Genomic DNA, 144179 nt, shown 5'->3' with positions numbered 1-144179 from the left:
CACCAATCCGATTTGACGGCACTAATTCGGCACAGAGCTGCCATGAGATCATTCCAAGAGTCAAAACCACTTTATTTAGGGCCTGTTTGGTTTTCTGGCTCAAGTGTAATTACGTGTTTTAAATGAGTAATCATTATTTACCAAGGTAATTACCTTTATCTACTTTCATCTTTCCCAATGCTAAGTTGGCCGGTTACTTTTTAAGCACTCAAATCGAGGAATTTGTAAAATAAATATGAGGCCCACCATAATGTGTGTGCCTTATCCACACCGCCCATTCATTATGCCAAATGAATTTAAGGCATGAGTTTAAAAATTAGGCAAATCCAAAGGTCAAGTGGACCACACCACACGAAATTATGAGAATTAAATGCCTACCATTAAAAAATTGTTGAGGCCCTTAGAAATTTTAGATCAGGCTTATATTTATATTTTTCACTTATCCATGTCCATGTGACCCTATGAACGGGTTAGATGGTGAATAAACCTCAACGCGGGCCTAGTAAAAGAATCAACTTTCAACGGTGGACAAATTAAGTCCATAGTTTCCTTTCATGTGGGCCAATTGAACATTAGATCTTCCTAATTTTTTCGGATAAAACCTCAAAATATTCTAATAAAACAGATGGATGACACGGATATATTATATACATTATGGTGGGGCCCACGAATTTAAGTCAACATTTTTGGACCGGTTTCCTAGGTGAAATTACTCACTCGTTTCCAAACAGGTGAAAGAATGTAATAATTACTTTTTTACAGTGATTTACAGCAATTTACCTGTATTATGGAAAACCAAACAGGCCCTTAGAGGTACAAAATCGAGGGGCTATTGGCATCTCTACTGCTAAGAGCTTTTTTTTTGCTTATTATTAAAGCTCTATTTGTATCATTGTTCTTTTAATAATAAGCATGCAAGCCCTTCAAAAATAAGTAATGAAAAATGTTCCTTGTTAATGCAAAAATTTGGTTTACTCTTTATAGACCTTTGATTATCTACACATGAAGTAGACAATGGAGACCTTGGTTAGAGCAGCGGACCCTCCGATGTTAAAGTCAGGCTATGAATATAGGTCTAGTAGTATTGAGGGGTTTTGGGTGAGAGATTCCGTGTACCTTTACTTATCTGCGGATGTATTTATAACCTTTCGAGGGTGGTGGCTTATATGGCAAGGCCTCTTGGATGGTGAATGTGTATTACGGAAGATATCTTCATCCAAGATCATTATAGATATCAGAGGTCGACCTCTAAAATTAATAACTGGGGCCGACTTCTGAGGACAAGGTCTTTGGTGCCCTCTGAGGCTAATGTTATTTTTCGGCTCTCAAGCAATCCATAGTCTTCGAGTATGTACATCTGATCAGTATGTTTTTACCCATAATAGTAGCCCCCCTACTTCCGAGCGTTCTTCAAGAGCTCGGGAAATAAGTTAGTGTGAACTGACACTGGGTGATGTCTTGGAGGGTATACCTTACTGGGATAGACATTTATGCTATCAAACCGTATTCAGGTGGCGCAGGTTATATAAATGACGTACAAGTTAACTTTAATGTGGAGCACGAAGAACTGGATAATCTCGCGACTTTTTATTTTTAAATTCTTATTTTTTTTAGTTATTTTATTTGAGTTTGAGTCATTGGTTTGTATAAAACCTATGGGCAGCCAATTGTATATGTGGAAATATATTTTATACATTCTCTTTAAGTGTGGTTTTGTAGCTTTTGTTGCAATCTCTCACTTATATATATAACTATGAAATGTGAGCTATCTTTGTAAGTTAACCCTCATGATTTTGGAAAACGACTACTAAACTTGGGATATGAAATCCGGGGCGTCACAGGTAGCATGGACAAATCACATACATCATAGCAAGCCCAGTAGAACCCTACTTCATTCATGACAGGAGCACGGGGCGTAATCGGCATCCTAACATAATGCACTTCAGGATTATGAGCAGATTGTTCTTCCTGCCATGTCACTCTTTGTGCCGTTGCTAACTAAACACGCGTGGAGATGGACGCACGTCATAAGTAGCTACTGTGGCCCAAAGATGTTTCAACGGTGGGCATCCATTAACCACTATTTCCACGCCCACTTGAATTTTAGATATAACCTAAAGTGATATCTTAAAATGAGCTGGCTAAACTGATAGACGTAATAGATATAACAAAGACATCTTGATGGGCCTCATAGATCGATCATGTAGCGGAGCAAAGGGCCCCAAAAATAATTGTATTTTTAAATTTAAAATGAAGAGGCCTGAATGAATATATATTGCACGACTAGAACAGCTCAACCACCTGAGCCGGTGTGATGGGCCAGCTGGGAACATTACACCGACCGGACAGCTGTTATTATTTCACCTGTGTGACTTTTTGCACCATGGCCCATTCGAAAATGGCACCCATCTGATGATCCTAGCCGTCAATTTAAGGAACTTCGTCCATTGTTGTACTTTTCCTTAACAACCCATTTTTGTTCGACAAAGTCCTCCAATCAGTGGTTGTGATCGTCCGAACAGTATGATTTTTGGGATACGAGCGATCCATGAGAGGTTTCTACAGATGGAAGGTCTGGATTCGTGTGAGGCACCTGAATATTAAAATATCATAGGAAAATTTTATATCATATGAAATATTAAAATAAGCCTAACCGTTGGATGGAGACAACTGACGTGATCTGGAGTTGTTTCAATTCACATGATTGAATGATTTAGTGGTCCACTATGTAATTTAGACATTCTTCTTCTTTTCTGCTTTTCCTATTTGAAGTTTAAACCTGTGCAAATGTTTTATCCGTGTATGGCCGTCCATCTCCATGTCCGCGGCCACTGTACATGCAGCATATACACCTACCTCAATCCAGGCTGTTCAAAATGGTGGGCCCATTTTAATGGGTCGTAACAAAAAAAGGTTACAGCGAAGGAAGTTCTTCTATTTCAGATCGATGGTAAAAGAAAGTTTCAGAACGAAATTCGATGGCCTGGATTCAACGAAAAGGAATACCTATCGTTAAAATCTTAAGTTTGAGGATTGTAATCAATCTTATTTTGGAAATAAGCCCCACCAATGGTGGGGACCCCGTTTTGAATGCTTTGGATTTTGTTACATGGATCGCATGTGTTTTGTTTAGTAGGGTTGCAGCGTGCGTATAACTTATATGTTTTTTTTTTTAAAAATGATAATAAGGTCTTACTCTAAACTTAAAATTTGGCCTTAAGCTTTCATAACTGTTGCTTTTGTTGGCCGTGTACACGAACCGAGCTAGCTCCGTTAGCTCGCTCCATTCGACTCGGTTCGAAGCTGAGTTTGAGCCGAGTTGAACTGATTTTTTGAGCTCGAAAATGAGTTGGAGTTGAGTTCGAGCTGCCCCAGCTCGACTCGACTCGAATCAATCCTAGCTCGAATCGAACTCGGATCGAACCAGTTTGGTGACTTAGTTACTTTGATATTGATGTTGCTCACCAAGTGTTTGATGAAATGACTTAAAGAAGTGTGGCTGGCGGCAAGGAAGGTATGTATATGAAACCAACACTCTTTTTTTCTTGATTTTTATGTTGCTTAAAAGGTGTTTGATAAAATACTTGTAAAATCATTACTGCTAATTTAAATACAGTGAGATTTTGAAGGTGCAGTCCAGGTGTTTGTGAAAATACCTCAATAACGAACTTGGCTCGATCTTAGCTCGAACTCAGCCTGAGTTGCTGACCAAACTGAGCCAAGTTGGCCAGTTAGGCTCGAGGACCGAGCCAAGCCGAGTTCGAGCTGAGGTCAGCTAGTGGTTGAGCTGAGTCGAGCTGAGGCCAACTCGACTCGGTTCGACTCGATGTACACCCATAACCCTAAGCCAGTCTTCTTTTTTTTTTTTCCAGAACAAAAAAAATACCCTTCAGCTAATGCACGGGCATGCTTCTAGTGGAAGTAAAGAAAAGTTTTTCTTTTTTCTTTTTTTCCAAAAAGATAGTAGGTCTCATTAAATTAAGATGTGGCCTACTATATGTGAGATTTGATTCAATACATTTTGATACCTTTGAAGGTGTTGATTTCATTTTGATTGGAGTCATTTGTGACCCTTAAGTAGAGATGATATTGGCATTTCTTTCTAAGTTATTATTTGGTATGGTCTACCCTTGATATCTTAATTTTCCCCTCATTCTTGGAGTCATGCCCTCAAATTAATTTCCGAGCTAATGGTCGGAGTGGAAATCAAATGGAGATGTGTGGTGGACTCTACAAAACTAGTATGAAAATCTATATGTAGGGCCAAGACCGAATCGTGGCCCATTTGTATTTTTCTTTGGAATTAATTTTAGAGAGAGGGGACCACCACCCCATAAGGTCATTACGACCATTGTTCCACCTCCGTGGGATCCACTCTGGCAAGCTTCCGGTATCATTCCCTCTATTTCGATGGCTTTTTTTTTTTAATGGCTTTTTCATTTTTTTTTTTTTTAAAGTAGACCTCTCTCCAATGAGAACTGTCACTTCTGTGGGGCTAACACTAGTCACTATCCTTCTCCAGACACTATCAACATAAAGGTAGATGTAACATACATTTGGTGTCTTTTAATCTACTAAAACAAATATCTCGTAACCATATCATTGTCTATTCTAATGGTGATCCTATTGGAAATGCACAGTAGAGATGCATATTTGGACTAAGCTAAATGGGAATCCTATTGGAAATGCATAACGAAGATCTTTGGACTAAGCTCAATGAAGACGGTCAAAAATGACAACGAAGATTCTTGGACTAAGCTCAATGAGGACTCTGCAAAAAATGCACAATAGAGATTCATAGACTAAGCTTAATGGGGATCATATGGAAATTGCACTACGGAGATCTTTAGACCAAGCTTAATGGTGATCCTATAAAAAAATGCATAATGGAGACATAGATTAAGCTTAATGGAGATCCTATAAAAAAAAAAAAAAAATGCACATCGAAGATCCTTAGACTAAGCTCAATGAGGATCTTGTCAAAAATGCACAACAGAGATCTGTAGACTAAACTCAATGGGGATACTGTTGAAAATGCATAACAGAGATCCATGGTACTAAACACAATAAGGATCTTGTTAGAAATGCACAATGGAGATCCTTAAACTAAACTCAATGGTGATTTTATAAAAAATGCACAATGAAAATCCATGGGCTAAGCTCAATGGAGATCTTGTTGAAAATGCACAATAGAGATCTTCGGACAGAGCTCAATGAGATCCTATTAAAATGCACAATGGAGATTCATGTACTAGCTTAATGGGGATCCTATAAAAAATGCACAACCGATGTCCTTAGACTAAGCTCAATTGAAATTCCGTTGAAAATGTACAAGAGAGATCTTGAGAAATGACAATAGAGATCTATTTGAAATTATTATTTTGTTATTGTAAGTCTAACAGCCTAAGCTTTTTTCTTTAAAGTACGATAATATTTGAACATCATGGCTTTTCGATCCATGTGCTGCCATTATGATGGGTAACTAGTATATGAATGTAACACCCTGAATTTTTACCAACTTGGAGTTAGACGTACTTAGACAATGGGTCAATCCTAACACCTTATTAACTTTCTAGAAACTCAATCCCAAAGCGTAAAGTCCCTTTTTAACCATTTTCCTTCGAAAGTTTTCTAAGCACATTCATAATACACACCAATCCTAGGGTATAAATGATGAAGAACAATATCGAAACTAAAACTTACCATAAATAGTAACTAAATGGATAAAATGGATTTTTGACCCTTAATATTTTGGAATCTAACAAAATAAATAGTTTAGTTGGATAGATTAGCATCTCCTACCCCAAAATCATATATTGCACGTCAAATAAACTTATTCCGGTTTGCAAATGGGACCCGAAAACGCCGCACACAGACACGGGGACCAAACGACACAATTCGGGAGGACCCGAGGGTGAGTCTCGCATGTATCCGGCACCCTTGGGGGGGAGGACATCACCCTTGGGGCGAGCCCTTACCCCAAGTCCAATGACCTGGGAGGGGCTCGCCGGTTTGGCGAGGCCTGGCAAGGCCGCAGCGGGCTGGCGGCCCTTTTTCGGTAGAAAAATTATGTGATTTTCGTTTAACTTTGAAAAGTCATATCTCCCTCGTTATAACTACAATTTAGGTGATTCAAAATCCATATTGAATCTTGATTAGTCTAGTTTCATATAAAAATATGTGAAAATATAATAAAATACTTAATATAGTTAAATATAGGTCGTTGTGACAACTATTCGAAAATCATTAGTTTGGACAGCTGCTGCTTCTCGAATTTTTAGAATTTTTCTACAATACGAAATCTAATGAAATTTGATAGGGATGAAGTTGACTTGATAATGAACTATTAAAAAAATAATTAAAATAATATACCAACTAAAAATGTCAGAAAAGGGCATAGAACTGCCCTAGGACCTTATTCTATCGTAATTAGGGCACGATTTAGTTAAGTGCTAAATGGAACAATCAATAGAAGTAGCTCAAACTATTTTAAATATGAACTACAAGACTCAAAATGTGTAGAATCATTAATACTATATTATCTTGAAACTTAAGATTCATCTCAAAACTTAGTTGCTCTCGGGAGCACCTTGAAACTCCGTATCGGACCTGGACCGCACGTCGAAAGTTCGTTAAACGCAAAACTATACGGATATGACCGCATTACTAGACTTGACAATCCTCTCAAAAATCAAGTCCTAATAGTATCTAGAAATGTACAACTTAAGCCCGGAGCAAAGAGTGTAAGAAATGTGAAAATATTTAGAAATAAAATCTGAATTTAAGTAATTTGAGTCGTGTTGCTTGCGGGCCAAAATATAAGGATTCAAACCGTCAGAATCTGACCCAAATACACACTCGGATCAGGAGAAATGTCCCACACATATCGATGTACATGTGGCCCTGATCGAGTGACCGTGACCGCTGAACTGAAACTGGTCCGCCACGGCTGATCTGTAAATCCGATCGGGACGAAAACTCAGCCTGACCTAGATCCATGGTCAGGGAGCTTAAGTCCGACCGCACATGGAAAAGGGGCCACCAGAAGTGCTCCGTTAGACCGGAACGACCCATATTTGGATATAACCTAAGTATACCTTGGCCCTCGGGCCATTTACATCAAACCTAGGCCTATATAAGGACCTTAAACCCTCTCTTATTCACTCCATACGAATTTGAGAAAAACCCTAGGAGAGAGAAGAGAGTAAAGAGAGAGAAAGTGAGAGAGAACTTGGGGAAGATTCCTGGTATTTTGCCCTGCCTCATCCCGTGCTTATTCATCGCTATCGGATCGCTATTCCGGCGAATTCCATTCCACTATTGGGTAAGAAAACCTAACCCTAATCCATTTTAGGATTTCTGATAGTGTAAGTTATCAAATAGCTAACCTAATTTATCCTATAGGTTGCCAATCTACCGTAGACAAAGACTTAGCCTTAAAACTGAGTTCGTTACAAGTCTACCGGCGAAAGGTGCAGACTATAAACATATAGGTTATGGTTTTCAAGGCTTTCAATGTCGGTGAATGGTTTATTATTGATGTGGGTGCAATTTCACATGCAAAATACGATGTTTGTATTGCGTTTCTGATATATATGAACTATATTGAGATTTGTGTATTCCATGTATAGGTAGAAATTATTATATACGTATGAAATATTAATATGTGTTTGACATGATTAATTGTCGTGTGTTTGTGTTAGTTGTATGTATAACAACTCATTGGCGAAAGGATTTGTCATAATATGTGCTATCACCAACATATGTCATGTATGTTGGAATATGTAGTCTAAGTGTTTGTAGAAATGTCTGAATGAACAAGTGTGTAATATATTGTACTTTTTATGGGCGTTGAGAAGAGATTCTTAACTACCTTAACGATGTGTATGATTTTCCTCCATTGAACTTACATTCTTTTTCTTTTTACTTAGACATTGCTTATGTGTGAATTCATGTTTAAGTTGAAATCCATCAATGCTCGCATGCTTGTATGATTGGAATTGTTGATCCATTACTATTCTTCTTTGCTTGCATGATTATTTGTTATCATTGAATGTGTTTGAGACTATGAAATAGTCTAGGCAATCGGTAACAGGTTTTGATTGGTGGCTGAGGTTGTCTCGCCACATAAGACGTGATCGATGAATCCGAGCCATATTTGGGATGTCGTCAGTGGTTAGGCCACATGGAGTGCTTACACACTTCATGTCGATTAACTCAACGTGCGCTCGTACTAATCGAGCTCGTCAAGTAACCCGATTGACCCGATGTATGTTCACCATGTATGGACGCTACTACTTGAATCTAAGGTACTAAATTTACCAGTGAAACCCCGTTAACCTTGGTACCTCAATTCGCTAAGACTCATGAGTCGGGCATGGTAGTATGGGACACCGTGGTCGAGCTGTCAGCCTACACTGGGGTGACGAGCCTCCCCGTAGTGACCAGTGAGCAACCCAGACTCGTGAGCCGAATACGGTGGTATGAGACACTGTATTCGAGCTGTCGGCCTACACTGATAAGGTGACGAGCCCTTTGTAGTGACCTCGAGCGTACACTAAGTCTGCGTAGAGGTGACGAGCCCTTATATAGCAACAAGAGTACACTAGACCTGTACTGATAAGGTGACGAGCCCTTTGCAGCGACCTAGAACCGTATCATCGTATAAGATTTACTAGGATTGACGACCCTAGAATGGATCATTGTTTGAGAATTGATACAAGGGAGGTACCTTACCTTCTCAATCCTGCTGTATGAAAAGGACTAATAAGAACTTGGTAATCATGCTCATGCACCGCATTACGCGTGCGTTTGGCGTAGCAGGTCAAGCACTATGGCAGTGTTGCATGCGCGATCGTAAGATGAAGTCGCTGAGGGAGCGTAGGCGAGGGCATGCATCATTATTCATATCATTCTTGCATTAATCACAGTACTTAAGGATGTTTGCTTGTATTGCGTTATCATTACTGCTTAACTGAATTGATAACATGTTAACCTTTGCTTTATTGTTCCACTGAGTTGATCACTCACTCCCACGTTCTGGGACGGTGTTCTGAACACCCACCAGACTCTGTCTTAGTTGCAGATGATGATGCGACTCAGGAGGCGGAGCCTAATTTCTATGATGATCAGGACAAGTTCTCTTATATGCAGTTCTCTGAGGGTTTCGCTTAGGCCATCCGGATCGACGGGGACACAGGGTTTATTTTTGTAGTTGAACTATTTTGAACTATTTTATGTATATGATGACTCAATGATGTATTCATACTCTGCAGACCGATCGTGATCTTTTGGTTCATTTACGGTTATATACATTTCCAGTCTTCCACTTGCGTTATATGAATTGATCTGGAGTATGAATTACTGTTTTGGTATAATCCCACTCATGATTAATGCACTAACACTGACAACATTTAATTATCATTATTTATGTTTCATAAGTGATGCGTTGGAACTCGGGAGTTGGACTTAAGCTCGACCTCTGATTTTCAGGGCGTTATAATGAACAAGAGATATGGTCGTATAAGAGTGGCGAATCTAAGTTTGTCATTGTGAGCATTGAAATTAAGTATCATGAGCTCGTATCTAAATGCACAAGATTATAAAGACAACGCCCGGTAAATACGAGGTTAGAATGAATGTTATTTACACTTTGCAGTGCACCATATTACTTCGATTATAAATTATCATAGACGACGACGATGTCATGACATAAATGATTTTCTTTGGTCAAAACATCAATGTTTATATACTTGTATATATAGAGAAAGTCAAATATATAAGTGTAGTCGAAGAACCCATGTATGTAAATCCGAATGAGCTATCAACAAATATGAATACAAATGTTTATAGAGAAGATTGCACGGACATCCTTTTATCGGTTCGTGCAGACATCCCTACCCAATCAACCAATCTACCTATTTAAGATATGAGGCTTGACAGCTTTTACACGTCAACTTTTTTATTATTAGATAGCAAAGATTGCACGAGTATCCCTTTATTGGTTCATTTAGACATTCCTAACCCATTGAGCAATGTACTTATTCAAAAAAACATTTGTTTTATGTCTAGAGAGTGTATTGAGCTTCATTGGATCTTACAGGTGTACATTGAGTCAAACCGAGTCAAGCTGGCCTCAACTCGACTCGGCTTGGCCACTAGCTGACCTTAGCTCGTTCTCGAGTTGGGTCGGTCCTCGAGCTTGATTGGTCAGGTCGACTCAGTTCGATCAACAGCTCGAGTCACTTCGAGCCGAGTTCGTCATTGCATCATTTTCACAAACGCCTATACTCTACCTTCAAAATCTCACTGTATTTAGACGGCAGCAATGGTTTTATAGGTATTTTATCAGACACATTTCAAGCAATATAAAAATCAAGAAAAAAAGGTGTTGGTTCTTCCTTGCCATCAGCCACACTTCTTTGAGTCATTTCATCAAACACTTGGTGAGCAACATCAATATCAAAGTAACTGAGTCTCTGAACTGGTTCGATCCAAGTTCGATTCGAGTTGGGTTTGATCCGAGTCGAGTCGAGTTGAGGCCAGCTCGAGCTCGGCTCGAACTCAATTTTGAGCTAAAGAAATCAGCTCGACTCGGCTCGAACTAAGCTTCGAACCGAGTTGAATCGAGCTTTTTTGAGTCGAGTCGAGCAAGCTAATCGAGCTAGCTCGGTTCGTGTACATGCCTACCAAAGCTTTGTAGGAGAGTATCATTGTCCCCAGAAAGTGTGGTGGTATTTCTCACAACTTCCATCCGTCATGAAAGCTTTCACTCATGTGGTCCCGTCTAGTATAAAAAACAAAAGAAAAATAAAAGAAAAATGAAAAATGGCCTTCATGCGATAGAGTCCCACCATAAGAACCCATCAAATAGCTTATGTGAACCCTATTGGCTTGTTAGGAAGTAAATCTAACCCATCTAAACCAATCGGGTTTTAATTTCATGCCATCAATTCAAGTTTAACAATAAAAAAAATTACAGATGGACTACACCTTATAAACTAGTTTAAAATTAAAGAACAACTTTAATGAGATTGTCGGTCAAAGAGAGCTTCAACAAAACTTGAAAAAAATCTTTATATGATTTACAACTAATCAATTAAAATGAACAAATCAAATTTGATAAGTAGTTGACACAACCATATTTTGGAGCTCACGTTCCTATTTTGAAAACAAGAACGAAAAACCCAAAAAACAACGAAACAAAAAACAAAGCAAAACAAAACAAATCTTTTAGGTATAAAGTGACAACCGTTTATTTTCGTTGGGACATTTCAATCGTCACTTAAACACAGCAGTTTCGGTGTCAGATGTTATTAAAAAAATACATGACAGTACTTTCATGGTTGTCACACGTCCCCCCAAAATAACATAAGTAGCAAGCACGACCAGGGTGTTAAAGTACTTGTCGGCATGCCTGCATATGGACGCGTACTGCATCCTGCCTTGCCTGGACACCGTGATGAACGTACTTTATCCACGCTGTCCATCCATTTTGCCACGTCATGTTAGTACTTTTTTTAAGGCAGATCCAAGGATCAAGTGGACCACACGGTGGGGATTGAACGCCCACCATTAAAAGCCTCTTATTCTAAAATGATATGTCAAAATGGATGAACGGCCTGGATAAAACGCATACGTCACAGTGGGCCTAGGCAGGCCATGATGCAATTCGTATGCCGCCGGGCTCCCTCCGATGGTCGTGGCACGGGTGCGCTGAAATCCGAGCCATTTTTCAGGTGGGGCCCAGCGTGAGCTTGCCCTGATCTTAGAATAAAGCTGATCTGTCATATAGGTTGGCCATTTGTCATATATAAACGGTTAGTCTTCTTTCTGACCGTTCATTTGTCTCATACACGTGGCCCAATTTATGAGACTATTCCTCAGCGCGATGGAATGTTTACAGCGGGCCTTCTGAATGAATGGTGCAGATCCTACACGAGGACCGTGCCGAAATGTCTAGTTGATGTGGCAATATTGTCCACCCCTCGGCTCGTGCCATACCAACCAGAGGGCTGCTCGCTCCAGTGTTACCTGGAGCACCCTAATTTTAGGTGGTGCTGGATAGATTTGGGGCCCACCTGTTGAACTCTTACCATCCAACCGTCTATCAGATTCGTCACCCCAAAATAATCAAATCTTATCTAAGCTGAAGCCCATCTCATGGGCCTAAAAGACATGACAAACCCAAGTATCTGCCCAGCACAAAAGCCGGATGAAGGGTTTGAATGGCTTTGATTATATATTGCACAATCCAGTGGGCCCCACACACTAATCATCTGCCTGCATTCCCTCTCACAATATGTTCACTGTGCTGTGTGGCCCATCTGAGTTTTGGATCGGGCTGAATTTTCGGCACGGAAGATTTTCCGAGGTGACTCATCCATATAGATGGGTTTAATTACGCAAGCCCCTTCCAAGAATTAGTTACGCAATGGCTCACAATCACCTAAAAAAACCCAGTGATTCCATGGCTATGATCTTCCAAACTGGGAGACCTGTTAGAAAAAGTTGCATCCACGGTCGTTCCCCATCTATTTAGTGGCTTAGATCAACCACCTAACCATGGGCTCCACCCGTACAAATCGAATACCCCAGTAGAACCAACGGCCCACATTAACAGACAGGTTTTCAAGTGGGTCCCATGGTTTGGTAAACATAACATCGGTCTGTTATGTCCCACCGCGAATGTAGTATGCCTCGAAAATCTCCTCGATATAGGATGATTTTTAACATTTCCATTTCAATCCTACTGATAGACGGCTCTCAGGATCTTACATCAACGGTACATGTATTATAATAAAAAAGTTCTAATTTTAGTTGATAGGATCTTGCAACCTGGAAGACCGTTGGCAAATCCTTCTTCCGCAGTGAAAACCAACGGTGCAGATCACCGAATTCTCTCATACCGTGAAATTCGGACCCCGATTATCTGGACAAAGCAATCTAGGAGCTGGTTTTATTTTTTGTTTTTGCCTTTTTTTTTCTTTTTTTTTTGGTTGAATATGGTCTGGGACCCAAAATCTTCCAGATTGGATTCAATTTGGATTTTCGAAGGTTGATGTATTTCTTTGGGCAAACCCGATTGGCCCATATCTCAATGGTCCACCTAACTCATGTACATCAGACGACCGGTTAGGATAACTGAGGTGTGGTCCCCACTTGTAAGAACACCCGAGTATGCTACTAGAATCAGAGCGGTTGACATATACTTTTGAGTATATTTCACTTTATCAGGGAAATTTTTCGTACAATGACCATTCAAAATGAGCGTGATGAATTTCAACGGTCTGGATAAATGGACATTGGACACACTTAGAATACCAAGCTTTTCATTACCAATTTAATAGATTTATTCATGTAAATGAAAAGAATAATGTATTTACAACGAAGATAAAATCTCCGTAATAAATTGTAAAAGAAAGAAAAAAAATGTATAAATCAATAAAAGAAGCAATCCACTATCTATCAATCATTCATCCCAGCAAAGATCGACGGCTGAGAAAGCTCCATTCCAACGGCGAAGATTTACAACAAGAGCAGGGCAGCGAAGACGCCGGAGATAGCAGATCCGGAGATAGCGACTCTGTTCAAGGCAGGGAGAGCGGCGCTGTTGTCAGCTGGTGACTGTGCCGGAGAGCCGGGTAACGGCGGGGTGGAGATAGACGGAGTAGGAGAGCCGGTGGGAGAAGATGAAGAAGGGGAGAGAGATGACGGAGGTGGAGCCGGAGGGGAAACGGTGGTCGATGGAGACGGGGAAGACGTTGGGGGTTTGGAGATCGGAGAAGGAGAGGATGCGGGAGGCGTGACGGAGGCAGGTGGTGGAGACGCCGGAGCGAGGGACGGTCGGGGAGGAGAGACGGTCGGGGCTGCTGATGGCGAGGATCCCGGCGCCTGTGCGAGTGCGGATCCTGCCAGTAATCCCAGCATCATCATAATCGCAACGAAGCTGCTGTAGGAGAAAGCCATCTTCTTCTTCCTCTACACTCAGAGAGAGAGAGAGAGATTCTAATCGCAAGCAGAGAGAGAGAGAGAGAGAGAGAGAGAGAGAGAGAGATTCTACTCGCAAGCAAGGAGAGAGAGAGAGAGAGAGAGAGAGATAAGAGGGAGGGATGAGTGATGAGAGAAGATGGGAAGCAGGGTATATATAGAGAAATGCAAGGTCGGTTAGAAAGAAAAGAGTATTATTTTATTTTTATAATAAAAAGGGAAATTATTTGGCAACCAGGACGAACTAGCCGTTTGAGAGGGACAGATCCTCTACTCTACAACAGCTGTTTCACGCAATCCGTCACCCTTTAGAGGACGCGGATTGCTTCCCAACCTGCCAGGACGGACTCGGTCCTTGCAGGAGCTCTGGGGCCCACACTGTAATATATGTGGTTTACGCCCTTCATCCATTTTAACAAATCATTTTTAAGGATGATTTTGAAAAGTAGGCAGATCCAACGCTCAAGTATGCCCACCACAGGAAACAATAGGATTGGTTACTTACCGTTGAAAACTTTTTTAAAGGGCCGCAAAAGCTTCTGTTTTTTATGGATCTGATATTTGTGATTTCCTTTCAACTGGGTTTATGTGATCTTATGAACAGGTTAAAACAATCATAACAATGGGCCTATGAAGGTTTTTGTGGTGGCATATTTACCACCGCTGCTTCTTTTGGTGTGGCCCACATTGGATCTAAGGGGATCATGCATTAAAATAATCTTTTAAAATGGACAGATGGCGGAATAAAATACATATATCACCGGGACCGAGTCAGTCCTGATAGGGTAGTGAGGTAATCCGCGTACTTACAGGGAGCGTATTGGCGATGTACCACAGACCAGCTATATAGCGGGTGTAGATACGTATCGTGCGAAGACGAGTGCCGACGCTCCTCAAGCTCCGAGTTGTACGAACGGTTCAAAGGAGATAAAAGTTACATGGGCCCAACAATGATGTATTTATTATATCCATACCGTTCATCCATTTTTGGAAATCATTTTAGATCATTAGACAAAAAACAAATCATATCCAAAGCTTAAATGGACCACACCAAAAATAGCAGCGAGGATAATGATTTTCACCGTTAAAAAATTCGTAGGGCCCACCGTTACATTTATTTTCCATCCAATCTGTTAATAAGGTAAAAAATACATGAGGGAAAAGAATTACGTATTGACTTCGATTTTTCTTCGAGGGTCCGTGGGGCCCACGGTGTTGTGTACGCAAGTCTAGTCTTGTCATATTTGGACTTCGATTTTAGGCTCCAAGACCAAAAATCACGTTACACCCACACCTAATTAGATGAACCACACAACATGTAACAATGGTAACTTTGGTTTAATGAAAGATACACACCATGTGCTCGCTTTACACATCTACCTATGGTTGGGATCTGGCCTCACTAATTGTTGCATCTGGGATGGCTCATCTGAGTCTGGGGTTAATCTGATAGACGGATTGGATTTTGCATATACAACGTAACATAGTGGCCCCACGGAACGGATTTCTCAGTCTGACAATTACAACTGTTTCTAAACACCTATGGGGCGTTTGGCCAGTCCCATGAAATTCGCATTGGGAGAGGATGGGATTGGTTGGGATCATGTGGAATGGAATTGCATTTGATCCCGTGCATGAACTCCGTGGATTTTGAAATCCACTACACATGTGGGCCCCACATTGATGCATACATTTATCCATGCCGTCCATCTACATACACCGTTTACACATGGCATTATGGTCATATATGTGTTCAAGTGAACAACATCCATTATGAATTTGGTCCATTGATTACAATTCCATAGTCCACCAAACATGATTTTGCTTAATCCCGTGTTTTCAGTAACAAAATTTTTATCCCAAATATGAGATTGGATGGCTACAATACCATGGTATTTCCAGACATACAATCATTATGCAATAATAATGTTTATCCCATCTAATACAATTCCATACCATTCAATTCCAGTGACCAAACACGCCCCTAAATATTTAAGGCCCATCCTGTTGTACATGTGAAATCCTCTGTCCATCAGCTGAACTTCGTGATTTTCAGTCGATTGGACCATTGATTATGTAGACCCACAACTCAGGTGGGCCATTTTTTGTAACGCTTGTATTTTTTAAAAAAATAAATTTTAAATTTGAGCGGGAAAGAGATCTACCAATCTCATCATCATTTCTCTTATCTCTCGCTATACAAAATTTTCTTGTAGTTTCCTAACGAACCTTCTTTCTTAAAAAAAGAACATAAGAGAACGATAGTTATATCAAAACTAAAAGAACCAAAGAAAAACTTTTAGAAAAAAAAAAAACACAAAAGGGAAAGTGGAAAGAATAATTTTTGAAATTTGTTTATTCAGGTTAGTATTTTGTTTTTTATTTTATTTTATTTTATTTATGCAATAGTTAATTTAGCATGATTTACACATTGGATAGATTGAATCAATCAAACATCCATTGTTTAGGTTTAATTCATTTATGTAAAAAGGTATGCGCATAACTTTAAGGCTAAAGTATAGAACGTGAGATTTTAAGGCGTGCGCATGGCTTTAAGGCTAATGTGTAGAATATGAGATTTTTTTTCTTCATGATAGACAGCGATCAGTATGATCTGTACTGTTCATGAGTGTTATAAGACTTAATTATATAATATTTTTAAGAATCAGATCAATTCGACACCTTAATGGATCGTACTGATCATATATCTACCAATTTTCTTCTTTAATCTAACGAAATTGAATAAAAAATAGAAGAGTAATTTTCTATGCAAGATACAATTTGGCACAGAGAATTATATGACATTATTTGAAATATGTGTCATCACCATTCATTAGTTATTTAAGATTAAAATAAATTAAAATCTTAAATTCTAGACCGATCAGACTATTAGATGGGTAACATCGATCTGAATAAATGATAGATAATAAATCATACATTTTATTCATTATGTGTAATTATAAGATTAAAGAAAATTCTTATTTATGTGATTTTATGAAATTCTAATTAAATTCAAACCGTTGGTTCACGGAATCATCTCCACCACATCAAGGTGAGTGATCCCGATGTATTTTCCATCCATCAAGTTAAAATAGATAGATTGTTTGATGTGTTGTATTATTACCCTGATTTAATTGTCATGTACTCTTAGTTGATTTAGATGACTGTGTGATTTCTGTATTAATATAATAATAATGATATAATTTGATTAATGTGTTAGACTATGTTGATTCAAATGTAATAATCGAAATAATCTATGCAATACATGATTTATGATTACATGGTGCATCCATCAATTGCATGCACAACACGTGCTGGATTCCTAGGGGACCTCCTTGGATGGTATTCCTGCTAGAATCGTTACCAAAAGCCCACTATACTAGTGAAAGCCTACTCAAGGAGTAGATGCGGGCATTGCCTATACCTACCAAATGGTAAAAGCCTGTCAAGGGTCAAATGTGGGTTGACGGGTTTTCAATTTAATCAAGTTGACGGATTCCCACTTAATGCATTGATGCATTGCATTTGTATTTTTTTAAAATTTATATTGTTTATAATTATTGACATTCTATTATAATTTGATGTAAAGAACCATGTCAGGAATTCTCCCTAGGGCTGGCCTGTCACGCCCCGAAATTCAAGTACAGAATGTGCACCCTCAGGGCCCGAGTTTCAGTTCGTAACTCGTATACAAAGTGTACTAACTTAATTCCTCAATCAGTTTAATCAGATGTGATAATTACATTCAGTCTAAGTTCCACCCCAACTCCAATCACACGTACATAACACTTAGCACCAATCAACTAGACATATATAAATCTTGATGATTCTTAAAATAATATAAATATTAAAAATCATTCATTTATTATATTATCATACTACAATTATGTTTATTCCATACTAACATTATTTTAATTAGATAAATTTAAATAATTTCTTAAAATCTCAAAATCAATACCAATATGCATTATATGTTAATCAAACTATTCTAGTAAATAAATCACATAATCAGAAATGGTCTAATGGCATCACTTCATCTTCAGATAAGTATGACCACATTTCACATAGGTCGTGTTCAGGTGCGGTAAATCCTTCATGTTCTTGCTCCGCATCATCCGCTAATGGCTCTTCTGTAAGGTTTTTCTATTAATAAAAAAGTAAATTAGACAGACTTAATGAAATAACCTAGCATGGTTCATAATCATAGCAATTAAAATAACATAAAAATGTATATACAATGATATGGATACAAATGGTGTATGGATGCATCAGATGGGATGATCGTCCATCTGCTTGGGTTGGAGATCGTCAACCCGCATCCATCCATTGGGTAGGCTTCCACCTTTCGGTAGGCTTGGGCATAGCCCACATCTGTTAACATTCTACCAGGATCGACATTTCTTTCAGGGAGGGCCCCTAGGATTGACCATGCATTATGCAAATGTAATGAATAGTGGATGATATGTGTTATGGAAAGATCCGTGCCCTCTCAACTCCGAAGTCCGATGCCATTCAGAGCCGACTGGAGATGCACGAATAAGTCTAAAATTATGAGAACAACCGAAGGGAAAGACTTCTGGCTCGACTGTAGTTACATTCTTACTCCGAGGCTTTGGGCAAACGAGTTAGGGCTAGGGCTGCTGACTCAGAGTAGTTTGATGCTGAGGCAGTCGGTCTGAAGCTCAGATTGAAATCTATTTGTGGGACCTCAAGTCGCTCCACTACTGTAACAGCCCACGCCCACACTGTATAATATTGTCCGCACTGGGCACAGCTCGCACGGTTTTGTTCTCGGGGTTGCCCACAAAAGGCCTCATACAGTATAGAGTGACAACTCCACATATAACCACCACAACTTCAGACAACACTTCTGATGTGGGATAAAGTTTCACCTTCACTATGTGCACAGTAGCCTGCTAGCCATCTTGGGGCCTACCCACATGTGCGCCCGCCCGTGTGTGCCCGCCCACATATGACCACAGTGACAGGGCGGCACAATATCCCCCACCGAGGGCAGAGCCATCCTCAGCTCTGATACCATTTGTAACAGCCCATGCCCACACTGTATGATATTGTCCGCTCTGGGCACAGCCCGCATGGTTTTGCTCTCGGGGTTGCCCCCAAAAGGCCTCATACAGTATAAAGTGACAACTCCACATATAACCACCACAACTTCAGACGACACTTCCGATGTGGGATAAAGTTTCACCTTCACTATGTGCACAGTAGGTTGCCAGCCACACAGTAGCCTGCCAGCCATCTTGGGGCCCGCCTATATGTGCGCCCGCCCACGTGTGCCTGCCCATATATGACCACAGTAATAGGGCGTCACAACTACCACACATTTAGTGACGGTTATTCAACCACCCACGTTCGCATAACCACACGACGGTTGGGCAGCCGAGTCTCCTGCGGAAGGTGGTGAGTGCCCCAAAACGCGTTGAGTTATACGAACACGCCCTTTCCAGGTGAGAGGGTATAAATAGTATCTCACAAGGAGAAAACAGGTACGCAATATCTCACACTCTCCCTCTACAAATAAAAATAACTTAGACCCAGATTCCCTTGACCTGGCTTAGGCATCGGAGGGTCCCCTGTCTATACCAGGGTCTCCTTTACTCATTATGATTGTGCAGGTTCAAGATGCTGAAGTGACTCGGAGTTCAGTAATCCGAGCGGAGAGTCATCCAGATTTTGTCAGCAACAATATGTAAATGCATATTTTTCATATTTTGTATACTTGTCTTGATCAGAATATTCATATATGAATTTAGCATACAATTATCACAACAAAATACTCAAATCAGTATATCAATTAATCAAACAATCACAAACGATTTATTTTAATTTTAATGAATCATGTGACAAGTTGGGTTACTCACTTGAGTCTGATAGTATAGAATCCACAACATAAATGGGTTGGTTTAAATTCAAAGATCCTATCAGTTATATTAATAACATTATTATTCATCTAGTTACTTTACATGGTGGGACCCACCTTGATATACATCCTAAGTGGCCAAACCCTAAATGATCAAATAATTAAAATGATATGTTTATTAAATTTAATTATCAAGATTTAGATTTTCTTTTTAAGATCCTGAAATTGATTGTCAAATAATTAATCGGGGTGGCCCACCGGATGATTGGATCATCCAGATTCTTGAGGTCTTGTCATATCTTGCATCTACACATTTGATGAATTGTGTGGATCTAACCACATATACACCAATGGCCCATCTCGACTTTCTACGCTAAGTGATATCAATCAGTTGCGCAGAAATCTAAACTTTCCTTATTAAACATTTATATATTTGCTACTATAGCCCATCTGATGGTCAGATCGATCTGAAATTTAAGGCACTTTTATCTTTTGGTACTTAGGATCAAATGACCCGTTCAGATCTATTTTAACACAATTAGATTCCATCCATTCAATTTATTCCTAAAATATTACTAACCAGATCTGAAATCATAAAAACATTACTTTATTAAAACTTTTTCTACACACCTATACAATGATCGTGTGGATGATCCACACAATCCATTGTATAGATCGGGAAGAAATTAACAACATAGTAAAAAATTAAAAAGATCTAAAGGTTGACACTTACCTGATCAAGCCTAGGGCTATACACGAACCAGGCTAGCCCGGTTAACTCGCTCGGCTCGACCCTACTCGGAACTGAGTTTGGGTCGGGACAAGCCATTTTTTTCAGCCTGAAACTGAGTTCGGGCCGAAATCGGATAGGTCCCAGTTCACCCCGACTCGGTCCATAACCCGACTCGACCTGGCTCGACTCGATCGAGTGGTGTGTGTGTGTGTGTGTGTGTGTGTGTGTGTGTGTGTGTATTCAAAGCATCCACCTCACAGACGTGTAACTTGAACGACCTAGATTCATCCAAATACAAAAAGGAATTATAATGCCCTGACTAGTTAGATTTTTTGTGGAGTTTATAGTTTAACTATCTAAACCGTTGATCGAGGGCCTTGTAATGGGATGCGGATTACCTGCCAAAGCCCTTCCCATGAACTTGCTGAAAGGTTCGAAATTGGCCCGAACTCGCCCGATTGCTGATCGGGCCGAGTTCGGGCTGAACATGTTGGCCCGGTGACCGGGCTAGGTTTGGCTGGTGACCGGGTCGAGCCGGGTTGAGCCTAGTTTGACTCGGATCAACTCGTGTACACCCCTAATCAAGCCTTAGAATTTCCTCCGTATCCCTTTTTAAAGAAACTTCTCTTGATAAGATAGGATGAGCACATCCTCCCTTCTCTTGAATTAGATTTTTTTTTATGACATTTGTTAAAAAAATTATTATTACTACTTTAAGAATCGATCCCTAAACCTCTCTCTCAATTAAGAATGTCTCTACCAACTCAACTATTAACTTTTTTTTATTTTTTATTTTAAAATAAAATTTTAAAATATTTATTTTAATTTTCTTTAACGCACCAAAATTTAGGGTTGTTACATGGCCAGGTTATCCTTTATTGATGTAAAACCTTATAGATATGAATGAGGGTGAGCCGATGGCTCAAAAACATGAATACGTTGCCGCCGAACCAGAAGAGGATTTAAGAGACACGTGGCCCAACTTAGCAGAGGAAGAAGTTGTTGCCCTAAAGTAGTCATGATTTTTTGTTTTTTTACTTTAATTATATTTGATTTTCTTAGATTGTTAATTAATTATTTTAAGTTGTTAGACATATTTAGTTCATTTCTCAAGACCCCGAATGGGAGGGTCCTTAACTATGTTTATGATTGATTATTGGAATAAATGGTCGTTTCTTATTTATGAGATGAGATTGAGTATGAATGGAATGTAGATCTATGACATAACTACTGGGTATATGAAAATTTTTTTGTAAGTTAAGTACACTTAGTATACAAGTTACGACATGGATCTCGGATCTAAAGTATATGCCAGGAACCTGAAATCTGGGTCGTGACATTTTCAATGCAATTTACTGTTGTGGTCCCCCGATCCGATTTGACAACTGTAATTCGGCGCAGCTCTGCCGTAAGATCATTCCAAGAGTCAACACCACTTTATTTACAAAACAAAAGAGCCATTGGTGTGTCTACTGCCAAGAACTTATTTACTTATTATTAAAGCTCTATTTGTACAATTGTTCTTTTAATAACAAGTATGTAAGCCATTTAAAAATAAGTAATGAAAATGTTACTTGTTAATGCAAAAATTTGGTATACTCTTTTTAGACCTTCGAGTACTTACATAGAAAGAACACAATACAGACCTTGGCTAGAGCAGGGGACCCTTCGATGCCAAAGCCATGCCAGGAAACTGGGTCTAATAGTATTGAGGAGTTTTGGGTGAGAGATTCTGCATACCTTTACTTATCTGCAAATGTATTTATAACATTTTGAGGGCGGTGACGTATATGGCAAGGCCTCTTGGATGGTGATTGCGTATTACGGAAGATATCTTCATCCGAGGCCGATGTAGATATCAGAGGACGACCTTCAAAGTTGGTAACCGAGGCCGACTTCGGAAGTTGAGTTTATTTTTCGGCTCTCAAGCAATCCATAGTCTTCGGGTCTATGCATCTGATCAGTCCATTTTCACCTATAATAGTAGCCCCTCTACTTCCAAGCGTTCTTCAGGAGATTGGGATAGCGTGGACTGACACCGTGTGATGTCTTGCACTGAAGAGGTCGGACGGAGTAGAGCTAGTGGGCCGAGCAATTGTATGATCGATTATTTACTTATTCAGTGGTAGATTGTGCATGGTAGAATTAATAGGAGAGACTTTTCTTCTTTTTAATTGAGGAAAGTCCCAGTCACTCACATAGTAGTAGGCTGAGCACTCGGTAGAAAGACTTTCTTTCCTTATACTAAGAGAAGTCCTCGTAATTGATCGTAATGTCAGATAGTAGGGAATTGAAAGAAATTCTCGTCTCCTGACCCGGAGAGGTTCTTTCATAGTAGAATTTAAAGTGGAGGACTTTCTTTCCTTGCACTAAGGGAAGCTCTCGTAATCAGTCAAGTAGTCCAAGTAGCATTGCCAATTAGTGGTCCAACATCTTCTTTAAAGGTTGGACGACTTATTGAGGATTGTTTTTCCCTTGCACTAAGGGAAGTCATCATTAGTTCATGTAACTCGGATTATACAATTTTGAAAGAAATTCTTTTATTGTAGAAATCACCGAACAGTAAAAAGCACAGCGATAATGTCGCGAGCACCTTTTTCCCTTTTAGAAAGGGAGGTCACCCTTATCAAGTAGGTCAGTCGGTCGATGCGCTCCTGGTAAGAGGACTTATTGAATCCTCAGAAATAGTAGATCTTTTAAGTGGTCAGCATTCCATAGGCGAGGTAAGAGCCCCCATGTCTTCTAGTCAATACGTCCCTCAGTATTTGATGTCGAGGTTAGAGTTGGCCGAGGAGCCTTTTTACCGAGCTTGGTTAATTGGTTCAGCTCAGATTCTTTTAGTACCTACTCTAGCTCGGTGTTGAAGAGAGTGTATCGGTGGAAGCGACTTTCTGGATGTCAGTTGGTATGCTGGTAGGGCTGGACAACCTACTTGATTGATGATTCGGGAAGAGCTGGGATGGCTGTAGTAATGACAGCTAGAACTTTCTTCTTTCTTTTCGCTATTGTAATTTTCTGGTAAAGCAGAAACAACTTTAATGTCGTTCCCACATACGGGTAAAGCTGGGATGCCCAAACATAATGTATGTGTTTTATCCACACTGTTCATCTATTTTAACAGGTCATTTTAAGGCAAGATTTTTAAAAGTAGGAAGATCCAACACTCAAGTGTGCCACATCACAGAAAATAGTGGGATTGGTCATTTACCGTTTAAAACTTTTTTACGAGCCGTAGAAGTTTCTGTTTCTTATCAATCTAATATTTGTGTTTTCCTTTCATTATGGTCTATGAATAGGTTGGATGGAGAATAAACATAACAGTTGGATTAAGAAGGTTTTTATGGTGGCATCGCTATCTTCACTGCTGTTTTTGGTGTGGTCCACTTGAGCTTTGTATATGTTTATTTTTGAAACATGCCTTAATATAATTTTTAAAACAAATAAACCGTTTAGATAAAATACATACATCACGATGACCTCCACGAAACCCCTACCAAGACCGTGTCAGTCATCTGAATGTAGTAGGCAATCCATATCCACTTACACCAGGTCAGTCTTATAAGATTCTGACTTGGTTTCTAAGCCTGAAGACCAAAAATTACTTTACATCCACAACTTACACCGTTACTTTGATAAGCAGAAACAATGGCAATATTACATTAGTTTAATGAAAGACATGCACCATGTTGGCCCTACACATGTACTTATAGTTGGGATCTTGCCTCACCAATTGTCGTTTTTGAGATGGCGCATCTAAGTGTGGGGTTAATCTGATAGATGGATTGGATTTTGCATACGGAACATGGTGGCCCTACTGAACTGATTGGTCAGTCTGACAATTACAACCGTTTCTAAAGCACCCAAGTATTTAAGGCCCCTCCTGTTGTACATGTGAAATCCTCTGTCCATCATCTAAACTCCATGATTCTCAGCCGATTGGACCATTGATTATGTAGAACCACAACTCAGGTGGGCCCTTTTCAATGCAATTTACTGTGGTGCTCCACCAAACTGAAATTGGAGATTTGACTGCTCTGGATTCAGGCACAGCTCTTTCGTAAGAACGTTACAGGAGTAGCCGCTAGTTTATTTAGAGGTACAAAACTGCGGTACTGGTAAAACCGCGTCTCTACTAACAAGAGCTTATTTGATTATTATTAAAGCTCAATGTTTACATTTGTTCTTTTAAAAACAAATATGCAAGCCCTTCAAAAATAGGTAATGAAAATATTACTTTTTTTTATTTTTTGAAAGCTTATTTTATGTAAACAATTTGATTTAATTTTAGAATAAATTTATCTTTAAACCTTTTTATATAATTCCTGTCTTGCTTTCTATACAGAGCACATAATGAATGACTCATGTTGATGGTGGGGGCTCCATGTGACGAATGGTCCACATCTAGGTGCTCCACATAATGCATGATCACATCAAAAGGTGGGCCCCATATTGTGGATGATATACATCAAGTGGGCTCCACCTAATGGCTAGGGGTGTACATCAAGTCGAATCGAGTTGAGCTGGCCTTAGCTTGACTCGGCTCGGCCACTGGTTGACCTCAGCTCGAACTCGGCTAGGCTTAGTCCTCGAGCCTGGCTGGCCAACTCGGCTCGGTTCGATCGGCTGCTCGAACTGAGTTCGAGCCAAGATCGAGCCGAGTTCACCATTGAAGCATTTCCACAAACACCTGGATTGCACCTTCGGAATCCCTCTATATGTGAAACAGTAGCAATTGTTTTACAGGTATTTTATCAAACACCTTCTAAGCAACATAAAAACCAAGAAAAAAAAAGGTATTTGTTTCATGTACATACTTTCCTTGCCACTAGCCACACTTCGTTGAGTCATTTTATCAAACACGTGGTGAGCAACATCAATAGCAAAGTAACCGTGTCACCGAACTTGTTCGATCCAAGTTCGATTTGAGCTGGATTCGATCTGAGTTGAGTCGAGCTGGGCCTACTCGAACTCATTTTCGAGCTCGAAAAATCAGCTTGACTCAGCTCGAACACAGCTTCAAACCAAGACAAATTGAGCTTTTTCGACTTGAGCTTACCGAGCTAGCTAGGTTCGTGTACACCCCTACTAATGGACAATACACATTAAAGGTGGGACCCACATGATGGAGTCGACATCCAATGTGGGCCCACATGATGAACGACCCATATTGAAAGTCGGGCCCCACATGATGGATGATCCACGATAAAGGACCATACGACGGGACCCACATGATAAATGATGAACATCAAAGGTGGGTTCCATATGATGGACTATCCACATTAAGTGGGCTCCACATGATGAATGATCAATAACAAAAATGGGACCCACATGATGGATGTGACATCAAAAGTTAGACCCACATGATGAACAGCCCATATTGAAGGTGCTCCCCACATGATGAATGGTCCAGATCAAGGTGGGCCTACATAAATATGGTTCACATCAAAGATAGGCCCCACATGATGGATGGCCCACATAAAAGTGTGGCCCAGCATGATGGACCATCCACATTAAGTGGGCCCCACTTGTCGACATCAACAGCGGGACTTATACGATGAATGATGGACATCAAAGGTGGCTCATGTGATGAACAATTGATATCAAATGTGGGCTCACATGATGAAGGTGAGGCCCCACATAATGATTGATCCACATCAAGGTGGCCCACATAATGGATGCAACGAGCCTCACATGATGAATGACCCACATCAATGTGGCCTCTCATGATGGACAGTCTGCATCAAGTGAGCCGCGCCCAATGAACGGTCCACATCCAAGGTCTCATATTATAGACAACCTATATCTAAAGTGACCCAACTTGATGACTAAACCACATTGAAGGTGCAGCCCACACGATGGATGTTGGACATCAAAAGTGGGCCACATGATGGACAACCCACTTCGAAAGTGGGACCCATTCGATGTACACATCAACGGCACGTGTACTATATAAAAAGGTTCTACTTTTATTTGATAGGATCGTTTAATCCCAGAGACCATTGGGAAAACCTTCAGCTGCAGTGAACACCAGCGTATATCAATGGTCTGGATTACCAAATCCTCTCAACACCAGCATATATCAATGGTCTGGATTACCAAATCCTCTCCCACCGTGAAATTTGGACACCCGATTGTCTGGACAGAGCAATCTAGTAACTTTTTGTCGTGTGTGGTCCGATTCCCCAAACTCTCCCGTATTGGATTCAATTTGGATTTTGGACGGCTGATGTATTTCTTTGGACAAACACGATTGGGCCATATCTCAATGAAGGGATAGGATTTTCTCATCTGGACAGTTTATCTTCATACTTTTTTGTTCCTGTCCAGATAGGTGATGTTGGGGGCATGGCCATCTAACACGTGCATCAGACGACCGGTTAGGATAACTGAGCTGTGGGCCCTACTCGTTAGAACAACCGAGTATGCTGCCAGAATCACAACGGTTGACATATATTGGAGTATTTAGTAGTTCACTTTATCAGGGAATTTTTTTTGTACACTGACCATCCAAAATAGGGGTAATGAATTTCAACGGTCAGGATAAATGGGCATTGGACACACTTAGAAAACCAAGCTTTTCACTACAAATTTAATATGATTTATTCAGATAAATAAAAAGAATGATGGAATTACAACGAGGAATTACAACGAAGCTAAACTCTCCGAAATAAATTGCAAAAAACAAAAAAAGTATAAATCAATAAAAGAACCAATCCACTATATATCAATCATTCATCCCAGCAAAGATCGACGGCTGAGAAAGCTCTATTCCAACGGCGAAGATTTACAACAAGAGCAGGGCGGCGAAGACGCCGGAGATAGCAGATCCGGAGATAGCGACTCTGTTCAAGGCAGGGAGAGCGGCGCTGTTGTCAGCTGGAGACTCTGCCGGTGAGCCGGGTAATGGCGGGGTGGAGATAGAGGGAGTAGGAGAGCCGGTGGGAGAAGATGAAGAAGGGGAGGGAGATGACGGAGGTGGACCCGGAGGGGAAACGGTTGTCGATGGAGACGGGGAAGACGCTGGGGGTTTGGAGATCGGAGAAGGAGAGGATGCGGGAGGCGTGACGGAGGCAGGTGGTGGAGACGCCGGAGCGAGGGACGGTCGGCGAGGAGAGACGGTCGGGGCTGCTGATGGCGAGGATCCCGGCGCCTGTGCGAGTGCGGATCCTGCCAGTAATCCCAGCATCATCAGAATCGCAACGAAGCTGTTGTAGGAGAAAGCCATCTTCTTCTTCCTCTACACTCAGAGAGATAGAAAGAGAGAGATTCTAATCGCAAGAAGAGAGAGAGAGAAATTCTACTCGCAAGCAAGGAGAGAGAGAGAGAGATAGAGGGAGAGATTAGTGATGAGAGAAGAAGGGAAGCAGAGTATATATAGAGAAATGCGAGGTCGGTTAGAGAGAAAAGAGTATTATTTTAATTTTATAATAAAAAGTGAAATTATTGGGCAACCACGACGAACTAGCCGTTTGAGAGGAACAGATCCTCCACCCTACCACAGCTGTTTCACGCGTCACCCTTTCACTGGACGCGAATTGCGTCCTAGGCTCCTAGCCCTGCCAGAACGGACTCGGTCATGGTAATGGCTATGTAGACCGCACCCTAATGTATGTGTTTTATCCACGCCGTTCATCCATTTTAACAGATCATTTTTAAGGATGAATTTGAAAATTAGAAAAATTCAACACTCAAGTGTGCCACACCAGAGAAAACAGTGGAATTGGTCACTTACCTTTGAAAACTTTTTAAAGGGATAGCAGATGTTTCCTTTTTCTTTTCTTTTTTTTCTTTTTTTTTAAATCACCGCTGCTTATTTCAGTGTGGCCCACTTGAGCCTTGTATCTGTCGATTTTTGAAACATGCCTTAAAATAATCTTTAAAATAGATATCACCGTGACCTCCGCAGAAGGCAATCGGGTCAGTGGGGCTCACCATGTTGTGTACATAAAATCCAGTCTGGTCAGATTTGACTTCGATCCTAGGCCTGAAGACCAAAAATCACCTTACATCCATAACTTACACCATAACTAAGATAAGCCGAAACAATGGGAATATTACATGAGTTCAATGAAAAATACACACCATGGTGGCCTTACACATGCACCTATGGTTGGGATTTCACCTCATCAATTGTTGCATTTGAGATTACTCATCTGAGTCTGGGGTTAATCTGATAGATGGATTGGATTTTGCATACACAACATGGTGGCCCCACATAACTGATTGGTCAGTGTGACAATTACAACCGTTTCTAAAGCACCAGTGTATTTAAGGCCCATCCCGTTGTACATGTGAAGTCCTCTGTCCATCAGCTGAACTCCATTATTCTCGGCCGATTGGACCATTGATTATGTAGACCCACAACTCAGGTGAGCCATTTTCAATGCAATTTACTGTAGTGCTCATCCGATTTGACAGCTCTAATTCGGCACAGCTCTGCTATAAGAACATTTCAAGGGTCAACGCCTCTTTAGAGGTACAAAATCCACGGGCTGTTTGCGTCTCTACCACCAGAGCTTATTTGCTTATTATTAAAGCCCTATTTATACAATTGTTTTTTAAATAACAAGTATGCAAGCCTTCGAAAATAAGTAATGAAAATGTTACTTGTTGATGTAAAAATCTGCTCCATTTTTTTAAGACCTTCGAGTACTTGCACATGAAGAAGACAATGGAGACTTTGGCTAGAGCCGGGACGCTCCTATGCTAAGATTATTTTTTGGCTCTCAAGCCATCTATAGTCTTCGAGTCTGTACATTTAATCAGTTTATTTTTACCCATAAATATGGCCCCCCTATTTCTTAGCATTCTTCAGAAGCTTGGAAAGTAAGTTAGCGTGGACTGATACCGTGTAATGCCTTGCGCCGAAGAGGTCGGACGAAGTAGAGTTAATGGGCCGAGCAATTGTAAGATCGATAAGTCGATTGTTCAGTGGTAGATCGCGTATGATAGAATTAATAGAAGAGACTTTTCTTCCCTTTAACTGAGGGAAATCCCAGTCATTCACATAGTAGTAGACCGAACACTCGTTAAAAGGACTTTCTTCTCTTATACTAAAGGAAGTCCTTGTAGTCGATCTTGAGGTCGGATAGTAGGGAATTGAAAGAAATTCTCCTCCATTGACTTGTGAAGGCTCTTTCATAATATAATTCATAGTAGAGGATTTTCTTCTCTTGCAATAAGGGAAGCCCTCATAGTTAGTCGTGTAGTCCAAGTAACGTTACCAATTAGTGATCCAATATCTTCTCTAAGGGTCAGACAACTGGTTAAGGACTGTTTTTCCCTTACACTAAGGGAAGTCCTCAGTAGTTCATGTAGTTCGGATTATAGAAATTTGAAAGAAGTTCACTTCCCCTGACCTGGGGAAGTTCTTTTATTGTAAAAATCGTCGAACAGTATGAAGCACGACAATAATTTCGCGAGCACCTTTTTTCCTTTTACAAATGGAGGTCACCCTCGTCGAGTAGGTCGGTCAGTCGATGCGCTCCTGGTCGGTGGACTTCTTGAGTCCTTAAGAGTAATATATCTTTTAAGTGGTCAGTATTCCATGGGCGAGGTAAGAGCCTCCTCGCCCCCTCCCCCTCTCATATCTTTTAGTCGATACGTCCATCAGTATTTGATGTTGAGGTTAGAGTTGGCCAATGAGCATTTTTACTGAGCTTGGTTAATTAGTTCAGCACGGCTTCTTTCAGTACCTACTCTGACTGGTGTTCAAGGGAGTGTACCAATAGAAGCGACTTTTTGGATGTTAGTTGGTATGCTGGTAGGGTTAGGCAACCTACTCTGTCGATGATTTAAGAAAAGTTAGAATGGTTGTAGCAATGGTGACTAGAGCTTTCTTTTTTCTTTTCGCCATTGTAGTTTTCTGGTAAAGCAAGAACGACTTTGATGTTGTTCCCACATACGGCGCCAAACTGTTGATGCAAAAATTCAGTCCACTCTTTTTAAACCTTCGAGTACCTGCACATGAAGAAGATAATGGAGACCCTAGCTAGAGCAGGGGATCCTCTAATTCCAAAGTCAGGATAGGAATATGGGTCTAGTAGTATTGAGGAATTTTGAGTGAGAGATTTTGTGTACCTTTACTTATTTATGGATGTATTTATAATCTTTGGAGGACGGTGACGTATATAGCAAGGCCTCTTAGATGGTGATTGAGTATTATGAAAGATATCTTCAACCGAGGCCAATGTAGATACTGGAGGTCAACCTCCAAAGTTGGTAACCGATGCCAACCTCTAAGGTCGAGGTATTTAGTGACCTCCAAGGCCGATGTTATTTTGCGGTTCTCAAACAATCCATAGTCTTCGAGTCTGTACATCAGATCAATATATTTTTACCCATAACATTACTTTTTTTTGAAAGCTTATTTACCCTAACAATTTGGGTTAATTTTAGAATAAATTTGTCTTTAAACTATTTTATATAATTCTTATCTTACCGTCTTCTTATTTCTTTACAATGTCTCTTAAACAAACGCATATAATGAATGACCCATGTTGAAGGTGGGGCTCCACTTGACGAATAGTCCACATCAAGGTGTTACACATAATACATGATCCATTAAACGGTTGGCCCCACATGATAGATGATCTACATAAAGAGGGCTCCACCTAATGGACAATCCACATCAAAAGTGGGACCCACATGATGGATGGTGGATATTGAAGGAGGGACCACATGATGGAGTCGACATCCAAGGTAGGCCCACATGATGAATGATCCATATTGAAAGTTGGGCCCCACATGACGAATGATGAACATCAAAGGTGGGTTCCATATGATGGATGTGGCCCACATCAAAATGTGGCCTTACATGATGGACTATCCACATCAAGTGGGCCCCACATGATGGATGATCAATAACAAATATGGGAACCACATGTGGATAGTGGACATTAAAAGTTAGGCCCACATGATGAACGACCCATAGTGAGGGTGCTCCCCACATGATGAATGGTCCACATCAAGGTGGGCTCACATAATGCATGGTTCACATTAAAGGCAGGCCCCCCATGATGGATGGCCCACATCAAAGTGTGGCACGGCATGATGGACCATCCACGTTAAGTGGGCTCCACTTGTCGACATTAACAATGGGACCCACATGATGAATGATGGACATCAGAGGTGGCTCATGTGATGGACAATTGATATCAAAGGTGGGCTCACATGATAAACAACTCATATTGAAGGTGAGGCCCCACATAATGATTGGTCTACATCAAGGTGGCCCACATAATAGATGGAGTGGGCCTCACATGATGGATGTCTCACATCAAAGTGTGGCCCCTCGTGATGGATAGTTCACATCAAGTGAGCCCCACCTAATGAATGGTCCACATCTTAAGTCTCGTATGATGTACAATATATATCTAAAGTGGCCCAACATGAGTAAACATCCCACCCAGGCTAGCAACTTGACGAAGCATGGATAATCCTTAGGGCTAAACCTAAACCTTGAACCCTACTTAAAACCTTAGCCATCTCTAACCCTAACCTAAACTCTAGCCGAACCCGAGCCATACCTAAGCCATCACCTAAAGTCGAGCCATATTTGAGCCAAATCTCCAAAAACGGGCCCTTAGCCACTCTCTAGGCCCGAACAAGCCCTCAGCTAACTTACAAAAGCAAATAGAGTGAGGTAGTAATTGGATTGTAATCCAATTACTGCCCGGCTGAATTTCAAGCAAGTACAGTCAAGGGCAGATTACCGCCCCCTCTCGAAAATGTGCCCTAAAAACACAACTGTTGCTCCTTTAGAAGTCAAATATGTTTGGACCTATTTGACCCCAAAATTCCTACTATTTACCATATTACCATGCCCATCAACCTATAAAAAAGCACCACGTGGCATCTCTCTTCTCTCTACCAATCCAAAACTACTACATCATCATTTACCCTTCATAAACCTTTGAATTACATAAAAGTCATCCCAAGGGTCTATAAATACCCCCTCCTCTCTTCATTTCAAAATAACAACCACAAAAAAAAACCAAGAGTTAGAGAGAGAAAATGAGTGAGAGTGAGAGGGTGTGCTTGAGTTTTTAAGCTCTCATCTTTTTAACCCTCTCCAACCATCTCTTAGCCTCCCAGTCATACTTAGACCAATCATTCTCAACCATGGTGCATCCAAACATCCAAGTAATTTTAAGCGCAAGTCAAAGGTTATGCAATCATCACTAGCATTCATATTCTATGAATCACATCATTACTTCTCTTCTCAACCACACTGCTTCTCTAGGTTGCCATTGAATGTATGTTCTGTGATTTGCCAGAACCCTGGATCTTTTTACATTAGAAACTCATGGTAGTCTAGTCCTCTTACATGTCATTCATCGTCATCATATCTATTCTTAAATCCAATTTTTAGACATTCTCTGAACGTATAATCTGTGGCTTTTCGAAATTTCGAACCTTACCACATCAGAAATCCGAGTCTGTCTAATCTCATTTTAATACTTTGCATCCTATCATTTTTATACCTTAAGATCAGCTTACCGCATGAAGTAGAGATCGTACACCTGTACGGGCAGAGAGTGTGCTTAAAACCTTCTTTCTTTGTAACCGAGTTCCATTACTTAGAATCTCTAAATCGCAGATCAAGAGTCAATTTAAAGTAAGAGAGTCTTCGAATTCTCTAGCTTTACATATTCTGTAGGTTCTATCTAACTGCGGGATTCTGAGTTACGTGGCTAGTGACGACTATAAGTCTACATTACATCATCAATTCAAAAAAGCCAAATCATCTCCACCCTAAACAAGATAAATCAGCATGGGCACCGATTCCCAGCGTTCACAATAGATGAATGATCCACATGGAAAGTGCACCCCACATAATAGATAGTGGACATCAAAAGTGAGCCCATGTGAGAGACAACCCGATTTGAAAGTGGGACCCTCTCAATGTTCACATCAACTGCACTTGTATTATATAAAAAGGTTATACTTTTAGTTGATAGGATCTTTTAAGCTAGAAGCCCATTCGGAAATCCTCCATCTACAGTGAACACTATCATATATCAATGGTCTGGATTACCGAATCCACTCCCACCATGAAATTTGGACACTTGATCATCTGGACAGTGCAATCTAGTAACTTTTTGAGGTTGTGTGTGGTCCAATGCCCCCAAACTCTTAAATTTGGATTTTGGACGGTTGATGTATTTCATTGGACAAACCTGATGGGCCCATATCTCAATGAAGGGATAGGATTTTCTCATCTGGACAGATTATCTTCATACTTTTTTTATTCGTGTCCAGATCGGGGATGTTGGGGGCATGGTCCGTCTTAACACATGTGCATCAGACGACCGGTTAGGATAACTGAGCTGTGGGCCCCACTCGTAGGAACACCCGAGAATGCTACTAGAATCACAACTATTGACATATAGTGGAGTATTTAGTATTTCACTTTATCAGGGATTTTTTTTTTTTTCTTGTACAATGACCATCCAAAGTAGGAGTAATGAATTTCAACGGTCACGATAAATGGACATTGGACCCACTTAGAAAACCAAGCATTTCGGTACAAATTTAATAGATTTATTTAGATCAAAAAAAGAATAATGTAATTACAACGAAGCTAAAATCTCCGTAATAAATTGCCAAAAAAAAAAAAAAAGAGTATAAATCAATAAAAGAAGCAATCCACTATCTATCAATCACTCATCCCAGCAAAGATCGACGGCTGAGAAAGCTCCATTCCGACAGCGAAGATTTACAACAAGAGCAGGGCGGCGAAGACGCCGGAGATAGCAGTTCCGGAGATCGCAACTCTGTTCAAGGCAGGGAGAGCGGCGCTGTTGTCAGCTGAAGACTCCGCCGAAGAGCCGGGTACCGGCGGGGTGGAGATAGACGGAGTAGGAGAGCCAATGGGAGAAGATGAAGAAGGGGAGGGAGATGACGGAGGTGGAGCTGGAGGGGAAACGGTGGTCGATGGAGACGGGGAAGACGCTGGGGGTTTGGAGATCGGAGAAGGAGAGGATGCAGGAGGCGTGACGGAAGGGGTCGGAGATGGTGGAGTAACGGCAGGTGGTGGAGATGCCGGGGCGGGGGACGGTGGGGGAGGAGAGACAGTAGGGGCTGCTGATGGCGCGGATCCCGGCGCCTGTGCGAGTGTGGATCCTGCCAATAATCCCAGCATCATCAGAATTGCAACGAAGCTGTTGGAGGAGAAAGCCATCTTCTTCTAACTCTACACGCAGAGAGAGAGAGAGAGAGAGAGAGAGAGAGAGAGAGAGAGATGAGTGATAGGAGAAGAAGAGAAGCAGGGTATATATAGAGAGAGAGATGAGTGATAGGAGAAGAAGAGAAGCAGGGTATATATAGAGAGAAAGAGACACCAGGTCGGTAAGAGAGAGAATATTATTTTATTTTATAATAAAAAGGATAATTATTGGGCAACCAGGACGAACTAGCCGACATGGACAGCTCGTCTACTCTACGAGCTGTTTCACGCACTGCGTTACCATTGCAGCGGACTCGGTCCTGGTAGGGGTTACGTGGGCACCACCATAATGTATGTCTTTTATCCACGCCGTCTATCTATTTTAACCGATCATTTAAAGGCAAGATTTTAAAAAGTAGGAAGATCCAACACTCAAGTGTGCCACATCAGAGAAAACAGTGGAATTGGTATTTTACAGTTCAAAACTTTTTAAAGAGCCCCAGAGGTTTCTGTTTTTTTATCAATCTGATATTTGTGTTTTCCTTTCATTCTAAGTACATGAACAGGTTGGATGGAAAATAAACATAGCAATGGAACTAGAAAGTTTTATGGTAGCATCATTATCACCGCTGCTGTTTTTGGTATGGAGCACTTGAGTTCTGGATATATCTATTTTTGAATCATGCTTTAAAATAATCTTTACAATAGGTAAACCGCCTGGATAAAATACATATATCACAATGACCTTCACGGAACCTCTGCCAAGACCGAGTCACCTCTGCCAAGACTAAGTCAGTCATTTGAAGGTATGGGGCAATCCACGTCCACTTACACCGGGTCAGTCTTGTAAGATTTTGACTTGGTTTCTAAGCCTAAAGACCAAAAATTACTTTACATCCACAACTAACACGGTAACTTAGATGAGCAGAAACAACGACATTATTACATTAGTTTAGTGAAAGATACGCACCATCTTAGCCCTACACATGTACTTATAGTTGGGATCCGGCCTCACTAATTGTTGTATATGAGATGGCGCATCTAAGTCTGGGGTTAATCTGATGGATGGATTGGGTTTTGCATACACAGCATAATGCCCCACGTCAGTCTGACAATTACAACCGTTTCTAAAGGCCCATCCAGTTGTACATGTGAAATCCTCTGTCCATCAGCTGAATTCCATGATTCTCAGCCAATTGGACCATTGATTATGTAGATCCACAACTCAGGTAGGCCCTTTTCAATGCAATTTACTGCTGTGCGCCACCAAACTTAAATTGAAGATTTGACAGCTCTGGATTCAGCACAGCTCTTTCATAAGAGCATTACAGGAGTCACTACAACTTTATGTAGGGGTACATAACTGCAGTGCTGGTAAAACCGCGTCTCAATTAACAAGAGCTTATTTGTTTATTATTAAAGTTCTATGATTACATTTGTTCTTATAAAAACAAGTATGCAAGCCATTCCAAAATAAGTAATGAAAATGTTACTCTTTTTTGAAAGCCTATTTTATGCAAACAATTTGGGTTAATTTTAGAATAAATTTATCTTTAAACCCTCTTATATAATTCATGTCTTGCCTTCTTCTCTTTTCTTTACAATCCCTACGAGACACACCACATGACTCGTGTTAAAGGTGGGGCTCCATGTGATGAATGATACACATAAAGGTGTCCTACATAATGCATGATCACATCAAAAGGTGGGCCCCACATTATGAATGATCTACATCAAGCAGGCTCCACCTAATGGAAAATATCCATCAAAGGTGGGACCCACATGATAGATGGTGGACATTGAAGAAGGGCCCACATGATGGAACCAACATCCAAGGTGAGCCCACATGATGACGACCCATATTGAAAGTTGGGCCCCACATGATGGATGATCCACAATAAAGGTGGGACCCACACGACGGATGATGAACATCAAAGGTGGGTTCCATATGAAGGATGGCCCATGGCAAAATGTGACCTTACACGGTGGACTATCCACATCAAGTGGGCCCCACATCATGGATGATCAATAACAAATGTGGGACCCACATGATAGATGGTGGACATCAAAAGTTAGGCCCACATGATGAACGACCCATACTGAAGGTGCTCCCCACATGATGAATGGTCCAGATCAAGGTGGGCCCCCATAATGCATGGTTCACATCAAAGGTGGGCCCCACATAATGGATGACCCACATCAAAGTATGGCCCAGCATGATGGACCATCCACATTAAGTGGGCTCCACTTGTTGACATCAAAGGTGGCTCATGTGATGAACAATTGATATCAAAGGTGGGCTCACACAATGAAGGTGAGGCCCCACATAATGATTGGCCCACATCAAGGTGGCCCACATAATGGACACAGTGGGCCTCACATGATGGATGACCCACATCAAAGTGTGGCCCCACGTGATGGATAGTCCACATCAAATGAGCCCCACCTAATGAAGGGTCCACATCTAAGGTCGCATATGATAGACAACCTATATCTAAAGTGGCCCAATATGATGAATGATCCACGTAGAAGTTGCAGCCCAGACGATGGATGGTGGACATCAAAAGTGGGCCCACATGATGGACAACCCACTTCCAAAGTGGGACCCACTCGATGTACACATCAATGGCACGTGTATTATATAAAAAGGTTCTACTTTTAGTTGATAGGATCTTTTAATCCCGAAGACCATTGGGAAAACCTTCATCTGCAGATAACACCAGCATATATCAATGGTCTAGATTACCGAATCCTCTCCCACCGTGAAATCTGGACACCCGATTATTTGGACAGAACAATCTGGTAACTTTTTGTGGTTGTGTGTGGTGCGATGCCCCAAACTCTCCCACATTGGATTCAATTTGGATTTTGGACGGCTGATATATTTCTCTGAACAAACACGATTGGATCCATATCTCAGTGAAGGGATAGGATTTTCTCATCTAGATAGATTATCTTCATACTTTTTTTATTCATGTCCAGATCGGGGATGTTGGGGGCATGGTCCATTTTAACACATGTGCATCAGACGACCGGTTAGGATAACTGAGCTGTGGGCCCCACTCGTAGGAACAACCGAGTATGCGACTAGAATCACAACGGTTGACATACGTTGGAGTATTTAGTATTTCACTTTATCAGGGATTTTTTAAGTACACTGACCATCCAAAATAGGGGTAATGGATTTCAACGGTCTGTATAAATGGACATTGGAGCCACTTAGAAATCCAAGCTTTTCACTACAAATTTAATAGATTTATTCAGATAAATAAAAAGAATAATGTAATTACAAGGAAGCTAAAATCTCCGTAATAAATTGCAAAAAAAAAAAAAAAAAAAAGTATAAATCAATAAAAGAAGCAATCCACTATCTATCAATCATTCATCCCAGCAAAGATCGACGGCTGAGAAAGTTCCATTCCGACAGAGAAGATTTACAACAAGAGCAGGGCAGCGAAGACGCCGGAGATAGCAGTTCCGGAGATCGCGACTCTGTTCAAGGTAGGGAGAGCGGCGCTGTTGTCAGCTGGAGACTCTGCCGGAGAGCCGGGTGACGGTGGGGTGGAGATAGACGGAGTAGGAGAGCTGGTGGGAGAAGATGAAGAAGGGGAGGGAGACGACGGAGGTGGAGCCGGAGGGGAAACGGTGGTCGATGGAGACGGGGAAGACGCTGGGGGTTTGGAGATCGGAGAAGGAGAGGATGCGGGAGGCGTGACGGAGGCAAGTGGTGGAGACGCCGGAGCGAGGGACGGTCGGGGAGGAGAGACGGTCGGGGCTGCTGATGGCGAGGATCCCGGCGCCTGTGCGAGTGCGGATCCTGCCACTAATCCCAGCATCATCAGAATCGCAACGAAGCTGTTGTAGGAGAAAGCCATCTTCTTCTTCCTCTACACTCAGAGAGAGAGAAAGAGAGAGATTCTAATCGCAAGGAGAGAGAGAGAGAGAGAGAGAGAGAGAGAGAGAGAGAAATTCTACTCGCAAGCAAGGAGAGAGAGAGATGGAGGGAGAGATTAGTGATGACAGAAGAAGGGAAGCAGGGTATATATAGATAAATGCGAGGTCGGTCAGAGAGAAAAGAGTATTATTTTAATTTTATAATAAAAAGGGAAATTATTGGGCAACCAGGACGAACTAGCCGTTGACAGGAACAGCTCCTCTACTCTAGGACGCGGATTTACTGCGAAAACCTTTAGCAGGAAGTTCCTGCGGTTGAAACTTAGGTGGGGTCAATCGTGAATTTTTTTCAGAAATCCACTCCGTCCATACGTTTTGGGAGCTCATTTTAGGAGTTGAAACAAAAATCGAGCACAATACAAAACTCAGGTGGGGCGTACTAAAGGAAAAGGTAGTTAGGAAAATTCTTACCGTTGAAACCTCCCTAGGCTCGAAAGTGATGTTTAAATGCCATCCATACCGTTAATAACGTCATTTTTACTGGGATGAACTGAAAACACAAATAATATCATGATTCAAAACTATTTTGGCCCCACGAATATTTCAACTGTAGATGTTCAATTATCACATTTTCGGCCCACTTAAGCATTGGATACGGTTCATTTTTGGCTTATTATCCTAAAATGAACCCAAAAAACGGATGGATGGAGAGGATTTCTCACAAATACGACAGTGGGCCCCACCTGGGTTCCTAGCGCAGAAACTTCCTGCGAAAGTCTTTCGCAGGAAATCCGAGTCCTCTACTCTACAACAGCTGTTTCACGCGTCAACCTTTCACTGGACGCGAATTGCGTCCTAGCCGGAAACGGATTGGCTACTCCCCCTGCCACCAGCCATTGGCTGATGGTCGGTGCTCTGTGGGCTCCACCATGATGTATGTTTTCATCCATGCCGTCCATATATTTTAATAGATCATTTTATGGTACAGAGGAAAAAAATGAGGTATATCTCAATCTCAAGTGTACCACATTAAAGGAAACAGTGTTGAATGAACGTTGACCATTAAAAACGTTTTGGGGGCATAAAAGTTTTAGATCAAGCTGATGTTTATTTTTTCCCTTCATCTGGGTATTTATGACATAATCAACAGATTTGATGTCAAATAAAAAGTACAGTGGGCCTTAGGAGAATTTTAATAGTAGATATCCAATCATTATTGTTTTCCTGTGGTGTGGTCCATCTACGATTTATATCCCTAAAATTTTCTTCATGATCACTAAAATGATCGGTAAAAATGGATGAAACACATACATCATGGTGGGGCCCACAGAGCACCAACCACCATCCACGGGGCGGGTGTCAGGGTGAATAGCCAATCTGTCTCCGTCCTAGCCCCACCAGGACGGACTCGGTCATGGCAGGGGCTATGTGGACCGCACCCTAATGTATGTGTTTTATCCACGCCGTCCATCCATTTTAACAGATCATTTTTACTGATGATTTTGAAAAATAGAAAAATCCAACATTCAAGTGTGCCACACCAGAGAAAACAATGGAATTGGTCACTTACCTTTGAAAACTTTTTAAAGGGATAGCAGATGTTGGCGTTTTTTTAAAAAATAAAAAATCACCGCTGCTTATTTCAGTGTGGCCCACTTAAGCCTTGTATCTGTCGATGTTGGTGTTTTTATTTCGAAAGCTTTTTTTTACTGAAACAGTTTTGGCTAATTTTAAAATAAATTTGTCTCTAAAATTTCTTATGTAATTCCCATCTCATCTTCTTCTCTTTTCTTGACTGTCTCCATGTGGAAGGTGAGGCTATACACGATGAATGGTTAATGTAGAGCGGGTCGCGGACAGTTTCATGGCCAAGATGGATAAAAAAGGCCAGATTGGAAGCAAAACTGACTCAACCTGTCAAAACTTAAAATGGTCACAAGCCGGAATGAGCTATAAGACGTACCATATATAATTTTGGGGTAGGAGGAGCTAGTTTAGCCACCCAACCCGGCTACCATGCCAAATTTGCAAAATACCAGCAGGTAGAGAGTCGAAATCCCATTTTATTTTCGTTTTCACTATTTATAGTAAGTTTTAGTTTGAGCATTATTCTTCATCTGTTGGGCTTTAGGGGTTGCGCCCAACATCAAGAGTGCTTAGAATAATTAGGAGAAAATCATGCTTCAGCCAAATAGGAAACTTACTATTTTTGGCCGAAAACCATGCGCACTAGGAGACATCATGGCCGTCTATAAATAACAAGATTACTATTTATAATAAGTCACAATTTCTAAGAGCTTTGGTTGTAGTTTGATTCTAAAACTTCTCTCATGGCTTAATATCCCTATTTAAAGGGTTGTGAACTAGTTTATTTTATTTATCAATCAAATTACCAATTTTATAAAACTTATTTTCTAATTTCCTTGCTTTTTTCCTTGTGGAATCAAGAAGACTCTGTAATGAGTCCAGAGAAGCTTCGTGGATTCGAAGTAGTTATCCTTGAGGAAAACGGTGATCGACCTCATCACGTTCATCCCTGCGTCAATGGTCCACATCAAGGTGTCCCACATATTGCATGATCACATCAAAAGGTGGGATCCACATGATGGATGGTGGACATTGAAGGAGGGATCGCATGATGATGGTGGACATTGAAGGAGGGATCGCATGGATTCGACATCTAAGGTGGGCCCACATGATGAATTGCTCATATCGAAACTTGGGCCCCACATGATGGATGATCCACAATAAAGGTGGCACCCACATGACAAATGGTGAACATCAAAGGTGGGTTCCATATGATGGATGACCCACATCAAAATGTGGCCTCACATGATGGACTATCCATATCAAGTGGGCCCCATATGATGAACAATCAATAACAAAGTTGTAACCCACATAATGGATGGTAGACATCAAAAGTTAGGCCCACATGATGAACGACCCATATTGAAGGTGCTCCCCACATGATGAATGGTCCACATCGAGGTGGGCCCACATAATGCATACTTCATATAAAAAAGGTAGGCCCCACATGATGGATGTCCCACATCAAAGTGTGGCCCAGCATGATGGACCATCCATGTTAAGTGGGCCCCACTTGTCGACATCAAAGGTGGGACCCACATGATGAATGATGGACATCAAAGGTGGCTCATGTGATGAACAGTTGACATCAAAGGTGGGCCCACATGATAAACAACTCATATTGAAGGTGAGGCCCCACATAATAGACAGAGTGGGCCTCACATAATGGATGACCCACATCAAAGTGTGGCCTCTCGTGATGGACAATTCACATCAAGTGAGTCCCACCTAATGAACAGTCCACATCTAAGGTCTCATATGATGGACAACCTATATCTAAAGTTGCTCAGCATGATAAATGATCCACATAGAAGGTGTGCCCCACATAATGGATGGTGTACATCAAAAGTGGGCCCACATAATGGACAACCTACTTCGTAAGTTGGATCCACTCGATGTACACATCAAACGTGGATTATATGTGATGGGTCGTGGACATTGAGGGGCCCACATAAAGGACAATTAGCATTGATGGTGAGCCCCACATAATGGACAATCCATGTCTGGAGTCGGGAACAGGACGACTCGACTCGTCCGACTCGTTTAGACCCGACTCGATTAGAACCGAATGGGTGAGTCGGTCCGAATCGAGTATGCTTCGTCCAATCCGAATTCAAATCGAGTCGAGTTCAAGTTACCCAGTAACTCGACTTAACTTGACTGAACACTTGATCCGATCAGACTTGACTTGATTTGCAATTGACTCAACTCGAATTCAGGAATATATAAAATAAAAAATTCTAATTTTTAGGTATATCTAACCCTATAGGCTTCACCCGATGCCAACTTGATCCCAAACCCTCTCCCTCCCTCCCTCATTCTCCTCCTCTTCCAAGCCTGGCAACCACCCACCACCATCACCACCCTACTCATCTCTTTCTCTCCTCTCCACTCCCTCCCTCCTCTTCCAAGCCCAGCAGCCACCCACCACCCTCCTCTCTCTCTCTCTCTCTCTCTCTCTCTCTCTCTCTCTCTCTCTCCTCTTCTAAGCCCACCAGCCACCTACCACCACACCACCCTCCATCTCTCTCCTCTCCCCTCCCTCCCTCCCTCATCTCTCGATTCGAATTAGTACCAACTTGAACAGACTCTGTGCTTTTGACCGAGTCAGACTTGGTCCGGATTAGTCCAGGCCAAACCCGGATTTGGATTGGTTCATGCATGTTGGACTCAGTACCGAGTCGAGTTAAGTTCGGGTTAGGCCTATTTCAAAACCAGATTGAGTCGGGTCAGCCTTAACTTGGTTCGACTCGACTCGATGCCCTGCTCTATTCACATCAAATGTTAACCCCTAATGATGAATAGTTCACATTCAAGATAGGCCTCATATGATGGACAATCCACTTTGAAGGTTTGGCTCACATGATGGATGGTCCACATCAAAGGTGGGTTCCACATGATGGAAGATCCACATCTAATGTCTGACATAGTGGACGATCCAAATGTCTTAAAAGATGAAGACGGTAGCCATCCATTCTTTTGCCATTTGGGGCATGGTCAATTTATCATTAAATCCACCAAAACAACTGTCTTGATTATTCTTATAATGAAGTTGTTATAATCTTTTAAAACGACATCAACCACTTTTAAAAAAAGCTATTATTTGAATGATTTATCAAACGTGCTTATTTGAAACAAGAGTAAGAAGAAAAAGAGCTTGTTGAAGGAAAAAATCAAACTGGTTTGTAAAATAGAAAAAACGACTAATAACGAGGGAAGTACCTCGAAGCCGACGCGACCAGAGTACCGGGACATGTTTCTGGCTTGAGCTGTTAGTACATAGAGGTAGGAGACAGAACAAGCAACTCTCCCGATGAAGAGATGTACCCCCGAGTTGAGCTATCCAAAGACGTGCCTTGTTAGAGGATGAGTACTCGTCAAGAATATCTACAAACATGGGCAAATGACCCATAAGGGAAGGAGCTCGGGTCCCCAAGCTCCCCAACACCCTGAGCTGACCAGGTCGACCACTGCCAAAGGTAGAACGAAAAATCCAGAGGGAATCTTGCATTGGATTCAGGAAAAAAAAAGATTCGAGCTAATCCCGATCAAAGATCACGCCGACCAAGGTGGAGTTGGTGACATTTTCGGAGATAGTTTCCCACTTAAATAGGAACCTCTCAGCATATCCAGCATATCCCATGAAGATACGCTGATTTCGAAACTGCCCAAGAACCTTATAAGTACAACTATCCTAAATGAGAGAAGGTAAGCTAAAAAAAAATCCAAATTCAAGCCTTTGATCCAAATCTAGCGCCACCCCCCCCAAAAAATTATCTACATCTTCCTATTTCTTTGCAGATCCATCAGTAGGCATACCTCCACTACGATTCATATCTAATTGCTAGAGTCCAGCCCCTTGGTTTTGGGTCTAGAAAGCCCCTTCCCTAGACCGAGTGAACGTAGATTGGGTGCTACCCCCACTAGGACTTAACTACAAATAGACCATCCTAATAGAGGCTCTTTGAGGCTCACCATGATGTATATGTTTTATCCACACAATCCATCTATTTTATGAGATCATTTTAGTCAATGAAACTAAGAAAAAAAGCATATGGAAGGCTCAGGTAGACCACACTATGGGAAGTAACGGAGATTGAACGCTTACTATTAAAATTTTCTTGAGTCTTCGGAGGTTTTGAATCAAGCTAATATTTATGTATGTTTTTCCTTGATCCAGCTCTAGATGACCCTATGAATAAGTTGGATAGCAAATAAATACCATGGTGAGACCATAAGAAGGTTTCCCCATTACTTTTTATAGTGCAGTACACTTAAGCCTTCCATCTATCCATCTTTTTTGGATTTTTTATCCCCCACCCACACCACACGCACCATCCATTCCTCTTTTTTTGGATTTTTTATCCCGTACCGACACCACATGCACAATCGATCCAAGATCGAAACAGAGTCTCCTACTACTGGCTGCTTTTGTTTTTTTTTTTAAAGATCCTACTGCATTTTTTTTTATTATTATTTAAAGATCCCACCTAAAATAACTAGTTACTTTTTTTTAGACCTTGCACTAAAATGATTTTTTAAAATGAATGGACCGGATGATAAAACACATGCATCACCACAGACCATAAAAGACCTCCGTCGGAAGCTGTACGAGGCCTACAGAGATTCCCATGAGTCCATGACATATTCACTCCATCCATCAGTTTTGTAAGGCCACAACAGGGCAAAAATCAATAAGATTCAAAACTCGTGTGGACCATACCACACAAAACAGCGTGTGTATTGAACGCTGACTTTCTGTGGACCACCGTAGTTAAGTATCCAGATGTTGTCTGTACTTTATCTGAACCGTTTATAACCCAATTACGGGACATATAAACGGAGACGGACTGGCTACTCCCCCTGCCACCAGCCCCGTGGCTGATGGTCGGTGCTCTGTGGGCCCCACCATGATGTATGTGTTTCAACCATTCCGTCAGCCATTGGCTCATCTGCAGGGGAGTAGCTCATCCGTTTCACATATAAACATCCTGTCGGCTCATCTGCGGACGTTTCCAGTCTTACTGTTTTGTTAGGTACAAGAATCATTCAAACGGGCGTATTGAATTTCAACGGTCTGGATAAGCGGACCATAGACCCACTTACAAAGCCAAGCATTTCAATAGAATTTTAATATATTTATTCAGATAAATAAAAGGAATAATGTAATTACAGTGAAGCTAAAAAGCTCTGCAATTAATTGGAAAAAAATAGCATATTAAAAAAAAAAAGCATTCCACCATCCATCAATCATTGTCTTGAGAAAGCTCCAATCGGACGGTGAAGATTTAGATCAAGAGCAGGGCGGCGAAGACGCTGGAGATAGCAGATCCGGTGATCACGACTCTGTTCAAGGCAGGGAGAGCAGCGCTGTTGTCGGCCGGAGACTCCGCCTGAGAGCCGGGAAACGTTGGGGAGGACATAGACGGAGTAGGAGAGCCGGTGGTAGAAGATGAAGAAGGGGAGGGAGATGATGGAGCTGGAGCTAGAGCTGGAGGGGAAACGGCGGTCGACGGAGATGGAGAAGACGCCGGGGGTTTGGAGATCGGAGAAGGAGCGGATACAGGAGGTGTGACGGAAGGGGCCGGAGATGGCGGAGTAACGGCAGGTGCTGGAGACGCCGGAGACGGGGACGGTAGGGGAGGAGAGACGGTCGGGGCTGCTGATGGCGCGGATCCCGGCGCCTGTGCGAATGCGGATCCTGCCAGTAATCCCAGCATCATCAGAATCGCAACGAAGCTGCTGTAGGAGAAAGCCATCTTCTTAGTCCTCTACACGCAGAGAGAGAGAGCTTCTACTCGCAAGCAAAGGGAGAGAGAGAGAGAAGGAACGACCCTCTACAACAGCTGTTTCCCGCGCTGCGTCACAATTACACCGAACGTGGACTGCGTCCTACTCCAGTCAAGAGGGACTCGGTCCGGGCATGGGCTCTGTGGGGCCTCCTGATGTATGTTTTTTTAATCCATGCGTTCCATCCATTTATTGAAAAGTTTGACTTGAGAAGGTGTCAGATTCAACTCTCAAATGGGCTGCACCACATGAAGCAGTGGTGATAATGAGATTACTGTCAAAACTTTCACAAGCCCGGTTATTTTCCATCTAACCTGCTCCTAAAATTACATAGGCTTGGATGAAAGGATATCACGAATATCAGATTATAAAAAGCTTCTAACTGTTTAAAAATTTTCAATTGTAAGTGGTTAATTCTACTATTTTTTGTGGTGTGGCCCACTTAAGCATTGAATCTGCCTCATTTTTTTAGCTAATGCCTTAAAATGATCTTTTAAAATGGATGGATGGCATGGATAAAATACATACATCACCGTGGAGTCTACAGAGCCCTTGGCAAGACCGAGTCAGTCCTGGCAGGAGTACGAGGCAATCTGCGTTCAATTACAGTTTGTGGGGCCCACCATGTTGTGTACATAAAATCCAGTCTTTTCAGGTTTTGACTTCGATTTTAGGCCTCAAAAACCAAATATTAGCTTAGACCTACAGCTCAGATGGGCGCCACAACATGGAACAATGGTGCCTGTATATGGGTGTGATGAAAGATACACACCGCGGTAACCCTACACACGCTCCTATGGTTGGCAAGCTGATTTTAGGTCTTGGGGCGAACCAGATAGATCGATTGGATTTCACATACACAACATGGTGGACCCTACATAATGGATTGCTTTAGGTGTGTTCAACCAGCGAGTCCATCTACCGCACCAGTGTTTCACCCAGTGTATGGAACACCCCAGCACTTTAAAGCTCATTCTGTTCTACATACGAAATCCTCTGTCAATTAGGTAAACTATATGATTCTAAGTCAATCAGACCATTGATCATGTAGACCCACAACTTAGGTGGGCCATTCTTAATGTAATTTATTTTGGAACTATAAAAATACTGAGAGTTAAATCAAGCAAAGTACACACAATCCACAATCAAGTCCAAACAAAAATAATTCGAATTTTATGTTGAAAAAATTTTACAAGAAAAATCCACAACACAAAGGGACAACTAGTGCATTATGAAAGTAAAAATTACAAGAGATAGTAGTTTATCGATTTGAACGTGCCCCGAATCTCTTTTCTCAAGCCCTAGCTATGCCCTTAAACCCTTAGGAAGGAATTAGAAAGCCATAATATACTCCTCTCTCTCTCTCTCTCTCTCTCTCTCTCTCTCTCTCTCTCCCCCAAAACCCAATTACGCTTGTAATAAAGTGTTACAACTGGAATAGGTAACAACTTACGCACTTACGCAATTTTACGTACATATTCGATGGGACCTTTAATGGCATCGAGACCCCATTGAGGATCCGTCATTGGCATTGAACTCATTTGATGCCATCGAGTAGCAACACTAAAACGTTCCAACAACTAATATGGATTTTTCAAATTTTTTTGATGGGATCGAGTATCTGTCGATGACATCGACAGACCCCGTTACTGATAGATTTAGACATCAACAATAATTTATGTTTCAAAATTCAAAGTTTTCTCTCTATGTTTTTTTTAAAGTATTTTTATTTTTAGTATAGTTCTGTAACACCCTGGAAATCGGGGGTCGCGCATCCGCTCGACTCCCGAGTTCCCGAGAGTCACCATATGCAGATGATCATAAATGCGCATTTAATCTGTTTGAGTTGCGCAGTCTGAAGTTCCCTGATCATGAAACATGTACGCACAAGTCTGCTGAAATGAAGAGGCCTCACATATAAATATACGAGTCCAAAAAAATAGATGTAAATGGGTCGCGCATGGCGTTGCCCAGCCAAAATAACAAAAGAATATGATGTCCAAAGGGATGGGACCGAGCCCGAAACCCAGCCATCCTATCCCGCCTCTCATGCAGGCGGCGAACCCTCCATCAGCTGGAAGTAGGACAGCTCCAGCTCCTCGTCTAGGCTCACCTCGCTAGGCTCCTCCAGTCCTGAGTCACCTGCATCTATCAAAGGGTCTGATTGGTGTTTTAAAACACCGTCCCAGAGTGGGAGTGAGTGATCAACTCAGTGGGTACTATTAGCCATAAGTTGCAACAAGCATCAATTGTAATAAGAATTTAATGAAAAACGATCAATCATCAGCATCTTTTTAGTCTTGTTAATGCGCATGAATGCGGGATGATATGATGTATGCCCTCGCCCAACACTCCCTCATGCGACGCCATCTAACGATCGCCAATGCCAACACTCCATCATTGCGACCTCGACTGCCGAGTCGCCAACCTAACTAATGCGATGCGATGCGGTTGTGTTAGCCGAGTTATTAGTTAGGTTGATTCAACCAGCAGATTCGGGAATCTAGAACACCCCACCTAATTAATGCCCTAAACTGGTTGCCAGGCCAAGACCCCCCAATGCGTGAGGCCGAGACCCCGCGGTCCATGATCCCGTCGGGTTCCTCATCCCCGACTTCAAGCCACATGAGGAGTGCCAAGAGAAAAGGGATCGCTCGCGGTCACTACGGGGAGGCGCGGCACCCCAGCGTAGGCCGACAGCTCAAACACAGTGTCCCATTCCACCATGCCCGGCTCACGAGGCTGTGGACCGATTTCAAGTGGTTTGTCGTTGGGCTACAATGGTTGTGGGGAGTCCCAGGTTCCATACAAATGTGAGCATACAGGGTTAACAATCATGGTTGGCCAGGCAGTAGGCTAGACCGCATGAGTCCAGGCAAGCGTGTGGCGGAACGACATCGGGTGCAAGCAACCCACGTAGTCTAACTACAGCCGCCCACACACGTTCGCCCAAATCCGAGGGTTTAGCCTTAAGGTGGTCCTACCAACGAGACCACCTTAGCTTTCCTTGATTTCTTGGCCAACCGCAAGGTTTGAATGGTGGTCCACAACAAGTCAACGGACATGAGTATCAGCATGCAAGATTATCATGTTCTCATACCTCAATCATATAGTCCAGATTTAACTAATAAACAAGCTAACAATTTATAAGCAATGGTGCATGTGTGTTGGGTGTGTTGGTGGGGAAGTTGCGCACTTCCTACAACTCATGGAAAACATATTACGTATGTGGTAAACAGGGCATCAATCATGAGAACAATCCAACAAGTCAGAACAAGCGATCATCAACTTTCAACGAGTCATGTAAGAAGCACGAATGTCATCATGTGAGGAGTCAAATAAAACATACAATTTAGTACCATTAAAATAGGCTTAAATCCCTAGGTTCTCTCTACACTCTCTAAATGCATCAACCAACAATCATAATCATTAAACTCATATTGAAATTAGTGCTAGGCCACCTAGGAGTAATAGTCCGCACATATGGCTCGATGGAGGCTCGGAAAACGCCCTAGGAGTGAGGGCTTTTGGGTAGAACGGTCGGAATCCCTAAATCAAGCTATTTCATGTTAGAGTTCCAACCAAAATCCATAGTACTACTTGAATTTCAAGAAGGATGGGGGAAAAGCTCACCTAAGCAACCCACGGATGCTTGTTGAGGCTAAGGAGTTTCGTCCTTGTAAGAGCGGTAAAGAGGTGGAAGGGTTAGCTTTCTTGGGACCCACCTTGATCTAAGGTCCACCTTGGATCTCCTCCTCCTCTCTCTCTCTCTTCTTTACTCTCCTTTACTCTCTTTCACTCTTGGTAGTTGTAGCAAAAGGGAGAGGGAGTTATGAGGGATAGGGTTTATTCCCTAGACTTGGGCCCTTTGGCCCCAAGTTTCCTCATATTCCCAAAATAGCCTACAAAGGACACTTTCGGGGTTGACGTGGCCCTAATGCTCCTTCGGCCACCAAACTCGGTGGGTAAGTGCCTTATGGCCCGACTAGGGCCCGCGTCAAATTTGGGAATAAACGGATAGACGAAAATGGGGTTTGAGTCAAAGGCTTTGACCTTTAAACGGCCCTGCGGGGTCTATTTTAGTGATTTGAGTAATTCTGGTGGTCCTCAGGCTATGAGATTTCTAGGATGGGTGCTTCATAGCCTGATGAAGGGCCACGCAAAATTTAGGGACGATCGGACCAGGGGTTTGACCGCACGGGTCCGATTTGCGATCGACGGTGACCGGCCCACGATCGGGTCCCAGAGTTGGTGGGCAGGCGCAAGAAAATCCATTAGGCCTCCACGGTGAATATGGAAGAGATCCAATGGTCGGATAACCTGGAATCTTGGTTCCATTTGCCAGCGCCAGATTGGTCCTGGCATAGTCGCAGTGCATTAAGTCAGTGCCAAATCCCACTTCTGAGCGTCTGCCGGGTCCGCGGTCCGCGATAGTCTACAAGCCCAGTGAGACCTATGATCCCCTAAACTTATAGATTTTTCTGACCTTCCGGCGTCGCGGTACAGCCCGGACGGACTGTAGCTCAGTGTAAATGGTCATCCGGCTTGGCGGCCCGCACTTGGTCTTGCCATGGCCTGTCCGGTACAGGCAAATGGGCTAATCCTAGATTAATTAGCTCATGGCATCCCTGCCACGAACGTTTCAAACGTTCGATCCTGCGGTAAAATCCTACGTGGACGCCTCAGGACACTGTACCGATTGGACGGGATGTTACAAGTTCTGTTGTCCCATATCAGAAAAAACTAAAGAAATCTCATGTATATAAGAGATGTGGTTTGTATAATGCTTGGTCTGTGAAAGAGGAATAACCATTTGGGTTGGATAATCTCTTTACAACGTGCTGAGCCATGACTGTGTAAAGTGTGCATGCCCACCGGGCCAATCCTGATTTGGGTCTGGGTCCACGTATGGACCGAGAATACGCTAGCACTAATTATTTTTTTGCTCGCACTCCATGAGCATACTCACACCTGTCAATTTTGCATGAATTTCAAACTAGGGACGTGTTTATTCTTTTGGTCGCACCAATCAGGTTCAAACCCAATGGACTTAACCCATTTGAAACATATTTTAAGCACCAAATCATGGCCTACTTATAGACCTACTCATTTTCCAAATTCATTAAAAACCAACATTTTCTCTCTAATTCTTCAAAAAGTCTCCAATTCAGTATTTTGCTAATTGAGTTCGTCGTCGAGTCAACTCAAATCCAGTTTAAGTTCTGCACACTGGTTCAAGCCTATGTACAATGAGTGCACGGTTGGGACCGGGTCATAGTCGTTATATCCTATATGCTAATTATTGAATATTCATGCTATACTTTAGATGTGGTCCAAGGAGGACATATTTGGCTTCAAGCCAAGTGATACAATCATGTCAACTCAAACAAATAAATCATATTTTCTTACTTTATTTAATTATTTAATTTTCTTTTTTCGAATACTATCTACTATTTGCAACACATTATTTCCTACGATTTACTGTGGTGTTGCACCAACAGTTATGTAGGAGATTTGGCAATCTAGATTCGGCACAGCTATGACATACCATTTGAATAAACCATAAATCATTCTCTGCAGCCTCTTCTGTGGTGAGTCCTGAGAGCCCCTGCCTCATACCGAGTGATGTGGATTGGATACTACCCCCATTAGAACCTCGTATGGACGATCTTGAGAGGGGCTTTGTGGGGCCCACACATGTTTTTTTTTTTTTTTTAATCCACCCCGCCCATCCATTTTAAGAGATCATTTCAATACATGAGGCTAAAAAATAAATTAAAGGCTCATGTGGACCACACTATAGGAAGCAGTAGGGATTGAATGCCTACCATTAAAAATTGCTTGAGTCTATGTGACCTTACCTGTGGATTAGATAGCAAATGGACAACACGGTGGGCCCTAGGAAGGTTGCAATAGTGGGCGTCATTGTCACCATTGCTTCTTGTAGTTTGGTCCACTTTTGCCTCAATTTGCTTTCATTTTCGACTTGTGCGCTAAAATGATCTATCAAAATGGATGGCTTTGATAAAACACACATACATCACCGCACGCTGACAAACCCTCTTTCTAAATCCAAATCTCAGGTGGGCCATCGGGGCTCTCAATGGGTTGGGTCTAGATCGATCCATTGGATCCAGCTTCAAGTCTGAAAATCTATAGCCAGATTCAAATTCAGACTTGGATATGACTCGGATCCAAAAGGTGATATCCATATCTGATCCATTTATAAATAGTCATATCCATTTCCGATCCAAAAATCCATATAGCCATCGAATTCATGTCAGATCTAAGTCTGAATCCATAACATCACAAATCTAAAAAATATATATAAGCTAATATATTTAATTTAGTGATAAAATTGTGCAATTTGAATATTTTCAATTTGAATCATACAGGAGTATTGAAGTCTGAAGAGTAGAAGTCGAACAGTCACACAAAACTCACTACTGTGGAAGTCGAAAAGGTTAATAGTTTGAAGTATGCAATAGTGGGGATTCAATCAGATCTCACTGCTAGATCTGAAATTCAATCCAAATATAATTTGAATTTATTTTTGTAAACCTAAATCTAGTATATTTAATTAATCGAATATTTTTTTAGATCCAACTACACATTATACAGGTTTAGAGCGAATCATATCTCGGATTTAACCCGCTCCATTGAAAGGACCATGACGTAAAAAAAAACATTGTCGATTGAACATTCACCATTAAAAACTTTCTAAAACCCACTATAATATTTATTTTCCACCCAAACCGTTGATCAGGTAAAACAGATCTTGATTGAGGAAAAACATAAAGAGAAGCTTGAGACAAGGCCCCAAAAAGTTTCTCGTCGTCATTCAGCTTCTTTTCCAGTGGTGTCGTCCTTTGAGATTTGAATCTGATTAAATTTTGGAATCATAACCTAAAATGAGCTGGAAAAACGGATGGACAGCGTGGATATAAAACATCATCAAGGTGGGCCCAACACAAGTAAGGGAAACACTCCCAGTAACACGTAATCCACTCCCGTCTCTATCTAGGTATTGTGGGGACCGAGTCGTTCGTGGCAGCTGACGCGGACTGAGCGCATAGAAAGTTCCTCGGAAGCAGTGTGGGGTCCACAGATTTCTGTGATATTTTCACTTCATCCTGACGACAAAAATCAGTCAGATCCAAAGTAATAACCGTATGAACGGATTGGATGGCATATAAACATCTTGGCCGGGTCCAAAGAGGTAGTTAGCTAAAGAACCATCCCATATGGGCGTAATGAATTTCAACGGTCTGGATAAGTGGACCATAGACCCACTTAGAAAACCAAGCTTTTCAGTGGAAATTTAATAGATTTATTCAGATAAATGAAAGGAATATTCTAATTACAATGAAGCTAAAAATCGCTGAAATAAATTGCAAAAAAGAATAAAAGAATCGGACGGTGAAGATTTAAAACAAGAGCAGGGCGGCGAAGACGCCGGAGATAGCAGATCCGGCGATCGCGACTCTGTTCAAGGCAGGGAGAGCGGCGCTGTTGTCGGCCGGAGACTCCGCCGGAGAGTCGGGCAAAGGCGAGGAAGAGGGAGACAGAGAAGGAGAGCCGGTGGGAGAAGGGGAGGGAGATGACAGAGGTGGAGCCGGAGGGGAAGCGGCGGTCGATGGAGATGGAGAAGACGTCGGGGGTTTGGAGATCGGAGAAGGAGCGGAGGCTGGAGGCTTGACGGAAGGGGCCGGAGCCTTGGCGGAAGGGGCCGGAGCCTTGACGGAAGGAGCCGGAGATGGTGGAGTAACTGCACGTGGCGGTGACGCCGGAGCGCGTGACGGTGGGAGAGGAGAGACGGTCGGGGCTACTGATGGCGCGGATCCCGGCGCCTGTGCGAGTGCGGATCCTGTCAGTAATCCCAGAATCATCAGAATCGCAACGAAGCTGCTGTAGGAGAAACCCATCTTTTGCTCCTTCTAGACGCGGAGAGATAGAGAGAGATTCTAAACGCAAGCAGAGCGAGAGAGAGAGAGAGAGAGAGAGAGAGGGAGTGATGGGAGAAGAATAGAAGCAGTGTATATATAGAGAGAGGCGAAGTCAGTTACGGAGAAAGAGTAATTTTTTATTTTTTTATTTTTTTATTTTTTAACACAAAATGATTGGCCAACAAATACCAACTAGCCGTTCGAAAAGGAATTCTCTATAATACCGGTTTCCCGCACTGCGTGAACCTTACACCCCGTTCTCTGGGGCCCACCTTGTTGTGTATGGAAAATCCAGTCCTCCTATCAGGTTTTAACCTCAATTGTAGGCCACAAGAACAAACATCAATATCAGGTTAGACCCACAACTCAGATGCGTCACACAACATGGAACAATATCGGTGGTACATGGGTTTGATGAAAGATACACACCATGGTGGCCCTACACACGCACCTTTCGTTGGCATCTCACCCCTTATTGCAGTTAGTGTGGTCCATCTTAGTTGTGGTTCAACCTGATTTTTGGTCTTTGGGCAAAACGGATAGACGGATTGGATTTTACATTCATGGTAGCCCCACCAAACGGGGTGTTTTACTACAAGGTGGGCTCCACCAGCAGTTGTATCAGAGATTAGGCGGTCTGGATTGGCACAACTATGCCATATCCACGTCCGAAGAGTGCAAATCACTTCCTACGTGGGACGTTGATTGCATCCTGTCCGCTCCTAGGCGGATTCGTCCGGGCAGGGGTTCTGTGGAGCCCACCACGATGAATGAATGTGTTTGATCTCGTATTTACCTATTTTGACCTGTCTATATAGGATACGTGCTAGATCAATGGCTCAAATAGACCACATTATACGGATTAAATGTCCACCGTAAAAAACCTTTTGGAATGCAGAAGTTTTAATCAAGATAATATTTGTGTTTTCTCTTCACTTAGTTCAATGTAACGTATGAATTGGTTGAATGCCAATAATCATGATGGTGGGGGAAGATTTCAATGGCTGGCAGCATTATCATTGCTGATTCATGGAGTGGCTTTTCAACGATGGGCGTCAGTACCGTTGATACTTCATCTCTTTGACGCTAGATCTGCCGTCCCTTTTAGTTTCATGCCCAACAATGGTCCATTAAAATAGGAATCCGGATCCTATGCTTGTCATAGGCTGAAATCTCCTATTTTTCTGTGTCTTGATTGGTCTATATTATCACTGACGTGGTCAGCACTTATGCATTAGATATAAAATGTAATTACGTGGTCCAATTAAATTGCAACAAATAAAAGTTTTTTATTTGTGGTAAGCAAAGAATGCGGACTTAAAATAGATATACAGTCTCGAAGAAGCACAGGTATCACGGTGGGTCTGACAGAGCCCTACTCTAGACCAAGTCCTTCAAGCAGAGGCACGATCCAGACGTGGATTTGTTTTTTCCCTTCATCTGGGCCTGTATGACCTAATCAACCTATTGGATGTCAAATAAACATCAACCGACTAAATGTCAAATAAACAGTACAGTGGGCCTTAAGGAGGATTTTAATGATGGATATCCAATCACTATTGTTTTCATGTGGTGTGGTCCACCTGAGATTTATATACCTCTCATTTTTGGGATCAAGCCATAAAATGATGGGTAAAAATGGATGAACGGATATGATGAAACACATACATTATGTTGGGACCACAGAGCATCGACCACCAGCCACGGGGATGGTGTCAGGGGGAGTAGCCAATCCGTTTCCCTGACCATGAGCTATCACCGACGTAAATCACTCCGTGATCATGAGCAAACTGATCCTCCAGACATTGCATCTGGATGATGGGACCCGCTCTCATGACCACGCACGCACACGCCAGCTTGCATTTATGCGACGTGCCAAGGTATAAATGGAATAAGACGGTGCCTGCTTCGGAGACTTAGAAAATGGGACGCGGTTTGGGGACGCGGACTTTCGCGGGAAGTTCCTGCGGGAACCCAGTGGGGCCCACCGTGATGTTTGCATGGAATCCACCCTGTTCATCCGTTTTGTGAGCTCATTCTAGGCTATAAGTTTAAAATTGAGCAGGATCCACGGCTCAAATGGACCCTACTAAAGGAAAAAGTGGTTAGGGAAATTTTTACCGTTGAAACCTCCCAAGGTACTACAGTGGTGTTTACATGCCATCCATACAGTTAAAAACGTCATTCCTACTGGGATGAACAAAAAATAAATATTAGAATAATTCAAAACTTCTGATACCTACGAATATTTCAACTGTCTAAATTCAATTCCCACATTTTAGGCTCACTTGAGAATTAGGTACGGTTCATTTCTGGTCTCATGTCCTAAAATGACCTAAAAACCGTACAATGGATAGGATTTCTAAAATCATCACAGTGGGCTCCACTTGGGTTCCCAGCGCACTTCCTGCGAAAGGCTTTTCGCAGGAAATCCGCGTCCGCGGTTTGGCTGGTGAATCAAAGATCGGCCAGCTAGCTTGTGTCGCAGCTCCGTGGCCCCCACTCTAATGTACGCGTTTTATCTGCACAATATATCTATTTTGCTAGTTCATTTGAGAGGGTTTGAGTAAAAAAATACAACAGACATGAAGTTTAAGTGGACCATACTATAGAAAATAGTGGGGATTGAATGCCAATTATTAAAAACTTCTTGGGGTGGGGGGGGGCAAAAGTGAACAGTGTGCGGCTAGAAGTTTGAACGGTGAGCATTGAATATCCACCGTGCTTGCCCACCATTTTGTGCGGTATGGTCTACTTCACCTTTCAATTTGCTTCAATTTTGAACTCATGCCCTAAATGAATGTAGGGCTGAATAAAACACAAACATCATTAAGGGCCTAAAGATTTGGCAGCAGCTAACTGGGTGGTCTTGGGGTCAGTGCAGCCAAACGGGCGTCTAGGCAACCCAAATTCAACCACTAGTGTCAAAGCTATGTTGGCATATATATATATATATATATATATATATATAAAATTCATGCAATCACAGCGCGGGAAACATTAGGAATTGAATGGATACTGTTGAAAACTTTCTGAGCCCTACTGTAATATTTATTTGCCTTACAATATATTCACAGAGTCATTTTAAAATACAAGATGGAAAGGCCTGAATGAATGGCGCGATGAGAACAACTCAACCACATGACGCGGTGTGATGGGCCAGCGAGGAACATCTCACCAACTGGACAGCTGTTATTGTTTCACCTGTGTGACTTTTGGACCATGACCCATTCGACACTGGCACCCATCTGATGATTGGTTGATATTCATCACCGAGTATCCTGTTTGAGGTGGGGCAGGCTGGGATCCAGGTATGGCCATGCTTGCCAAAATCTGAACGCTCATCTATTTCGGCCTACCTCGGATAGTCCATGCCCAAAAAACATACCAGATGATCCTAGCCATCAATTAAAGGACCTTTGACCATAGGTTGTATGACCCATTTTAAATCTAGACAGTCTTCCAATCAGTGGTTGTGATCATTCAAACAGTATGATTTTTGGCATACACACAATAAATGAGACGGTTCAACAGATGAAAGGCTTGGATCCTCTACTCGTGTAAGGCACACGTTCGGATATTGAAAGCTTGATAACTAATTTAGATGATATTGACAGCAATGGTCTCTCCCAAATACAATACAAATAAGTGAATGAATACCATATGAAATATTAAAATAAGCGTCACCGTCGGATGGTGACATTATCGGAAGTTAGTTCAGTTCACATGAATGAATGATTTGGTGGGCCACTCTGTAATCGGACATTCTTCTTTTTCTCTACTTTTTGTATTTAAAGTTTAAACATGAGAAAATGTTTGATATTACACAGGAATATGGGCGTTCGTATGCATGCCCACATCTACTGTACATTCAAGTATACAAGAAACTCAATCCAGGCTGTTCAAATAGTGGGCCCATTTTAATGGGTTTGTTAAAAAAAAAAGTTAAACAGAAGGAACATTTTCTTTTTCAGATAGAGGGTAAAAAAAGGTCAGTTGGACTGAAATTCGATGGCTCAACAAAAAAGAATACCCATCATTAAAACCTTAGGCTTTTGGATTTTTAAATCAATCTTTGGAGATAAGCCCCACCAATGGTGGGCCCCACGTTTTGAACGCTTTGGATTGGGTTACATGGATCCTACTATATGTGGAGTTGCAGGGTGCATATGACTCTCTTTTTCTTTTTCTTTTGTAAATATATTTTTATATGTGTAGTTGCAATCGTTATCGTTTGATTTCGTTGGGACAGTTCAAATCATCACTCAAATACAGAAGTTTCGGTGTCAGATGTTATTAACGAACACACGACCCTGCTTTCACGGTTTTCATACATCGCACCGAAATAACAGTGGTGGGAAGCACGTCCAGGGAATGATTGTTAAAAGGATAGTCAGCATACCTGCAGATGTGGCTCGGGTGCGCCGAATCCGGGCCATTTATCAGGTGGGGCCCAGTGTGAGCTTAACCTGAACCTAGAATCAGGCTGATCTGCCATTCGGGTTGACCATTTGATGTCTTATATACACTGTTGGTATTCTTTCTGACCGTCCATTTGTCTACACGTGGCCCAGTTTATGAGACTATTTTTCTGAGCCAGGGCATGTTTACGGTGGGCCCTCTGAATGAATGGTGCAGACCCTGCACGAGGACCATGTCAAAATGTCTACTTGATGGGGCAATCTCGACCGCTCGGCTCGTTCTGCTCGTGGTCGAGATTGCCCCTCTGAAAACCCTCCAGCTGTTTATGAGATGGTTCACCTCTTAAAACCCCTTTTAACCGGGAACTCAGCCAAGTCCAAAACTAAGGTGGGCCACAGGAAATGGCATCCTTGAATTGCCTAGGCCCTGCTGAGTAGCTAAACAGCCTGATTTTTGGCCTATTTCTTCATCTGGATTGCATCAAGCTCCTAGTTGCATCGTTCCACTTGGAGGGTCTAATCGATTGATCGGAACGGTCTATTAAGTCCACTACATCTTTCATGGACTGCCATGCAAAAAACGGGAGCGGATCTGGTGAGATCCCGGATCCACCAACGTGTGACTGTGGGGCTCACAGTGATGTAGTCCAACAGTTTTGAAAGCTCATTTTAGGGCATAATCCAGTAAATGAAGTAGATACAAATCTCAGGTGGACCACAAAAGTGGTAATCGAAAATTAAAGTTTTTGGTCAAGCTGATATTTGTGTAGTCTCTTCATTTAGATATTTGCCAACTTATCAATAGGTTGGGTGGTAAATAAATATTCTAGTGGCCCGATGAAATTTTTAATGGTGGGGATTCAATCTATATTATTTTAAGTGGAATGGTTCACATAGGATTTGGATCTGCTTCATTTTTTTGAATCATACCCTAAAATGAGCTTTCCATACGGATGGACAGTGTGGATGTAGTCACATAGATCACAGTGGGCCCCACAGTCAAGGTTCTCACCCAACTCGGTGGAGCCGGGGTCCAGCAAAAAACATACTAATCAAATGATCTAGTTGTCCTTATTTTCTTTCGCCATCTTCTTATTAAGCTATGGATGGATGGTTTGGATGCTCTAACAAAAGTGATTGTTTAGAATCATAAGCAAACAAATAGATGGATCAAATTGTTGATTGGACCTATTTTGTGTAAACAATCTTGGCCGTCCATGTTAATGGTAATCTTGGCCGTCCATGTTAATGGTTATAGATCAAATGGTCGATATTGTGGGGTTTGGTTTGAAGTTTGCATGGTTGGTCTCGAAATCGTTGGACATGATGAACCATCTGGATCAGTAATTGGACTTCTACATAACCCAATGCAACTAAGGAACTATAACACATGACTTACATTTATAGTCCGTTCCGTCCCACCGTGCTTACATCAACGGTCCATGTGTTATATAAAAGGTTTCTAATTTTAGTCGATAGGATCTTACAGTCTGTAAGACCTTACCCTTGGGCAAAACATCAATGGTCTCGATTACCGAATTATAAACCCCACTTTTTAGAATTGAAAAGCCGTGTATGTATCCCACCATGAAATTGGACACCCGAGTATCTGGGGACAGCGATATTATTCTTCGGACTTTTATTCTTTTTTCCTTTTTGGGCTGAGCGCGGTCCGTGCCACAAAAATTTCCCAGATTGGATTCAATTGGGATTTTGGACGGCTGATGTATTTTTTGGGCCAACGCAATTGGGCTCATATATCAATGAAGGGATAGGATTTTCTCATCTGGAAGTATCATCTTCGCACCGTTTGTTCATGTCCAGATTGGAGAAACTTCTTATTCGTGGCCATAGAGAGTGCGTGGGCCAATATATCAATGGCGTGGGATCACCGACCCAACACCACCCAAAGATAAGATTTCTTAGGACCGGTTAGGATAACTGAGCTGTGGGCCCCACTTGTAGGAATACCCGAGTATGATACTAGAATCATAACGGTTGACATATATTGGATTAGTGGGTGCAATGAAATTTCAACGGTATAGATAAGTGGACCGTAGACCCACTTAGAAAACCATTCTTTTCACTAGAAATTTAATAGATTTATTCAGATAAATGAGAGGAATAATGTAATTACAATGAAGCTAAAAATCTCTGTAATGAATTGCAAAATTAAAAAGAAGTATAAATAAATAAAAGAAGCAATCCTAATTCTAATAGTCTGCAGCATCCGAGAAAAGATCAACGGCTGAGAAAGCTCCATTCCGACAGCGAAGATTTAGAACAAGAGCAGGGCAGCGAAGACGCCGGAGATAGCAGATCCGGCGATCGCGACTCTGTTCAAGGCGGGGAGAGTGGCGCTGTTGATGGCCGGAGGCGACGCTGGAGAGCCGGGCAACGGCGGGGAGGAGATAGACGGAGGAGGAGAGCCGGTGGGAGAAGATGAGGAAGGGGAGGGAGATGACGAAGGTGGAGCCGGAGGGGAAACGGTGGTCGATGGAGGCGGAGAAGAAGCTGGGGGTTTGGAGAACGGAGAAGGAGAGGATGCGGGAGGCATGACGGAGGCAGGTGGTGGAGTCACCGGAGCGAGGGACGGTCGGGGAGGAGAGACGGTCGGGGCTGCTGATGGGGAGGATCCCGGCGCCTGTGCGAGTGCGGATCCTGCCAGTAATCCCAGCATCATCAGAATCGCAACGAAGCTGCTGTAGGAGAAAGCCATCTTCTTCTTCCTCTGCACTAAGAGAGAGAGAGAGAGATTCTAATCGCAAGCAGAGAGAGAGAGATTCTACTCACAAGCAAGGAGAGAGAGAGAGATAGAGAGGGAGAGATGAGTGATGAGAGATGAGGGGAAGCTGGGTATATATAGAGAGATGCGAGGTCGGTTAGAGCGAAAAGAGTATTATTTTATTTTTTATAATAAAAAGAGAAGTTACTGGCAAACGAGGACGAACTAGCCGTTTGACAAGGACAGCAATCGCCTCAACGGACTGGAATCTTCTACGATACCTGTTTCAGACAATGGGTAATCCTTATACCCAGGTCTGTGAGCCCCACCATATTGTGAAGGTTAAATCCAGTCCTTCTATCAAGTTCTGACCTCGATTTTAGGCTCCCACAAGAAAAATCAGCTAGATTCACACCTCAGATGGGCCACACATCATGAAACAATGTCGATGCCCACACACGCACCAACGGTTGGCATCTCACCCATTGTTGCATGCAGTGTCTGAAATTTAGGTCCAGCTGATTTCTGGACTTAGGACCTGAAATCAAGGGCGAACCTGAGGTCTTGTTATCGATTCCTAAGTGGGATGTGGCCAACAGTGGGGTGTACTAACAAGCTACCAAAATAAAGGGCGAACCTGATACACGGACAGGATTTTACATAAACAGCATGGTGGGCCCCACAGACTGGGGTGTTCTATCGGTGTTGTGGATGATTCCAGTCCGTAGACGACACATCGGCAGTTTTGGGCCCACCCTGCTGTTCACGAGAAATCCGCTCTGTCCATCGGGTGAACTCCACGATTCTAAGCAATGGGGTCATTAATTATCTAGACCCACAACTCAGGTGGGTCACACGGCAGAGAACAATGCGGATGGAACGCCAACCGTAGGTTAGCGCGTTTGGCCCAATGAAGAGTGTTACTCACCCTAATGAAGGAAAGATACAAAAATAAGAGTGATCCAAAGCAATTTTGCATTGTTCCCATCGGTGTGGTCCACCTGAGTTCTTTAATGAGAATGATAGTTTTCATGGACTGTGAACATAGGGATACCACCTGATGGACGGAGCAGATTTCAGACAGAGAACATGGTGGGCCCAAAGAGCTTGGGTGTTTTAGGGACTGTTGTGCACGATTCCGGACCGCCATGGGATTCAGCTTCTGTCCTCGCGCGTGTTAGATATACATTACGTCGTATTTGCAAAATTTCGAAAATAATGAAATATCCAAACCATTCATCTTGTAGGGAATTTATTTTCATCCTCTATAACAGATACTTAATAATTTTTAAGAGGAATTAGAACAGTTACCTACGATGGTTTTGTACCATTGTTTTTTATATAACCGTCCATTTTTCTAATTAAATCCTGATTACGATTTTTCCAGCTTTTTTAAATACCTTATGAATGTATCAGAACTTATACACATGTATCTTCTTGCACACGTTCCGCGATGTTCTATTCTACCTCACGCGAGACGACGATGATATTTGCAGATTTCATTTTGCCACCATCGCGATGCAGAAGCAGCGTGTGTCGCCTCCCACTGGGACCCACATGCTGGGTGTTCTTATTATCGTACCGTCCTCTTTGTGCACTGTATTCCGTATGGATCACCTGAAGAAAAATATGCTGAATGGATGATTCTGACCATCACTATCTTTAGATGAGTTTGGAACAGTGAAATGAAAACTTTCAATGGCCCGCATTGTTCGCAAAAAATCAAAGGTTTGGATCATCACTAAAGAGTGAGCATGGGACAATACTTATTTTTGTACCATTTTTACATCTTATCCTTCCACAACAATCTTGATCGTCCAAATCTTGGCCCCCGTTGCAGTTTAATCACGTCCTGACCATCTGATTTCACTCATTGACATTCGACCTTTGAACTTGTTATTGTAATCATCCATATTACATCCAGCTCTGGATACTCCATTAATCGCGATTATACATCTACACTGCATAGACGGTGAGCCCTACGATTTAGATGGCCTGGATTAACGTACGTACACGACGTGTACGGTGATGACAGGCTTCAATTTAAGAAATTGGCGGGGGACAATCACCTTAGTCGTACTTTTATATTATTATCAAATAAATTCATTAGCCAACTAAGAAACGGACTCTGCCTTTCTATGAAAACTAGCCGTTGGATTCAACTTTGACTTCTTTATTTTTTGAGAAAGCATCCTATGCTGAACGTTAGTATCTTATTTCGGTACACCACTCAATCTTCGTACACGTGGAATACATCCACGAGATCTCCACCATCCACTTTTTCGGCCCTAGTTTTGGTGAGTATATCTGCAACCATTGAGTGATTTAAACATCATGGCCCAGCAGTTGAGCGGTCCAGATCCACATTGATCTATTGTGGCCCACCATGGATATATGGATCGGCCTGATTTTGGGAGCGTCCCGTATTCACGGTGGGGAAGCCCTGCTGGACGGGTGGGATGTCATATAGGCATTATGGTGGGCCCCACACCAAACTAATTGCATTATTTTAGTATCAGACGCTCTCCATAGATAGCAAATAAAATGCGAAATCCTAAGATAGAAATGTCTTAACTCGGTTTGAGTTTTCAGTCCCAAACGGTAAAGTATCGTTTCTTGAGAAGTATCCTATGTTCTATCAAAATAGATACACTCGTTTAATTGGATCGCTCGTGCCATGGAGCACGTGCGTTTAGGAACGCGTAATCGGTGGATTCCTAACTGTGAGGTCCGCCGTGATGTATGTGCCTTACATCCACGCCGTCCATCCGTTTTGATAGCTCATTATCATGATCCAAAAAATGAAGCAGATGAAAATCTCAGGTGGACCACACCACAGGCAACAGTGGTGAATGAATACCCACCATTAAAACTTCTTGAGGCCCACCGAAATGTTTATTTTACATCCAACTCATTGATAAGGTCACAAAGACCTGGATGAAGTGTCTACTAAAATATCATCTTGATCCGAAACTTTTTCGGACCACCAGAAGTTTTGAATGGTCAATCACCACTGTTTCCTGTGGCATGGTCCACCGTAGATTTAGATCTACTTCATTGTTTTGGATCATGCCCTAAAACGAGATGCAAAAACAGATGGACGGCATGGATGTGAGGCACCTACATTCATAAGGTGGTCCCCACGGTGTGAATCTTCAACAGCCCAAGAACCCGGCTGGTCCAATTATCAGGTGGGCCACACATGTACAAGGAAATGGAAGGTAAGTAATCATCCACCTTGGGGCACATAATAATATGAGCTGTCTAAAAGGTGGCCCAATCATGCAAATCACCTGAATCAGGCTCATCCATTCATCAGCTGGGCCATGCGTGCATTGAATCAGACCGTCAATCATCCATCGTTTGCCTACAGTATAACCCCCTGATGAGCGGGACCTGATCTTGTCACCTGATCATCATCATCATGGGATCCACCTTTTCCACGGTGCCAACGTTATGCACATATGACACGTCGGCATTCTGCCTGCGGTGGATTCATGTGCGTGTGATCATATCTCCGGTTCAAATGGAAATAGATAATGCATTTCTTCTACTTTTTGTCTATACTTCGATGCTAAGAAAGGGAAGCTGGCAACGCATAAGAAACGTGTAATACGAAACATATGGACTTTTTCTAGCTGTTGATTGCTGAGAAAATGGGATACAATGGTGCAGTTGTCACCTGTGGGACCACACACACCCAAATCGATATTGACCCACTTACCGAGAAAGCACATGGGACAGCTGTCCTATCAAGATCGAACGGTTTTTTCGCAACCTGGCACAAGCGATTTTGGACGCGGATTTCCTGCGAAAGGCTCCTGCGCTGGGAACCAGTTGGGGCCACTGTCATATTTGTGAGAAATCTTCTCCGTCCATCCGTTTTTTGAGTTCATTTTAAAATATGGGGCCAAAAATGAACTGTATCGAATGCTAAGTGGGCCGAAAAAGTGATAATTGAACGTCTACAGTTGAAATATTGGTGGGGCCAAAAAAGTTTTGAATCATAGTATTATTTTGTGTTTTCAGTTCAGCCCAGTACAAATGACGTTATTAACGGTATGGATGGCATATAAATATTACGGTCGAACCTAAGGAGGTTTCAACAGTATAAATTTCCCTAACTAACTTTTCCTTTAGTACGGCCCACTTGAGTCTTGTATCCTGCTCGATTTTGGTTTCAACCACTAAAATGAGAACACAAAACGGATGGACGGAGTGGATTTCTGAAAAACATCACGGTGGACCCCACCTAAGTTTCAAGCGCAGGAACTTCCTGCGAAAGCCTTTCGCAGGAAATCCTCGTCCAGCGATTTCACGCGTGACTTATTCCAATTTCCACCCGGTTTTAGTAGGCGATTGGTTGGTGTAGGACGGTGTATTTCTTTTTCAGCAGGTGCTACCCTGACAGTGTGCGGCCCACCTTGATGTATTTTTTGTATACCCACTCCGTCCATCTGTTTCTAAATCTCATTATAGTACGTTATTGTAAATATTAAGTAGATCTAAATCTCGGATGGGCCATACCATTGAAACAGTGGTGAGTAACCATTAAAAAGTTTTTATGGACCAAAAGTGTTTTGGATCAAGGCGATCTTTGTATTTTACCTTAATCAAGTTCTTTTTGATATTGTCAACAGGTTGGATGGAAAATAAACATTAGAAAAACCTTAGAATAAGCCCTAGGTAGTTTTTCATGACTGGGCGTTCAATCACCTCCGGCACAGTCCAGCTTTAGACATGCATCTGCTTAATTTTTGGGACTTTTTCTTCTTCTTTTTTCTTCCTTCTACCTTCTTATTGGCTATTTTTGGCAACCTTGATATTTCATAATAAACCATTGAAGCCACATTTGGGATAATCTAACTCGTATCATTTCTCTAATAACAATTGAATATAAAAGAATCGGGAAATCATTAATGGTTTTGGAGAGATCCAAACAAATATACATCATAATAAAAATAAAAATATCATAATCTTTTGCATATACTCTAATGTCCCATTCAAACTCAATGTGCTTATGATAATAAGTAACTTAGAGTTTGAAATGTATGACAAATATTTATTCAAGCACAAGAAAAAATACAATTGTAGTACGAGGTGAGGACAAGGTAACAAAACGGTAAATGACAATGAAATGATAAATAGATTCGAGCAAACATGCACTTTTTATGACCTATAAGATGTGAACCAATAGCATTTCAAGCTATTGATGAATAATCTAATAATAATTCTAATTGTTAGAATTTCACCCATTAGTCTTCGATAGATGCACACTTTCAGTGGTTAAGAGTTCAACCATTGCTCTTTTAGTGGCTCTAAACATTTTGTTAGCAAACAAAAATAGGCTCTATCATAATGATGATGAGTAACAAAGTTTGATCCATATGTCCGACATTTAAAAAAATAATAATAAAGAAAACATTTTGAGTATACTCTAATACTTAATTCAAAAATGAAAGGGTAGAGCCAAAGTCTCAACCGATTATTGGATGTCCAAAGGGTTTTCTCAAAAGGTCACTCAACCAATAATGTTTTTTTATTAAAACATTAAATATTAATATGCAATTAAATTCTAAGGTGTTAACCCATGTTGACATGGACGATGCTGTTGATATGGTGAACATTGTTATGCCGCCTTTATCTTCACCAAAGCTGGTAAAATCTAGTTTAGATGTATTATGGTTTGTAGCTTGATATATTAGTTAATTATGTTATAAAAATTATTGTTTTTTCTATTTGTAGGCATTTTTATTAATTTTAACATTTCTTTCAGCTTTTTTTAATTAGATATCCAACTTCTTGGCATAATATCTATATTCCACCTAACTTCTTTAAATAATATAAAATCTTAGTCCATATTTGAAGTCGTGATGGAAGTATTGGCATAAGTTTTATTGTGGCCATCAACCTAAGGCAATCATCCCTTATTCATTTTGGGTCCTACTCATGGCTCGATGGTAAATCGAGTTGAGTTACACTAGGTCATGAGTTCAAGTGCCCATTTAATGTTTGTGATTGTGACTGTGGGTGTATAAATAAATAAATAAATAAAAACCCTTGGTTACGTGGAACGACACATCTCAAGATGCGAGCCCCAGTGTACAGCGACGCTCTCACGATGGAAGCAAAAAGGTTCTCGACCAGCCGCAATAACAGGTATGCGGTAGAGCCGTCTCTCCATGGAAGCCGATTGGGGTCGCCCCCAACCCCACGTAGCTAGGCGGTGCGTGATGCTGTGGGGTCCACCATAATGCATGTGTTTATTCTACGCTGTCCATCTATTTTGCCGCTCATTTTTGGGCATCTCCACCAGCCACCAATCGAGTGCATCCCTCTACACAGCTCTGCGTATAGGTGACATACTTATGATCAAATTGATAGGATTATCCTAACCTGTACATTTGTTTCTTGAATTTGGAGTATTTGCCCTTTCTCTTTCATTTTAGCTGTGCATTAGATTTTAATTAATCAGCTAATTTGGTTATTATTTCGTTTAATTATCTGTTTTATATACTGTATACACGCCCCAAGTCTGTAAGTGGGTCCCACCATTGGAACCATTTAAATCGAGTTGCATACCCATGTGCCACCGTCAGCGATGAAATCTAGGCCCGGGCCAGCCATAAAATCACTCCAACAAAGCAAAATCCTAACCATTCAAAAGCAAAGACTGAAAAATCAAATGAGCAAGCAACGGTCAACAATTTTTTTCAACTTCGTTGGCTTTTTTCTTTTTTCTTTTTTTTTTTTCTAATAATACACCTAAGCTTTTTTTTACTTATTGCAAGTTGGTAAGTTACTTTTCTTAAATAAGTTAGCTTGATTATTAAACTTAAATAAGTAGCTATTTAGCAAAAGCAACTTTTATAAATTATTATTTTTTCTCAAAAATAACTTATTCCCTTAGTTTTCATTGGTGACGAAGCAACTTCTGAAATTATTTAAGAGAATATGCTCTTTGTGGTGACGAACCCCTTCAAGTTCATGAAATTGAAAAATCATCCAATGAATGGGTAGATGCTCTAATGGGCCCCACATGATGATGACTCATATTGAGGTGGCCCCACATAATGGACGATCCACATCAAAGGTCCGCCCCTAATCATAAATGGCCTACATTCAAGGCAAGGCCCTCGTGATAGGCAACCCACATGATGATCTACATAAGGTGGGCTCCACATGATGGGCAATTAATAACGGTGGGGCCCATATGATGATCCACATCAAGTGGGCACCACATGATGGATGGTCCACATATAGGTGGGCGTAATGATCGGCCCATATCCAAGGTGGGTCTGCATGATCAACGGTCTACATCAAAGGTTGGCTCCTGATGGTCGCCAGTGGATATTGAAGATGGGACCCACATGATGGACAATAATGTTGATGGTGGGCCCCACATGACGGATGACTAACATCAAAGGTAAGCCCTATAGTGCACATTAAAGGTCAACACCTAATGATGAATGGCCCACAACCAAGGTGGTCCTTCCATGATGGACGACCCACATCAAAGGTGGAGCCCACACAATGAACGATCCACATCAAAGGTTGACCCCACATGATAGACATTGGATGTCAGAGGGATCAAATAAGCTTTCGGGATAATTACCTGTACGTTCGAAACCAAATATGCTTTTCTACTTTTTGAATAATAAGTATGTTGTTTACGAAACAAACTTGTAGCATAAGTAGCTTACCTAAAGTAAATTTCCATCCAAACACCCTCTTAACATTTAACATTTATAAACCTGTAACGACTTGTCGAGTCAGGTTGTCGACTTTCGTTGTTTTTTTATGTTTTTTCCACTCAAATTTGGTATTCTTGAGTTGAGTCAACTGAGTCTCGACCGAGTTATGAATGAATCGATATTCTTAAGAGTATTGATGCGTTTGATCTAGTCAAGTCGTATCAACAAAGTCCTTGTGTTTCTGAACATGGGTCATGCACCCCTAGATTCAGATACTTTTGCTTGAAGCACGACCCACCAACACATAAAACAGCTGATGCAACATCGGCAGTCCCTCCCCTATATCAGCAACGAAACGGCCTCTAAAATTTTCTTTTTGTTAATCTTCAAGACTGTTCTTTTCATATATAATGTTAATTTCTAGGGATTTTTTTATTTTTATTTTTTTGTCAGAAATGTTAGTATGCAGCCCTTATCATGTAAGTTCTGGCAGCTCCATCCTCATGGCACATGCCGAAAACACGCAGTATCACGACTATTGATCTGGTGCACCATTGCATGGGTAGATAGGTCCCACCCCGAACATATGGGGAAGAGACTGATATAACCATCAGATCAGTGACCAGAAAAGGGAGGCTTAAAGAAGCGCCCGCATTCAACCAAAAACTCACAACCGGATGGTTAAGATGTCTAATCAATTGCGAATTTCAGCCTATAGCCCATCAAAATGGTGACCCACCAGATCAATAGCCTCAATCACCACAAATGTTTGCAGCGTGTAATATGAGCCATGAATTGCAGAGGGAGCAGCATGGGACTTCTATGATGTGAATTGCATTTAGTACTTTCTCTGTCCAAGATCACAGCACAAAAATCTGGAATTTCAATTTAAGGCTGTAAACATCCTTGGGTGTGTGCGCACTCCCCCCATACGAGGGAGATGGGCTTTCTTCAAAGCTTCAGAGAAACTCAGCAAGAGTGCTGCTGCAGATTACTTACAAACAAATCTCAATGATCAACACATGGCACGAAATTTGAATAAACATCGGGCAGCAAAGAATTGAATCCATAACACCACCTGCAATAACAACAAAAGCATCAGAGCAAGAGAGAGAGAGAGAGAGAGAGAGAGAGAGAGAGAGAGCACCAAGGCTATGTTTGGATGAGCAGGTGAATTGAACCACAAACATTCAGTACAATGAAAAGGAGACGACAGAATCAAGTACATTTCCTATCACTTGTAATGGGCAACCCTCGAATTGCAGTTTTTGTTCCTCTTAAGTCGAACTTGCAACTAATGTAATTGCAATTTGGAGCCCATACCCTTGGTTTGAATGCCGAAATGTAATTGCATTTTGGTTACTTAGCCCACTTGAATGGACTAACGCTTGCAATTCAAATCCATGCCGCATCATCGTATAGCAACTATTGTGCTGGTTCTTTTTTTTTCAAATGAACATGCAAAACAAATATTCTGTCTGCAGCACCCCAGAGGAATTCTAACATCTCCGCCATACAAAATGTCACATGCAATCTATAAGACACGTGGCATTTGTACATGACCTGGACTGCTCATCATGGAAGGTCTATAGCTGGAAAATACAATAGGCTTGGATGGATGCCTTTTATCTGGTGTGTGATCCACTGGTCCATTTTTTAATCATCCCTTTCTCCCTCAAAATAATCCAATCAGACAGTTAAGATCATCCCACTAGAATGAAGCTTGGGCTATATCTCATCCATAGTGGGGCCTGACAAGCAATCCCGATAATGCACACCCCTGCTACATGTTCCAAAGATGCAGGCTTCATATTGTATTCCTGTTTCCTCAAGATAATTCAAGTGTCAAGGTGACCTTTTAAGAGTCTTTTCCCAGCAACCTTACCTTACTTGTTAGCCTGCCCCGAGGAAGCGGCTGAACCAAACAAGCATGCAGTAGACAGTGAGACCAGCTGGACAGCAACCAATATTTGGTTACCAGGCCCACCACCATGTTTACTTCTACATCTACCCTCACAAAATGTCCAATCACCACAACCTAGTCTGCTGGGAGGCGGAAGCTGCTGATGCCTCTGCTATTAAGGAGACTGGTTGACGAGCCTGCAAACAAGCACCTATATCGAATGGGCTCAAGCTGGATCCATCAAAGATGAGATTAACCCCAGGCAGGACAACTTCTCTGCTATCGGCATCCTCTGACTCGGGTTTTACTGGTGCTGTTGAGGTTGACTCTTCAATGGGCCTTGTTGCAGCCTCATATACAGGAGTGAGAGCATACGACCTGAAATTTTATTTTATTTTTTTAAAAAAGTTTGAAAAAAAAAATAAAAAAAAAATCTGTCAGGAATGTTTTGGTGGCTCAGATACAGTGAATGCCAGCTATGAGAGAACATTGATAAATAAGCTTAATTAATGATAGTAACATATGGTTGGGTTACAACTCAAAAAATAATAATATCAAGCCCACATAGTAGTCCCCAAGTCTGGAAGGCTTTCTAAATATTTTCACCCTCCTGTTAATGGTTCTATAAAATTGCCGTGAATGTTTTAAATAATTGGATACTAGAATGAATGAATTCATGTTTGTGTGTTCTTCTAATTGTTTCGTTCTTTTAAATTCTTTCCACTTTTGGAAACACTTGTTTGACTCGATGTTCAACAATGCAGAATGCATCACCTTCAAAATTTCATTATAATCATATTCTAGTTTCATCCTTTTATTCCCACGTACTTGTTATCCACAAAGAAAAAATAACAATAAAAAATGGGTCTGCATCTTTATACTGGCACAGGCTTATGTATGATAGTCCAATACATGTTACATGCTTGAAATCCACATCATCCAACACATTATTCTGAAGTGGGGTGCCAGAAAACCGTGATGTGTTACAGTTTATCTAAGATACAAATGGAGCATATTTCCACGAAAATGGGAATATCTCTGGGGCTAAACTCCTATCCTGTGCTAGCTTTGCATAATTTAAGAATTGGTGGGGACTCATCCTCCTCACATCTGGCACTGATGTACAGCTATCTAGTCCATCCAAATTGTGGCTCCCATTGTGGATGGAATGTATCTCTATGAAAACACTAAACAAGCAATCATAACCATCCAATTAATGGATATAAAATGGATGGTTAAAAGTAAAATAGTGAGTCGTCCAAATTTGCAGGGAAAAATCAGATGGTTAATATTATCTTCTTCAAGAAATTTTTTTGGTTATGCACCATCCACAGTTGGGACAGCGACTTGGACAATGTGGATAGGCATAGAATTATTCCAAGTGTATGGTTGAAGAGCTGCCATCATTTTTTTAAATGGTGCAAAATTAACATAAGATTCTAGCCCAAGTCTCTGAGAAGCTAAACATTGAGGCACTCACTCCTGTATTAAATATACTGAGTTTAATGAAATATAAATGGATATACAGGGAAACCCATTATTGATTGGAGAGGAGATGCACAACACTCAAGCTTTTGTTTGGCCCAATAAACTGCACATGGTAGCTACCTGCGGGCCAAAATTGTTCATATGGTGGTTCCCATGATGGATGTGAGATGCCCCCAAAATATTCTTATCAGATGATCATAACTATCTGATTAGGCCACCATTAAATATGCCCCATTGGTTGTAATTGTCTATTTTCGTTAGATGGCTAGAATCATTCAATTTCGAATGTCTAATGGTTATATAGGTGGGCCGATGCAGTTTCTTCCTTTCAACAAAATTTTGAACATCATAGGGATGTAATGGCCGCTATAGCTTGCATCGTAATGGCCATTAGGGTGGCCGTTACGGCCACTGTTAATGTTATAGAATGCCTTGATGATGAGGGCTCCAGATCAAAACAATAAGTTACTGGAAGGTGGGTCCCACCTAAACCATTTCAAGATAGAACAAAAACTGCCAGTATTTTTTAGTCAAATAAATCCTCATGAAAGGAATATAATAGATCATCATTAGAGGAAAATGTGAATATATATGGATGGCTGCTTGCAAATACCTGAGAATGCTACCATCAAAGCTTAAAACTTCAGTGCGACAACGCTGCCGATTCGCAAGTTTGAGCCTCTGATGGTCACTTAAGGTCCCAGAAATTGGAGTTGAAGGTTCTAATGGATTCCACCTTCCACTAGCATAGTTCATAAGCTGATGTGATGGTTCCTTTGCCTGTTCCCTTTGGTATAAGATCTTTGCAGTAGGACCTGTTGCTTGGTACTCTGCACAAACTTCCCGCAATTTTTTTCTTAAACTATGCATTGCATCATGATGTTCGTGAAGTGAATCCATTTGAAGTAAGTGCGATGAGACCACCCTCTCACAAATGTGACTGCATAATTTTGGACTGAAAAGTGGAACCCCAAATTCCAGACTCAAAGGAACCCATTCATACTCTTCATTGTCAGTGGAAAAGTAATCGGATTCTCTTTCCTTATGCAGCTTCAATAGCCTAATATAGCCAATTGTCCATAATTCTAACTTATTTGAGAGATCATTCAATAGCATTTTTAACTTCGTATTTTCCTCTGTAGATAGTCCCATCTCTTTCCCTACATCTGCAACTGAACCATCAGAATTATTCAGGGGCAATGGAATATCAATTGTGCTGGTCCTTCCAAACTCATCAAGATCATATTTGCTCAGGGGCTGCACAAGCACAGCCGAGTACTTGAGAAGCGAGTTTAAACAGTGTAAAAGTATATTTCCATTGACCAAGTTCCCTTCGAACTTGCCCCCCAATCCTCCCACTATCGACCCATCCCAGGACCATATTATGGCTTTTCTGCAACCCGCCAATGGTGCAGGAAGCAATCGCAAACATTGTCCTTTCATTAAAACAACTGATAGGGGGCCATTACCCACATCTGAATACAATAGCAGTTTCATCCATGGTGTCATGGAGGAATAAGAGGGTGGACCAAAGTGGATAGGTCCTGTTGGTCCAGGTAAAACTGATGAAGAAGGAAGAGGAACCATAGATACAACAATATCATAGTTGCGATGAAATAACCGGTCTAAGGTTGCAGGTGCAAGAGCAGCCAAGCTTTCACAGCGAAGAATATTAACATGATACTGCCTTTTTCTCTTTAAAATGCCTTTTCCAGTGTTTGGACCATCTAAGGACATCAAATTCCCATCACCCTGGAAATCATTTGCAGGATCGATATCTTCATTTGAGCCCACGGCAGTTTCTGAGAAGGTGGCTGGAGCAGATTCATGACCAATGCTTCCGGAAAATGATTCAATGGGAGTCTCACCAGCCTGAGCCGTGCCAGATTGCATTAAATCCAAAGGATACTCATTGCCAAGTACTTCATGTGTGCCTGAGTCACCAGATTCCCCAGTTATACTGATATCAGCTACTAGAGAAGTAGCCTCATCAGCGACCGAAGATGGCACTTCCATTGTACCACGAGCTTCTTCAACAGTTACATCAGTTCTTACCCCACCCGATTGCAGGCACTCCAGTACACATCGAAGACTAAATGCATGATTGGCAAATTCCTGCAGTTCTCCCTCAAATTTGCTTCCTTCCAATGTAGTCAGATCCTTGCAAAGTTCTGCAATGCTAGCATCTCCTAGTTTTCCCGCTTCATATAGTGTCACGGCATGTGACTTTAAGCCTACAAAAGAAAATAGAAGTAATGAACTAAAACATTTGATGGTGAATTATTGTGTATGGATTTTTCTAACATCCCACCATTACCAACACAACTAGCAACAACCTTTGTAGGCCCCACCGTGATTTGTTGATGACATCCACTCCGACCATCATGCATGCCTCACTGTGTTTAGCTATGGGCCCAAAAATCAGGCCAATCCAAAACTCAAATAGGCCACGCAAGCAGGAGAAGTTGGGAGGGGGATGCCCACATTTGATTGCACTGGGCACACCAGAATTCCCGTATGGCCTGATTTTTGAGGTGTCCCTTTATTTGGGGCGAATGTACCAGATGAATGGATTGGATGGTATATGTGCGACATGGTGGGCCCTCCACAAAATGAAGGGTGGGTGTCCCCCTCAATTGCGCCCCATGTTGTGGTCCACCCAAGTCATGGATTGGCCTGATTTTTGGGCCCATGCCCAAACATGGGAAGGCATGCATGACAGTCACAGTGTCTGTAATCAAAACATGAAGGAATAGTGTGTATTTTTCATTGGGGATTTCCTGGAATAAATCATCGCAACCTCCTTCGATTCCTTATGAGAGATATCCACCGATTAGAATGGAAGTTAAAGAAGGGCATGCGTGGGTGTGTGCACATGAAAGTGCACTTTCTTGCGTATGTTTGTGTGTTTGCATGTGTTGTGTGTGTGTGTGTGTGTGTGTTCACAGGTGCCTATGCACGCATGTGTGTAATATAATATGTATTGCCCATGTTAGTCATATAATTGATGACAGCTAATGAGCTGACAGAATATAGATGTGAACACAAATGACATACACAAAATTCCATCAATTTAATAAGAGATGCTAAGGCAATTCACCCAAGGAGAGGTGAATCACAGCACGCCAACGTGGCACATGCTTTCATGATCCAGGCCACTCATTAGGTGGAGTTAACTGTCAACAAGCTCTGGATCACAATCAGGCCAATCCACCATCAGGCAGGCCATGCTTATACGGGGAAAAAATAAATTTTGAAAAATGAACTATATTCAACATTTACATGTGGCCCACATGATGACTGAACCAGTTAAGCTTTGGGATTGTAAGTTCACACATGGCTAATCTGGTATGCCCTCCAGATCATGCACACGCCTGCAATTCACCTCTTCAATCACTTCTCCTATGATCCTTAGCATGTCTCATGCAATAAAGGTCTCCACTCAACCTAATAACAACACTGGACTGAAGGCAACAAAATTGGTTAGCTTTTCTTTAAGAATAGTTAATCCTGGGAAAGGATAACATCATTCACAAGCTAATTTGTAGACAAACATGTCTCCTTAGAGAGTTACTAAGCACACGTGCGTGCAATAAAGCTCATGTACACACCATATGTGCCAGCATGGCACGATGGGTCCAAGATCCAATCCATCCATCAGAACAACACCACTATATTGATGCCCTAACCCAAAGTATCAGATCAATATACTGGTCTGGTGGGCACCAGTTTGCATAATAAATGTATGGCTCTGAAAACTTGGATGAATTTTTCTAACCCATCCACTTGTTTCCAATATTGAGGCCCACATGCCGATTCGACCAGAATTATTTTTTGGGAAAACATGTGCGAGTTCGGACCAACCTGATGCATGGATTAGATCTCACACTTGTGTGCCATACCAGCACATGTGGAGCATATGCACAAGCTTTATTGCACGTGTCTGTGTGCTTAGCAAAGTTTGCCTCTTTAACCTCCATAATCTCTTCAAAAAGGAGGAAAATGTGTTGATCGATGGAAACCTAGATAAAAATGCAGCATTGCACATGTTGCATCAAATATCATCAACAGGCAAGTTTCCAAATTACTCAATTTGACATACAAAGACAACCTCATAGCAGTTGACCTAAGTTACTTGTGCCATTGCAATCAAACTTCATCTTTAAAGTTGCATAAACAGGGTGAGCATCGAAGAAGATGCTTGCCAAAGTTGCCAGTTAATCTCTTCAAAATCTAAAGGGCCCTAAGATTATTGTACTTGATCCATTACAAGTTGTTTTGCTATTAATAAATAAATACACACATAGGCTTCAAAGATCAACCTCTTTAGACAATTTTCATGCTAAGACTTTCCTCGCAAGCACACGAAAAAGAAAACTGAGAAACACAGGAACATAATAGACAAATGCTTTCATATAAATACTGCCCATGAAAAATTTTCATGATAAGAATTTCTTTGCAAGCAACAGACAAGAGAGTGAAAGCTGGGAAACTGTGTGATATGACCCAGTTTAAGAGAATCTTAAAAGAGAGCCCTGCAAGTAACTCAAGGCAATTCTTATTGTTTGAGAAGATGATAAAAATGGTTATTAAGAAAAAGCAATTTAAATTAAGGGAAACACTTCCCCAGACAAGAGTGGTACGCTCAGCCACATCAGCAGTTGAATTAGCATCTCTGCCTATGTGAACAAATGAAATGTTTATCTCAAGAGGCGAGAAATATAATCAGATTAAAAACAAAACTCAACTCCCATACTAGCTTTCAGATCATAAAAATCCCAAAATATCTCTACTTTGCTGAAAGTGGATCCTAAACTGTAAGATGAGCTGGGTCACTGGATTCGTGTGAGTGTGACAAATTGTATGATGGTATTAAAAGTTAAAATAGAACACGACTTAAAATCATTATCGCCGTCGTCATCAGTAAACGGAAAAGGACTATCAATGTATTCCTAAAATCAGCAGCCATCTCAAACTGAAGTAACAGAAAAGGAGAACAAACTATCAATCAATTATACAAATAAAAAATAAGTTCAGAATGCGATCTAAGAATGGGACAAACCTGGCGAAAGTGATCCCATCATCAGATAGGATGTTATATTAGCATCAACAACAAAAGCAAGACGAGCAGGACCAGAACTTGCTCGCTGGTTTTCTTGCCCAGGACCCTCTCCTTGTGGAACAGCATTGCTGTCAGCAGACATGTTTGCTGAGTTTACACTTGCATGAGAACCATCTTCATCATCACTGAGTATATTACTAGGAGAGCCAGGTAAGCTCGATTCCTGAAGAACAGACGCAGGATCAATTACTTTTACAGCCCAACCCAGCCGACAAGCAAATGATGCTGCAGCCTGCAGCTGAGAAAGATCAGCTTGTAATGTTGCAGCCAATTCAGCAACAGTTGCATTCTCACTTGAAACGACAAAAACAGCATACAGTAACCTGGATCGGAGACTTCAAGTTATTAGGATTTCAACTACCAAGCCCCAAACACAATCACAGGTCAAATAAAGCATCCAAATCAAATTGTACGTGCTGATGTGTGCATGTAGAGAAAGAGAGAGATGTAGTGGTAACGACCTATGTGGCCCCACCGTGATTTGTTGATGACATCCACTCTGACCATCGTGCATGCCCCCTTGTGTTTGGCCATGGCCCCAAAAATCAGGCAAATCCAAAACTCAGGTGGACTACAGCAGCAGTTTGGAGGGAGACACCGACCATTGATTTGCATTGGGCCCCATCTGAGTTTCAGGACAGCCTGGTTTGTTAGGTCTCCAATTATCTAAGGTAGATGTTTCATGTTTCATATGAATGCATAGGATGGCATATACACAACACGGTGGGCCCTCTTGAGAATCAAGAATGGGCATCCCCTCTTAGTTGTTCCATCTTGCAGCCCACTTGAGTCATGGAATGGCCTGATTTTTAGACCTGTGCCTAAACTTGGGAGGCATGCATGATGGTCGGAACAGTGTTTTAAATAGTGAATAGCATGTAGCGTAGCATTCGCCCCTTTGAAGCGTGAGGTGTAAGCTACATAGCTACATGCTTCTTCTTGATTTTTAATTAAGGCTGCACTCGGTTGCACCAAATACTATGAAATTTCATTATCCGATATCATGATATTTGCATATTCCATGATATTTAGTGCAACCAAGCACGCACTAAAATAATAGAACATTGAAAACATAATTGATTTTAATGTTTAGTTAAAAATAACTAGTAGTGTGAGCTACATAGCGTGTAGAGTAGCCTACATAGCCTGTAAGATGTAAGATATACTAATTAGAATGTAACATAGTCTACACACGACCGAAGCTATTTTCATGAGCTACATAGCATAAGTTACATGCTATGCAGCATAAGCTATTTAAAAAACTAGGTCAGAGTGGATGTCATCAACGTCTCACAGTGGGGCTCACAGTTTGTTACCACAACAACCCACACATGCACACACATCGTTTAGTGGCAAAATGTGCATTTATTTGCATTTATTATCAGAAGAATATTCAAATGCATCAAATAGAGATGCCAAGGAACTTACTCTTCAATAGGGTCTTCATAGGACTGTTCTCTGTTTGAAACGAACCCTTCCAGCCTGGAAACTGAATCATTATAAAGATTAACAAATTAGAATTTGAAACATGCAAATAAAACAAAACTAAATGAAATGAAAACCATAAGCTCGATTAGAGTGTTAAGCATTTCAATTCCCTTATTTGTCTCAATAGAGTTATTATTTACTAGAAAACAATTTCAGAGCCGCTTACGATGATTAGTTAGTTTGATAATAACTAATCATAATAATTAACTCCTGCATGCTGAGAATGAGATACATCATGAGGAAATCTTTTTACTGATTAATCACTTGGACTGAGGAATAACTTTCAATGTCTACATGATTGAAAAAGCAGAAGAAATTAGGATTAATGGGAGGCTACAGCCTAACCAAGAGACTCCAAGACAACCTTATTTACATTATGGTAGAGAGATGTTAGATGTACATACCCTGGACAACCAATGTTACATGTTATGTCAGTTACAGGGGTTCATATATGGAACTTAAACACTACATGTTATGTCGATTATAGGGGGTTCATATATGGAATCTCCCTTGTGAGTCCAAGGGGAGAGAAGAAGTGAAAACAATAATCTTAAGGGAGAGTTGTGGCATCATGGTTCTCTAGTACCCTAAATTCCATGACCACTCCCCTGGGTTTGGACAATCAAAAGTTCAAAACAATTTAGACTTTTTCGGAGATTGGATGCAGTTGCTAATTCATGATCTGGCATGTTCTACAAGGCTTTGAAAACTTCATCCTCGATTGAATGAGAATTTTTATGAAAGCGTTTCATTTGCTTCTCTTCCATGGAAGTTTCATTTTGCCAAAATGTATCCTAATTTTTTGCCTAATTCTTCTTCTGATGATCGGTTTCGAGTTCAATAACAGTTTATGTTGTTGCAGTTGGTCGTTTGTTTGCTTCCTTGTTCCTGTTCTCATTGACTTGATTTCTTGCGAGTGACTGATCACGCTGGCTGGCTAATATGATGATTCCTTGTCCTGAATCCTCAAATTCCAATTCCAATTACTCGAATTACTTGGCAGTGAATTGTGAATCCACCATGCGCGGGTTCAATTCCCATTCTTCGCCAAACCGGCCGGGCCGATCAAATATTAACCAAGATCAGTTTTGTGGTTATCCTGTGTGATGAGAAACCAATGAAAAGTTGGAATGAATTTCTCTCCACCATCAAGCATCTTGTTGCATATTTTCTTTACCACATAAAAGTGAATGTTCACTTACTTATGAGTATGGGTGCTAGGCTCGATTGGACATTTGAATTGGAGGATTGCATCAAGTCTCCTAACTGAGAAGCCCATCTCACATTGGATTGACTTGATCGTGTGCTAGCTTTGACCAATCATTGACCTAAGGTTATGGAAGGACTTCATGGTCCTAGTGTAGTGGACCTTAACACACATTTCGAAGAAGATGCTTGCCAAAGTTGCCAGTTAATCTCTTCAAAATCTAAAGGGCCCTAAGATTATTGTACTTGATCCATTACAAGTTGTTTTGCTATTAATAAATAAATACACACATAGGCTTCAAAGATCAACCTCTTTAGACAATTTTCATGTTAAGACTTTCCTCGCAAGCACACGAAAAAGAAAACTGAGAAACACAGGAACATAATAGACAAATGCTTTCATATAAATACTGCCCATGAAAAATTTTCATGATAAGAATTTCTTTGCAAGCAACAGACGAGAGTGAAAGCTGGGAAACTGTGTGATATGACCCAGTTTAAGAGAATCTTAAAAGAGAGCCCTGCAAGTAACTCAAGGCAATTCTTATTGTTTGAGAAGATGATAAAAATGGTTATTAAGAAAAAGCAATTTAAATTAAGGGAAACACTTCCCCAGACAAGAGTGGTACGCTCAGCCACATCAGCAGTTGAATTAGCATCTCTGCCTATGTGAACAAATGAAATGTTTATCTCAAGAGGCGAGAAATATAATCAGATTAAAAACAAAACTCAACTCCCATACTAGCTTTCAGATCATAAAAATCCCAAAATATCTCTACTTTGCTGAAAGTGGATCCTAAACTGTAAGATGAGCTGGGTCACTGGATTCGTGTGAGTGTGACAAATTGTATGATGGTATTAAAAGTTAAAATAGAACACGACTTAAAATCATTATCGCCGTCGTCATCAGTAAACGGAAAAGGACTATCAATGTATTCCTAAAATCAGCAGCCATCTCAAACTGAAGTAACAGAAAAGGAGAACAAACTATCAATCAATTATACAAATAAAAAATAAGTTCAGAATGCGATCTAAGAATGGGACAAACCTGGCGAAAGTGATCCCATCATCAGATAGGATGTTATATTAGCATCAACAACAAAAGCAAGACGAGCAGGACCAGAACTTGCTCGCTGGTTTTCTTGCCCAGGACCCTCTCCTTGTGGAACAGCATTGCTGTCAGCAGACATGTTTGCTGAGTTTACACTTGCATGAGAACCATCTTCATCATCACTGAGTATATTACTAGGAGAGCCAGGTAAGCTCGATTCCTGAAGAACAGACGCAGGATCAATTACTTTTACAGCCCAACCCAGCCGACAAGCAAATGATGCTGCAGCCTGCAGCTGAGAAAGATCAGCTTGTAATGTTGCAGCCAATTCAGCAACAGTTGCATTCTCACTTGAAACGACAAAAACAGCATACAGTAACCTGGATCGGAGACTTCAAGTTATTAGGATTTCAACTACCAAGCCCCAAACACAATCACAGGTCAAATAAAGCATCCAAATCAAATTGTACGTGCTGATGTGTGCATGTAGAGAAAGAGAGAGATGTAGTGGTAACGACCTATGTGGCCCCACCGTGATTTGTTGATGACATCCACTCTGACCATTGTGCATGCCCCCTTGTGTTTGGCCATGGCCCCAAAAATCAGGCAAATCCAAAACTCAGGTGGACTACAGCAGCAGTTTGGAGGGAGACACCGACCATTGATTTGCATTGGGCCCCATCTGAGTGTCAGGACAGCCTGGTTTGTTAGGTCTCCAATTATCTAAGGTAGATGTTTCATGTTTCATATGAATGCATAGGATGGCATATACACAACACGGTGGGCCCTCTTGAGAATCAAGAATGGGCATCCCCTCTTAGTTGTTCCATCTTGCAGCCCACTTGAGTCATGGAATGGCCTGATTTTTAGACCTGTGCCTAAACTTGGGAGGCATGCATGATGGTCGGAACAGTGTTTTAAATAGTGAATAGCATGTAGCGTAGCATTCGCCCCTTTGAAGCGTGAGGTGTAAGCTACATAGCTACATGCTTCTTCTTGATTTTTAATTAAGGCTGCACTCGGTTGCACCAAATACTATGAAATTTCATTATCCGATATCATGATATTTGCATATTCCATGATATTTAGTGCAACCAAGCACGCACTAAAATAATAGAACATTGAAAACATAATTGATTTTAATGTTTAGTTAAAAATAACTAGTAGTGTGAGCTACATAGCGTGTAGAGTAGCCTACATAGCCTGTAAGATGTAAGATATACTAATTAGAATGTAACATAGTCTACACACGACCGAAGCTATTTTCATGAGCTACATAGCATAAGTTACATGCTATGCAGCATAAGCTATTTAAAAAACTAGGTCAGAGTGGATGTCATCAACGTCTCACAGTGGGGCTCACAGTTTGTTACCACAACAACCCACACATGCACACACATCGTTTAGTGGCAAAATGTGCATTTATTTGCATTTATTATCAGAAGAATATTCAAATGCATCAAATAGAGATGCCAAGGAACTTACTCTTCAATAGGGTCTTCATAGGACTGTTCTCTGTTTGAAACGAACCCTTCCAGCCTGGAAACTGAATCATTATAAAGATTAACAAATTAGAATTTGAAACATGCAAATAAAACAAAACTAAATGAAATGAAAACCATAAGCTCGATTAGAGTGTTAAGCATTTCAATTCCCTTATTTGTCTCAATAGAGTTATTATTTACTAGAAAACAATTTCAGAGCCGCTTACGATGATTAGTTAGTTTGATAATAACTAATCATAATAATTAACTCCTGCATGCTGAGAATGAGATACATCATGAGGAAATCTTTTTACTGATTAATCACTTGGACTGAGGAATAACTTTCAATGTCTACATGATTGAAAAAGCAGAAGAAATTAGGATTAATGGGAGGCTACAGCCTAACCAAGAGACTCCAAGACAACCTTATTTACATTATGGTAGAGAGATGTTAGATGTACATACCCTGGACAACCAATGTTACATGTTATGTCAGTTACAGGGGTTCATATATGGAACTTAAACACTACATGTTATGTCGATTATAGGGGGTTCATATATGGAATCTCCCTTGTGAGTCCAAGGGGAGAGAAGAAGTGAAAACAATAATCTTAAGGGAGAGTTGTGGCATCATGGTTCTCTAGTACCCTAAATTCCATGACCACTCCCCTGGGTTTGGACAATCAAAAGTTCAAAACAATTTAGACTTTTTCGGAGATTGGATGCAGTTGCTAATTCATGATCTGGCATGTTCTACAAGGCTTTGAAAACTTCATCCTCGATTGAATGAGAATTTTTATGAAAGCGTTTCATTTGCTTCTCTTCCATGGAAGTTTCATTTTGCCAAAATGTATCCTAATTTTTTGCCTAATTCTTCTTCTGATGATCGGTTTCGAGTTCAATAACAGTTTATGTTGTTGCAGTTGGTCGTTTGTTTGCTTCCTTGTTCCTGTTCTCATTGACTTGATTTCTTGCGAGTGACTGATCACGCTGGCTGGCTAATATGATGATTCCTTGTCCTGAATCCTCAAATTCCAATTCCAATTACTCGAATTACTTGGCAGTGAATTGTGAATCCACCATGCGCGGGTTCAATTCCCATTCTTCGCCAAACCGGCCGGGCCGATCAAATATTAACCAAGATCAGTTTTGTGGTTATCCTGTGTGATGAGAAACCAATGAAAAGTTGGAATGAATTTCTCTCCACCATCAAGCATCTTGTTGCATATTTTCTTTACCACATAAAAGTGAATGTTCACTTACTTATGAGTATGGGTGCTAGGCTCGATTGGACATTTGAATTGGAGGATTGCATCAAGTCTCCTAACTGAGAAGCCCATCTCACATTGGATTGACTTGATCGTGTGCTAGCTTTGACCAATCATTGACCTAAGGTTATGGAAGGACTTCATGGTCCTAGTGTAGTGGACCTTAACACACATTTCAAGGTTATATTTGTGACCAAAGACAAGTGTTGTTGGGTCCACACATTAGGGTGTGGTTGAAGCCTTACATGCACCAATACAGGATCCACTAGTCTTCTCAGGACTTAGTTGTGCATAGATCTTGTTAATCAGACCATCAAGTGTTTTGTAGCTAGCCAGCATTCCAAAATGTTTTCAAAAGGTTTTCTGGATGTCTTCAGCCATTAGATATTTTAATTTCACCATTAAAGTGTTTTGATCAAACTTGATGGGCATCTAACGATTGGTTCAATAGTCCACCTCTTGTGCTTGCATGAGAGATTGGGCAAACGATGGACACCACAGATTTGGGAAGGATTGGGATCAATTTTGGCACATGGATATGAAGGATCATAAACTTTTGCCCTATCCCTTAAGAACCTTAACCACCACCAACATCCAAGCCTAGAGAATAAAAAGCCAAAAAAGAAGAGGACGAAAGACCATGGTTCTGAATATCGGCATTGACGGGTGTATCAACCCAGCAAAAAAAAGATACAATACGGGCGTCATGTATCGATATCGGTTCGTATCAAACAATATCGGTCCATATCAGTCGAATTTTTTTTAAAGCCAAAGAATTAGTGAAAATATCTGGAAAAAAAATATAGAATAATAAGATATTCAAGAATCCATCATTTTTTGTATTTTGGACATGCATTTGGTGTATCAGATTCGGACCGCTTTTAATGAGAATGTTGTATGTCAGTTTGACTTGTTAAAGGTGAACTAAATGGGCCCTAATTGAACACAAATCAAGCATGATTTGATGAATTAGGGCCCACTACATCGAAATAATACAAAAAGAAGATGAAAATATCAAAAAGAAAGTGAAGGTTTACCCTTTTTTCCATGGTTCTAAATGTCGATATTAATCAGCGTATCATCCAGGCAGAAAAATGATACAATACGGTGTCGCGGATCAGTATCAAGGCTGTATCGGCCCGTATCGGTCATAATTTTTTTAAAGCAAAAAAAATATATATCAAAAATATTAGAAGAAAAAAAAAAAGATATCCAGGAATCTATCTTCTTCTCTCTTTTTTTTCTTATATTTTGACCACGTATCGGATGGTGTATCGGACCATTCTTTGATGAGAATGTTGTCTGTCGGTTTGACTTGTTGAAGGTCAACTAAATGGACCCTAACTGAACGCAAATCAAGCATGATTTGGTGAACTAGGGCCCATTACATTGAAATACAATAAAAAGAAAATGAATGTTTACCATTCTTTCTAGATCAATGATGTTCAGGGAGGGCCTCCTAGTTAGAGGACTGCGTTTTAGTTCATTGGAGTGGACCCGATCATCATGTGAATCCCACCATGGATTCTCATGATCGTAGCCCACTATTCTAAATAATCTAGTACTTCGGGTTTGTTTATTATTGTTATTAGAAATATCATGGACGGTTTAGATTGGCTTTGATTAGTTGTTATTTTTTATTATTTCGTCTCCAAGTAATGGAGTGCGCACATGGCGCGAGTTTTAGGGTATGGAATTTTATTATAAATAGGCACCCCTTGTGGTCTTTTTGCTCATTGATGATTGGAATAAAATTTCTGTGTTTTCCTGCTCCTCTTTAAGCTGTGAAAACCTAATTGGGTGCAAAACCCTCCCTTCTTCGAAGGGCTACTACCGTGGTGCAAAGCCACACCTATCCTGATTCGCTCCTACCTTCTATCATCCATATTTCTCCTCCTACAGTCATTCCACCAGCAAATCCATCATTATTTTGCAGCCGTTCCTACTCTACAGTAGATTTCTAGAATTTAGCCCTGTAGGAGGGCTGAAACTTCGGCGAAACACCACGCATGGACCGTAAGTTAGATCGGGCCGAAACTTGGGGGGTTTGTAGCCCAACCCTAGCCGACCAGCCCCAAGGAGGGGGGTCTTGGGTTCATGGGCCCCACGCACGTGCGGACAGCCCTCAACGCACATGCGTCAGGCATGGCCTGCTGTCCACACACACGGGCGGGCTTCAGGTTTACTCTCTCCTCTCTTTCACTCCTCTATTACCTAATTTCCCTAACCCTAACCCTAGATTGTCTTAAACTCTCAATTTCTTTGCCCTTTTTCCAACCCTAGGGTTTCCCAAATTGAAACTTGTAAATCCCTTGGATTGGGAAAAATATTCTTGTGCATGTGTGGCTGAATCTACTCTCCTTTGAGCATTGTTTGGTCTATAAATTTAATTGCTCCAACCCTAACATGTGTAGGCCTGGGCCCGCATAGATTCCCCTTGTTGAGTGCTTGACTTAATGTGGGACGTGGAATTTCATGTGATTGTTCCTGAACTAGTATGATCTAAAGCCTGGAATCTTGCATAGCATGTTTAAATTTCCATGTCCTGCATCACATAACGAATAGACGGTGTGGATAAACCACATACATCATAGTAGACCCCACATTTATTTTGCAAATTTCTCGATTTTAGTATTAAAAAAGCAGGTTGTCGCTATCTGCATTGGGAAAGATGCAGTAATAACCTAAGTAAATAATTATTACCCATTTACAAGGCAATTACAATTGACATGAAAAATTAAATAGGCATTAAATGGGGAAAAAAAAAAAAAAAAAGGAGATGACAAAATTGGGCTTTTATGGGCACATCGGCCCTGTATTGGCCGAATACAAGCCTGGTCAGTTTTTCCCGTATCGGGCTGATATGGCCCCATATCACGTATCATCTCGTGCTGATATGGATAGAACACGACTATTTCGGCAAATTTGATACCAATATTCATATATACCCAAGAGACTCATCTTCCCTTCTGTACTCTCCTTCATCACATGTGCGGTACACTTTTTAGACATCTCTTACACAAGCACGCACGTGAATGCATGCAAATATAACGAATATATACATTTGAATGAGCCATACATATAAAATATACAAATATATGGAAAAGCCCGTATTGCAAACATTTCCACCATATTTATGGTGCAAACAGTGCATCAGCTGTGTCCCCTCGTAAATAGGACTGACTAAAAACCAGCCTAGTCTACAACTCAAGTGGGCTACAACATTTGGAACAGTGTGAACTCATGCCTAAACCTCTAAAAGCACTTGGTGCAGCCGACCTGAGTTTTAAATTGACCAAAATTGTTATCAATCCCTTCCTCCAAGGGAGCCACACACAATGAAAGGGTTGGAAGTTTGAACCACATTATGGTGGGGGCCACACACCCACGATGGGTATCCAATCCCAACCTTTTCTTGTGGTGTGGCCCACCTAAGTTATGGATAAGGCTAATTTTGACTCGAAGCCTAAAGGGGGAGGCACAACTGATGGTCAAATTGGTTGATTGAACCAAGGTAAAAATGAAAGGGAAACTCTAAAACAAATAGGAAAAAAGCCATGCTCTATAAGTGGGACCCCATGTGAGTCTCTTCATGTGCACACATGTGGACGGAGCATTGTTCGAAGTATCCCTAATATTATTGAAATATCCCCAATATTATCCGTAGCTCCAGCTTAGTGATACCGATAACATTGGTAGCGATACCAATAACATTGGTAGTATCAGAAATTCCAGGTATCGGCAATGTATCGCTAAGTATCACTAATGTATCGCCAATATTTTTTATTGTGTAAATTTCAAGCGTTGCTCGTATCACCAATGTATTGCCAATATTTTCGACTATGTAAATTCTAGGTGTCACCCATATCACTAGTGTATCGATGATATTTCAATAATTTCGCCAATATATCGATATCGCCAAAATTTTGTTTACTAAAAAAAACTCCTGTTCAAATTTTTTTATGGGCACATGGTTGTATGCAATTTTCAATTTGTTGACGATAATATTGATAATATCACGATATTATCATTATCACAACATGGGCGATATCGAGACCATAGTCTTTTGTTTCCTTTCCAATTGTCAACCATTTCTCAGCAAAATCTCATGTGTTGTCAGTATTCTAAAATATCGATGGATGTTTGGATGGAAGGTTGGATGATTGGATAGATGGTTGGATGGATAGATGGGATTGATGGGATGGTTGGACTGATTTCTTACAACAACACATGTTTTTAGGCCCCCATTAAATGAAAACTTATGATTTATGCATACTTATTGCAATTTTTTTATTCCTAACTTTGCAAATGTGTGTATTTTAGCATATCCTGAAGTTTTACTGAAAAATTCCATTGTTTTCTCAGTGTTTCCTCGCATTTCTGGTTATCGCCGATATCGATATTGTTTCCATATCGTTGGCCAAAGAAACTTATAGCGATGCCGATACTTCAAACGCTAGGAGTGAACATGTTTTGGATTGTATGTGATTGTATCAAATGGGTCCCAAGAAAATATATCAATGTCATCAAAGAAATGAATGAAGGTGCAGTTATAGGAGTGGGAGCAGGTTGTGTGTTTGTGTGTGTGTGTGTGTGTGTGTGTTTTGGCAATGTGTCTTCATCTAGGGCTGGCATTAACTGCTTACCCTTTTGCACTTGTTATAGTGTTATAGATGAATTAACCCCTATACCATCAAGTCCCTAGGTGTATGTATTTTGTGGATGATGTGGTGCTAGTCAGTGAGACTAAGGGGGCAAATACTAAACTAGAGGCTTGGAGGAATGCTTTATTTAGAGTCTGGCTATCAAAAAATTAGCAGAACCAAGATAGTGTAATTTGAATGCAACGTTACTCTTTATAGGGGCAAAGCTTTAGTTAAAATTAAGGGCCAAGAGATTCCTCAAAGCAATTTGTTTCTCACCTTGGCTCTATAATTCCAAAGAATGGAAATTTTGCTACAAATGTTTACAATGGAATTAATAGTTAGGTGGATGAAGAGGAGAAGCACATCTAAAGTGTTGTGTGGTTACCACATGCCAATGGAACTTGAGGAAATACCTTGTAAGGCGGATATGCGATGAGTTATGCTTTATGGGGCAACGTTGGGGCATCAGGAGGCAACATCAGAAAAGGATGCATTGCATCCAGAAACGTACATGAGCTCTTGCAGGATGCATCCATGACAAATAAGTTGGCCGATTGAAGATCAGACCCATCAGGGTCCTGATTGATGATTTGACAAATCCAGCCATTCAGATTAAAGATCAGCAATGACCCATGTTGGCCTGAAGCAGGATCTGAATCAGAACAAGGGCCTGGTGACAAATCTGGACACAATTTAGAAGTCTGATTGGACTGAGGGGTCCACAGCTCCTATCAGACACCAATTACCACGGTAATGTAAAGGAAATGTGCAATGAATACAAATTACTTACCTGTCTCCTGACAACATGCATTTGACCGCCGATTCCTGTTTAGTTTATCAGCGGCAAAATCGTAATGATGGCATTTTTTACATTAATGTCAAATCATCACCAAAATACATTAATGTCACTATTTGGATTGGAGATTTTCACAATAATGCCGTGAAAAAGTGCAATGATTACAAATTCTTTTACCCGCCTCCTGAATACATCTACATTTGACCGACGATTCCCATGTTTGGTTTGGCGGTGGTAATAATCATAATGATGACACTTTTCCTTTCAATTACAGGGGCAATTGGCGAAACAAACAGGCCCTAACTATCAACTGGGTGCCAGTAATTATCATAGGTACCAATTGGTTGCGTTTTTTACACAAAATCATTACACATGTATGTAGGGTTTGCATCAACCCTACAGCCATATAAACCCATAAAGTTGGTACAGATAGTTTATTTGGTTGGTTATCTCAAGTCAGGCTGATTTATAGGAAGATCCAGCAGGACATGAACTCCATGGTGATATTTAATGTCTTTAACATCAATCTGCTGTCTTTTAAGGATAGACAGCCATATGGTTTGCATAGGAACTCAAACAACTGGTGTATAAGGTATTCTACAGTTGTAGCTGAACTCTTTGCTAGCTGTTTTTTTTTTTTTTCCTTTCTCTCTTTTTAGATTGTTTAGGAAAGGTCACTCTTCACAGCCCGGTAGGATTGCTTCATAGTTTTCCTCATTAATGAACCAATAGGGTCACTTGGCTTTGTAGCATTATATGATGATTAATGTACAAGGCTAAAAATTCATAGTCATGCCTATGAACCTGTGACATGAATGGTGAATAAATAAGAGTTTATTTGGCGATTTTAGCATGTGCTGCTCCGGATCATAGCTTTAGTTGCTTGATTAATCATAGCCTGTGTTGCTTTGTCTCATCTTTACGCACTCAGTTGTCCGATTAGAAGCTTTGGGTTTCAATTTGGTAGCATTGTTCAGCATTGCAGAGTTGAGAGTGTGGAGACAGATGTGGAAAGACTAGGAGGCAAGAATGAGGTCATTCCTTGTAGTAGACTCAATAGGCGAAAAGATGATGGATAGTTGATTGAGATGGTCTGACCATGTGCTACTAAAACCGGACATGGATGTGGCTTCAATAAAGAGAGGAACTTTGATTAAAGTTGAAGAGTGTGAAAGGATGTGGAGGGGAAGACCTAAAAGGTCTTGAAGGCTCATTCATTTTCCAAGAATAAGTCCTTGGGAATTATTGGTGAAATAGGATTTGTAGTGCCAACCCAAACAGTTGAGAATATGATGATAAAGATGCAAACATCTACCAAACACGTTATGCCGCCTTTAATAGCTTCATACCCAAGAATAACATGGCTCACTTTGGAACACCTTGCAAAATAAGACTATCACATTGCCTTACAGTTCCTCCAGAATGATCATTAACACAACATAGCAAGTGCATGGTAAGGTGCAGAGCTTCCAAACAGATCAATCTAAATCCAGCCAAACTAGTAACAATAATCAAAACAAAAATATCCAATGACAACATTTTTGTTTTGAAAGATGCAACATAAATTATTTCTTAAGTAAAACTAGCATATGAAATGGAAAAGGAAGAAAGAAGAAGAAAAATATATTTTTTTTGAAAGGAAAAGGATGAATGATTGTCAAGTTTTCTCCTGAAGTCATATGGTCCATGGACCATGTATTTACTCTTGGAGGCATGTGGCTCAATAAGATTTATGAGAATAAGTTGTATCACATATTTCAAAACTCCCTTGAGGGTTTGTTCCGATAGCACCAAAAGAAAGGAAAAGAAAATGAAGAACTTTTCCCATGATTGGATATTTCAATATGCTTGGATATCAATAGTAGTGGATTCCACGTGGCAATCATTACGCTTTTCTAAAGTCAATTTCCCCAACAAAGGGTAGAAGGCGAGCATTGTCTCACGAAATGAGATTTCCACATTATATCTAAACAAGACCCCTAAAAATGGAATCCATGATTGAATAGTGTTCATGGAATCAATGTTGTCGAATCGCATATGTGATCATGTGCTATCGCATATGCAACCGCATATGATCTTTTATATATATATATATATATATATATCAGTGTTGTGAGTAGCATGCGCAGCGTAGCAGTAGCGTGCGCTACGTAGCGTAGCGTAGCAAAATCGCTACGTAGCGCAACAAATAGCGTATATCCCCTGTAGCGCACGCTACAGGGGTCGTAGCGTGCAGCGCAAGTAGCATGCGCTACCTGTTCTTTTTTTTTTTCACTGTATTAAACGGTGGTGAACTCACACCACAAGCAACAACTTGAGTTTTAAAAAATTTAAAAAGAACCTATTCGAAAGGGCTTCCAGACGCAAACTGACGCTACTGACGCTGCTCCTCTCCCCACTCTTCAACCTTGAGATCGAAAAGTTGCTTCCAAATGCAAACCGGCGTTGCTCCTCTCCCCACTCTTCAATCTTGAGATCGAAAAGCTGCTTCCAGATGTAAACCGATCGGCTGTGGAGCTTCAACATTTGCAGTTTTCACAGATTCAATCTCATCTTGAGACAAAAAATAGGTACGCTCGTTCTTTCTTTTTTTTTGAATTTTTTTCGATGTACAATGAAAATAACTTGGTATTTTCAGTTTTTTCCTCATTTTTTCCCTTTTAAAATGCCGGTTACTGTCGTTTTTTGTTCTTTATACTTTTTTTCATTTCTTTTTCTGTGGTATGGCCCACGTGGGCCCCACTGAGGTGCGTGAAGGGGGTGGGTATGCATTATTTTCTATGGTGTGGCCCACGTGAGGCCCACTGAGGTGCGTGAATGGGTGGATGTGCATTGTTTTCTATGGTATGGCCCACGTGGGGCACACTGAGGTGCGTGAAGGGGTGGATGTGCATTGTTTTCTATGGTGTGGCCCACATGGGGCCCATTAAGGTGCATGAAGGGGTGGATGTGTATTGTTTTCTATGGTGTGGCCCACGTGGGGCCCACTAAGGTGCGTGAAGGGGTGGGTGTTCATTATTTTCTATGGTGTGGCCCACGTGGGGCCCACTGAGGTGCATGAAGGGGTGGATTTACATTTATATATTTTGCTTTTTTCTTACTATTTTATATATATATATATAAAATAGAAGTATTGTGTGGCTTACGCTACACTATTTCGTTACACGCTACGGAGGGTTAAACGCTACACAACACGCTACCACTATTTAAAACACTGATATATATATATATATATATATAATAGGGAAATTTTCAATATATATATATATATATATATATATATATATATATATATATATATATATATATATATATATATATATATAAAAAGAAAAAGAAAACGAAAAAGAAACTAAGGGGAACTTTTCTAAGTTAATAGATAACTAATTTTACTTATAAAATACATTTGAGAAAGAAAAATCAATTAAACAATGAATTAAACATCAAGTCATCGAAATTCAACAATATAGTTAACAAGAAGTAACAACAAAATCAACAAGCTATTTATTTATTATTGTAGAAAATCAATAAGCTATTGTCCTTGAAACTTAAAGGTGCTTGAATCTTGATCTTCTAACTTCCAAGAAAGAGGCAATGTAGGAGAGAGAGAGAGAGAGAGAGAGAGAGAGAGAGAGAGAGAGAGAGATCACTTGGAAGTAGGAAATACAAGAGAGGGAGAGATTAAGACCACTTGTAATTAAGAAATGTAAGAGAAGAGAGTAAGATGGTTTTGGAGTGAGAATATTGCAAATAGAGGAGATTTAGAAGCCTTTTTATAGGCAAAATGTTGTTTTTTTTTTTTGAATTATTTTATTATTTTATTTATTTTAAGAAAAGAAAATTTCAATGTGCCATGGCCAATATGCGATCGCATATTTTCGCATATGCCACATATGCGATCGCACATGTGCTATGATTGCATGTGATTTCCTTATGGACATGCACATATGTGGTCACACATGACAACACTGCATGGAATCATCATTGGGTAATTATTACATTTTCTTTCTTTTCTTTTCTTTTCTCTTCCAACTATCCAAACAGGCCCTGAAGGACAGTAAGATACAGGACTTGCATACTGCATACAATTCATATACAATCATGATATGGACCTAAAGCAGGTTATACTCATACCTTTACATTTTGACATATAAGAGGTGAAGAGTTTGGAAGTATGTTTTCTTTTGCGCAGGAAACATATCCATGATAGCATTGGACAATTTCTATCACTTCAGTAAAACATTATACAGTTAAGGAATTTTCAGTATAAATTTAAACTTCTCAGCAGTTAACTAATGCATAACTAAAGTCAACATGCATATCGACAGGCAAACAATTTCCACCTAATAATATGATTACTAAACAACAAAAGTCATATTCCTTTGCTGCGTACATGCAATTCTACAACAACATTTCTATATATGAGCCTGCAACCGTACCAGAAGTCTAAGTAGAGGCCTGACAAAAGCATATGGCTTCATGATTCAGAAACATGCAGTGGGAAATCATCAACGTGGCAAAACTTAAACATGTGAATACTTGTCGCATACCTTTAAATCTGTCATCGGGATAAACAGGGACATCAAAGTAGATCAATCCTCGTCGGAAAAGACCCCTTACAACTTCTGGATCAAAAAGAACAAATGAATTTGCTTCCTCCTTACAGACTTTGTCTATGGTAGCCATTTCTTCTTCGCTTAGTTTCTATAGAAGGAAAAAAGGCAACCTCAAAGTCAAGCAGAGAAAGCATGATTAAAATGCACATGGATAAAAATCTTTATTTAGGAAGCACAAAAGTGAGTATCGTGTATTTAATATGTATTGAATTACTCAAATCATCAGAAGTAGATTCAGGCAGGCACTTGATTTTTGTTGATAAGAACTAAAAAGCAGCTCTGATAATGTTGCTCACCTTAAATTCTTCCAATGTAAAGTTAACAAGGCAAACTCCCCACCAGGGTTCAATTGGAAAGTCTACAGGCTGTGTAGGTAATAGTTCTTTTGCAATTGATTTGTTCAGCTTCCACATAATTTTCTGGACAACTCCAACAAAGTACACAGCAATCAAGATAAGTCAAGCAACCACTGGAAAAGATAACATGATCGAAACAAAAAACCACCCGACCACTATTAAAGATGAAACTAGAAGTAAAATTTAATGTGATTGACAAAATTTCTAACAAAACTTGCTTATGACAAAAGATGCCATTGATCATGCTTTCTCTATTAATTAAAAGATGCCACTGAACTACCAGAAGCAGTAAACAGCCAACTCCCTATGGTTTCTTCATTTTATATATTTCTGAATTTCTAATAATAATAAAAATTACAAAGACTGAAAATTAAATCATCACATTCATCATGTGATAAATCATAAATGCATATAGGTTTTAGGATATCTGTATGGAATACCCCTAATAACCAGTGTTCAAATTGTCGGCGAAAAGTCGATAATATCGACGATATTATCGGTGTCGCCAGCCTTGCGACACCGAAAACCCCTTTTTTCGTTTCTCTCCTAGTTGTCGGCGAAATATCGGCGATTTTTTTGATATGGGCGATATTATCGAAATACGGGCGACATCATTGGGGCTGCGTGAATAAATCGGAAGAAAAATCGAAATATCGGGGCTGAAATTGCGTGAATACGTAAAAATTGGGGAAAAAATGAGAGTGATTTACGTATCTGGTTAATTGGAAGTCGGAACAGGAAGATCTTCTCGAATCTCGATCAACAGAGCTGGTACAGATTTAGGGATTTGAAATCTCCCGCAAAACCCTTCGCATATCATCGTCTCCCCGCAAAACCCTCTTTAGGGTTTTTTTTTTTGGTTTTTCCCTCCAGCGAAAAACCCTCTCGCAGTCGCACCGGCCTTATCTAAGGTTTTCGTGGGAAATCGGTTACGGAGTACGCTTTTATCATACTGACTGAACTCAGTTGGGCCCACCTTGGATGTATGTGGTCTATCTACGCCATCCATCTGTTTTTCCATCCACTTTAAGGGGTTGATCCCAAAATTGAAGCAAATCCAAAGATCAAGTGGATCATACCATAGGAAATGGTGGGTATAATGATTTCAACCGTTGAAACCTTTCTAGGCCCTAGCATGATGCATGTATCTTATCCATTCTGTTCTTCCATTTTTATGGATCATTTTAGGGCTTTATCCCAAAATCGAGAGGCATACGAATCTCAGGTGGACCACACCACAAGAAAATAATAGTGATTGGATATCAACCATTTAAATCCTCCTAAGGCCCACTGTACTGTTTATTTGACATCCAATCTGTTAATTAGGCCACACAGACCCAGATGAAGGTAAAAAACAAAGATCAGCTTGACCCAAAACTTTTATGGCCCCCAAAAATTTTTTAATGGTCTAAGTTCATTCAAAACTTTTTCCCGTAATGTGGTCCAATTAAGATTAGTATATACCTCTTTTTTTTTTTCATACCACAAAATGATCTATAAAAATAGATAGATGGTATGGATGAAACACATAAATCGTAGTGGGCCCACGGAGCACCGACCACCAGCCATCCGCCAGTGGCAGTAGCCAATCTGTTTCAGCAGATGAGCGTGCGGATCACCTACCGCCTGGTCCGTTCGTAGCTCGGTACAGGAGAGGATCCAAGGGCCACTGAGGGACCACTGTGATGTATGAATCTTATCCACACCGTCCATCCATCTTTTCATATCATTCTAGAGTACTATACCAAAAATAAATCATATCAAAGGCTCAAGTGGACCACACCATAGGAAGCAATGATGCTAAGGATGCCCACCGTTGAAACCTTCCTATGGCCCACTGTATTATTTATTTTACATACAACCCTTTGATATGATAATATGCACCTAGATGGAGAGAAAAAAATAATAATCTTGATCTAAAACTTGTGGCCCTTAAGAATTTTTCAACGGTATTAATTTAATTACCACCGTATGGCTCATTTGAGATTTAGATATTATGTATTTGTTGGATAATGTTTTAAAATAATATGAAAAAATGAATGGATGGTGCGGATAAATTTCATACATCACAGTGGCCTTTCATTGGCCATCGGATCCTCCACGCGCGTGGGATACCGGACTCGGATGAAAGCGGATTGCGTACTGAGTTACTCAGTACCCTCCTCTTATGGTACTGAGTAAACTCTGTTGGGCTCACTGTGAATTCATGTGGTTTATCCACACCGTTCATACATTTTTACAGATTATTTTAAGGGTTGAGACCAAAATTGAAGTATATCAAAAGCACAAGTAGACCATGCCACAAGAAACAGTGGAAGTATTAATTTCCACTGTTGAAACCTTTCTGAGGCTCCTAATGATGTTTATTTTTCATCCAAACTATTAATAACATAAAAAAAATATGGATGAAAGGAAAACACAAATATCATCTTTATGTAAAACTTATGTAGCCACGAAGAACTTTTGAACTGTGGAATTCAATTCACACTATTTCCGATGGTGTGATCCACTTGAGATTTGGATATTCTTAATATTTGGAATAAATATATAAATTTATATGATTAAACGGATGGACGGCATTGATACCGTGCATGAATGACGGTGGCCCCCACAGAGTTTATTCAGTATGCCTGGCGTACTAAGTTACTCGGTACGCAATCCGCTTCCAAAGTGGATTGGCTGGTGTAACACAAACCAGTGCGTTGATGTCACCAAGTTCTGTGGGTCCCATCACGAGGTATAAGTTATATCCAAACCGTCCTTCCACTTGGTGAGCTCTTCATAAGTCTTGATCTAAAAAATAAGACAGATCCAAAAATCAAGTGGACCACACTGTAAAAAGCAGTGGAGGATTGAACGCCCTGCGATTGATACCTTTTTGGGGTTCACATAAATTTTGATGTGGGAGAGTTTTGGTGCACGAAGCATTGGTGCTGAGGCCCATCATATAAACAGTTTGGATCACCGAATCATGGGACACCATACAATTACAAATTGAAAGAAAAATAAAATAAAATTTGAAAATTGGTCAAAAGTATAAATTCAATGGGCAAAATCAAACAGTTAAGATCAACTGGATCTATGCACTTCCATCTGTAATTTGTGTACATTAAGGAGCTCAAATGGCACTATATGTACCGGCATGGTAAATTGAGATGAGATCCAATCCATCCATCATGTGGTCCACTTGAGCTTTGGACATCCTTTTGGCCCCTATTAAATGGAAACTTATCATTTAATGCATTCTTTTTGTAATTTTTTTATTACTCAATATGTAAATATGTGTATTTAGGCATGTCCTGAAGTTTCACTGAAAAATTCTACCATTTTCTCTATGTTTCCACCATTTTCCCTGCATTTCCAGTTATCGGCGATATTATCGGCGATAACGATATTATATCTTTATCTTTGCCCAGCGAAACTTGTAGCGATACCGACAACTCGAACACTGCTAATAACTACAAAAAATACAAAAGACTTAAAACCATCTCTATGGATTGTGTAAGCAAAAGTCTTTTCCAACTGATGACAGCCTTCAAAATTAATTTTCTGGACAACTTCAAGAAAGTATACAGTAGTCAAGATAAGTTAAGGAACCACTGAAAAGACCTCATGCTCAAAACAAGAAAACCCCATGACTTGAACAAAAACCGCACATGATTGACAAAATCCTCTAGCCAAACTTGCTTGTGGACAAAAAATGTCACTGATCATGCTTTCTCTGTTAATTAAAAAACAACTGATCTTCCAGAAGCAGTAACAACCAACTCTCTACAATTTCATAATTTTATATATTTCTGAACTTCTAATAAAAAATTATGAATATGGCAAATTAAATCATCTCATTCATCATGCAATAAATGCATATAGCGTTGAGGATATCCGTATGGAATACCCTTAAAGATGACAAAAATTACAAAACATTTAAAAACCAAGGTACTCCTTATGGTTCTATTCCATAGCTCCCTCCATGCTGAGATGCTGGGTCAATGCATTGAAGACTTGTTGGAGAGCCACAGTTGTATTAATATTTGCAAAATGTAATATTATTGTTTATGTATTATGGGAAGTAATCAGTATGCATTCCAATAATAAATCCAGAAACAATGTTGCCTATGTTAGAGATGATACTTATTGTAAGCTACCTTTACCCATCACGTGACATGTCATCATCAGACAAATGTTCTTATATATAAGTCTATTGAACTCTTAAGGAATAAAATATGCACATTATTATCCTCTCTATCATTCTCTAAACTTTCATGGTATCAGAGTGCATGGTCCTTGGTATATTTTCTGGCATCAGTGAAGTACAATCTTACCTCTAATGCAGCCAAGATTGAGATTCAAAGTTTTTAGTTGATTAGAATTCTGCTCTCTTTTTATGGTTCTTCCCTATCGCTTTTCTCTTCATCATTCTATCACCTCTTCTCATCTTCTCACTTTGATTGATTTCTGTTCTTTAATCATTTGTTACCATTTATTTTATTCAATCATGGTGCTGGATGAAAGAGAAAGAAGGGGGGAAAACAGAGAGAGAGAGAGAGAGAGAGAGAGAGAGAGAGAGAGAGAGAGAGAGAGGATTTTTGCACAAAACACACAATTCAAGAATTTGATTTTTTTACGGTTTTCTTCCTCTGCAAGTGAATATCTTCTCCCTAAGCTCACACCTTCTTTTTTTTTTTTTCCAATCTCATACATTTGGCCGTAGAGGTCTTTACATAGGCCTATGTAACAAAAGATAAATATCTAAAGAGATCATTCAAATATGGACTTTACTAATTTAGATCTAAATCATATCCTAAAATTGGCATCAAGTTCAAAATCCAAAAGCAGAAATAACAACATAAAAAAATCTAAATCTTAAAAGATCTTCCCAAAATTGAGAACTGTTAATGACTTGATGACATATAAGATCCTCTTAAAGATTTCACAAGACAGAAATCTCCCAAAAAATCTTGGGTATGGACTCTTGTACAACTAGCACAAACAAAGAGGTTCCATCGGATGGTGATGGACGGCCTGGATGCATCAATTTCCCCTAGCTTCAAAAGAACTCGTCCTTAAGTTGATAGGGATTCCATATGCATGGTTTATCATCATAATCGCCTAAGCCTTATCCCAACTAATTGGGGTTGGCTACATGAATCTTGTTCCATCATTCCACTCTATGAAGGGCCATAACTTCAGTTAGACCATAGGTAATCCAGTCTTTTCTTACAACCTCCACCCACGTCCCTTTGCCCTTTCAGAGACTTCAACTGGTACCAACTCATTCATTCTAACCAGTGCAGTTCTTGGTCTCCATTGAACATGACCAAAACCATCTGAGTCTACTTTCCCTCATCTTATTACCTAGTGGACTTGCTCCAAAGTTCCCTCGAATGCATTTATTTATAATGCTATCCTTCCTTGTCTATCCACTTATTCATCTCAACATCCTCGCTTCAACTTCAATCATCCAATGAACATGTTGTTCCTTAAACTACCCAACATCTTATCCCATAAAGCATGGCTTGTATTATAGCTATCTTATAAATTTTCCTTTTAGTTTGGGAGGTACATAACAAGCACATAAAACTCCAGAGGCACATCTCCATTTCCTCCACCAACTTGAACTCTATGCGCTACATCCTTCTAAATCTCTCCACTCATGAATTATGAACCTAAGTTATCAAAAAGTGATCATTTTAGAAAACTTCTTGGTTAGCAATGTTAACTAATTCCATGTTTCCACTCCTATTATCACTAAAATTGCACTTCATGTACTCTATTTTAGTCTGAATCATTTAAAATCCTCTAGATTCAAAAGCACCCTTCCATAAATCTAGCTTTGTATTTATGCCCTCCCTCGTCTTGCTAATCAAAACTATGTCATCTGCAAACAACATAGACCACAAGATCTCTTCCTGCAAATGCCTCGTAAACTTGTCCAAAACTAATGCAAAAATATAAGTGTTCAATGTTGATCCCTTGTGCAAGCCAACAGTAATTGGGAACTCACTTGTCTCTCCACTAGTGGTTCTCACATTTCTTACCGCTCCCTCATACATTTCCTTAATCATTTCAATGTATCCTCTTGAAACTCCTTTCTTCCCCAACACCCACTAGATTAATTGTAGGGATCCTATCACATGCTTTCTCTAATTCAAAAAAGGCCACATGGAGATCCTTCCTTCTCTTCCTATATTTCCCCATCATTGTCGAAGTAGGAAAATAGCTTTAGTGGTAGACCTCCCTAGTAAGAAACCAAACTGATATTTTGAAACACTTGTCCCATGCCTTAGTCGTTGCTCAATCACTATCTCCCAAAGTTTCATAATATGGCTCATAAGTTTAATCCCAAAATAGTTAGTGAAGCTCTGTATGTCTCCTTTATTCTTATAAATACGCACCACAGTACTTTTCTTCCATTCATCTGGCATTTTCTTCGATCTTACAATCTTGTTGAACAACCTTGTCAACCAAAATAACCCAATACCTCCCATACAATTCCAAACCTCTATTGGTATACCATCTGGTCCGAGGGCCTTTCCTATTTTCATCTTTCTCAAAGCTTCCTTCACTTCAGATATCCTAATCCTACAAAAGTATCTATGATCTCCTACGTCACTTGAATCCATAGTCCCTTCCATCCCAATGCTCTCAAAGTGGTTGTCATTTAACAAGTTCTGAAAATACCTTCTCCACCTTTCATAGAACTTAGTTGTCCTTAGCTAGTACCTTTTAGTCATGGCCCTTAATGCATCTAACAGTATCTAGTTAGATGCTCTCTCTCACTTTTGCAAGTTTGAAGACATCTTTCTCACCTTCTCTTGTACCCTTCCTCTCATTTTTGCAAGTTCTGAAAATAGCTTCTCCAATTTTCATCAATTTCACCTCTCTCCATACTCATGGTTTATGAGGAATTAAAATAGGTTTTTGGCTGGTCTGATACATGATGCATATGGAATCCCAACACAATCTATTATGTATTTTAGGGATATACAATTGGTCAAAATATTCTTTTAGCCCATACGGTTTACAAAGAGGCTTTATATGACCATATGTCCTCTAATATTCCTCTTGAATGGTGAACGATTTAATTAGAAAGCAGATATGTATGGCAGTATATCTGTTGTCTACAAGCCCAAAAATTGCATCCAGTTGGTATTTTTAATCATTTAATGCCTTAGGCTCCCAAATCCATCCATATCAACTGTAAAATCACAATGGGCAACTGTGGGGCACAAACAAGGCCAAACAGTCATGGTAAACACTACATATGTCAATCGGCTGATGCATAGGGGTGGATATCTTTGAATGATCAGATCTGTGGACCCACAGTCCAGAAAATCCTGTTTTAGGGTAGATTTGTCACATGTGTGCATCTAAACACTAGATACATGGCTTGGATACATCACTTGAGAGTAACACACAATGTCTTTCAAGTAGTCAACAATAGTTAACATCTCCAATAGTCTAAACAGTACAACAGACTTTCAAACACTGCCTCATGCTGATCTTGAGTGCATTCTAAGGTCAGCTTGGAGGCAGTAAAAGGCAAAACCATAGCAAAAGTCATTTAATGATTTAAAGATTTTGAGCATGCACAATGAAAATGTTAACAGTGATTTAAATTTATACACATCTGTACAGCTGCATGTACTTGGAATAGATGCATGCAACAAGGATTAATAAATGTACTATGTGAGGATTCAGTCATGCATACAGGGAAGGATGCAATCATGGACACGTATGTCTGCAAATAAGCATGTACATATGGATGGATGGATTGATGTGCATAAATATGCAAGTCAACAATACTTTCTACCTAGATGATGCATAGGTGTGTCGAAAATTTGTATGGGTACCTTCTTTTTTTATTACTGGCAAAAAAGGATTTTATAAGAAACTGCGTAAGGGGAAAAAAGAGAAGATCCACCAAGGCAATAGACAGGAGTCCTCTATGAAGCTTCTAATCATGTTAATCTATGCATACATAGGCGTGTAGAAGCCTCTTCACATAGTTCCCAAGACCAATTCATGCAAAGATGACATGAAACGGCTCTTCTATTTCAAGAATAAATGAAAACTTGTCTCTAATGGAATGGGAAAGATAAAGTCATTCTAAGCTAGTTACCTTGGATCTACACTTGTTCATGATGTCAATGAACTCATTTCTTCCTATTCCTGTAAGTCTTAAGGCATCTGCAGCACTGAAATTTGGGATGCTGTCGTATGGTTGCTCTGCAAGAAAATAAGCAGCGTTATTTCTTTCACTTTTTTTTTTCTTTTTTTCTCTTTTTCTGAAAGATATTTCTTTCACTTTTTGCAACCAAATTAGAGAATGCCAAGAAAGGAAAAGGCAAATAAGTGGTACGTCAACCGCTGAAGCAACGACTTCGGAGAAATCACAAGTTCCAAACCAAAGATCACATAATCAAGCATGTGATGCCTTTAGATTTTTATCGTACCATATCATGTCAGAGTGATAAAAGAGGCAGGTAAGGATTACCATTTTTCATAACCTCAAATATCATCTCACAGTAATATCTGAAAGGTGAGACCCTCATTACTCGACACACATACTCCCCAAGGTGATAAGGAAATAGCTGCAAAATGGAAAAACATTCCATCAGTTAAAAATAAAAAGATGTTTCAGGTGTTACGCATTTAGCAGATGTTGAACTGCAAATTACAAGTAGCATGCAGTTAGTAACTTAGTAAGAAGGCATATGAGATTGACTCATGCCTACACAATCAGAACATAAGGGTCACAAAATTGAGGTTCTGGTTCCAATGCCAGCTTATCCATCAAAAAGAAGAAGAAGAAGAAGAAAAGAAAAGGCATTTAGTACTAACTTAGGTGAGATTGACTAAAGCCAAATCATTTTTTTTTTTTTAATGAATGAGTATCATATGGTATCACCATAACAAGAAAAAATACAAACTTCTGCTACAATAACATCCATAGAAGAGAGCTTATCACCTGCAATGCTACAACTCCTTCTTACAAGCATTTTTCCCTTGAGAATATTATAAATTTTCAAGGGGAAATTGGAAGCAAAAATTCCAAGGCATGAAAATTTTCGGTTGAAGTGTAGAACCAGTTGTAGGTTATCACTCCAAACATATCACTCAGCTTATGAACATAACAAAAGCAGGTTGTTCTCAATTCGCACCGCTAGATTCTTACGCAAGTAACGCATCATCTCTTCATAATATTCCGCTTCTTTGCATACTTTGCGGGCAAAACAAGCGTCCCACTGGAGACGTTTTTTTATGCAGTGGTCTATAACTCTGCAGTCAGATTAACAGAATCAAAAGAGAATCCAAACAAACAGCTCAAATTTAAATGGAAATGAACATGCAGGCATGCAAAAGAAAAGGGATAATTATCAGAAATATTAACATAAAGCACTTAATCAATCCAGAGATGGAATCAAAAACCACTACATATAGAAAGGAATAGAAAATTTGCATGATAAGAGAGAAAAATGCAGCAGGAATAGGAACAAAACTCATGATGAGTAACACTAAGAAAAGACTCCATTAAGATGAGAATCAAACAAGAGAAAAAACATTTGAACGATAACATTAGTCACAACTAACATTGAATAAATCTAAGATAATAATGATCACCTGATCACAACTGTAACATCGATTGACGGGAATGCCAGGTATAATTTTTCAAAGCTTGCAAGGCTGATTTGATACTTCTTGATATTTTATTATTTCTGGGTATAACCTTTAAGATTATCAATTATTGACTCTATCAACAAATATTTGACTTCTGAAACTGAAGTAGATACCTTATTACAGTGAATTCGTTGAAATGATCAGCAAATATTTAGGTGATACCTTATATTACAGTGAATTCATTGAAATGATCAGCACATAGTTAGGTAGATCGCGTAAATGTTTCTTTTCACTTCCGTAACTCAGATTCTTTTCCTCTTTTTTTGTTCCAGATTTTTATAAATTCTATTAGCAAAAGGGATAAGGCTTTGATGATGATGATTAGCAAGAGGGAATCAACAGGACAGGGTGTTGCACATGAAGCAGCAAATCAAGCCAGTTTGGCAATGAATGTTACAGCTGATGCATCTTAAAACCTTTATTGTGCTTAATATGGTACATGTGGCCAACGTATGTTAGAATCATTTGCTCTGGGCTATCCTGTAACACATAACCAAACCCAGCCAGTCCAAGGTTGTCTTTTGCTGTAGTCAACCTCAAGAATTTACTCTGTTCAATTACTGGGAAACTATTCAAAACCAAGGACTATTAGAGTTAAATACTTAAATTCGACAGAAGACTCTAGTCTCAAATCATGGTCAGCATCTTGCCAATGACTGGTTCAGGCAGCATATACAAAGAAAACTTCTAAAGAAACTGCAGTAAGAAAAAGGTTTCCCGTTGCAGTTGATAAACCTCTTTTAAATTTATGGAAGTCAAGATACCAGAGACATGGATGAGATCTTATGAGATTCTATCTTTGTTGGTTTTATTGGTACTCTGAAATTTCATTAAAAGAGAAGCTAAAAAACAACAAACAAGGCCTATAATGGCAGCTATAACAAGAACGAAAACACCTGCAACAGCAGGCCATACAACTGAACTGAAACAACAAACTTATCTGATTCCTTCTGTCAACAATCAGTAATTCAGTTCTAGCAGAAACACTTTTAGCCAGCCCATCCGCTAAAGCATTAACCTCTCTGGAATTCTTGGCATATAAGATTGGTTTCATGATCATAAATCCCTCACTTCATCCATAAAATCAGCCATCCTCCACAGACTGGAACTGGCAGACATGGTCCAAGAAATAGCATTACTCGAGTCACCCTATATGCTGGCAGAGAGCAAATAGAGCTCACTCGCAATCTTAACTGCACTCAACATCGCAGCTGTTTCAGCTAGATAAGAGTCTTTAATACCTATTGGATTGGACCTGAGAACTGAAGCATCGTGTTACATTACCATCGCACTACCCCAACAATGCCCACTGGACCTGGGTTCCTGAAAGGACACCCATCAAAATTAGCCTTTAAGCCCACTTGCTTTGGTAGCTTCCAGTGATGCAACAAAGGAGCATCCCAATATGAGTCTAACAGAGACCTAGGCAACCCTCTCAGCCTTGAATCAGCCCTCACTCACACCTTAACGAGACTGATTATGGATAATCAAACAGACCGATTTCGACCTGCCCAAAAAAAATCCGCTGTTACATTCTAAGCAGATCAACCATGTCCGGCAAAGACCAGCAGACCCCACAGCCAACTGCCAGTGGGCCCCGAGCAGCTGCTTACCAACTGCCAATGACATCCAGAACCCTTCAGGAAACACCCAGACCATCCCAAATTTAGCACAGATAGATGATGAAAAATCTCAGATACTACACAGCAGTGGATTAGCAGGTGTTTCATGTTTTCTTAACTCTTACGGCACATACAACAGTAATTAGGATTTTTTTTTAAATTGAAACACACCAATTTGGAATTGCCATCACACGATACTTGAAATGACCTATAGCTAAAATATTGTCCAGACACGCTGTCCGTACAAATGCCCTAACTTTCATGGGGACAGAAGCACACCAGATGCTTGTCCAAGGAGCTGAGATGAACTGATCATCCCCAATCAGGAAGTTAGAAAGCTACCTAACCGAGAATCGCTCATCCACTTCCAACGCCCATGCTCTCTATCAAGGCCCAGGCAAGGAATATAAACACTCTGCATTGTGCAGAGAAGAGAAGATAGGCCATTAATCTCAGTCTCTGAGGTTTCTCCTACAACAATGATCCGCAGAGAAGAGAAGATAGGCCATTAATCTCACAGTCTCTGAGGTTTCTCCTACAACAATGATCCACGACAATTTTATTACCCAAGCATGGCCCTATTGCGCAATCATAGACCCTTTGTTACTGTAGATTCATGAGATAAATAGAAATAAAGAAAAGAAACAAGAAAAGAAGAAAAGAGAAGATAGATAAGGTGAGAAGAGTGGAATGGCAGCTCTAGACTAGCATTCCAACATCCCCACCCTCTTATTTTATTAGGGCTACTCACTTCAAGAGGAGAAATTACAAAAGTACCCCCTTAAGTAATGTAAAAGGAGACAAATACCATGGGCCTAAGCAATACCCATACATGTACATTTACGCCCAATAGTCCAAATAGCCCACTCATGGGACCATTTAACATTTAACACTCCCCCTTAAGCCGGTGCATAGATATCATACATTTCTAGCTTGGATATAAGCTTTTCGAACTAAGACTTTCCAAGTGCTTTGGTAAACAAATCTACAATCTGACCATGGGACAAAATATACGGAGTGAAATTTTATTTCTGAGAAATCTTATTGTGAATGAAGTAACAGTCAACTTCTATGTGCTTTGTTCTCTCATGGAACACCATATTACCGGCAATATGCGTCGCAATATAAAAGCATTGGAACTTGAACCACAAATCCCAATTCTTTCAGGAGTGATTTCGGCCAGACAAGTTCACAAATTGTGTGTGCCATAAATCTATATTTCCACATTGGACCTACCAATAATATTTTGGTTCTTGTTTTTCCAGGTAACCACATTACCCCTAAAAAGGGTACAGTAACTAGAAGCCGACCACCTATCATTATTGACCCTGCTTAATTTGCATCTAAAAATCCAAATACCTCAAGATGACCATGAGATCTGTATAAGATACCGTTCCCAGGTGCACACTTAAGTATCTAACAATCCTCATTGCTACAACTAAATATGAAGCTCTAAGGTTTTGCATAAACTAACTAACCATATTGATAGAAAAGGCAATGTCGGGTCTGGTGAGATAGTTAAATAGATGAATTTACTAACAAGTCTTCTATACATACTAGGATCTGTCAATAACTCTCCTTTGGGATCGAGTTTGAAATGATGGTCCATTAGTGTATCTACAAGTTTGGCACCTAGAATACCTATCTCGTTCAACAAATCACAAACATATTTCCTCTAGCACAAATTTATCCCAACTTTAGATTACGCCACTTCAATACCCAGAAAATACCAAAGAAAACCAAGGTTGTTAATTTGGAACTAGGAGTGAAAACATGATTGCAGTTTCTCAATACTCTCCAAGTCATCAAAGTATAAGTACAATGTCATTCATATATACAACTAGCACAATATAACCAGATGTAATTTGTCACAAGAAAACCGAATAATCTACTTTACTCCTCTTTAACCCATTTGATATCACCACACTGTTGAATTTCTTAAACCAGGCTCTTGGTGACTGTTTCAGCCCACAAATAAACTTATTTAATTTGCACGGCCTTGCAAGACTTCCCCTAAGCAACATACCCAAGAGGTCATTAGGTATGTTGCTCCATATAGACCTCTTCTTATATGTCTCCATGCAGAAACGCGTTGTTCATATTTATTTTGAAAAAAAAAAAAAGCCAATCACGATTGACGGCTATAGAAATAACAACTCAATCTGAATTGAGTTTGTCACCAACGAAAAGGTATCTAGAGATTTGAAACCCGAATCACACACAGATTTTCTTTGATAGCATGTAATTTGTGAGATTAATAGAAATAGAGAGGGGGGGGGGGGGGGGGGGGAAGAAGAAGAGAGCAGAGGAGAGTAGAACAACTGCTCTAGACTAGCTTTCACACGTCCTCACCCTCTCATTTTATTAGGGCTACTCACAAAGAAAAAATTACCAAAATACCCCCTTGCTTAAGCAAAGAAAAAAAAAAGAGAAATCCGATGGGCCCGTAACCTCCCAAACATTCTATATCTCCTCTTTACAAGTACGAGTGTGTTCCCAATCTCTAACAGTTGGATCTCCTTATAGAAGTATGTTGTGTTACAGTTTCCATCATGTATACATTTATCACAAGACTTTTGCTTCCAGAATATTTCTCCTCTACAAAGTGTGTTGCTTAGTCGGGATTTCACTTCAATATTCCTAAGCACATTGCCTTGAGCTAACGAATGCAAATCCTCTTCTGCACCTTTGAGACCTTGCAACTCTTGAGAAAAACTAGCCTTGATCACTTCTAGACCACCAAACGCTGATTTATTCCATTCTTTCAGCTTCACTTTTAAGAATGGCAGCTTAGATCAAAAGTGAGCACTAGCAATCCCTGCAACATTGAATGAGGACCACTAATATTTCATAGCAAGCAAGAACTCGAGGTGATCCCACCACATCATCGCAAACTAAAAGGGTATGGGACCCCATGACTCAAGCTTCGAGGAGATACAAACAGGTCTATGATTGAATACACCACAAGGAAAAACCTGTTGATTGACTTCTAGAAACACCTCCTCACGAACTCGAGGTGATCCCACCACATCATCTCAAACTAAAAGGGTATGGGACCCCATGACTCAAGCTTCAATGAGATGCAAATGGGTCTATGATCGAATATACCACAAGGAAAAACCCATTGATTGACTTCTAGAAACACCTCCTCCCATGATGCCAAGATGAGGAATCTATTGAGCCAACTCATCACCAACACCTCTTGCTTGTTGGACCATGTCTATTTTTCCCCCAGGAGAGGGTGATTGATCAACCCCCTTTTAACAACAAACTAGTTAAAGCCCTTCATGCTAGAAGTAACTCTCGAACACCCAAGCCCCTTGTGGCAAAATCTAATCACATTGAAGTCCTAGCTAAGACAACATAAGACATTCTAGCTGCCCAAATTACTGCTTATCTCCTCCCAGGAATCAGGATGAAGGCCTGGATCATTAATTAGAACAACTTAGATAATGACAAATACCCAACAACTGACAATTCACACTTCAAAAAATTAAGATTCTAGACTAACATTAACCCAACAAACCTACTAACTACATTTAAGCAAACTTAATAAAAGTCAGGGCTAGCCTAGATTTCGTTAATTTCTAATGTAGAGTTGCTTCCTTCTTAGTTTATTGAAGCTAAGGACACCCACTTTATTCACTCTCACCATCACTTTGACTTCGATGCTTTTGTCTATGCATCCTAAAACCCTTATATTCCATGAAACATATTCATTTCAGCACAATCATGAGGTTGTTCTCTCCCCCAATACCCTCTATCAAATTCTGCCTATGATCATAGTTTTTAATTGACTTTAGGTTATTGAGCTTCCAGACACTCTTTGGTTTCTTCATCAATAGATCTTGAAGTTCTTCTCCTCGTGATCAACAATGAGTTTTGGTGGGCCCATAAGCACACTGACAACTTGGCCAAACAAGAATCGAGAAGCATGCCCATCTTGGAGACCTGACATCATGCGTCATGGGCCGGCTCTTACTGCATGTGCATAGGGCATTTTAACCCCACCCCTAGAAACAGGATCCTGTGCAAGTCCTCACGATCAACTGCAGAATTTTCAACCCTCTTCAAAAAGGAGACTCTGATATGCCCACAACACAATAGCTGCCTGTCCATGCCTTCTTGGCCTCATGAAGGTACTAAAATGTAATGTATGTGTGTGAATCCTCTCTCCTTTTGGTGACTGCCAGAAAGAATACATCTACAACAATACAGAACTTATCAAACACCTTCCTTGGCAGCAGCCAACAACACTAATGGAACGTTGCCGAAGAAAACAATTAGTGAGCCTTTGTTTTTTTTAATTCCCAACCTTCGTTGCCCTTACCTTCCATCTCTCATTCAAAGCAAGAAAATGTTCTTACAGCACAGGAGTCATTGTTTTATGAGGCACTATTTGATAGAAAGAGGTGCAAAAGATTAAAAAATAAATAAATAAAGCAAATAACACACTGCACAATGAACAAAAATCTGAGATGAGTGGGGCCCAAGAAGAGACTAATACTACTCCCAACAGAACAAGCAAGAAGATCCAAATAGATTTCACAGGGAAATAGCCGAATGATCATTCGTATATTACAAAGGTTCATGGTATAAGATACTAGAATTTTAAGAAATAAAAGTTATAGTGACCACCCCACTTTCATACCAGAGAAAGGAAACCAAAGAGCTAGGATGCTTTAGCTACTTTGAAAGGATATGACCAATTTAAGAAAATATTCATGGTCCTTTTTCTTTAGTTTTGTTTACATTGCTTTTGGATGTTTGTTTAAGGCAGATTCCCACCTTTATTTTGAATGGAAATTTTCTACTTGTTTTAATTATCCTCAAGAGAGAAGTAAAAAATTCCAGCAGAGGCTACAAACATTTCTATCACAAAAAGTGACAAAGCTTAACTGCTTCTATAGCATCTCTTTCAGAAGGGATCTAAAAGATTGAGATAACAGATTTCACAAAGCCTATGCACATCCTCGAGCAGGTGAAGTTTTAAGCAGCAAGTATGATTCCAAGATTAGAGGTGGTCTGACTCTAGCAACTTCTCAGCCTAGTTGTATTTTCTGCAGCATTTTAGAAATACGAAAGGGTCCTTCCCTTTATTTGGCACTCAACAGCCTCCCGCAGTGTGTCAACTTTGGTTTGGACAGCAGTTGAGGGAAGACTCCTGATGACCGATCAATTTAAAACGAGAGGCATGCTCATCGCCAACAGGTGTTGTGGAGAAAAGATGAGCAGGTAGTAAATCATTTCCTCATCCACTGCCCTTTTGATCACACACTATTGGATTGTTTTCTTAGGGGTGGTCTCAGAATTGAGTGGCCAGTTAGAGAGAAGGTGATGGATGTTCTCCACAGTTGGGGTAATTACCCCTATAGATCCAGAGGTATTGTCCTGTTGGACTCTCCACCACTTGCATTGTGCTGGGAGATTTGGGTTAAGAGAAACAGGAGAACCTTCAAGGACGAGGTGCTTTCAGTTCTCAAGGTTGTTGAGAGAGCCGTGTCTTCTCTTTGCATTTGGGCCGTAAGTCACAAGGCTTTTAATAGAATCACAGCGATGGATCCATCCAAGAACTGTTGCAAGATCATGCAGAGCAGAACAGCAATTAGTTTGCCTTGTGTTTGACATCCCCCTCTATAGCCAGTACCTGGAAGTTCCTATTAAGATCTATGGAGCCTGATCATCAGAGGTGTACTGTTCATCCAACGAGCACTTTCACAGGTTGAGCTCCGCGCTGAGCTCATTGGTGGTTGCAGGGGGTCGCAGGGGGGTAGCACCCCCTTGCTTGGGAGTTTGGGAGCGTGCTCCCGGTCCAGAGGGTAATTTCATAACCTCGTATAGAGTTTTATGTAAACCCTAATTCGTTTGGGGTAATATGATATTCTATCATGAGAGAGAGAGTGAGCCGTTGTGTATTGAGAGATGCGTCTTCATTTTTTTCCTTGAAGCATGGTGCATTGGTGTGAATCCGTGAACGAATTGAAAGAGAACCACTTAAATCCTTGATGTGGTTTGCATTTTTTTTTCGCTTTCTTTTTATTCCAATATTGTTGTGCGTGTGGCCGAAAAGGGGTCTTTCTCCCAACAGTTCCATTCCACTGACATTTCAATGGCCATGATGCAGCTCTTAAAATAGGGGGATCTCGATTGACTCTAGCAAACATGTGATTATGTGCTTCCGGGCCCAATCCAGCCGGTTTCAGCCACTCAAGCCAACCCACTAGCAGTTCAAGAGGTTATTAGAACGATCCACAATCAGTTTCAGGTATTCAAATTGGGGATTTGGATATGGGGAATTCAAATGCCCAAGTATTCTAATACCTGCTACCATCATAATTCTAATGCTTTGAGGATGATGGGCATGGAATATCCAAACAATTAAAATGCTCACTAGTCATTCTAATACCCAAAAAATAGGCACATTTGATTTCCAAAAAGTTGGTGGAATTTCACTCCAAAACCTACCAATGATTTCCCAATCATGCCTTAAGATCATTGGGCCAAGGTGAGTGATGCAGGACAACTAACGACCTGCTCTAAAGGCTCGAAGTGATATAGTGTGGAGAATTAATCCCTTTATCTCATAGCCCAGGTCCAGCCCTCGGCCAAACCCGCCTCGTGGGCCCCACTTCACATGGGTCTCACCTCACACAGGCCACACACTTCAAGTGTGCCTCCGCTTCACACAGGCCACCCCACTCAAGCCCGTTGTGAAAATGCCCCTACATTAGTGAGTTTTTGAGAAGGATGGACACGTAAAGGAGTGGGGCCCACATGATGGAGGGTCTAAATCAATGAGGGCAGCATTTATATTATGGTCGATATGGATTGTCCATTTCCCTTGCCATTGATTTGAAGGCAATGATCACCCCTCCTAAGTGATTTTTTTAAGGAATGGGCAACCAAAGGTGGGACCCACATGATGGATGTCTAGATCAATGATTCGACCATTTTAAGTATGATCAAAAGGGACCATTCATTTTCCCAGGAATTGATTGGAGGTTAGGATCATCCAACCAAAGCGACTTGTTTAGAGGAACGAGCAATCAAGAGTGGAACCCACATGATGGATGTCATAAGTCAATGATGAAAACAAATGTTGCATGATCAATATGGACCGTCAATTTTCCTGGGGATTGGTTAGAAGATTGGGATTATTCATCCAAAGTGACTTTCTAACAGGGATGGACAATCAAGGGTAGGACCCATGTGATGGATGGTCTAGATCAATGATCGGACAATTTGTAGTATGATCAATATGGACCATTCATTTCCTTTTATATTGAAGGGACAGTTGAGATCATCCACTAGAAGTGATTATTTTATAAGGATGGGCAGGCAATGAAGGGACCCACGTGATGGATAGTCTAGGTCAATGACCGGAACATTTAAAATATGATTGACATGGACCATCCATGTCTCTAACAATTAAATGGTATCAATTAAGATATTCCAATAAAAGTAACTTTTTCATAGTGATAGGAAATCAAGGGTGGCACCATATGATGGATGGTCTAGATCAATGACCAGACTGTTTGTAGTATGATCAATATGGGTGCCCACTTCGCCAACAATTGAATGAGTGATTAGGATCTTCCAATAAAAGTTACTTTTTTACAAGATGGGGTATCAATGGTGAGAAGCACACAGTGGATGGTTTAAATCAATGATCAGACCGTATTATGATCGATATGGGCCATTCATTACCCTAGCCATTGTGGATCATACGTGTGCAAATTTTGCTCACATGGGAAGCATCCAATCCACTCATCAATTTGATCGCATGATATATAATAGCTGATCAAGTGATAGAGAAGGTCACACTTGTTCATTTAATTCAAATGCTTCCTAAATAATATATCACACATGATTCTCAACTTGTAAGCCAACTAAACACAGGCATTATAGCCTCCGGGAATCACAATGCCCTCTTCCAAGAGGTTCCAAAACAAAGACAACCAAGCATTGCAATACCAGGTAATTGAAACATCCATGGCATCCAAATTCCCCCAACCCAAACAAACCATTAGTGTGGAGGGTACTTACTCTAATGTTATCTTGTGGCCTAAAGGGGAGGTCATAGTTCCATGGATTTTATTTTTTTTTTCCAAGAAATCAGGGCCTTGGCCGCAAGGTAGAACATTTTGTTTGCCCTGGCGGCTAGGGGTGTTGATCCTTTGGTGGATTATGGGGCATTGTACCACTTCTTTCACTCTGGGGACTTTGTTCCCCTTAATACATCTAGTTACCTTTCAAAGAAAAACTTTATCAGGGCCGCCAACATAGCACAAAAGTCAATGTATGATAATGTAGGATTGAATTTGTGGTTTTATCTAAATGGGTCATCCAAATGCTACGAACTCTTAGGGCCTGTTTGGATTCTCAGTTAGGGGTGTATTGCATTGTCTTAATGGGTATGATGTGACATTACCAACGTTTGGTTAAGAGTAGCCGACCTTCGTATACGAAGCGCGCGAATACATTACAAATCCAAAATCGCAGACTGGCGATATAGTACTGTCAGTGCATGCCACTGCCGTTTGTACAAAGCCTTCATTGCGTTGTAAAAAAAAAAAAAAGACTTTCAAACAGGCCCTTTTGTTTTCGTTCTCCTACGGAGAACAGATGATCATCTCCACCGCCTCCTCCATAGACCGTCTGAGAGCCTGCATGTCGGCATTCTCTTCCGAACCGGCCCTTCCGACGATCCCTCTGCACATACAATCACCGTTATAGCTCTCTACAAGCTTCCTCGATGCAAATCGAGCAATCGTGCAAAGCAGTTCCTGTTGCCCGATAGCAGCTACCTCAGGTACAATCATCTCCCTCCTGCAAATCGGGTTCGCCATATCGAACCACCCGTAACCATTTTCGGAGAGGGTTGTATCTTGCATGAGCATCTTTGATGCAAGACGCCCCTCTTATTGGCGTGTATACGGTCTATATTACACACCAGGGACTGTCTACACCCTATTCCAGCCGATGGGAGGGAAATCTGCAAATAATCTAAATCCAAATTGGGATTTTGCAATCCACCTTGGTGGTAAGCGTCGATGGATTGAAATGACTCGTGCATGCTCTGCTGTATTGGACAAATGAGATGACTTTATGTTTTAACATTTCGCAATTTCAATACTTGTTTCTTCTATAAAACCCTCTTCTTCGTAACTTACCAACCCTTGAACAAGATCTTCAAAATCAAATCTTAGCTTAGGGAAGTTTTGCGTCCTCTGTACGCTCTACGTCATCCGCTCGGTTTTGAAAAATAGGTAATACTCGTTCACATCTATTACATGCAAGACGCATTATTTCTTTCATTTCAAACTAATTTCATTGGGGCTTTTAAGGATGAATATCTGTTCATATCATCCTTTCCATATTCAGCATCAATTTCCCTGTTATATGAACAGGTTATTCACTGTATGATGTCTCCTCATTACATTCACTAGTAATGCAATTGTGATAATATGGCCGCAAGGTGTTAGGTGGTGTTCAGTTTTTATTTTCAATGCCACCGTCAAGCCTTGAAGATTGTAACATATGTTGGTCAACGCTAGTAGATTCAGCGCTGGTAGATTTAGTGCTGGTAGGTTCATCCATTGACATGCTTATGTCTTAACAGAGACAAATCGGCATGCCACCATCGAGCTTTATTGCTTCTAAATTACCTTACTTTTTGTAATGTCTAATGTCTGTACTCAGAAGTTGTAAATACAAGTACCGAGAATTGCATGTTAACAGCTTTGTTCTATGATTGCTTTTATTAGCAAGTAAAAAAATTGTCTGCTAACATTATCTAATGTCCATACTCAACTTTTATGCATTCATCTCAACTTTCTGTAAATCATCAATTTCGGAAAGACTATTAATCCCCATACAATCTCCACTACAATGGAAGTGTTTGCTGTATAGTCATTTCACGTTAGAGGAGGTATAAATATTCAATTTATTGTAATTCCAATTCAGATCTCTTTTGATTTCTATTGAGCTACGATGGCTTCCGAAAGTGCGGATAATTCCGAAGAAAGGTCCTCTGGCAGTGAATGGAATGAGAGTGAAATTGCTGCTGCAATTTCAGCCATTGCAGCTTCAGTATGTGTAATCGGAGCAACTGAATACTATCGCCGGTTATGTATCAAGTCAAACCCCGCTAGTGGTCAAATTGAAAGGGATAGATTCATCAGCCGAATCATACATAAGAGTGATAGTGATTACCTTGCGCAGCTGAGGATGGGCAGGGGACATTTTTTCAAATTATGTTCGCTGTTGAGAGATCAGAATCTACTATTCAATAGCAGGAGATGCATGTTGGAGGAGCATATTGCAATGTTTCTTCATACTATCGGACATGTACGTAATCGAGTCATTGGTCATCGTTTCACAAGATCTGGTGAGATTGTAAGCCGACACTTTACTAGAGTGTTGGATGCTATAATCGGTCTATATCCAGAGTATGTGAAGTTTCCTGGATTACACACACCCAAGGAAATATCCGACAACCCTTTGTGGAGCCCATATTTTCAGGTAATGTGAGTACATGTGTTGGAGCAATTACTAAATAGTACCTTGAAAGAATCAACTGATCATGTAGCGCACTTTTCATTGTAGGATTGTATCGGGGCCCTAAATGGTACCATATCCCGGCTCATTTGCCAAAAGAATCAAGCTCAACATTTAGAAATAGAAAAGGATTTCTGTCACAGAATGTTTTGGCCGCATATACGTTTGATATGAAATTTGTACACGTACTTGCTAGTTGGGATGGATTTGCATCTGATGCTCGTGTGTTACAAAATGCACTAACCTGTCGGCCTGATTGTTTCCTTATTCCACACGGTAATTGGCTAAAGGGGGTGATTGTTTGCATTATAACTGTTTATGCATGTAATTCAACTGAAACATATCTTGCAATGTGTAGGAAAATATTATGTTGTTGATGCCGGATATGTACATACGCCTGGATTTATGGCACCATATCGAAGTGTGCGGTATCACCTGAACGAGTTTCGTACGGAAAGGAAGCCTGTCAATAAAAAGGAACCGTTTAATTATCGTCATGCACAACTGCGTAATGTCATAGAGCGTGCGTTCGGGCTTCTAAAAGGCCGCTTTCCTATTCTACGTACTCATCAATTTAAGTTTATAACGCAAGTGAAAATTGTTATAGCTTGCTGTGTCCTTCATAATTTCCTCCGTGTTGCTGGTGATGATGGACTGGTTGAGGAAGTTGAGGACAGTGGAGACAGTATAATGGATGTTTCGCCTTCCGCTGTAGATGTAACTACGGTGGAAGAAGGACAAGTGTTAGCTCGGGTGACGGATCGTGCACGTAATGATTGGACACGTAAGAGAGACGAGATAGCTGAGCGAATTGGAATGATAGTCTTCCACGCACAAGACAACGTACTTAGACTTGCCTGGTTTTTGTAATTATCTGCTACGTTGAAAGCAAGAATAATTTAACATATATTTTCACCATCTTCTTGATACTTATCATATTTATTTGTGATGAATGTCATTCGTGTCTATATGTGACTGATATAGTCATCCATCAATTCGCTTTAGCTGTCATGTTTCTACTAATATTTTCTGCTTGTAGGTTCAATGAATTTTTTACGGAGTACATTCAAAGACACAAAGAAGAAAGATGTGGAATCATCACCTAGTAAGAGGGTTCTTGTGTCCAACCAGTGCCCAAGCTCACCTGCTAAAAAAAGTGACACTCCAAAAAAGAAGCAAACTCCCGCAAAGACCCGGCCATCACCAAGAAATATCCCTCAACCGAAGCGTACTTTAGGTGATTCAAGTAGAGTAAGTAGAATTCAATGGACAGATAGTATGGACAACGCACTAGTTGATGTGTTGGTGGAACAGGTAAATCTGGGTCTTAAGAGTGACGTCGGGTTTAAACCCCAAGCTTATAAAGCCACCATTAAAGAGATCTACGATACTTGTGGGATATTGTTAGAGAACCGACATATTTCGAACCGGCTTCGGACCTTGAAAAAGCTATATTGGGCAATAAAGGACATGCTCAATGCCTCAGGCTTCGAATGGGATGACTCTCAGAAGATGGTGATAGCTACCGAAGATGTATGGGAAGGATACATTGCGGTATGAATTGATTTTATGTTTGCTTAATATATTTTAATGAACTGATTTCTAATAAATGATGATAACATTTTCTCCTTGTCTAAATAGACCCACCCCTATGCTGAACGGGTTCGAGGCAAACATGTGGATAGATGGGATGATCTCACCTTCATGTTTGGCAATGATATTGCCCACAGCGAGTTTGCGAGTACAGCATATTCTTCTCCCATATCCGGGAGAAGGCGCGGCCGTGACGAAATGAACTCCGATGATGAATCGGAGGAGGAGCCCTGCCAGACTGTGCGTCTCTCATCCTCAGATGAGGATGATCGAAAGGCAACTCCCCGATTTCACGGTGGTGAGGGTTCAGTAAATCGGGCAAAACGAACACACAGAAGCCCAATGGAAGCCACCTCATGTTCGTCATAGCCGCGCTGATGGGAGTGATTTTAACCGTAGGAAGAGTAGACCGAGTGAACAGATTGGGGACAAGATGAGGGAGGTCGCAGAAGCCATAAACAACCTGACCATTACAATGGCATAGGGGAAAAGTATGACGCGTGTGCAATGTCTGTTGGGTATCCTTGAGGAGGTGGATGGTCTTTCTAGTGAAGATCAAATTCGAGCTGCTAAAGTGTTGCAGGGTGATTTAATCAGTGCAGGTTTTTTTTTAAAGATGGGACATGAACGACGAAAGGAATGGATAGAGAAAGTTATCCTTCCTTGCTGTGGTCCAGACTGAAAATGGCCCTTTTGTTTTCTATGCTGACTGTTATGTGGTTATAACTTGTTTTTTTTTTCCTCTTGGTTTTTGGGGTGGATACTGTTTCTATCCAGAGACTGTGAATGGGTGCGTTCGGGTTTACTTCCTGGCAACGCTGTGGATTATATGATTGCTGCTGGAGCAGTAATCAGCTCTTTAATGTCTTGGACTACTATGTTTTAAATCTGCAATGCTACTTTTTGTTGCAGGTTCTGACTATAACTGCTATGCGATATTCTGTTTGAGTTTATATCTGGTGGTAGTTTTCATTATTCAGTAGTAGTTTCTGCTGACTGATTAAATTGGAGGAAATCTGCCCTTCTGTGATTCTTAACACTCTTCGTCTCATAGTTGTCATGTTTTAGTTGTTATATCTAGTGCGTAAAGATGTCAGAGGATTTCTGACTGTAACTGGTTGAGAATGATACTTGTGTCACAGGTGTCCTTATTCAACGGTAACTTCTGCTGGAGTAAAATGTTGGAGGATTTCTGAGTGTAAGTGGTTGAGAATGCTACTTGTCTCACAGGTGTCCTTACTCGGTAGTAATTTCTGCTGGAGTAACATGTTGGAGGATTTCTGAGTGTAACTGGTTGAGAATTGCTATTCGGATACAGTTTTACAGGTATCGCGTGAATTTAGATATTTGTGATTTCGGATTGTGATTCATATTTTGGTGGTGGTCTATTTTTTTGTTTTCAGTTGTCAACTACCTTTCATAACTTTACATCCACACCTGTTAGTATTTTTGGTTGCACATGTAGCACATATAGTAGATTGATCTGAAATACTATTCACTACTGTAGGATGTGGATTTTAATGCAAGTGGATGGGTTCATGCCTGACCTGAACTGCTGGATAGTTTTAACTATAATACTGTGGGATGATTTCTGTTGCTGTTTCAATCAGCAATACTAAAGACGATATATATCTGCTTTGTCAGTAGATTGATCTGAAATACTGTTCAGTACTGTATGATGTGGATTTTTATGCAACAGGATGGGGTCATCCCTGACCTGAACTGCTGGATAGTGTCAAGTTTCAAATAATGCTGGCTTGTAGATATCCATCTCTTAATTTGTTTAATGCTTTAGAACATCAATTATCATGCAGGTGGATGGTGTGGATTTTAATGTTGGCTTGTATATATGTGGCATTTACGCAATGGCCTTATAACCATTACAATGACTGCATTGTAATATTGCCGATTTCAGCCTCTTATTACAACATTTCTGCCATGCTTCATTTCTGCCATAGATTTGGATGTTATCCGACATGTTGTAGTTGATATTAATCTTCTTGATTCCCAGCTTTACTGATAGGCTCTTGTATGAATTTTTTTCATGATAGGTTTTATTGACATAATGTAAGTGAAGCAGAGGTAATTGAATCTATTTATCTAATGATAAACTTCTGACCTTCATGATGTAACATAGAGACTTTCACACAGCCAGCATTATCATTCTCCTTAAAATTTATTTTAATTTCATCACTCAATATGTGGACTGAGAATTTTTTTGTCTACCAATTGCAAAGAAAATGAAGAGGAAGTTTTACATAGTGATTGTGGGCAGAACGCCCAGTATATACGAGACATGGGAAGAGTGCAAAGCTCAAGTTCATGGATTCAGTAGATGCTTACATAAGTCATTCACTGCATATGAAGATGCCATGCTTGCACGGAATCAACACAAGGTTGGATGAAACTTTGAACAAGTACTCATATGTTAGAAGAAATCAAATTTCCTTGATTGATTTACATATGTTACAATCAGATTGTTAACATAGATTATGCATTGTTTACAACATTATTCAGGCCACCACCATCGGTAGAGCAGTGGACGAAACAGACGGAAGTCGGTATGTTCGTGCATCAGCTACTAGTACAATGGTGGATAGCAGGACATGTGTAGCTGCACCCATATCGCCAACTATAATTGGTGGCGATGGTCCACAAGATGGCAATGAAGAAAGAGAGGGACTTGATGGTCCGGGAAACGACCCACATATCCATCGTCCGCTTGTTGGTTTGCTGCTTGGTCTCTTCGTATTGTTTGCCGCTGTTTACGTGACTATCCGCAGCAGCGGATAATCTTCTGCATCTGTAACCAGCAAAGAAATGTTTGGACTGTTTGAAAGTATGTGCTTACGGAAGTGTTCATTTGTAATATTTGTTTGTTAAGTTGTTTTTTTTTTTTTTTTTTTTTTTTTGTTTTTATTTCTTCTTTTGGAACTTTCAATATCAGGTCCTTGTGTGTGTGTGTGAGTGTGTGTGTGTGTGTGTGTAGTTAGAAGTATGTTGTGTAATTTTGTTTTTGTGATTTTGTTTTCTTGGGCATGGAAGACATCCGACCCATTTGTAATATTCGGCTCTTTTTTTTCTTAGTTTGATTTTTTTTTTTTTGTTTTTTGCTGTTTTCTTTTCTGGAACCGTCAATATCAATTACCTGTTTTCTGTAATTTTTGCTTTTTTAAATTAAAATGTATATTTTCTTTCTTAATCTCTGTTTCTGGGGCGTGGATGACGTCATGATTACACGTGGGGCCCACATATCACATGTGGGTTGTTGGTCAAACGTGGGTTGACCTTCCGTACCGGTAGATATATAAATTTGTATGATTGTACGGTACCCACCCAGACACAATACCTCCTATCCAAACATTGATCTGTATAAGGTACTGTATACTATGCCTACCAATGCCTCCAATCCAAACATTGATCAGTATATGATTGATTTGGATGTATCCGTCAAACCGTCCAATTTATACATGAACAGTACCCGAATACAATGCAATACGTGAATCCAAACAGGCCCTTAAGTAAATCCTCCCTCTTCAAGTTCCTTATACCTTGAGCATGTTGTACTGCTTGAGTAAATATCTACCACTAGAACATTAAAAAGAGCATTGAGCATAAGGAATAGATTGAAGGGATGAGAAGAAAGTAAAGGGTGTAATCTCCTATGGCAGTATTCTAGAATACCATAAATTACCTCTTGTGCCATTCTTCTTTGGAAGTAAGAGTTGCTTGGAGCCGTTTCGGGAGATTCTCCCAAGGGCACTCCTCCTTGATTGATTTTAAGAGAAGCTGTTCCTCAACAGTGTTCGGAGTGCGCTGCATTGTGTTTTACTGCATAGAAATCCAGGAAAAAGAAGAGATTGTGGTTTGTGCCAAGTCAGGGTGTATAGAATAAGTTATCAAGAATTGGGTTTTAATATACTGGAAACAAAGAGTAAATATACAAAGCTTGGCCTGAACTATGGCTGTGGCCATTTTCTGCTGCATTATGTCCAGATGAGCCCCATCTTCAGTGATCCAAACCATCCATCTGATGAGCCCCACTGTGGATGGATGATGCAAGAAGGACATCCCCCATCATGCAATCCTAGCTATCAAATTGATGGATAGAAATGCAATCTAGACGTGCATATGAGCAACAGTAGAAGGCTGAGTGATCAGGTGGTTGGGTTGTTCAATTGAAGTGATAGACAATCCAGTATCCATCCATGGTGTAGCCTGATCAACCTGGATCACTAAAAGGAGGGCATTGAGCATGCGAAATGTGAAAGAAGAATGGATAGTGAGAGAATCTAAATCATGCTCTCAAGCTAGCTGCAAACACTTACATGATACAGAATTTCGAATTACTGAAAAGTGTGGCCCGTCAGATGATCAGCCACTCTCCCATCCTTAGCTTCACTTTTTAACCATTCTTTCTGAAGATTCCAACATAAAAAGGAGCTAAACTCCGGTTGGCGAGTTCAGAACATCTTCCAACCCAAGATCAGATCATCCCATGGATTTACAGAACGATAGCTTTTAAAGATCCAGATAGGACAGATTTTCAGAAGAACTCAGCCCAATTTCATGAAATCATCGAGACCGACAAACCCCACCCCCCCCCCAAAATACCACTGCACGCGACAAGATGATTTATTAAACCACGTCCTGGTGTTTTAGAATCTGGATCGAGCAGCATCTCCAGAAATTCAAGGAGATCAGCGGTACGGATTGCATTCTACTGCTGCCGGATGGTTCATCATCCAACAAGAACAATATCCATGGGTCTTGAAGGTGGAGCTCTGAAACCCTCACAACGGGAGAATTCAAAGAATCGGAGAGAGAGAGAGAGAGAGAGAGAGAGAGAGAGGACGATGTTACCTGCTGTTTTCGGTGTTGTAGAAATGATCTCTAGGTGTTTGAGATCTGACTCGATGAAATTTGGAGGAGCCTTTTGAAATGTGGGATTGAGACGGTTGTTAGCTAGAACAATTTCGTCGAGCTCGCCTCTCCGTCCCACAGGAGTCGCCGCGGGTTGCAATGGGACATCATTTTTCAACATCTGAAATGCAGTGTATTAAACGGGATGAAAATGGGTCGGGCCCGGACCCGCTTTAGACTAATTCGGGTCCAGAATTTCGGGCGTGTTCCGTAATTGGCTGGTCTCGACGGGTCCATTGGATTGCATCGGGTCTATCCGAGCACAACCCATAACAATAATCATAAGGTGAGTTATTTGATCCTCTAGCTTGTATGATGCTTGATACACGACCATTCAGGAATGGCAGACGTGCGGGCATTAAATCAAAAATAAAATTTAAACAACTGTAAAACCTACTTTATCTAAGTTACTGTCTAAAAATCAAATTGGTTGAACATCCTAACTTCTCACCGGTGGACATTTGCTTTTTGAAATGAAACCATTGGATAATTTTTTCGTTTTTACCTGTCTATATAAATATCTATAATATCTAGCAATCTAATATTTAGGTAATCAAATAAGAGCAATGATGGTTCACGGTACATCTAAATTGGGGTGCGGCCTTGGTGGATGGGTGGGATACTTGACCGTGAGGCCCATCGTGACATATATTCCTTATATCCATGTTATCGGTTCATTTTGAAAATTCATCTTAGAGCGTGATCCCAAAATAAGGTATATCCAAATTAAGTAGACCATAATATAGTAGACAGTGTTAATTGACCATTAAAAACTTCTCATCTACTATAAAAAGATTTGGATCAAGCTGATATTTGTGTAGCCTATTTGTCCATGTCTTTGTGAATTTATCAACAAGTTTGATGGCAAATAAATATTTTAGTGGTCGTTGAAGTTTTTATCATCGGGATTCAATCACAATTATTTCTAATGGAATGGTTCATGTAAGATTTGGATCTGCTTCATTTTTGAGATCATGCCCTAAAATAAGCTGTCAAAATAGATAGATAGCATGGATGTATAGCACACGCATCACAGTGGAACCCAAAACCACGTTCCTAAATTGGTACCCATAATTCAGATAGTCTGATTTTAATTATTTAGACGTCACATAAGCAATTTCTGAGTAATATTCTAACCACTAACGTATCATCCATTACACATTGCCTGTATATGAAAGCACTTCTCTACAATAATAATATCTAAGGATTCGCGTTATTTTCGTCCCACACATGTGCGGTGTGTATGGCCATCAGAACCAAGCATCTTGTGGGCTCTGCTGTTTCTTGTATCCTAAACAAAATTTGATATCTTGAACCTTTCTCACTTGATGGAACCGTTGATTTTTTTTCGTGTGTTAATTTGTACACCACCCATCAAGGGGATATGATCGTCTAACCGTTTTGATTTGTGGACCACGGCCTATTCACTATTGGAAATATGACATTGACGGTTTAGATCTCATCCACGTAGGCCACATGTGCTCAGAAATGACATAGAGGCACGAAATTATGGTGGTAGCTCGAGAGGCAGCGAGTCAGACCCTTTGTGCAGATATCACTGGCATACGTAACGCATGTAGAAATAACGGACGAGGTCGGGCCTGACAGATTTATATCGTGCCATGCTCGGGGCGTAAATAACTGTCGCAGAATCTGTTCGGGTCGATCGCGGGCCTAAATAACTTAGCGGGTTCGGGTTTAGGCGCGTCTTGGCCTTGCTAACAGACAGGCTGGCACGTACAAGATGGAAGAATACATTTGGAGCACGGACATCTATCAGATCAATGCCACTCATCGTGCAGAGCCACTGAAAGTATCTTGAAGAATCAGGCCCTTACTCATCTAGAAGGCCATGTGTATGAGAAAAATGGAACTCCTGATCATTGGCCTAGGCAATTCCCAGTGGGTTCCACCTAATGAATGGCGTGGATCTCCTTCACCTGTGTACCACGAAGAAACCCCTCCATCTCGCTGCAACGATTACCTCCTAGTAGTCATTTGACGGGGCATAAGGTGTACTTGACCTGGCCCAAGAATAAGAACCTTCAAGTCATTGGGTGGGCAATGGCTGGTTAAAAAATTCAACGGTCCACATTCAACATGCGACTGTGACCCGCTTGGTGTGTGGACTGGCCTTACTTTTGAAATAGCTCAGCTCGTGGGGGCCACTTGATTCACAGATGGCATCTCTCCCACGCGTGCGGGCACATGTATAGGCATGGGCACATGTGCAGGCGTGTGGATGTGGGGCGATGTGACGTAGGACGTGAATTTAAATATGATATGCAAGATTGCAGGCTTAGATCACACCAATTCAGAAACAATCACACAAATTCCACATCCCACATGAAAATCCAAACATTCAATTAAAGGGGAATTTATGCGGGTCCAAGCCGACACAGGTTAGGATTGGACCAATAAAATTATAAGGCAAACAATGTCAAAGGGAAATAAAATCAACTACTCATACATAAAAACCAGTCCCTAATCCAAGGGATTCCCTAATTTCAATTCAAAGAACCCTAAGGTGATAAAAATGGACAAATCAACTAGGGACCATGTAATATAGGGTTAGGATTCTTGAAAAAAACGGCTATGAGAGGATAAAAGAGGATAAAAACTTGAGTCAAAAGATGATCTTGATGGACTCCAAAATCTCCAAATTTCAGCTCGATCCGATGTACGGTTTGTACGTGGTGCTCCGCCGAAGTTTATTTGATGCAGGACAATTAATCACTTGCTCTAAAAGCTCGAACTGTTAGAGTATGACAAATTAATCCCTTTATCTCATGGCCTAGGCCTCACATCTCATGGGTTAGGACCTCGGCCGAACCCCCTTCGTGGCCCCAAATCACATGAGTCACCCACCCCGAGTGTGCCCCTGCATCCAACAGACGACCCCACTCGAGCCCAGTGTGAAAATGCCCCTGCATTAATCACCCCCGGTGAGGAGTCTCGAACACGAGACTTCCCGCTCTAATACCAATTTGATGCGGGACAATTAATCACTTGCTCTAAAAGCTCGAACTGTTAGAGTATCGCGAATTAATCCATTTATCTCATGGCCCAGGCCTCACATCTCATGGGTTAGGACCTCGGGCGAACCCCCTTCGTGGCCCCAAATCACATGGGTCGTCCACCCCGAGTGTGTCCCCGCATCCCACGGGCTACCCCACTCGAGCCCGGTGTGAAATGCGCATTACTCACCCCTAGTAAGGAGTCTCGAACACGAGACCTCCCCCGTGGGCCCCAAATCACATGGGTCACCAACTCCGAGTGTGCCCCTGCATCCAACAGGCGACCCCACTCGAGCCCAGTGTGAAAATGCCCCTGCATTATAATGTCAACCGTCTCAGTTTAGGCCAGCATCATATTATATGCGTGTCGTCTTTCAGTGATCCAACTCGTCCAGCTGGTGGGCCACTCCCTCGAAGGACATAGATGGAGAGTCTCCATCAGCCACCCGATCAATGGACCTACTGTCTTTGCCAATGGATTGCTATCTTTTTTTTAACCAACCACGCACTTTCTGGCCGTTTTTTTTACTAGCTTCTTCTTCTTCTTTATTTTATTTTATTTTATTTTATTTTATTTTTTATTTTTGTTTTTTAAATACATTTAAACTCCACCGGATATAAAATGGAAAATGTTGGAATTTCATACAGCCATTCCTGACATGAAGTGGCACAGCAACATAGATACATATCCGTATGTGACTAAATCCATGCCGTCCATTTGTATTGAAAGCTCATTTTAGGGCATTATGCAAAAAATGAAGCAGTTCTAAATCCCTATGGTACAGGAAACAATAGTGATTGAACATTAAGAACTTTTTATGGGTCACAAAAGTTTTGGAGCAAGATGATATTTGTGTGGTCTCTTGGTCTAGGTGTTTGCGACCTTATCAACAGGCTGGATAGCAAATAAACATTCAGGTAGAGTTGATGAAGTTTTTAATGGTGGGGATTGAATCAATACTCTTTCCTGTGGTGTGGTCCAACCAAGATTTGAGTCAGCTTCAGTTATGGTATCATGCCTAAAATTAGCTTTTAAAATGGTTGGACGGTGTGGATTTAAGGCATATACATCACTGTGAGCCCCACAGTAAGGGACCCCACCTACCTTGGTGGATCCGGGGTCTCACCTAATCCGCTGCCCAATAATGGCACCCATGCCATGCCATGCCATCAATGCAGACTGTCAGAATTGGTTGGAACCTAATCATGGTCGAGTACAGCTAGAAAATATACTGATCCGACGATCCACTCTGTGGATATAAAGGATTGCAGCCCCCGTCCAATTGGGGCCACCAGATGGATGGTCTTGATCTATGTTGCCATGCGCAGCGTGGGGTGGATCCATTGACTCTGCAGATGATGGGTGGTTAAACCATTCTCGGTCATGAGCATGAACCTTGGACCCAAGATATTTCCCAGCCACAAGAAAATAGACAGTTTGCCAAGGGGCTGTGTTCTGGAAATCGGGGGTCCACATTTCCATGATCCAGACCATAGCCCAATGGACCACAGCCATTGGTGGACACCCTAACCATCAAATCAATGGGGTACAAATAGACAGCTTCCTAGGAGCCAAAATAAAAAATAAAAAATCCACGAAAACAGGGACCATCAGATCAATGGTTTGGATCATCAAACAATGGGCCCCGCATTGATAATTCCTGTAGAAGAAAGGGCCGGGAAGAAAATGGAGGACAGCAAGTACATTGCAACAGCTCCTGATCATAAAGAGTTCCAAACGTCAATCAAAGAACAGACAAAAGCAGAGCTTTAAATATACAACGGGATGCAAGATTACACACCCTCATTTACGATAAACGTACAACAGACGGCCCTTTTTTTTAGTTTGGCCCATATAACAACTGAACTGCAATTTTGGAATTTCAACTGCAACATGAAGCTGAGGCAAGACCCATACGTGGGTCCTTTGTGAAACCCGCGAATTTTATTTTATTATTGTTAAAAAAAAAAAAATTCAAATTTAAGACATTTCAGACGAACCTCCAATGGAATTTTTCATCTGAAGATTCAGCCAATAAAAATCATATTATTTCAGTTGTCCCTAACATTAAATAAAAAATTAAAAAAATCAATATCGTCCAGACAAGAGGCATGATATCCAAAACTCTATACTCGTGCAATTAAAAATCATATTGATTTTTTTTTAATACTCAACCTCCATATTTCTGGATTGTTATAAGCGTGACACCGGCAGTCCTACCCAGGCACACGCCTCATGATACGTGTTGTTGAGTGCTGATGTCGGTCCTATTGATCAAACCATTCAAGTGGCCGTTGAATTCAGACCCATAGACATGGCCCATCTTCAAACGCTTGGTCTCTAGGTATCTTCTGTTCTCCAATGTAATTGGTGTTAATAAGGGGACCCTGCCACTTACTGACAATCCATAACCTTTGAGGCCAATGTACTTTGCGGGGTTGTTGGTCATCAGCTTCATCGTCCAAACACCCAAGTCCCGTAACATCTGTGAGAGATGAACTCAAATGTGTGAGCCAGTTCTTTCCTCAGTAATTAGAATATGTCTAGACATTGATATAATTCAAACCTCCAAGGAAAAAAGAATGAAGAGAGAGAAGAGAAAAAAACTCCCAAGAAAAAAAAAAAAAAAAACAACAACAACAACAACAACAAAATAGCTAGAAGTTGCGGTTCTTCAAGGATGTAAAGATTAAGAAATAGGTGAAAAAACCATTCATTCAAAGAAAAACTGAAAGGTAAGGGCCATTTACTGTCTTAAAGCTTCTCGACCTTCCGATCATATTCTGTATACTTTTGGGTAACTGTTTTTTTTTTTTTTTTTTTTTTTTTGAGAGAGAGAGATTACTTTTGGGCAACTGATTGAAAGGTAATGCAAGTAAACTGTTGTGTATTGACATGGACCAGAATCTTGGGTTTGAATGTTCTTTACCAAACATGGCATGTGTGACCAAAACATCAAAAATATAACCCTAAATAATGAAAACATCATTTATTAGAGCTTTGCTAAGCCCACAGGCATGCAATAAAGCTCACACCACACATGCCAGCATGGCATTATGGGTCCAAGTCCAATCCATCCATCAGAATGGCACCATTATATCGATGCCCTAGCCCATGAATCAGGTTGATCCACGGGTCAGGTGGGCCACAGTTTGCAAAACAAACATATGGTTCTAAAGAATTTGGCTGGAGTTTTCTAAACCATCCCCTGCTTCCACTATTGGGGCCCACATGCTGATTGGACCAGGTTTTATTTTGAGAAAATATGTGTAAGGTCAAACAAACCAGATAGATGGATTAGATCTTGCACATATGTGCCTTGTTGGCAACCTTTATTTTTTAGAAAACATGCGTAGGGTCGGACCAACCAGATGGATTGATTCGATATAGCACATGGCATGTACATGACCATTATTGCATACACGTGCACTTAGCAAAGCTCCATTTACTATATAGAAAGAGCTCCCACAGAATTCTAGGGAAGTGCATGTAGCAAGTAAAATACACTCATGTTTTAGTTTGAAATAGTGGGGCACATAGTGCAGTGATTCAAGCCCTTGAAATTTGGTTGGACGAAGCATGTCAATGCACCAAATATCCCCCATATTGGAAGACCCAAGCCACCAAATCTTCAGTCTTTTCTAGATTGAACGGGACCTGTTGCTGTAATTCTTTCTAATAGTCTATATCCCAGACTCATACTGGAACGTTAGTATTTTTCATCCAGGAGAGTTTGGTGCATGGACCATTCAAAGTGGGTCCAATCACATGAACAGTTCGAATGTCTAACGAGGCCCCACCTGTATCAACTGGAAACCCAAGCTTACTTTGCAAACACTGAAGCCTAGCAATTGTATAATATTGAAATCATCCCAGTACCTATGTATGGGATTTGAAGAATGGAGAAGATGAGGTTATCATGGGACCTCAGCTCATGAACACAGACTATTCCATTAGAAAGGTTGAAAATAGTTCCACAACTGATTACCTGTGCACCAATCCCATATTCCCGTGAATCAACAGGCAGCCCCAGTTCCTCGTTGGCTTCCACAGTGTCACGCCCATCATCCTGCAGGTTGTATGCACGGAGCTTGTGGCCAAGACCAATGCCCCTTCCTTCATGTCCACGAAGGTACACTAATACACCCCTACCAGCTTTTTCAATCTTCTCCATGGCAAGGGCCAACTGGTTCCCACAGTCACACCTGGCTGACCCAAATATGTCTCCGGTGAGGCATTCGGAATGTACCCTCACAAGAATATCTTGCCCATCCCCGATATCACCCTGTTTAAATCAAGAATGGTAATTGTGATAATTGATAATGTGCCAAATTTCAATAACAATGTCAAAAAAGCATCTTCTAATTTCGAATTATGATCAATTGGTTGATATGATTTAAGTAGCTTTGGTTGCACCAAATATCACGAAACTGCATGATAATCTAATTTGGTACGAAATTTCGTGATACTAGGTGCAACCAAATGCACCCTTAGATGCCTTTGATTTTGAAGCCAAATATATTTATACTAGGGTTATTTTGTCATGTTAAAAGATATCCTGATCAACTTATTTTAGACGTACAATTGTTGTTTGCCCAATGGTAGGAGGCTTGGTCCATTTTGGCAACCCTAATAGAACAATGAAACAGCCTCCATGGTTTTCAGAGAAACAATATAAGAACATACTGAATTCGAATGCATGGGCTGAAATTATAGTATTGCTCGTCTATGTAGCAAGCACAGCTCCAATCATGGTCAACTTTATCTCTGTGTTGCTTAGGCATTCTGATTTTTGAGGTTTCAGCCATCAGTGAAAATTATAAAAATTAGTCTCTAATTTTCAGAAACCCTTACTTTAACCATGGCTATGTGTTCAATTCCATCTAGCTGTGACCGATAACAGTAGGCTTGGAATGGCCCCCATTTAGTGGGTATGCGAGCAACAGCAGATCGCTCCACCAGTTTATCTCTCTTCCTCCGATACCTGCAGGTATACCATATCAGCATAAACCTTTTTTTATCCATTCGAATAATTACACACACACACAGAGATTTGAAGTTGGTCACATGCTATCTACTTTTTTCTTTTTCTTTTAATCTCCATAGCTCCTGGTGAAAGCCTAAGAGGCTTCATAATTTAAAAAGAATAAAAATGGAGTAGTTCAGAGGCCTCAGGGCGAGAAGATGCAGTGTGAAGGTGTAAAGGGCAAAGCACATGTGCAATCTCCCGATAGAGACAAAATTTGAAATATGAAAGCACTGCAAAACAGCACTTCACAAACTTCAAAAACTGCTGCAAACACTGGCAATCAATATAGAAAGACGTTGGTATTTTCCTTTTCTTGGACGTGTAGCTTGTGTCAAGAGTCGAGACATACATATAGAAACCTTTTTCTAAAACCAACACGGTTGAAGTTGCAACTAAGAAAGAAAAAATAGGGAAAAACAAAAGAGAAAAGAAAAGATAAATTTTACTATTACTAACTCCCTAATAACTTCAGTGTATCTTCTTAGTACCCCCAAAGCAGTAATACAATGAACTACTTACCTGATTAAGTCAGCAATTGATATAATTTTCAAATTCTCTTTTTCCGCAAATTCACGGAGCCTTGGCAGTCTAGCCATGGAACCGTCATCGTCAACAATCTCACATAGTACTGCAACAGGGTCTAAGCCTGCCAGCATAGCAAGATCAACAGAAGCTTCGGTGTGTCCAGCTCTTTTTAAAACACCCCCCTCCCTGTACTTCAAGGGAAATATATGTCCCGGACGGTTGAAATCCTCAGGCTTTGAATTACGAGATGCAAGAGCCAGAATCGTACTCGCCCTATCTTTAGCTGACACCCCAGTAGTTGTACCCACTTTCGCATCCTACAAAATCCCATTGTAAATAATCATACTAAATGATCGAGTGCAGATAAATACTACAACCAGTAAAAGCACACCATACTTGTGTTTGCAAGTGCTGATGTAATTGAAGAAGTAGAACTCAAGTTGCAGCTATGTTTCTTTCAAGTCCAACATGAAAGTAATGTAATTGCAATTTTGGAGCCCAGTCCCTCCATCTAAATGTAAGTTAATTACAATATAGTTATCCCCATTTCATTAGAATACAAATTGCAGTTCAATTCAATAATGCATCCATGTGCACTTAACGTTAAGTTTATTAGAAAAAAAAAATTACCAAGAGACATTGTTTGGACTTACGTGGCTTCCCAATCAATTCTAAGAAAATCAGTTACTAATATGAGAATTATGTGATCCTTGAGCTGAGAAGCAACCTTGAGGAACAACCCACGTCAGCTTTTTGCAGTGTACTGGAAAGCTTTCTAGATGTCTCTGAACCCCATGGTTGAGCAAGCAGGAAGAAAACTTTCAAGTTGGAAATGAAAATACCTATCTTTTGAAGGTTGCATATTGCTATCAAGTTGGCATTTTCTAATTTGTAAATTTATCTTATGTCTCTATTCCAATAAGGCAATGATTAGCAAGTGTCACTCAAAGATTGGAATGGTTGCTAAGACAATTCCTATGAAAGGGTATGGAAGAAAACACAAGTTCAATCTGGTGAGATGGGAGGAGGTTTGTAAGCCACAGGAGGAGGGAGCAGGAACTAAAAGGCTAAAACTAATGAATCAAACATCATTGGGAAAAAGGCTCTACTGATTGGAGAAGAGGAGGACAGTTTATGAAGCAAATTGTTTATTGTAAGGTGTGTAGGAGGAAAGGTCGTACAGTCGAGCATTGACTCAATATAGGCCACCGGGATTTGAAAGAGGGCCCTTAGGGGAGAATTTACTTTTTCCAAAGGGATAACATTCACAGTTGGGGATGGATCTTGGGTTAGATTTTAGGAGGACCCATGGTGCAGAAGTAGGCCTTTATGTCAGGATTTTCCCCATTTGTATATGGCGCCTAAGGACCTATAAGGGGCACAATGCTTCTCATTGGTGTGCAGTGAGGCAATTTTGATCCCGTTCTTTCTGCAGTGATTTCAGGGATGAAGAAGAAGCTGATTTCATTGGCTTGCAGGGGCGCGCCTTCAAAGTTCGGTTTCATTGAGGAAGACAAGATATAGCTGGCAGTGGCGACCAGATTCTTCTAGGAAATTTATGGTGAAATCATTCTATGACAATTTGTCAAGGGAAGGAAGTGGCATTCTACAGCCCCGAATGATAGTATCTACATTCATCATTAAAGCACTCAATCTCCACACATGTGGCACCTATACAAATTCTGGACTATTCACCTATGGTGCCTTGTCATGGATGGGCCAAAAACCAAAAATCAGATCCACTCGGATGATCCTAGCCATCAGTTAGATGACCTACTGAACACTGGCTGGTGGTTGGAATTTTCCCTGACCACCCATTTCTAGTTCTCTATATTACTCCAACCAGTGGCTAGAATTATCATTTGGTGTGATTTTTGGGGTGGGTACATCCTATCCACAACAAGAGCCACTAGGTTCTGGATCTCGCAAACATGTACAGCATGTGCAAAAGATCCAATGCTTGATAACTAATATAGTAGCATGGATTCTCTATGAATAGTAATAGAAAAACAACTATTTTCTCCTGAGATCCAAGTTCCTAACATACTGATTGAAGAAAAAGCACTTTGATGTAACTGACTGGAAAATGGAGAAAACTGCATACCACTGACACTGTGAATGCGGTAGACAGTTTCTCCTCGTTCTCTTTCGTTGCCACCATCAACGGAAGTTGTAACCTCTCTAGGTTTTCTTCTTTCATACTCACACACACGATTCCGGTTCCATGCTTTACAATAAAAGCCATATCTTCTGGGGTTACCAAGGATGCAGCCATTATAAGATCTCCCTCATTTTCTCTGTCTTCATCGTCGACAACAATCACAAACTGCAAAGTCAACCAAGAGAAGTAACAATCAGGGAAGCAAAACTAACCAAAACCCGGTCAACTCTGTTTTGCTTAAAAAATGAACAGAACCACATTTGGCCGAATGAATGCGCAAATCACGGGTCTCAATGAAATTGGACAAGCTGTAATGGGTTTGGCCCTCAAGCAAGCAGAATTCCTAAGCTGACCATAAAAACCTTGGCACTAATGAAAACAACACTGCAGCAAGAAGTTAGAAACATAAGCCATTGAAAACGAGGCGCCTAACCTTGCCTTGGCGGATGTCTTCAATGGCCTCTGAAATTGAGGCAAATCCTTCTGTTGGAGAATCCAAATCGAATTCATCATTGTCAGTGAAAAAATCGTCAGTTGCAGGAGTAATGTCTGCTGCGATTGTTCCAAAGGCTACTGCATCAGCTTGCATTCCGCTACTGGTAGATAGATCAGCCTCTTCGTTAGTAAAACTACTCTGTGCAGCTCTTGCCCCACCATTACTCCTAAGACTCAGCGATGATGTTTTCCTCAGACTGATTGATGCAAAATTTGAAGTGTTCCTATATGCTGCAAGTGGGTTCATGAAGCGCAGACCTCGGAATTCCTTGAAGTTGTACCCTCTAAAAAATCACAGTCGCCATAAAATGGAAAAAAGAGAAAAAAGAAATCAAAGAATGAACATATCTATTATGCCCACAACCATAAGAATGCAGTTGAATGCACCAGTAAATTGAATTGCAGACATTCAGTTTAATCAGAGGAAGTGATGAAAGCTAATGATGTTTCCTGGTATCCACAATGAGGGAGTCTCCCTCAAAATGCAGTAATGTTCTTTCAAATCCAACTTGAAAGTAACGGTAATTGCAATTTGGAGCCCAGAGCACCAATGTAAATGATAAGAAGGAAACTATAATTTAGTTACTTCCAATTTATCAGACAAATTATTGCAATTCAAGTTGATAGTGAATCCAAACACTCTCTTTTCTTTTTCTTTTCTTCTTCTTCTTCTTTTTTTTTTTTCCCTTTTTTTTGAGAATTCATCCAAATGCATTAAATGAGAATGGAATATCATAACACCTCCGCAAATCCTCGCATGTTTCAATTAACCTTTGGGTTTCAAAACTCATCTACACTCTACAGATAAATGTTACAAGTACAATGAACGGTCATAAATCATAATGCTTTCATACATTCAAAAGCAAAATGAAAAAAAAAAAAACTATGGATTTAAATTCTATGCAGACTGAAACTTTGATATTTGGATCAAATCTAAGCTTTTAGACATGCTCAATGAGAACACCTTGAATCGAACCCAAAAAGTAAAGTTGTCATTTGATTTCAAAAAAGGGTATTTGAATATGAGATTGCCCAAAGCTTGCTCAAACACAAACTACAAGCATTAAATATGGATGTTAGAAGCTAGAGGCATATGAAGATCGTTGGGCATAATGACCCATCAACTTGGCTTTAGGTGAGGAGCATTTTTCCAAGGGAAAAAAAAAAATGTCTTTTTGCCTGTGGTTTTTTTATCTCTTGGTTGCTTGAAGAGAAAAGATGGAATGGTTTTTGCAAAGGCTATCTTCGTTGCTCAATGGGAAGAGGCGAGAGATGTTTCTTTTTTGTTCATTGTGTGCGAGCAATGTTCTCTCTTACATTATATATTCTCATTTATTTGTAGAATGATTTGACAGTGCTTCCAATTGGTTTGGCTTTGTCTTTTTTGAAAAGTAAAAGACAGAGAGAGAAAGGTCTTTTAGACTCTTTGAAAAATTGCTTGTGGGAATAGTCCACATTGGAAATAGAAAAGGGTTTTTTCTCCTTTATATATGGTTTCATATGAATAGCTTTTGCATTAGCTCTTGGATATGATATGCCAAACACCAAACAGGCGTGCGCACCCGCGCATGTCAGGCCGGGCTGGGCTTAGGCTCGGACTTGTCTACATGATCAGTTCTGATTTTTCTGAAATTATTTTTTGCTTTGACCGAGTCTTGCGATTCCATGTCGCACATCACTGCAACATTGTTGTGACTGTTTACACATTTGTTTTACAAACATTGGCTGCCACCTCAGCACCATGTACCAGCCATGTGTGCTTTGGAATTTTTATAGATATTCTTTTTTAGAAAATCTAATTTTATAGAAAAAGATAAACAAAATGGAACCACAGTCTCACTCTATTCTCTTCGTACGCCAAGGAAATTTCCTAATCCTTCATTTTTTCAGTATTTGGCCTTTGATTTTCGATTATTATATATAATTACCATAAGTTGAGCATCAACTGTTGTGATGGTAGAGTCGATCATTATCACCGATCGGCGGTTGTATCCCAAAGGCAGTCGCGGTATGGCATTTGGACCATTCATCTGGTTCGAGATATAGGCACAAATCATTTTCAGGAAAGTGACCTAGTTACGCGCCTCCTCCGAATACGTCTTTCTCTTTTCTCTTATTTTCCTTCACTGAATCAGGTGCATTCGTTCTTGTTTATTTGATTCTTTTCAATTTAATTAATTATTATTGTTTCATATTTTATGCTCATATTGTGCAAATTAATTTCTTGTTTATACTTCCAACTGGATGTAGGCATAATGTGACGAAACACACATATCATGTGTCTCCATCTCTACTTGCTTCCATATATACCCAAATCTATGGTGATGGCTATCTCAAATTGTCTTTGGATGATCCACTACGCACAGTCGGAGCACTTCTACAAGTGGGAGCAATGGTGAGCTCCCAGGTTCCGCCACGAAAGGGATGACACAAGATGTGGGATATTGAATGCCCACAAAAGGGATGACGCTCCCTCTTGGATTGTGCACTGCGTGCTGCCTCTCTATAGCGCTTGGCTGACAAGAAGGTGAGAAAGAGCAGGAGAGGAGGAAACAAATAGAGTGGGACACGTCTGACTGCATTTGATCAAGAAGGTGTTGCCAGCATACCATCTTTGCCAATAGATCAAGGTGGTGAATTGGCTTGTCTTCCCACACGTGGTTAATTGAGCAGGCCACCGAGTTCCGTGTTTCGTTCCCCAATTTGGTCACGTTATCGCGTTGATCGGTCTGTAACAATAAAACCTGAAACGAAATGTGCCATGTATTCCGCATCCAACAGAAACACTCCTTCGCTTTTTCAAATAGATTTCACTCATGAATTTCTTAAAAATAACTTACTTGGACAACAAGGGGCATGAAAAGAGATGAAAATATATAAAAGGATTAAAAGAAATCAACCAGGAGATTATCAAACATTTATAATAAAATCGAAGCAAAGACAATCACATTTCTGCAGCTCTCTTTTGCAATTCGGCGCACATGAATTTCAATTTAGAACCGACCAAGCTAAGCAAAAATAAATAAATAAATCTTCTGCAGCAAAAATTCGAAGCATATAACAAAAACAAAATCGGGAAAATCAAGAGAAAATAGCGCCTAACAATCCATAAACGCATTTCACCACAAAGAACTCATTACAACCTAAAACGCCAAAGAAACAGAAAATCAAAACCCATATGAATTTCATCCAAACAAAAGGAAAAATCACCATAGAAAATCCTCTAAAAAAAAGCCAGACAAGAGCGAGAGAGAGATTACTGGGAACGAGAGAGATCTGTTGTCGGGCTAGAAAGATTGATGGAAGCCATGTCTCCTCCTGTACGGACTGCCGATGAGGTGCCTTAACCTGCGCACGTTGAGGAAGATTATCCTGTCTTTGTTTATATAGCAGGAAAAACTCGCAGAGCATGACAAGAGCCCGGGTTGTTAGCGCCCACCAAGCGATTGGGAATAAACGGCTGGGATTCTTTCTGGATTAGAATTAGCCGTTGGATTTGCTGTTGGCATTAGTTTGTATGACCTTCATAGGGGACTTTTTCTGTCCATGTAGTATGGAAATAGAAGTATAGAGCCGTCCACGCCACTCCATCCTCTCAGAAGGGATCATCCGCCAGGTGGGCCCATCATGGGTGGATTATGAACCCAGATCTCAGTGATCTAATGATCGTAACCATTCCAATAGACTTTAATCGTTTGATCGGTTGACTGCAAGTGACGGATAAAAGGACACGTAGCTACAAGATGGACTCCAACCACACATTCAATGGTTCGAATTAGGTGGGGCCCACCAAGTGGACGGTCCAGATCTGATGCCACATTAATTCCGTGGGCGGCTTAGTTTCCTCCTGGACGGTGGAAAGCGGTCTCTGGTTTCGTTCTCCAGCCTTTTCTGACTTTGACCTTTCGGAAGCCTACACGGTGCTTCCTGGTAGTGGGTAATTTCATGACCTCTTCGAAGACAAGACTTCCATGTTATTTCAGCACCATTTTGAAAATGGTAGTGACTTATTTTCCTGGCGTGCATCACTGATGTACAGCTATTCAACCATCCAATGTGTGATTTTTGAGTCTTGTTACGGTGGATCGTGCCTCTAAATGGCACAGATCAAACAATCCTAACCATCCAATTAATGGATGATTAATGGTAAATATTGAAGTCATAGTTTCCAAGGAAAATGCAAATAGTTAATATAATATTTTTGGGCTAATATTATATTATGCTCCATCCACGGGCCAGTGATTTGGACGGACTGGATTTCTGTACAATTTTTCCATGCCTGTTGTTGAAGAGTCACCACCAATTTTAAATAATGCTACGATAACAGCGGAGTCTTCCCTCAGTTCAGTGACCTGGGTCTCGGCAAGCCGGGCGGGCAAGCCCCACGGAACTGGTCGGGCCAGGTCCCAATCCGAGGGAGAATACCGCCTTTTTTTTCTTTTTCTTTTTGTAATGGCATTATAGCTGTTTCGATCTCATAACAGGTAATGATTATACCGTTACAATTACGTAACAGACGCTACAGCCTTTTACTGACGGATTTTGAATACCTTGATCCAAACACTCAACACTAAGGGCCTGCTTCGTCGGGCAGATTGGATGGGATCGGAAGGGATTCGAAGATAGATCTCGGGATTGGTCAGGCGTGCCAAACAAACGCGGGATTCCCCGGGATATAGCAATCCCATGGATCTTAAGACAATCCACTGACATCACCATCATTACCTTTAAATCACATCCAACCCACCCTAATCCCTTCAAAATTGCCTGGGACCTGTTTGGCTCAAGGGATTGAAAGGGATTGAAAGGTTTAATCCCGTGAGGCATGCCAAACAGGCGTGATATAGGAATTCCATAGTTCTTGCACCAATCCACTGATGCAGCTATCATTAGCTTGAAACCCATGCAATCCACTCTAAGACCATCCAATCTTGCACCAATCCACTGATGCAGCTATCATTACCTTCAAAAGTAGTTTGGCCCGGGTGCATCCCAGTCCCCTGTTGGCTGCAAATGGACCCTTTTGGGCTAAAAAGATGAAAGCTTTTTAATAGGCCTAGCCCAATAGACCCACATTGTAATCCGAAATTTGGTCTGGAAAACTCAGACACCAACTTCAGAATTCAAAGGATTTATGTGTTTGATGTCCTAGGAATTGATTAGTTTGATGGGGACCCTGGCTAGTTGATCCAGACCATTCGATCCCATCGGTGTGGATGGGGGATGATCTGAGAAATTCTGTGCGATCAGATCATTGGTCTGGATCATTGAAAGACTAGGCCCACGTGCAAGGAATGGGCCGTGACGCATGAAAAGAAATGGCCTACCTGATGGACGATCCGGATCCGTGCACAGTCCTCCAATCCAAAGACGACCTCGTTTTCGTACGCCAGGCTTGCAAAATTCAAAGAAGGGATTCTTTGAAGGGAGAAGAGAGGAGCGTCCGTCTATTTATATTACAACGTGCAGAGTTAGATAACATTGAAAATAATATCTCTGATTGACACCGCATCTTCCCCACGTGGAGCACGGTAGGCTCGAGACATGGTGATTGGCAATGGGCCAGGTCGGGATAACCTTACCCCCAGAGCATTTATTTACCGAGCCTTGTGACGGGGGCCATGCAGACCATGGACCCGTTTATTAGGCCAAAGGCCCAGCCGTTTAATCAGCTTTGGAGTTAGGGTGCTATTTGGGTCGGTTTAGGCTACCTTAAGCTGAGTCAACCCTAACCTGGCATACCATATCCTCAATCCTAACCCATCTTGTGTGGTGCCCTGCCACCGTCAACCTCCGTGGTGGCAAGACTTTGTGGGGCCCACCATGATATATGTGTTTTGACACAGGAAGGACTTGAGTTCAAGCACAGTCTTCTTCAAAGGGATAACTATTCCAAATTCACAAAACTTCTCGGCTTCTTGAATTCACGAGAAAATTAATAAGGAAAATAAAAAATAAATTTTATAAAATTTGAGATTGATTGATGAATCGAACAAACAAGTCTACAACCCTTTAAACGGGGATACTAAGCCATGGAAGAAATTTTGGAATCAAACTACAACTGAAACTCTTAGAAATCGTGACTTACTATAAATCGTAAACTTATTATTTATAGACAGCCTTGATGTCTACTAGTGCACAAGGTTTTCGGCCAAAAATAGTAAGTGTCCCATTTGGCTTCATCGCGTTGTTCTCTTAATCATTTTAAGCATTTTTCATGTTGGACACAACTCCTACAGCCAACTAATGAAGAGTTATAATCAAGCTAAAACTTATTATTTATAGCAAAAACAGAATTAAAATAGGAAAACGATAGTCAATATGATGGTATTTCGAAATTCAGCTTGCGCAACCCAACATAGTGGGTTGGGTGGCTAAATGAGCTCGTCCTATCCAAAATTATATATTTTACGTCCGATAACTCATTTTGATTTGTGAGATACGTCCGTTTTAAATTCTAACAGTCTGGATAATCTTCATCTCCAATCGGGCCTTTTCTGGTCCATCTTGGCCATGAAATTATCCATGACCCGCTTTACATCGTGTTTTATCCACACAGTTGTTTTGCTAGCTCATTTTAGGGCATGAGCCAAAAATAAATCATATCCAAGCTCATGTGAACTAAACCACAGGGACTATTAGAGATTGAGTGCCTACTGTTTAAGACTTCTTGAGGTTGACGTCAGTTTTGGATCAAGCCGATATTTGTATTATCCCTTCATTCAGGTCTATGTGACATTATCAACAAGTTGGATGATAAATAAAGATCACCGTAGACCATGGACTTTATTATCCCCACTGTTTCTTGTAGTGCATCCTCGGTGCCTTTGGATATGCATTGTTTTGGGCCATGGCCTAAAATGATTTAACAAAATAGACAAATGGGTGGATAATACATGTATATAATGGTGGGCACACAGAGTCCTGTCACTATGGAGGTTGATGCCGCCACACAATCTGCCTGGTTGGGTTGGGTTTGGTGGGAGTGGATTAGGTGTTACCAATAATACACAAGTGAGTGTTCCCCAAATGGAGGGGCCCACTTTGATTATTTGTAGTATATTCATGCTGTTCATCCGATTTTCAGCTCATTTTAGGATATAGTCCAAAAAATGAGGCAGATCTGAATATCAGGTGGTCCACACCATAGGGAACCGTAGTGATTGAATACCCACCATTAAAACTCCCTAGGGCATACTATGATGTTTATTTTACATCCAACCCGTTGATAATTTCAAACCAACCTGGATGGTAATGGTTAAGTTCAATTTCCAAGGCTTCAACCCAAACCTAACCCAACTAAGGTGAGGTTGATGGTCAAATATTTTGAGTTTTTTTATTTCTAAGCTTGTTGAATTGACTAGCAAAATTCAAAGAAAAAGGATTCTTAGAAGGGAGAAGAAAGGAGCGTCCGTCTGTTTATATTACAACGTGCAGAGCTAGATAACATTGAAAATAAGTCTATTTATATTACAACGTGCAGAGCTAGATAACATTGAAAATAATGTCTGATTGATACCGTATACGTATCTTCCCCACGTGGAGGTAGGATGGAGACATGGTAATTGGCAATGTGCCAGGTCGGGACAACCTTACCCCAACGCATTTATTTACCGAGCCTTGTAATGGGAGCCACGCAGACCGTGGACCCCATTATTAGGCCAAACACCCAGCCGTTTTATCAGCTTTGGAGTTACAGTGCAACTTGGGCCGGTCGGTTGGCTGCCTTAAGCTGAGTCAACCCTAACCTGGCATACCATATACTCAACCATAACCCATCTTGTGTGGTGGCCCTGCCACTATCAATCTCCCTGGTGGCAAGACTATGTAGGGCACACCATGATATATGTGTTTTGACATTGGGAAGGACGTGAGGTCGAGCACCACGTAACTTCTCTGAACTTCTCGAATCCATGAAGAAAATAACAAAAAAAATAGAAAATAAACTATATAAAATTCAAAATTGATTGATGAATAAAATAAACGAGTCCACACCCCTTTAAATAGGGATACTAAGCCATCGAAGAAATTTCGAAATCAAACTATAACTAAAACTCTTAGAAATCATAACTTACTATAAATAGTAAAGTGTCGTGATGTCTACTAGTGTGCAAGGTTTTCAGCCAAAAATATTAAGTGTCCTATTTGGCTCCATTACGCTGTTCTCTTAATTATTCTAAGCACTTTTCATGTTAGGCAGAACTCCTAAAGCCAACAGGTGAAGAGTCATAATCAAATGAAAACTTATTGTTTATAGTAAAAATGAAATTAGAACATAAAAACGATCGTCAATCTGATGGTATTTCGCAAATCCGGCTTGTACAACTCGGCATATCAACTTGGGTGGCTAAAGTAACTTATCTTATCCCAAAATTATATATTTTACATCCGATAACTCATTCCAGTTTGCGAGATACATTCGTTTTAAGTTTTGACGGTACGGATAATCTCCATCTCCAATCAGGCCTTTTCTGGTCCATCTTAGCAATGAAATTATCTGCAACCCGCTCCACATCATGTTTTATCTACTTTGTTGTTTTGCCAGCACATTTTAGACCATGAGCCAAAAATAAAGCATATCCAAGCTATGTGAACCAAACCACATGAAATAATAGTGATTGAATGCCTACCATTTAAGACTTCTTGAGGTTCACAGAAGTTTTGGATCAAGCTGATATTTGTGTTTTACCTTCATTCAAGTCTATGTGATATTATCAATAAGTTAGATGACAAATACAAATCACTGTAGACCATGGACTTTATTATCCCCACTGTTTCCTGTAGTGCAATCCTCAGTGGCTTTGGATATGCTTTGTTTTGGGGCCATGGCCTAAAATGAGCTAACAAAATAGACAAATGGGTGGATAATACACATACATAATGGTGGGCCTACACAGAGTCCTGTCACTATGGAGGTTGATGCCGCCACACAATCTACATGGTTGGTTTGGGTCTGGTAGGAGTGGATTAGATGTTACCAGTAACACATAAGTGAGTGTTCTCCTCATGGAGGGGCCCACTTTGATTATTTGTCTTATATCCATGTTGTTCATCCGTTTTTCAGCCCATTTTAGGATATGGTCCAAAAAATGAAGCAGATCTGAATATCAAGTGGTCCACGCCATAGGAAAGAGTAGTGATTGAATACCCACCATTAAAACTCCATAGGGCATACTATGATGTTTATTTTCCATCCAACCCGTTGATAATTTCAAACAAACTTAGATGGTAATGGTTAAGTTCAGTATCCAAGGCCTCAACCCAAACCTAACCCGACTCAAGGTGAGGTGATGGTCAAATATTTTAAGTTTTTTTATTTCTAATCTGGTTGAGTTTTTTAAGTTACTTGATTAAGCAGGCCCACTAGCCACTTCACACATGTAGTCACACGTGTCAATAGAATGCTCCCTGGCCTACCCTACAATGAGATCAGACAAATGAGAAATGCAGGATTTTTATTGACTTGGACAGAGAGGCCCATTGGCCACTTCTCACATGTGCAATCACACGTGCCGATGGAAAGTTACCTGGCCCACCCTACAACGAGATCTACATTGTCAATGGGAGCTAGACCCTTCACACAAATATCTTTCTAGGTGTCGTGGCCCATTCATTCTCACATCTAAGACCTAGATGATGTGTTTCTATGTAACATCATGTAATAGATTAGTCGATGATAAAATAGTTTTATTTCATTTTAGTTAATTATAATCATGTATTTAAAACTATAATGGTTGGTTATCGATATTATTTTTAATTCTTGGCAGAAAGAAATATAATCTCCATTGCATAATACGCTTACTTAATATGAATGGACTTAGATTATGATAGTTAGATATAGTGATTATTTTTAATTCTAGGGAGAAGGAAATATAATTTCCATTGCATAAATACGGTTAACTGAAATGAGATGGACTTATTTTTAAGTGCTACAAAACCCGGCCCCTGATATTTTATAGTTTTTCGTGGCATGACAGTTCAAGCTGGGCAATCTTGTTATCATAATGAGAAGGAAACGTTTCTATCAAGAAGTTGGCCGTGTAAGAGAATCAATCTAAGCAACTGCATGTGGACTGCCTGCATCAATCAAGGAGATGGCAAATGCATATTATACACGCATGTGTCATGGTATCCAAGAGATATATTAGAGGCAATTTAAATTTAAATTTAAATTTAAATGAAAAAAAAAAAAAAACTACATAATTATTACAGAATTTGTAACCTGTATTTTTTTCAAATTTTTTTTTAACCTACCCCATTAATTTAAGCAATTAATACATTCCAACGAGGAGCTGGAGTCCGCATTGCTAGTGAAGGG

At 40.7% G+C, this 144179-nt stretch overlaps 9 protein-coding genes across 9 annotated transcripts; 2 read left to right on the top strand and 7 right to left on the bottom strand.

Annotated features, from left to right (window-relative positions):
* Positions 1-13527: 13527 nt before the first annotated feature.
* LOC131242017 (lysine-rich arabinogalactan protein 19-like) lies at positions 13528-13968 on the bottom strand. The gene has a single exon (XM_058240370.1). The coding sequence runs from the start codon at positions 13966-13968 to the stop codon at positions 13528-13530; it is 441 nt and encodes a 146-aa protein (XP_058096353.1).
* A 160-nt stretch (positions 13969-14128) lies between these two features.
* On the top strand, positions 14129-27817 carry LOC131242016 (uncharacterized). The gene is made up of 3 exons (XM_058240369.1): positions 14129-14140; positions 19626-19699; positions 27403-27817. Exons 1-3 carry the CDS (start codon positions 14129-14131, stop codon positions 27815-27817), a joined length of 501 nt encoding a protein of 166 aa, XP_058096352.1.
* A 6309-nt stretch (positions 27818-34126) lies between these two features.
* On the bottom strand, positions 34127-34861 carry LOC131242365 (classical arabinogalactan protein 9-like). The gene has a single exon (XM_058240956.1). It carries the CDS (start codon positions 34786-34788, stop codon positions 34324-34326), a length of 465 nt encoding a protein of 154 aa, XP_058096939.1. The 5' UTR covers positions 34789-34861; the 3' UTR covers positions 34127-34323.
* A 10681-nt stretch (positions 34862-45542) lies between these two features.
* LOC131242015 (classical arabinogalactan protein 9-like) lies at positions 45543-46013 on the bottom strand. Its single transcript, XM_058240368.1, has one exon. It carries the CDS (start codon positions 46011-46013, stop codon positions 45543-45545), a length of 471 nt encoding a protein of 156 aa, XP_058096351.1.
* A 7458-nt stretch (positions 46014-53471) lies between these two features.
* On the bottom strand, positions 53472-54039 carry LOC131242014 (classical arabinogalactan protein 9-like). The gene has a single exon (XM_058240367.1). The coding sequence runs from the start codon at positions 53967-53969 to the stop codon at positions 53472-53474; it is 498 nt and encodes a 165-aa protein (XP_058096350.1). The 5' UTR covers positions 53970-54039.
* Positions 54040-60488: 6449 nt separating this feature from the next.
* LOC131242364 (classical arabinogalactan protein 9-like) lies at positions 60489-61240 on the bottom strand. The gene has a single exon (XM_058240955.1). It carries the CDS (start codon positions 61128-61130, stop codon positions 60690-60692), a length of 441 nt encoding a protein of 146 aa, XP_058096938.1. The 5' UTR covers positions 61131-61240; the 3' UTR covers positions 60489-60689.
* An 8452-nt stretch (positions 61241-69692) lies between these two features.
* Positions 69693-122763, bottom strand: LOC131242363 (uncharacterized). The gene is made up of 12 exons (XM_058240954.1): positions 122574-122763; positions 121405-121541; positions 103419-103536; positions 102752-102848; positions 102377-102483; positions 94195-94317; positions 93833-93986; positions 82574-82634; positions 81086-81468; positions 72835-74455; positions 70716-71111; positions 69693-69908 (listed from the first exon to the last, which is right to left on the bottom strand). Exons 2-11 carry the CDS (start codon positions 121530-121532, stop codon positions 70859-70861), a joined length of 3045 nt encoding a protein of 1014 aa, XP_058096937.1. The 5' UTR covers positions 121533-121541; positions 122574-122763; the 3' UTR covers positions 69693-69908; positions 70716-70858.
* On the top strand, positions 119690-120604 carry LOC131242362 (uncharacterized). The gene is made up of 2 exons (XM_058240953.1): positions 119690-120106; positions 120228-120604. The coding sequence occupies exons 1-2, from the start codon at positions 119951-119953 to the stop codon at positions 120501-120503; spliced, it is 432 nt and encodes a 143-aa protein (XP_058096936.1). The 5' UTR covers positions 119690-119950; the 3' UTR covers positions 120504-120604.
* Positions 122764-127624: 4861 nt separating the features above from the next.
* LOC131242361 (probable bifunctional riboflavin biosynthesis protein RIBA 1, chloroplastic) lies at positions 127625-139326 on the bottom strand. Its single transcript, XM_058240952.1, has 8 exons — positions 139189-139326; positions 137122-137209; positions 133800-134145; positions 133310-133531; positions 131200-131522; positions 130506-130635; positions 129640-129936; positions 127625-128136 (listed from the first exon to the last, which is right to left on the bottom strand). Exons 2-8 carry the CDS (start codon positions 137169-137171, stop codon positions 127885-127887), a joined length of 1620 nt encoding a protein of 539 aa, XP_058096935.1. The 5' UTR covers positions 137172-137209; positions 139189-139326; the 3' UTR covers positions 127625-127884.
* Between the last annotated feature and the right edge of the window lie 4853 nt (positions 139327-144179).

This window comes from Magnolia sinica, chromosome 4, assembly GCF_029962835.1.
Source record: "Magnolia sinica isolate HGM2019 chromosome 4, MsV1, whole genome shotgun sequence".
Taxonomy (NCBI): Eukaryota; Viridiplantae; Streptophyta; class Magnoliopsida; order Magnoliales; family Magnoliaceae; genus Magnolia; species Magnolia sinica.
The sequence above is the reverse complement of the archived record's forward strand: the minus strand, read 5'-3'. Positions and strand labels throughout refer to the sequence as shown.

What these genes read in the sequence shown, in the direction of transcription:
- LOC131242017 (XM_058240370.1), bottom strand. Translation starts at nt 13,968, where the DNA reads ATGGCTTTCTCCTACAGCAGCTTCGTTGCGATTATGATGATGCTGGGA.
- LOC131242016 (XM_058240369.1), top strand. An exon ending in GATTTTGTCAGCAACAATAT is followed by an intron (nt 19,700 to 27,402) that starts GTAAATGCATAT and finishes CAACAAGAGCAG; the next exon opens with GGCGGCGAAGACGCCGGAGA.
- LOC131242365 (XM_058240956.1), bottom strand. Translation starts at nt 34,788, where the DNA reads ATGGCTTTCTCCTCCAACAGCTTCGTTGCAATTCTGATGATGCTGGGA.
- LOC131242015 (XM_058240368.1), bottom strand. Translation starts at nt 46,013, where the DNA reads ATGGCTTTCTCCTACAGCAGCTTCGTTGCGATTCTGATGATGCTGGGA.
- LOC131242014 (XM_058240367.1), bottom strand. Translation starts at nt 53,969, where the DNA reads ATGGGTTTCTCCTACAGCAGCTTCGTTGCGATTCTGATGATTCTGGGA.
- LOC131242364 (XM_058240955.1), bottom strand. Translation starts at nt 61,130, where the DNA reads ATGGCTTTCTCCTACAGCAGCTTCGTTGCGATTCTGATGATGCTGGGA.
- LOC131242362 (XM_058240953.1), top strand. Translation starts at nt 119,951, where the DNA reads ATGAAGAGGAAGTTTTACATAGTGATTGTGGGCAGAACGCCCAGTATA. An exon ending in TTGCACGGAATCAACACAAG is followed by an intron (nt 120,107 to 120,227) that starts GTTGGATGAAAC and finishes AACATTATTCAG; the next exon opens with GCCACCACCATCGGTAGAGC.
- LOC131242363 (XM_058240954.1), bottom strand. Translation starts at nt 121,532, where the DNA reads ATGCAGCGCACTCCGAACACTGTTGAGGAACAGCTTCTCTTAAAATCA. An exon ending in TCCCGATGACAGATTTAAAG is followed by an intron (nt 82,635 to 93,832) that starts GTATGCGACAAG and finishes ATAATGATTCAG; the next exon opens with TTTCCAGGCTGGAAGGGTTC. An exon ending in TTTGATGGTAGCATTCTCAG is followed by an intron (nt 71,112 to 72,834) that starts GTATTTGCAAGC and finishes ATAAAATTTCAG; the next exon opens with GTCGTATGCTCTCACTCCTG.
- LOC131242361 (XM_058240952.1), bottom strand. Translation starts at nt 137,171, where the DNA reads ATGGCTTCCATCAATCTTTCTAGCCCGACAACAGATCTCTCTCGTTCC. An exon ending in ACAGATCTCTCTCGTTCCCA is followed by an intron (nt 134,146 to 137,121) that starts GTAATCTCTCTC and finishes GTGATTTTTTAG; the next exon opens with AGGGTACAACTTCAAGGAAT. An exon ending in AATATGGGATTGGTGCACAG is followed by an intron (nt 128,137 to 129,639) that starts GTAATCAGTTGT and finishes CATCTCTCACAG; the next exon opens with ATGTTACGGGACTTGGGTGT.